This window comes from Oncorhynchus mykiss, chromosome 19, assembly GCF_013265735.2.
Source record: "Oncorhynchus mykiss isolate Arlee chromosome 19, USDA_OmykA_1.1, whole genome shotgun sequence".
Taxonomy (NCBI): domain Eukaryota; kingdom Metazoa; phylum Chordata; class Actinopteri; order Salmoniformes; family Salmonidae; genus Oncorhynchus; species Oncorhynchus mykiss.
Window position 1 is genome coordinate 17,792,841 of NC_048583.1, and position 138,020 is coordinate 17,930,860.

The 138,020-nt window shown below is 42.1% G+C and overlaps 5 protein-coding genes across 6 annotated transcripts; 1 reads left to right on the forward strand and 4 right to left on the reverse strand.

Moving 5' to 3' along the window:
* The first annotated feature begins 14,074 nt into the window (after window positions 1-14,074).
* LOC110497449 (choline transporter-like protein 1) lies at window positions 14,075-50,920 on the forward strand. The gene is made up of 16 exons (XM_021573554.2): window positions 14,075-14,271; window positions 14,697-14,786; window positions 17,415-17,557; window positions 19,050-19,186; window positions 19,294-19,387; window positions 19,492-19,661; window positions 20,365-20,454; window positions 22,533-22,681; window positions 31,391-31,577; window positions 34,064-34,232; window positions 34,539-34,695; window positions 48,225-48,308; window positions 48,469-48,606; window positions 48,749-48,985; window positions 49,770-49,850; window positions 49,979-50,920. Exons 1-16 carry the CDS (start codon window positions 14,128-14,130, stop codon window positions 50,003-50,005), a joined length of 2,097 nt encoding a protein of 698 aa, XP_021429229.2. The 5' UTR covers window positions 14,075-14,127; the 3' UTR covers window positions 50,006-50,920.
* Window positions 50,921-56,001: 5,081 nt separating this feature from the next.
* On the reverse strand, window positions 56,002-58,978 carry LOC110497450 (E3 ubiquitin-protein ligase TRIM39-like). Its single transcript, XM_021573556.2, has one exon. It carries the CDS (start codon window positions 58,915-58,917, stop codon window positions 57,301-57,303), a length of 1,617 nt encoding a protein of 538 aa, XP_021429231.2. The 5' UTR covers window positions 58,918-58,978; the 3' UTR covers window positions 56,002-57,300.
* A 21,816-nt stretch (window positions 58,979-80,794) lies between these two features.
* Window positions 80,795-82,553, reverse strand: LOC110498557 (E3 ubiquitin-protein ligase TRIM21-like). The gene has a single exon (XM_021575219.2). The coding sequence runs from the start codon at window positions 82,551-82,553 to the stop codon at window positions 80,922-80,924; it is 1,632 nt and encodes a 543-aa protein (XP_021430894.2). The 3' UTR covers window positions 80,795-80,921.
* A 17,247-nt stretch (window positions 82,554-99,800) lies between these two features.
* On the reverse strand, window positions 99,801-110,644 carry LOC110497451 (pleiotropic regulator 1). Its single transcript, XM_021573557.2, has 15 exons — window positions 110,483-110,644; window positions 110,022-110,128; window positions 105,853-105,983; window positions 105,674-105,727; window positions 105,248-105,341; window positions 104,881-104,974; window positions 104,619-104,720; window positions 104,268-104,360; window positions 103,651-103,800; window positions 103,378-103,479; window positions 103,170-103,272; window positions 102,780-102,888; window positions 102,461-102,600; window positions 100,639-100,832; window positions 99,801-100,403 (listed from the first exon to the last, which is right to left on the reverse strand). Exons 1-15 carry the CDS (start codon window positions 110,489-110,491, stop codon window positions 100,344-100,346), a joined length of 1,542 nt encoding a protein of 513 aa, XP_021429232.1. The 5' UTR covers window positions 110,492-110,644; the 3' UTR covers window positions 99,801-100,343.
* A 9,438-nt stretch (window positions 110,645-120,082) lies between these two features.
* Window positions 120,083-127,868, reverse strand: LOC110497452 (fibrinogen gamma chain). Of its 2 annotated transcripts, none has more exons than XM_021573559.2 (9): window positions 127,736-127,861; window positions 127,556-127,600; window positions 126,897-127,080; window positions 126,318-126,402; window positions 125,789-125,919; window positions 125,043-125,176; window positions 124,616-124,800; window positions 121,621-121,898; window positions 120,083-121,320 (listed from the first exon to the last, which is right to left on the reverse strand). In XM_021573559.2, the coding sequence occupies exons 1-9, from the start codon at window positions 127,796-127,798 to the stop codon at window positions 121,139-121,141; spliced, it is 1,287 nt and encodes a 428-aa protein (XP_021429234.2). In that variant the 5' UTR covers window positions 127,799-127,861; the 3' UTR covers window positions 120,083-121,138. The 2 variants fall into 2 exon arrangements, with proteins under 2 accessions (XP_021429234.2, XP_021429233.2); XM_021573558.2 differs by having other exon boundaries at window positions 120,088-121,320; window positions 127,556-127,603; window positions 127,736-127,868.
* Window positions 127,869-138,020: the final 10,152 nt, after the last annotated feature.

Below are 138,020 nucleotides of genomic sequence, written 5' to 3' on the forward strand. Positions count from 1 at the left end.
ACATTTTTTGGGGGGACGGCCGTTTTGGGCTCTAAAATGTGTTTATTATGATAAAGTTCGATCACCATAGTGAATTATTTTAAAGTTCGCAATTTTTTGTTGTTGAGATAATCAATTAGATAGTGATCCATTCTGACTACTAAATTTGTCATCACACAGGACCATGTGCGACCAATCACAATGGGTAGGCTATGAGGAGACTGGCACCCGGTATTGACACCGATGTCATCTAGCAGCATTGGGTTGATTCGCTCAGGCAGGATGAAAACGACTACATCAACCATGATCCTTTGCTAGTTACGGACACTTACGGATCCTTAGCGATTTTTTTGGGGTGGAATTTAGCACCATTCAGCAATATGGCGAGCTTCAACTTAAAATACTTCCGGCTTCATGCGCCATCTGGAGTTTTCAATAGAAAAATGTGGATTATGTCAGCACTATCACGATCTACTGGTTTTAATGTCTATGAGTATTACATCATACTCTATGAAGAAATAGCAAGCATTTTTATGTTTGAGGTGGGGTTTTTGAAGTGTTTTTTTGTTAAATTTATGCTTTGGCCACAAATACAGGTATAGGACGAGTCAACAACATTGTTTGGGTATGAGTTAACCGAATACGAACTTTTAAAAGTGTGATTTTCCCTTGGCAGTTACTTTCAAACCTAATTTCCTGCAATTCTATACTTTTTTTGGTTGTCATGGGGCTGAGAGAAAAAATGTCAGTTTTAAAGCCAATTTCCTGCAATTCTACACATTTTGCAATGGCTTATGTTGTGTTCTTATGCTAGCTGAGTGACTCAAAACAATGGGGACCAATGCCATGACATTTTTTTAAACTTTAGATTCTCCCTGACTGTGTAGTTTTTATTCTGGTGGTTGTTAGTTCTCAAAGATGATCTAATAAAAACCTATTTACAGCTCCATTATCTTTTCTACATAATTTAGATCTGGTATTAGTCATTTAAGTTGATACGGAAAACGTTACCATCCCAAAAATGATAGATATAAAGAAAATACTGCTAAAATGAATATAGGGGAAACACTGACATAGGTGGCTGACATGGGGGTGACAAGTGATTTCTAATGGTGTGTATGTGTGTGGTACAACGAGAGGGAGCGAGTGTGTGTGTGAAAGAGTGTGTGTGTGTGTGCGTGTGTGTGTGAAAGAGAGAGAGTGTACTGTAAAACCTTTGGTAGTTTGGGACAGAGAGTAAAGACAACAGAGGGGATGGACATGGCAAAGCAATGCTTCCACGCGCTGCCGAAGGAAAGATAAACCTCAGTGTGTTAATACACTGATGAATACACTCGCTCACAGACACACAGGGCAGGTGTAAGGTTCACCTTACAGTGAAATACTTACTTATGAGACCCTAACCAACAATGCAGTTAAAAAAAAATACGGATAAGAATAAGACAGCTTTTCTGATTATTCACTACAAACAGTGGCTGACTTAACAACCATCCGGGGCAGAGGTACATGTTATTACGGCTCATGCTGGGAGTGTGTTAGCCCAATAATGGACTAAAGGAACCCTAACGTTACTTCTTATAGTCCAATGACCTCGTTCTGTTTTGGGGTGAATTGGCTCTAGAAGCCAAAACATCCACATGCATTAAGGTTCTATTAACGTAAAGCACCCTACTTTCATATCACATCAAAATAATTTCACAAATGCAAAATATACACTTACTGTACACTTTTTGAAACCGGGTTTTAACACAGTTGCAGCCGACAGTATTTTTCAGTGACATGTGTGTGGCCTGTCTTCTGTTTACACAGGTGTTTGGAGACGCAGATAGGTCATTAGTACAGGTCCGTCTCTGTCCGTTTTCAGTAAACAAGCGCCGTAATATGGAGCGATTTCAGTGCCAACAAAAATTGTATTTGTGTTAGAATATTTAATTATATTGAAACTGAATAGATACATATTCAATTAGAATATTTTATTAAATTGAAATGTAACTTTAAAACAGAATGCAATATTCATTCAATTCAGTTCAAAATCATGAAATACAAGTTAAATTTAGGAATTTAATGATTCAATTTAGGGTTGCAAAATTCTGGGAACTTTCAATAAATTCCCAGATTTTTCTGAAATTTTTCTGGTTGGAGGTTTCCTGGAGTCAGGAGGGAATAAGCAAGATATCCCGAATCATCCAAACATGATTTATGGAAAACCAGGGAATTTATTGAAAGTTCCTGGAATTTTGCAACCCTAATTCAATTTGTGCATAACACAAATTCAAAACGAAAAAGATCAAATACAATTTCTGTTGGCACTGAAATCGCTTCATACTGGAACATGGAAATATGGGAACCCTAAATGTGGTAACCCTAATCGTATAAAGGTGTATAGTAATTTAACCTTTAGTTTTTTGAGAACTAGATCTTGCTGATATGAAAGATATTTTCCTTAGGTTTCCAAAACCGTACCGCAAGCGATGCGTTTTAACGTTCAGAACGAGCATCGGGGCTCTTAACAAAACTACCCCGGCCAGAAGATACAGTCACACTTTATTTGGATAGTCCGGATTTTCATACGGTCAATAAACTATTGGTTGATAAACTGCTTGCTACGGTTAGGGTTAGGTTTAGAAGAAGGGTTAGAGTTAAGTTCAGGGTTAGGATACGTTTTAAGGACAGGGTTAGGGTTAGGAGATCTGTGGATCTACAGATGGACTATCCATATAAAATGTTACCGATGATACTATTTATTGCCAATAGGCGCTAAAGGTAGTTAGCATCTATGAAAGGGTTAGGAGTGTGTGAGAGTGCACAACAGTGGAGCTGCAATTACTGTTTTTTTTTAAGTGGACAGCAATTTCTGGCACATGAGATCTCATGTCGAAATATGCCATCTTTCGGTATCGGTAGGTACTACCGCTGACCCGGTTCGAACAGTTCCTGGCTTGAGTTCCGCGAGGGCTCGTGGGGATGCTGTTTGCTGTCTTGCAGTTGCTCGCGCCATGGCGGGGAGCTGACAGGTCGGCGAGGAGGATACAAAGACTGTATGGGGAGGCACCCACCAATCACCAACCCACTTTGACTTTTAACGGTGCTCGCGATTCGGCTCGAACACAAGATTTGACAGCGAGACCGGCCATTTACACTATACTAGCGGCACTCGCCTAGCCATGCTAGCCTCGCCCTCGTGTGGGTGCTAACAAGCCAGCTAGGTCGTGCTACGTATCAACAACCAATGCCAGCCAATCGAATAAAGGTTGGAAGCTATAGTGAGCTTCGATTGGTCACTCGTGTCGCAATATCGTGGAGGATTCGAATCAAGTTCAGCTTTCCTGAACTTTAGTCCGGCCCTGATCAGCTCCCTTGCCCAAGCTCGCATCACTCAACGGCCCATTCCACTTCTCTCACTTTCCTTCTATTGAAAGTGAATTGCTTCCAATGTTTCACAGAGCTTCCTATTGTAAAATGGCCAGTTAGTGTATTACTCTGGGACTAGGCCTGCTTGAATACATTAGGCTACTGAATTAGTATTTCATATAAAATAGTGTGTTTTCAAGTACAGCATGTCACAAGAACACAGTGGATATACACTGAGCGTACGAAACATGAAGAACACCTTCCTAATATGGCCCTCAGAACAGCCTCAATTCGTCGGGGGCATGGACTCTACAAGGTGCCGAAAGCGTTCCACAGGGATGCTGGCCCATGTTGACTCCAATGCTCCCCACAGTTGTGTCAAGTTGGCAGGAAGTCCTTTGGGTGGTGGACCATTCGTGATGCACACAAGAAACTGTTGAATGTGTAAAAACTCAGCAGTGTTGCAATTCTTGACACAAACGGGTGCGCCTGGCACCTGCTACCAATACTCCGTTCAAAAGGCACTTCAATCTTTTGTCATGCCCATTCACCCTGTGACTGGCACCCATGTCTCAATTGTCTCCCGGCTTAAAAACCATTATTTAACTTGTCTCCTCCCCTTCATCTACACTGATCGAAGTGGATTTAACAAGTGACATCAATAAGGGATCAAAGCTTTCACCTGGTCAGTGTATTTCATGGGAAAAAAAGCAGGTGTTCATAATGTGTTGTATATTCAGTGTAGGCTTGCATCCCAAAAGGCACCCTATTCCCTATATAGTGCACTACTTTTGACCAGAGTCCTATGGGAATATCAAATCAAACTGTATTTGTCACATGCACGGAATACAACAGGTGTAGGTAGACCTTACAGTGAAGTGCTTACTAAAAAGCCCTTAGCCAACAATGCAGTTTTAAGGGGGAAAAAAAGTGTTAAGAAAGTTTTTTTGTAGTTTTTTTTTAAATAGGGCCATTTGAGACGCACACAAAGTGTGGCTTTTGATGGTTTAGCCGATATCTCGTTTGCAAGAGGGATTTACATACATTTTGAACTTAGACAATATAGTGGCTGGGGGCCATGCCGGGGCCACGTCCGGCCAGGGAAGGGACATTGCTTTAGGCCTCCCTGTATAGAAGTCACTGTAGTCAGAACAGGCCACATCCCAAATGGCACCCTATCCCCTATACAGTGCACTACTTTTTGCCATTTTACTACGTAAAGTGCTTTGAGCATCTGGAAAAGCGCTATACTTTGCTATACAACCTGTCAATGATTCTCTCCGAAACAACTTTACAGTGCAGTTTATGAGAATAAACATACCAATAAGCATCCTAAATTATTTGATGTTTTGATTTTTAATTGATCATGTCTTGATTAAAGTCATATGTGTATGTACTGTATATGCTGTATGTGCGTGTGTGTACATCATAGGAGGCTGGTGGGTGGAGCTATAGGAGGACGGGCCCATTGCAGACTGGAATAGTGCGGATTTGTGAAGGTCAGGACTGTGTATGTGTTCTTGCATACCTGTGTGTGTGTGTTATACTGACCCAGTCGTCTCTCTCTCTCTGTAGGTGTAGTATCCAAGGAGGGTCAGTTCTCCCCCAGCCTCCGGGCAGCAGCCTGGCCCCATGTGTTGCTACCCCCAGGACCTAGTGCCCATGCTCAGAGTCATGGGAGGGCCCAACACTGACTGTTGGACGATAACAGGAGCTAAACAATAACTGCCACAACAACAACAGAGAGAGCTATAGAACCACGCAACAGGGAATGCTACACATTACTACTGTATATAATGATACAACAGGAACAACTCCCCAAGCAGGAACAGCTACACTATGCAATCACAACACAATAGAATAGAATAGTAAGTCGTTTTTTAAAACATTTTTGTAAGTATTCAGCTGACAATTGCGTAACGCATATTTATGTTCACTAAAACTTAAAACGTCAGCTAAACTGCGACTTCACATCAAGAGCAAATCTTACTTGCTGGTTTACTGGACACAAACTATTGAGCGGGAAACCTACCCACAATCTCATTAATGTAGCCAGCCGACTCTTGTCTGCTGTCATGGTGTTCTCCAAATTCACCACCAGGTGGAGTTATTGAGTTATTCTATGAAAATGGTGGCTTTTTGAACAGCCAACTTTTAGAAATTGTATTAAAAAATATATACATCAAAACTTTGTCAGAAAATAGTTAACCCCTTAACATTATAAATCAACATAAATGACAGCGTAACATATTTTTTATCTTTTTACTACATTACATTTAAAAAAATGCTTGTGCTGCCTTTTTGTCACTGGTGTTACCTATATTTTAGATGACAATTCAGGCTTTCTAGAATGTAATTTCAGTCTTTAATTTGCATATATAATCAAAGACAGAAAAGGTTAAAGATAATAATGTACTTTAAACATGCATGTGTAAAGTTCAATTGTCTGACATTTTCCCATTTCCATTTTCTAACATTAGAAATGATTGAGTTTGAGTCATCAAAATTGAAGGATCATGTCCTTAAAATGTTTACTAATGAATGTAGCAACAGTTAGGTAGATACAAAACCCATATTCAATTAAATTGGGCAACTCTGATGCCAGAACACCAATATACCATACAGTAATACCAGTGATGCAACATAACACCAGTGACACAATGTAACACCAGTGACACAATGTGAAACCAATGACAAACACAAGATTATTTCAAACAAATTTGACCAATTTATTGGTCATATTTTTTAATTACAAATCATTTCAGATTTCATAAAAAGGGTTGATTTAATCTGAACAATACAATTAGGGTTATTGGTCAAAGATTAAGACCAAAAGATGAAGCCTAGACTAAAATGTGTCTTTCATATCACAACATTGTCATGCAAGCATATAAAACATGTCCACTAGAACATTAGAAACACTAACTAAAACTGTTTTCCTAACCACACTGATACAAACATTTTGTACGCAGTAAAACATGTTCATGGAATTTATCCTGCATTGTTCTTCACTTTTACATGTTATTGTGTCGCGTCCATCTCTTATCATCTCTGAGCCAATCGCCATTGCTTCCGAGCTGCAGACGGCTTCTTCACTAGTAGCCAGTTCACATCTGCCACTTTCACACAGTCAAGTGCTCCTCCAAGTACTTCCAGATACTGTGACACATTTGAACTGATATTTTGTTCACTGGCAGCGGCTCTGGCATCAGACAAACAATCTGGTCATCCCCAGTTGATATCATCTCTTTGGGCTTGGCCTGTAGAACTTGTTGACACCAAATCCTGCGCATGCACTTTACTTTGACATTATGTTCTTCAACCTCCAGTATAAAGCCAGGGAATGGCATTTAAAACAGTGGCCAGGTAAACAACAGCATGGTTTTCTGTTATACCTTGTCCATAGACTGCATACATGGTAAGGAAACCAACATGTCATTTTGTAATTTGGGTGAACTATCCCTTTAAGTAACTCTGTAGATACAGAGTACATATGTCTTCCTACAGACACATTGTCTTAATTCTGACCTTGCAGTACTGGGTTCAGTGTCTGGAGTGGATGGGGGTGGGGGGTTAACACTGTCGTTCCTGCTCTCAATCTCTCTCTGTGTTTTGCATGTCTGACCCGCCATTTCCTTCACGCCTGTCTTTTATTCCCTTTCTGTGAGATCCTTCACTCTCTTTATTTTTTGACTCTCTAAATCCTTTAAGTAAGTCTGGTGTTTTTGTTTAAGGTAGGCTGCTCTGCGGTGTGGGTCAGCATCCCCGGGCTGTCTGTATAGAGTCTAACGCTTTTCAGCAGCACCTCATTTCGCCATTACCTATCAGAAGAAAAGTTATATTATGTGATTACAATATTGAAACAGTAATCAAATGCTAATAAGTCTTTTTTAATATAATTGTTGAGGGTTTTATAAAACATTGCCTGGAGAAAAAGTTTGTGGTTTTATTGATTGTCACTGGCTTTATCGACATGTCACTGGTGTTACCGGCAAGGACAGTGGTACCTGGTGATATCTGAGACACTCCGGTATCTCAACATTTTGCATGCTTTGCCACGAGCCTACAGGTCATTGCAAAATCTCATATGCTGTTCTAGATCTGTGAAAAAGAGATGGATGAATTGAGCTAGTAGATTGAGTGTCCGTTTGTATTCTATTTGGTGATGTCACCGTGTTTGTGTTAGTCGGGGTACCAGCCTTTTTAGCTATTCGTTACAGGCTGGTAAAAAAAATCTAAAAAGGTCATCCGGGATTTTGAAAATGAAACAACACACTTCTTAAAGATCCTATTTTCATTGGAAACATCAAATATATATTTTTTTGCACAAACAGACTCGAGTCATGAAAGTAGATGGTCGGAGTTGTAGCCAATAAACGTGCCATAGAGCTGAAGAACCTGACGAACCTTGGAGGAAAAGATTTGATGAGCAAGCTCGACGGTTTTCTAAAGAAAGATCACCCATCTCAAGAAGAAGAGTCTGTGTTTAAATCTTTACAACTAGAGTTAGAACAGTTTTACAAGGATCTGGGTGCCTTTCGCAGATCACGAGCAAAATGGATTGAAGAGGGGGAAAGAAGCATCAGTTATTTCTTTGCACTTGAAAAGAGAAAAACATAACATCTATAACAGCACGCAAATGAATGATGCATTATTAAATATTTAGGAATACTTCTATCAAAAAAACACTTAGTCAGACAACATATGAATTCCTCTCCTAAAATGAAGAAAACCAATAATATAGTTAATAGTTGGCTACAAAGGGATCTATCTAATCCCTCTACCTGTAAAGAGATCAACAAGACATTTCTTGACTTCATCTGGAAAAATAAGTCTCACAAACTTAAAAAGTCAGTCCTCTCAAATAAAAGATCTGAAGGAGGTCTGGAAGTTTTGGATTTTGTTGACATAAATAACATTTTCAAGATCAGATTGAAAAGATGTTTGGTCAATACAGAATGATTTTTTTTTTCACCTTTATTTAACCAGGTAGGCTAGTTGAGAACAAGTTCTCATTTACAACTGCGACCTGGCCAAGATAAAGCATAGCAGTGTGAACAGACAACACAGAGTTACACATGGAGTAAACAATTAACAAGTCAATAACACAGTAGGAAAAAAAAGAGAGTCTATATACATTGTGTGCAAAAGGCATGAGGAGGTAGGCGAATAATTAAAATTTTGCAGATTAACACTGGAGTGATAAATGATCAGATGGTCATGTACGGGTAGAGATATTGGTGTGCAAAAGAGCAGAAAAGTAAATAAATATAAACAGTATGGGGATGAGGTAGGTAAAATTGGGTGGGCTATTTACCGATAGACTATGTACAGCTGCAACGATCGTTTAGCTGCTCAGATAGCAGATGTTTGAAGTTGGTGAGGGAGATAAAAGTCTCCAACTTCAGCGATTTTTGCAATTCGTTCCAGTCACAGGCAGCAGAGAACTGGAACGAAAGGCGGCCAAATGAGGTGTTGGTTTTAGGGATGATCAGTGAGATACACCTGCTGGAGCGCGTGCTGCGGGTGGGTGTTGCCATCGTGACCAGTGAACTGAGATAAGGCAGAGCTTTACCTAGCATGGACTTGTAGATGACCTGGAGCCAGTGGGTCTGGCGATGAATATGTAGCGAGGGCCAGCCGACTAGAGCATACTGGTCGCAGTGGTGGGTGGTATAAGGTGCTTTAGTAACAAACCGGATGGCACTGTGATAAACTGCATCCAGTTTGCTGAGTAGAGTATTGGAAGCTATTTTGTAGATGACATCGCCGAAGTCGAGGATCGGTAGGATAGTCAGTTTTACTAGGGTAAGTTTGGTGGCGTGAGTGAAGGAGGCTTTGTTGCGGAATAGAAAGCCGACTCTAGATTTGATTTTAGATTGGAGATGTTTGATATGAGTCTGGAAGGAGAGTTTACAGTCTAGCAAGACACCTAGGTACTTATAGATGTCCACATATTCTAGGTCGGAACCATCCAGGGTGGTGATGCTAGTCGGGCGTGCGGGTGCAGGCAGCGAACGGTTGAAAAGCATGCATTTAGTTTCGCCCGCAGCAAGAGCAACATCATTGATATATACAGAGAAAAGAGTCGGCCCGAGAATTGAACCCTGTGGCACCCCCATAGAGACTGCCAGAGGACCGGACAGCATGCCCTCCGATTTGACACACTGAACTCTGTCTGCAAAGTAGTTGGTGAACCAGGCAAGGCAGTCATCAGAAAAACCGAGGCTACTGAGTCTGCCGATAAGAATATGGTGATTGACAGAGTCGAAAGCCTTGGCAAGGTCGATGAAGACGGCTGCACAGTACTGTCTTTTATCGATGGCGGTTATGATATCGTTTAGTACCTTGAGCGTGGCTGAGGTTCACCCGTGACTGGCTCGGAAACCAGATTGCACAGCGGAGAAGGTACGGTGGGATTCGAGATGGTCAGTGACGGAGCTGTTGGCCGAGGTTGGAGTAGCCAGGAGGAAGGCATGGCCAGCCGTTGAGAAATGCTTGTTGAAATTTTCGATAATCATGGATTTATCGGTGGTTTTTCATGGACTTCACAGTGTCCCAGAACTTTTTGGAGTTAAAGCTACAGGATGCAAATTTCTGCCTGAAGAAGCTGGCCTTTGCTTTCCTGACTGACTGCGTGTATTGGTTCCTGACTTCCCTGAACAGTTGCATATCGCGGGGACTATTCGATGCTATTGCAGTCCGCCACAGGATGTTTTTGTGCTGGTCGAGGGCAGTCAAGTCTGGAGTGAACCAATATCTGGTGCGAATATCTGTTCTTAGTTCTGCATTTTTTGAACGGAGCATGCTTATCTAAAATGGTGAGGAAGTTACTTTTAAAGAATGACCAGGCATCCTCAACTGACGGGATGAGGTCAATATCCTTCCAGGATACCCGGGCCAGGTCGATTAGAAAGGCCTGCTCACAGAAGTGTTTTAGGGAGCGTTTGACAGTGATGAGGGGTGGTCGTTTGACTGCAGATCTGTAGCAGATACAGGCAATGAGGCAGTGATCGCTGAGATCCTGGTTGAAGACAGCGGAGGGCCAGTTGGTCAGGATGACGTCTATGAGGGTGCCCTTGTTTACAGATTTAGGGTTTTACCTGGTGGGTTCCTTGATGATTTGTGTGAGATTGAGGGCATCTAGCTTAGATTGTAGGACTGCCGCGGTGTTAAGCATATCCCAGTTTAGGCCACCTAACAGAACAAACTCTGAAGCTAGATGGGGGGCGATCAATTCACAAATGGTGTCCAGGGCACAGCTGGGAGTTGAGGGGGGTCGGAAGCAGGCGGCAACAGTGAGAGACTTATTTCTGGAGAGAGTAATTTTTAAAATTAGTAGTTCGAACTGTTTGGTATTTCATTCCAAACAATAAGTTGGAATGTTTTCATTTTTTTTACTGAAATGTAATGATATTCCTGAAAGATTACCTGCTAAATTGGCTAGGTTTCACCAACAAGCTTTAATGTCCTGGAAAATATGTTTCCTGCACAACGTTTCCCCACATAACGCTCTTTTGTGGAATAATTCAGACATACAGTACATTCGGAAAGTATTCAGACCCCTTGACTTTTTCCACATTTTGTTATGTTAGTCTTATTCTAAAATGTATTACAAAAACAACTGTCCTCATAAATCTACACACAATACCCCATAATGACAAAGCAAAAACAGATTTTTATACATTTTTTGTAATTTTACAACAAAAAAAAGAACTGAAAAATAACATTTACATAAGTATTCGGACACTTTATTAAGTACTTTGTCTAAGCACCTTTGACAGCGATTACAGCCTTGAGTCTTCTTGGGTATGAGGCTACAACCTTGGCACACCTGTATTTGGGGAGTTTCTCCCATTCTTCTCTACAGATCCTCTCGAAATATGTCAGGTTGGACAGGGAGCATCGCTGCACCGCTATTTTCAGGTCTCTCCAGAGATGTTTGATCGGTTTCAAGTCCAGACCCTGGCTGGGCCACTCAAGGACATTCAGAGCCTTGTCCCCAAGCCACTCCTGCGTTGTCTTGGCTGTGTGCTTAGGGTTATTGTCCTGTCACCCCAGTCGGAGGTTCTGAGTGCTCTGGAACAGGTTTTCATCAAGAATCTCTCTGTACTTTGCTCCATTAATCTTTCCCTTGATCCGGACTAGTCTCCCAGTCCCTGCCGCTGCAAAACATGCCCACAGCATGATGCTGCCACCACCTTGCTTTAAAGTAGGGTTGGTGCCAAGTTTCTTCCAGACATGACGCTTGGTATTCAGGCCAAAGAGTTCAATCTTGGTTCTCATGGTCTGAGAGTACTTTTAGGTGCCTTTTGGCGAACTCCAAACGGGCTGTCATGTTCCTTTTACTGAGGATTGGCCTCCGTCAGGCCACTCTACCATAAAGGCCTAATTGGTGGAGTGCTAAAGAGATGGTTGTCCTTCTGGAAGGTTCTCCCATCTCCACAGAGGAACTCTGGAGCTCTGTCAGAGTGACCATCGGGTTCTTGGTCATCTCCCTGACCAAGTGCCTTCTCCCCCGATTGCTCAGTTTGGCTGGGCGGTCAGCTCCAGGAAGAGTCTTGGTGGTTTCAAACTTCTTCCATTTAAGAATAATGGAGGCCACTGTGTTCTTGGGGACCTTCAATGCTGCAGACAATTGTTGGTACCCTTCTCCAGATCTGTGCCTCGATACAATCCTGATTTGGAGCTCTACGAACCATTCCTTCGACCTTTTGGCTTGGTTTTTGCTCTGACATGCACTGTCAACTGTGGAACCTTACATAGACAAGTGTGTTCCTTTCCAATTAATGTCCAATCAATTGAATTTAACACAGGTGGACTCCAATCAAGTTGTAGAAACATCTCAAGGGTGATCAATGGAAACAGGATGCATATGAGCTCAATTTCGAGTCTAAATAAGGTATTTTGAGTGTAAATAAGGTATTTCTGTTTGACTTTATAGGGTATTATAGGGTATTGTGTGTAGATTGTTGAGGAAAAAATATAATTTAATAAATTTTAGAATAAAGCTGTACCGTAGCAAAATGTGGAAAAAGTCAAGGTGTCTGAATACTTCCCAAATGCACTGTAACTGTAAGGAATAAATCATTGTTCTACCCTAGCTGGCATGAGAGGAATATTGACTTTGTTCTTGATGTTTTCGACAACAGGGGTAATATTCTTTCATATTAACAACTTATAACATTGAATGAGTTTCCAACACCTTTCAGAGAGTTTATGTCTGTGATCAAAGCAGTTCCGACAGGAATTAAAACTCGTCTTAGCTTTGGTGATGATCACAGAGTTGATCCAGAACTCAGTATAGAAGGCGCGGGCTTAACTTGAGAAATCTTGTTGTAACAACAAATGTATAAGACACATTTTCCGTTCACGGAACCAACTTTTGCCTAGAGTAAAACGTTTCTGAAACATGCTTATTCCTGACATAGTCTGGGGAAAAAAAGCTTGGTTGATGCCTTACAAATATTGTATACCAAACTTATTTAAGGAGGTACACTTTAAGATTCTAAATAAGATATATCCATGTATTTATATTTTGTCCAAATTTGTTTATATGAATGATATCTGCCTTTTCTGCGAAAAAAAGAAAGTGACTCACTTCTTCTATAAATGTAAACCTGTGATAGAGTTTTGGGAAAACGTTACAGAACAGTTATTTAGCTTTTTGAACCCTACTCATGTTTTTGACATGAAGGATATATATAGTATGTTACTATTGCAATGATAACAAGACCATTGAAATTGTGATTTAAAAACAAAAATATTGTTGCCAAATACTTTATACACAAACAAAAATGGCAGAATTCGATACCAAAATGACAAATATTGTGGATTGAATTGAATAATCTTGTTAAGACTTTATCCATAGTAAATAACAAAAATAATGACATCTTCCTGAATCATTATAATGAGATTTTTTTTCTGAATGAATACAATCTTCACTTGCATTTTTTTATATTTAATATTTTCTTGTTCATACTTGTTTTGTTTTGTGAGACATGTCAGATGTAGGGATGTACGTTGTTGATAATTTTGTATAATGAATAATAATTTAAAAAAATATGTAGATATATAAAAAAATGTTTTTAACTCCTTGACACTCCTGTCATTTTCCAAAGAGAAATAAATATTAAAATATTAACATTCTAATAGCAGAAGACAGCAACTGGGCGGTGTTTGTGTGTGTGAATCATCACAGATTAGAGTGCTATGCTTCAGAATCAAATCATGAGATACTGGCATCACTCAGGGCAGTGGGATTAGAATTCCATTTCACACTGAATTGTCAGATGATTTTGATATGCTCATTACAAATGGCTCTGGATGGTCAGAGAATGTGCCATTGTCACTGAGGTTCTGGTGGAAGTTTATGGCGCTTTTTTTATGCTCTGTAGTAGCTGAAGGTTTTTATGTTCCAAGACAAACAAAAGCACATTTGTTTCCTGGATAACAAAAGTGTACTGTGTCAACTAACACCCCAACACGTCAAAATACAATAAAACAAAGCATGTTTTATCTAAAGCAGTTAGCAAATTCTGCAACTTGCATTCATGTCAAAATAACATGCATTTTAATAGAAACATATTTATTTCCATAAACTTTTATCCGACAATAGGTGAATGTCTGCAGTAAACTCATTGGGGTTTTCACTGTTTTAATGTCTATGGGTTTTCAGCATTGCATCCAACGTTTAGCCTACAGTGAAAGCCTTTCAGTGCCATAAAATAATATTAGAAAAAAAACGTATGATTGCAGTGACACTTTCCCCTCGTTCACAAGGAAAAAGTTCATCGCATGTGCATACACATCCTTGCATCTAATCTCTTTACAAGCGCAGTGTTACAGGCAAGGAAGTTTTGCAGGCACTTTTTGTGTTTTGGAAGTTCCAGTCACTCCCTAAATCGCCTGTCAACAATGGGATGCTGTGGCAGTTCAGAGGTAATCGGGTTTAGGGATATTTAAGACAAAACGTTTGTTACTAGCTAGCTAGACATTTTTAGATGTTCCAAACTAGTTGCTAACATTATCTGTTTGGGGTAACATACCCATTTAGCTACAAAAACGAACAAGTTGTTATCGACTGTCTTGCAGATCTTTCGCGGCGTTGTCTGTACTGTATGTAATTAACTATAGTTGTTTACACTTAAACAACGGACTACTTCCGTGTCTAAAATAAACGCTTTCATGTTAATTTAGGTGAAAGTAAGTTATTTAGGCAAATAGTATACAGTATTTCTGTGTGTTAGCACTGACTAAGAGGGGGGGGGGGGGGGGGGGGGGGCACGCCAGGTTAAACCAGTGTTGTGCATGCACCAGGCGTTCACAGATGACGAATTTGATTGTTTCCAACTTTTATTTGTTAGCAAAAGCAGCGCGAGTGGAAACCATTGGAGGATCGAAGCTGCACGGATATTCCATGGCTCATCATATTCGCATTGTTCTGTACGGGAATGGTGAGTTTGCTGTGGTTTCTTTGTAGATGACCATGGGCGCGTTCGAGCTGATCACTTTCGTCAAGACTTTGACTAATTTTGGTCACCGCCTTTCAAAGTGTGTAGCGTTATTATAAACATTGTTCGATTTGGGACTACATGTCGACTGCATGACTTTTACAACAACCATGTGATCAAAGGTCATGACCACAGATCATCCGTTATATTGACTAGATAATCAGATCAGACGGGACCATTCTAGCCAATGAGAGGGCAGATACGCGTGCGACCAGGCACAACTTTTTTCATTAGTTACCACAGCCACAAAGTGTATCGTAAAAATTCATGAAAACAAACATTTGCATTTTGGTCCAAATGTAAGGTTTAGGGTTAGGCATAATGTTAGCAGTGTGGTTAGGTTTAAAATCACATTTGGAGAAGTTAAATTGTAGAAATAGGCAGGGTTTATGACTTTGTGGCTGTGTTAACTAGTAACGACCAGGTATAACTCTGATAGTTTGTTCTCAAAGTTGCTGGGATGTATGGTGTCCTATTTATATGAGTATCAGTGGCAGGTTGCTTAGTGGTTAGAGTGTTGGGCCCATAACCGAAAGGTTACTAGATCGAATCCCCGAGCTGACAAGGTAAAAATCTGTAGTTTTGCCCCTGAACGAGGCAGTTAACCCATTGTTCCTTGGCTGTCATTGTAAAAAGGAGTTTGTTCTTAACTGACTTGCCAAGTTATAAAGGTTGAACACCCAAAAAATAACAACCTAATCATGACAACAATTATATTAGAGCAAATAAGCAATACATTTTTTAAATGAAATTTGACACTCATTAACCTCGACAAAAACACCACCTGCTGGAGACGACAGACTTTGGGCCCAGTTATCCCTCTCGCTTCGCTTCTTTCCTCTCTGTCCTCACCAACTGCAACTTGAAGTCCGAACCAAAGCATTGTGGGAGACAACCTTCTGTTTTGTTGGAAGCAAAAGGCACTACATGCTATTAAATTGTTGATGTTGCCACTTATCATTGGTTATTACCAATACACATGGACTATTTTGTGTGGATAACTATTTAGAGCTTAAATAGATCTTTGTCCTTACATCCTTACAATCTAATTGCATAGGCCTACACGTGATCCACATTTCTAATATAAATAAATTAAATATCCTACTTGCTGACAATACAGCTAATGGGTTTATTTAAATATTACTGTAATGTTGTGTCCCATGTCATAGCCTACAACATGTCTTGTCTGTAATATTGTTGTCACCAAACAAATTCAAACTTGTTGGGTGTATATTTAGTGTGAATACAATTGAATACGTATTGTAGGCTACACATGGGTCATTGTTGTCACGACTTCCGCCGGAAGTCGGTCCCTCTCCTTGTCCGGGCGGCGTTCGGCGGTCACCGGCCTTCTAGCCATCGCCCATCCTCTTTTCATTTTCCATTTGTTTTGTCTTTGTTTTACACACCTGGTTTCAATTCCCCAATGACTTGTTCATTATTTAACCCTCTTTTCCCCCATGTTTGTTTGTGAGTGATTGTTTGTATGTAATACGGTCCGTTATTGTGGGCTCGTTTATTTGTGTTGTATTTGAGAATATATTTGAGTAAATATTACGTTGATTACTCATATCTGCTGTCCTACTCCTGACTCCTCTACACCAGCTACACACAGGCTTATTACAATTGTAAGATGTTTTCTACACTGGCAATTAATGTGTGTTCGGGAAACCATCCCGTAATAAGCAAGTACCCCAGACACCAGTCATGGGGTCAATACCAAGTGCATATGACTGTTTGGCATATTGTTTCCCCGAGTAACTTATTTGAACTGATACACTGGTACATGTATAGTCTAATACGTTTCTGTACAGTGAGCGTTTCCTCCTTCATGCGAATTAATCAAATTCTGCTTACTGACAAGCAACATAAAGGCTGAGAATGAAAGAAACACACAGCGGTCTCTACTGATGCTGACCTGCAATCAATTACCATGCAGCAAGAACCTTGGACTCCATTTAGTCACATCTGTTACAAGTCTATGTTGCGCAATCACAAATAACAATGAGGAAGGTACAAGGGCGTGAAGTAATGGCAAACAGAGCATGTCCCATACGCTGCAACAACAAAAGAATCTGTCGGTGCATATGTACCTGCCCAGAATTTACTCGTCGACTTCAGTCTACAGACGGCTGCTTTCGCCTTGCCACTCAAACACGCCCCATGCTGAGTGTGCAACACTTTTTACTCGGGCTTACATTGAGCACATGCAGATCTTATTGATCTCTCTTTTTGTTTTCAGTAAGCGGACATTATATAGGACTGGCACTGTTAACTGTAATGGCATATGATAAAATGAAGCACACTGGTCAATCCAACCACATGAGGCATAGTGGTACATTGTTTGGCACCTATTCTGTTCGATTGCATGTATGGAATAAAATGACACTGTTTATGGTTCGCGAAGGTTATTCGATGGTTCATTTAGTACATGGCGTTATATACTGATTATTGTAATTACCAGCGTAGTTCAGCTCTACCCTGATATTGTTTTGTGCATTGTCATCATGATGATGGTGGTGGTGATGATGATGATCATGTTGTTATTAATGGAAGCTGCTTCCCCGGTAGGCCTGTATCGCTGGTTTCTCCATTTCCACGGGAGCTGCATCCAGGCTCATCTCTGGCTACGACAGCTACGGTAACACCTGCGGTCAGAAGAACGGGAAGATCGAGGGGGTCGAACTCAGTGGCCGGGATCAGACCGACAACAAGTAAGTTGCGCTGGAAATGTGGATCATCTCGAGATGGATGCTTACCAGTTATTAGCCTATCATGGAATAGCAAAGTAATAACAATGTTTTGGTTGAGCTTTCCACTCCCATGACAATGTAGGCTCAGCAGGTTTTGACTCCTCTCTCCTAGCCTGGTTAAACCAGACAGAACACGACCTTCACCATTGTTCAGTGTGATTTAACCAGGCTAGCTCCTCTCCCCCTTCCTCTCCACAATCGACAAGCCTTTGTTGTGGTAGTTTAACATTACTGGTGCACAAACATGGATCTTGTAATTTTGTAATCCAGTTTGCCACTTATACTCTCTTGCTCATCTGATGCAAGGCCTGTTAAAGCCTCGATGCTCATTTGTTCTGTTGATGGCTTAACTAGTGAGATCATTGGGTTACAGAGGATTATAAACTGGGAGCCCTGAATGCTGATTGGCTGAAAGCCGTGGTATATCAGACCGTGTACCACGGCTATGACAAAACAGTTATGTTTACTGCTCTAATTACGTTGGTAACCCGTTTATAATAGCAATAAGACACCTCAGGGGTTTGTGGTATATGGCCAATATACCACAGCTAAGGGCTGTATCCAGACACTCCTTGTTGTGCCATGCGATAGAACAACCCTTAACCACAAACCCCTGAGGTGTCTTATTGCTATTATAAACGGGTTACCAACGTAATTAGAGCAGTAAACATAACTGTTTTGTCATACCCGTGGTACACGGTCTGATATACCACGGCTGTCAGCCAATCAGCATTCAGCCCCCCGCCTTTTTGCTTATTCAGTTTGCCAGCACAGTTCATTACTGTAAGACACTTTACTCTAAATGTTACTATACTCACTTCTTGTTACTTGTGGTCAGAAAAAAATGATGTGGGTCTGAAATGGCACCCTATTCTCTATATAATGCACTCTTTTTGACCAGAGCTGGTGGTCAATAATAGTCCACTAGGGAATAGGGTGCCATTTCACATGTAGCCTGAGTGCAACAATGTTTTGCATTAATTCATGTCCATGTTCTTTTTTTTGGGAAGATATTCTAATAAATTGTTCATACATTCAGTCCAGTAAGTTTCCATTCTCGCAGTCTCTAGGAACAATTTCAATGAGACAATGGGCTTTGTTTCTTAAGCTGGGCTGGTTGCCCATTGACGTTTTGACTGAGGGAGCAGCAGGGGCGTTTTGGCTTCAGAGATTTGACTGTTTGCTAAGCTCTATCCCACATCAACATTTTACACAACCTACCTAGTCAAAAAGTCCACAATGAAAATATACTTAGGACAATATGCAGTTTATTGTATTGCAAGATGGAACCGTACATTTTCCAACATTCAAGGATGTCACTCAAATGTGCAGATGTTTAGTTCCGTCTTACTTGACTTGGGCCATTGGCAAATACATTCCATCTCCCTCTTTTCAGGACGTTTTTATACTTCCCTCCATCCTTATTGAGGTCCTGTTCTTTGACCTTTCCCAGGTATGTCTTCTTCCTGGACCCCTGCAACATTGACATCCTGAACAGGAAGATCAAGTCCATGGCCCTCTGTGTGTCCAGGTGTCCAGACAGAGAGCTCAAGACGTACACTGACGTCAAAAAGTTTGCACTGCAAAATGGTGAGAGTTCTTCCTGCTCTAATCCGTACCGTATGCATTTATTCCATTGGTAATTGGTGAAAATCAATTGCACAAAGTTTACTTCCTATTTCTCCACTTTTACATAGGATCGGAGCTCTGCTCATACGACATTCCAGTCTCCAGGTATCCAAGCCACGGAGAGAGATCCAAAAAGTGCCCCAAACTCCCCGTGCCACCAAGGTACAGTCCTTTTACCAGTGTCAAGTCAACAGCGAGTAAATATAATGACACTAGCAAGACTTATGTTGACGATACCATTTTCCCCATCCTCTCCCCTTGTGCAGTAAGTCTCTCCCGGTGTTCCACCGCTGTACCCCCGTGGACATCTCCTGCTATGCCCAGTTCGCTGAGGCCTTCGTCACCTTCGTCAGTGACAACAGCATGCTGCACAGGGTCATCGCCGGGGTGATGGCCAGCAAGGAGATTATCATGGGCCTCTGTGTGCTGGCTCTAGGTACTGTGCATTCTAAAGTGGCGTTTTATGTTCTACCTGTCCGTATAGCCTCCTAAAGCATAATTGTGAATATCCTAAATAACTTCTCTCGCTCTCTGTATACTGCTTGATTTGATTGTGCCTCAGAGGCCTCTGCTCTCCCCCTAGAAAGTTGCCTTTCCTGAGACGGGGTCAGGAAATGATAACAGGAAATGTCTCCTGGAGATCTGACGGCATCCAGGGCTCCATGCCGACTTAAAAAAAAAAACTAGAAACGTTTAGGAGCACACAAAGAAATTCGGAGCACAGTGGAGAATATTTGAGCCGTTTTCTTTGCAGTAATAGTGGAAGCATGACAGTCGTGAATCTGCGCTCAGTGTATGCCCCATGGCACTCGGGCTGCAGTACAGTGAAGTCGCCTAGTCATTGCAACAATTATCATCTGGGTGATTTTCATTCTATGCGCACTGGTGCTCCTAAATAAAAATGCCAGGTCGCACAGCAAAATATTTAAGCGCATAATGCAAGTAAAAAGGTCGCACTGTAGAGCGCTGGCATTCAAAATAAGTAGTCCCCCCTCCCCCTTAAATTTACACGAAACATCAGCCTTGTGTTTCAATAAATATAGCAGCAAGAATCGTAGCGTTATACAATAATAAGGCATTTTTATGTCATGACAATAGCATTGTTTCGTCTCTTTTATTTCTATCCCCTCTGTCTCTAGTCCTCTCCATAATCCTGATGGTGGTGATTCGCTACATCTCTGTCGTGCTGGTCTGGATGCTCACAGCCCTCGTGGTTCTGGGCTCTTTAGGTAAGCTTCCCTCTTACCGACGTCTCAGTGATGTCATGAAAGAGACGTCTTTACTAGTGATGGGCCTTCCGAGTCTTTTCGGTGAGCCGGATCTTTTGGCTCCACTCACCTAAAACGAGCCATTCATTTGGCTCCCAAACGTCTCTTCCTTCATTCTGTAGTGCTTAAAAAAGGTATGAAAAACCACATTTCTATTGTAAAGCCTAAACGGTCGCCTAGCATTATGTCAGATTGTGAAATGTGAGTTCAAATCAATGTTACCTCACGAAATCAGATTGCTTGCAAAAACACACTGCAAAAATTGAGCATGGACCAGAATGAAGCTTTCTCCTCACTATCTACTATCCCTGCTGTAAGGAATTCCCATCTGCAGATAATGTTTTTACAACTGATCTCCGGATAATGTTTTTATAACTGATCTCCAGATAATGTTTTATAACTGATCTCCGGATAATGTTTTTATATCTGATCTTCGGATAATGTTTTAGATCTGATCTCCAGATAATGTTTTATATCTGATCTCCGGATAATGTTTTTATAACCGATCTCTGGATAATGTTTTTATAAATGTTTTTAGAACTGATATCCAGATAATGTTTTATAACTGATCTCCGGATAATGTTTTTATATCTGATCTCCGGATAATGTTTTAGATCTGATCTCCAGATAATGTTTTATATCTGATCTCCGGATAATGTTTTTATAACCGATCTCTGGATAATGTTTTTATAAATGTTTTTAGAACTGATCTCCAGATAATGTTTTTAGAACTGATCTCCAGATAATGTTTTAGAACTGATCTCCAGATAATGTTTTTAGAACTGATCTCCAGATAATGTTTTTAGAACTGATCTCCAGATAATGTTTTTAGAACTGATCTCCGGATAATGTTTTTATATCTGATCTCCAGATAATGTTTTTATATCTGATCTCCAGATAATGTTCTTATATCTGATCTCCAGATAATGTTTTTATATCTGATCTCCAGATAATGTTTTTATAACCGATCTCTGGATAATGTTTTTATAACTGATCTCCGGATAATGTTTTTATAACTGATCTCCAGATAATGTTTTTATAACTGATCTCCGGATAATGTTTTTATAACTGATCTCCAGATAATGTTTTTATAACTGATCTCCGGATAATGTTTTTATAACTGATCTCCGGATAATGTTTTTATAACTGATCTCCGGATAATGTTTTTATAACTGATCTCTGGATAATGTTTTTATAACTGATCTCCAGATAATGTTTTTACATTTGATCTCCAGATAATGTTTTTATAACTGATCTCTGGATAATGTTTTTATAACTGATCTCCAGATAATGTTTTTATATCTGATCTCCAGATAATGTTTTATAACTGATCTCTGGATAATGTTTTTACATTTGATCTCCGGATAATGTTTTATAACTGATCTCCAGATAATGTTTTTTATAACTGATCTCCGGATAATGTTTTTATATCTGATCTCCAGATAATGTTTTTATAACTGATCTCCAGATAATGTTTTCACAACCGATCTCAGGATAATGTTTTTATAACTGATCTCCGGATAATGTTTTTATATCTGATCTCCAGATAATGTTTTAAAACTGATCTCTGGAGAATGTTTTTATAAATGTTTTTAGAACTGATCTCCAGATAATGTTTTTAGATCTGATCTCCAGATAATGTTTTTATATCTGATCTCCAGATAATGTTTTTAGAACTGATCTCCAGATAATGTTTTTAGAACTGATCACCAGATAATGTTTTTATATCTGATCTCCAGATAATGTTTTTATATCTGATCTCCAGATAATGTTTTTAGATCTAATATCCAGATAATTGTTGTCAGGAGCTCAAAAAGCAGTAGTAGCAGTATGCAAATCAGGAAGCCAAATGAACAGGTGCAATTCAATTTCCGCTGTTCGAAAAGAGCCAGCCGTTCTCAAACAACCCATCACTAGTCTTTACCTGGTTCTTCTCTGATATCCATCCAGAAACCAGTTTACAACCAGAAAACTACATTTTACCCAGTATTAGCCTGAACCCAATGGTAGCCTAATGGTTTCGTCCTTGTGCGTTTCAGGCGGGACCGGGGTTCTGTGGTGGCTCTATGTGGACCACAGGATGAATCTGACTGACCAGACTGGTACCACCCCAACACCCCAACAGCAGTTGGCCACAGGCAACGTCCAGGCTCTGCTGGTCTACGCTGTCATTGCCACCGTCTTCACGGTACGTGTGTGTGTGCATGCGTGCTTGTGTTGCCATGTGTTGTGATTTCTCTGTTTTATATGGGTACCGTGTGTTTCTACTGTACTGTGTTTTCAAGTATTTGCTCTTCAAGACCAGATTTGTTTAAGCAACAAGAAAAAGACAGAAATGGCAGGAACCATATTTACATTTTAGACTTTTAGCTTATGCTCTTACAGATTTTTCACCTCAGGGATATTGAACCAGCGACCTTTGGGTTACTGGCCCAACACTCATGATTAGGGTTCCGGTGGGAAGTTAAGCACTGGAATTTTGCTTAAATTCATCAAAAAAGTTAGCTTATAACAGTGAAACGTTTTTGTGGGATACACACAAGGCAAATCTAGGTCTTGTGGCATATTTTGGTGAAACTATCCCCAGTTCAATAGAATTGCAACCCTCTGCATGCACAGTGCACACATTCCATCACATGTGCAGTGCACTCTTCCATCACATGTACAGCTGATTCTCAAGATCTTTCTTGCTCACTAATGAGATGCTATTGAGCCCACACTACTACACTGTCTGAGCCAAGGACTACATGCTTTCTGGTAAGTTTTGATTACAATACTAGGCGGGGTGAATGTATTTTATTCGAGATACATAATTTTCTTTTAACAAGTAAATAGTAGCCTACAGCAAAGTGTGTTTAAATCATTTCTAACTTGTTAACAATTTCTGCTAGTTAGTGTTTGCTACCATGTGGGTTTTAGGTTGCTTGAGCCTGTTAACATTTCTAGGGCAGGCGTTCCACTAGCGGAACCCCTCGACAACATTCCGCTGAAAAGGCAGCGCGCGAAATTCCAAAATATTTTTGAAATATGTAACTTTCACACAATAACAAGTCCAATACAGCAAATGAAAGATAAACATCTTACCTCTTAAAGCTAGGGGGCAGAATTTTAACTTTTGGATAAATAGCTGCCCAATTTCAACTTCCTGCTGCTCATGCCAAGAATATAAGATATGCATATTATTCATAGAGTTGGATAGAAAACACTCTGAAGTTTCTAAAACTGTTTGAATCATATCTGTGAGTATAACAGAACTTATGTAGCAGGCAAAACCCAGAGGACTAACTGTTCAGAATTTTTTTTCTTTTTTTCCCATCTCTGTTCCCTATATTGTCTTTGCCATTGGATATTTAATAGGAACCTATGTTCAGTTCCTACCACTTCCACACGATGTCGCCAGTCTTTGGAATATGGTTGAGGTTATTCCTTTGTCTTATGAGGAAGTAGGCCAACTCGGAACAGAGGACACTTTTGTGAGTTGCGCAAGATGTGAAGAGCAGAGCTTTTTTCTTTTCGTTCATGTATTGAATACAGATTGCCCCGTCTACAAATTGATCGATTATTAACGTTTAAAAATACCTAACGTTGTATTACAAAAGTAGTTTGAAATATTTTGGCAAGTTTATAGGCAAGTTTGGAAATATTTTGTAGTGACGTTGTGTTTTTCTAAGCTGTTTTTTTCTGGATCAAACGCGCTTCATAAATGGACATTTTCGATATATATGGACGGAATTAATCATACAAAAGGACCAATTGTGATGTTTATGGGACATATTGGAGTGCCAACAAAAGAAGCTCGTCAAAGGTAATGCATATTTTATATTTTATTTCAGCGTTTTGTGTAGCGCCTGTAGCAGGCTCCTTTGTTTCTCCTTTGTTTACTGCTGGTGCAGATGTCTGCAGGCTATCAGATAATAGCTTCTTATGCTTTCGCCGAAAAGCATTTTTAAAATCGGACATGTTGGCTGGATTCACAACGAGTGTAGCTTTAATTGAGTATCTTACATGTGTGATTTAATGAAAGTTTGAATTTTATAGCATTTTATTTGAATCTGTCGCTCTGCATTTCCCCTGGCAATTGGCCAGTTGAGACGCTAGCGCCTCCCCTATCCACAAGAGGATTTATTAATCTACCCATCATGTCCGATTTAAAAAATGCTTTACAGCAAAAGCACAACTTATGATTATGTTAGATCATAGCCAAGTCAAAAAAATACACAGCCATTTTTCCAGACAAAAATAGGAGTCACAAAAAGCAGAAATAGAGATCAAATTAATCACTAACCTTTGATGATCTTCATCAGATGACACTCATAGGACATCATGTTACACAACACATGTATGTTTTGTTCAATAATGTGCATATTTACAGTGCCTTGCGAAAGTATTCGGCCCCCTTGAACTTTGCGACCTTTTGCCACATTTCAGGCTTCAAACATAAAGATATAAAACTGTATATTTTTGTGAAGAATCAACAACAAGTGGGACACAATCATGAAGTGGAACGACATTTATTGGATATTTCAAACTTTTTTAACAAATCAAAAACTGAAAAATTGGGCGTGCAAAATTATTCAGCCCCCTTAAGTTAATACTTTGTAGCGCCACCTTTTGCTGCGATTACAGCTGTAAGTCGCTTGGGGTATGTCTCTATCAGTTTTGCACATCGAGAGACTGAAATGTTTTCCCATTCCTCCTTGCAAAACAGCTCGAGCTCAGTGAGGTTGGATGGAGAGCATTTGTGAACAGCAGTTTTCAGTTCTTTCCACAGATTCTCGATTGGATTCAGGTCTGGACTTTGACTTGGCCATTCTAACACCTGGATATGTTTATTTTTGAACCATTCCATTGTAGATTTTGCTTTATGTTTTGGATCATTGTCTTGTTGGAAGACAAATCTCCATCCCAGTCTCAGGTCTTTTGCAGACTCCATCAGGTTTTCTTCCAGAATGGTCCTGTATTTGGCTCCATCCATCTTCCCATCAATTTTAACCATCTTCCCTGTCCCTGCTGAAGAAAAGAAGGCCCAAACCATGATGCTGCCACCACCATGTTTGACAGTGGGGATGGTGTGTTCAGGGTGATGAGCTGTGTTGCTTTTACGCCAAACATAACGTTTTGCATTGTTGCCAAAAAGTTCAATTTTGGTTTCATCTGACCAGAGCACCTTCTTCCACATGTTTGGTGTGTCTCCCAGGTGGCTTGTGGCAAACTTTAAACGACACTTTTTATGGATATCTTTAAGAAATGGCTTTCTTCTTGCCACTCTTCCATAAAGGCCAGATTTGTGCAATATACGACTGATTGTTGTCCTATGGACAGAGTCTCCCACCTCAGCTGTAGATCTCTGCAGTTCATCCAGAGTGATCATGGGCCTCTTGGCTGCATCTCTGATCAGTCTTCTCCTTGTATGAGCTGAAAGTTTAGAGGGACGGCCAGGTCTTGGTAGATTTGCAGTGGTCTGATACTCCTTCCATTCAATATTATTGCTTGCACAGTGCTCCTTGGGATGTTTAAAGCTTTCACAACAGTATCTCGGACCTGCCTGGTGTGTTCCTTGTTCTTCATGATGCTCTCTGCGCTTTTAACGGACCTCTGAGACTATCACAGTGCAGGTGCATTTATACGGAGACTTGATTACACACAGGTGGATTGTATTTATCATCATTAGTCATTTAGGTCAACATTGGATCATTCAGAGATCCTCACTGAACTTCTGGAGAGAGTTTGCTGCACTGAAAGTAAAGGGGCTGAATAATTTTGCACGCCCAATTTTTCAGTTTTTGATTTGTTAAAAAAGTTTGAAATATCCAATAAATGTCGTTCCATTTCATGATTGTGTCCCACTTGTTGTTGATTCTTCACAAAAAAATAAAAGGTCGCAAATTTCAAGGGGGCCGAATACTTTCGCAAGGCACTGTATATCCAAAAATCTCAGTTTACATTGGCGCATTACGTGCAGTAATGTTTTGATTCCAAAACATCCGGTGATTTTGCAGAAATACTCATAATAAACATTGATAAAAGATACAACTGTTATTCACAGAATTAAAGATAGACTTCTCCTTAATGCAACCGCTGTGTCAGATTTAAAAAACACTTTACGGAAAAAGCATAATCTGAGAACGGCGCTCAGAACCCAATCCAGCCAAAGAAAGAATGCAACAAAGATGCAGAATCATCTGGCCATGTGCATAAAGTTACCACAGCACTCACAACAAGCAACCTCTGAGAAGTCCCTCTACTTCTATTCGAGGTGAAAATTAGGAATTAGACACCTTATTGATAGCAACAGCTCATGGTCCTCCTGGAATCAGAAGTGTTTTTGACTCAATGGTGGAACATTGAGTCATTTCTTGCTCGAGCTGTGTATGCAACTGGTTCACCTCTGATGCTCATAAGCAATGTGTATTGGAAGAGATTTCTGAATGTTCTTTGCCCAGCATACACCCCTCCTACCAGACATGCTTTATCTACTCATTTCCTGGATGCAGAGTTCAACAGAGTTCAAGTGAAGGTAAAGCAAATCATAGAGAAAGCAGCCTGTATTGCAATCATCTCTGATGGGTGGTTGAATGTTTGTGGGCAAGGAATAATTAACTACATCATCTCCACCCCTCAACCACTATTCTACAAGAGCACAGACACAAGGGACAACAGACACACCAGTCTCTACATTGCAGATGAGCTGAAGGCAGTCATCAATGACCTTGGCCCACAGAATGTATTTGCACTGGTGACAGACAATGCTGCGAACATGAAGGCTGCTTGGTCTAAAGTGGAGTCCTACCCTCACATCACACCCATTGGCTGTGCTGCTCATGCATTGAATCTGCTCCTCAAGGACATCATGGCACTGAAAGCAATGGATACACTCTACAAGAGAGCCAAGGAAATGGTTAGGTGTGTGAAGGGTCATCAAGTTATAGCAGTAATCTACCTCACCAAGCAAAGTGAGAAGAATAAGAGCACCACATTGAAGCTGCCCAGCAACACCCGTTGGGGTGGTGTTGTCATCATGTTTGACAGTCTCCTGGAGGGGAACGAGTCTCTCCAAGAAATGGCCATATCACAGTCTGCCGATATGGACAGCACCATCAAGAGGATCCTCCTGGATGATGTATTTTGGGAGAGAGTGGTAAGCAGCCTGAAACTCCTGAAACCTATAGCAGTAGCCATTGCTCGGTTTGAGGGAGACAAAGCCATCCTGTCTGATGTTCAGACTCTGCTTGCAGATGTAAGAGAAGAAATACGTACTGCCCTGCCCACTTCACTGTTGCTCCAAGCAGAGGAAACTGCCGTTCTGAAATATATCAAAAAGCGTGAAGACTTCTGCCTGAAGCCCAAACACGCTGCAGCGTACATGTTGGACGCCAAGTAAGCTGGCAAGAGCACCCAGTCTGGTGCAGAGATCAACAAGGCCTATGGTGTCATCACTATTGTGTCTCGTCTCCTTGGCCTGGATGAGGGCAAGGTTCTTGGCAGTCTGGCGAAGTACACTTCCAAGTAAGGGCTTTGGGATGGAGATGCAATATCGCAGTCATGCCAACATAACTTATCAGCCACCTGGTGGAAGGGACTTTGTGGATCTGAGGCTCTTTCCCCTGTTCCCTCCATCATCCTCCAAATCCCACCAACATCAGCCGCCTCAGAGCGCAACTGTTCCTTGTTTGGGAACACGCACACCAAAGCACGCAACAGGCTGACCAATAAAAGGGTTGAAAAATTGGTGGCCATCCGGGCACATTTGAGGCTATTTGAGCCTGACAATGAGCCATCCTCAACAAGCTTGGAAAGTGACAGTGAATATGAGGCCTCAGAGTCTGATGTTCAAGAGGTGGACATTGAGGGAGAAGATATGGAAGTCTGAGAGGAAGACAACCAAACCTTTAGTTTCTAGACTATCATTTTACAGATGTATGTTGAAAATGTTTTTGGAGATGTGATGGATAATTGGGGATCATTCAATATTCACTTTATTTTGTTGTTCAGTGAAATCATCCCATGTGAAGAGTCAACTCATTTAATTAAAGGTCAATTCTTAACTAAATTGTTTTTTAAAATTTATATTGGAAGGATTTAATCATTCGCAATTATGTCTAATTATGATAAGGTAAAAGGTTTATGTTTCTGTCTACATATGATGTGGTAAATATATCCAATGTAAAAAACATCTACATTTAAAAGGTATTAATATTAATGTAATATTTCCGTTAATTCCCACAGAAAGTTTCCACCTCTGAATATTCCCCAAAATGCGCAACCCTAACAGCGCGGCTATTTAATGAGTCTGTAATCTGATGTTTTGCCGACGGTTGGCACTAGTGGAAAACACTGCATTCCCACATACCAACACAGTCTCACAATCAATTTGTGCATATATGTACAAAATGCATTTCAGCAAATTTCTTGCATTTTTGTGCGTTTTTCTGGCTTAATTCGTGAGAAAAGACACAAATTTATGTGCTTCTTAATTCGTGCGAAAAGACACAAATTGATTTGTGCGAAAATACACAAATTTAACCAGTAGGCTACACACAAGCCTTTTCAACAACCATATAGACGCGATAGTTTATATTTAATTTTTGTTCTTAAACTCGATGTAGGATCAGGCAAAATCCTTTGAGTTGCGCACCTTATGCAGGTTTGGTCCTCGGTTGGTTGCCATGTGTCCATATCGAGTGGTGTGGTCATGATGTCTAGGTCCGCTTGTCAACGGATGTGGAAAGCATAGTGCAACCTAGGAGTTTGGTTTCTAGTTTTGAGTCGGTTGATCCACTTCCATCTCTGACATGTGGAAACCGGAGGGGGGAAGGGAGGGGTTGCACTCCACACATATGCGCGTAGGCCGGAGGGGTCCGGGCGCGGCCGGCCAAAGTTGTGGGCCCCATGGTTGCCCACTTGTAGATTGACCCATTGGTTGGGTTAAAGAGTCGTCTGTCCGTAGGGTGGGGGTTAGGGTTAGGTCCAGTTGGAGTTAGGGTTAGGTATAGTTAGTAGAATGGTTAAGGTTAGGGTTAAGGTTAGGGTAAGGTATAGTCGCATATATGGTTGTTGCAAAGGCTTGTGTGCCTACTGGTTAAATTAATGTCTTTTCACACGAATTAAGTAGCACATAAATTTGTGTATTTTCGAACGAATTGAACCACACAAAAATGCACAAAAACACACAAAATCTGCTGAAATACATTTTGTACATATATGCGCGAATTGGATGTGAGGCTGGGCTGTACTCACACAGTCACGCTTTGGTCTCAAACAGGTTACAATGTTGGTCAAACTATAAATCCGGCCCGGCCCAACCCGAATCAACTCTTAGAATATTAGGCCCGAGCTGAAAATCTACTTTTTCAAGTATTTTTTTTGTTGTGGGGGCAGAAGAATAAACGAATAAGCAACTCAAATGAACTTTTATCGCTTTTATTATAATTTTTACATTGCAAAAAGTGAAAATAGTTTTTCATGCCACGAGATGTACATGATCTGGCTAAATAGGTTCCGGAACAAAACAGTCCAAAATGGAGAGGTCCGGCTCAAATGAAGCTCTGCATTTACATAAGTATCCAGACCCTTTACTGAGTACTTTGTTTAAGCACCTTTGGCAGCAAATACAGCCTTGAGTCTTCTTGGGTATGAGGCTACAACCTTGGCACACCTATATTTGGAGAGTTTCTCCCATTCTTCTCTGCAGATCCTCTCAAGATCTGTCAGGTTGGATGGGGAGCATCACTGCACAGCTATTTTCAGGTCTCTCCAGAGATGTTTGATCAGGTTCAAGTCGGGACCCTGGCTGGGCCACTCAAGGACATTCAAAGACTTGTCCTGAAGCCACTCCTGGGTTTTCTTGACTGTGTGCTTAGGGTCGTTAAGGTTCTGAGCGCTCTGGAGCAGGTTTTCAAGAAGGATCTCTCTGTACTTTGCTCCGTTCATCTTTCCCTCGATCCCGACTAGTCTCCCAGTCCCTGACACTGAAAAACATCCCCACAGCATGATGCTGCCACCACCATGCTTCACCATAGGGATGGTGCCAGGTTTCCTCCAGACGTGACACTTGGTATTCAGGCCAAAGAGTTCAATCTTGGTTTCATCAAACCAGAGAATCTTGTTTCTCATGGTCTGAGAGTCTTTATGTGCTTGTTAGCAAACTTCAAACAAGCTGTTATGTGCCTTACACTGAGGAGTGGCTTCCGTCTGGCCAGAGATGCTGCAGAGATGGTTGTCCTTCTGGAAGGTTCTCCCTTCTCCACAGAGGAACTCTGGAGCTCTGTCAGAGTGACCATCGGGTTCTTGGTGACCTCCTTGACCAAGGCTCTTCGCCCCCATTGCTCAGTTTGGCCGGGTGGCCAGCTGTAGGAAGAGTCTTGGTGGTTCCAAACTTTTTCAATTTAAGAATGATGGAAGCCACTGTGTTCTTGGGGACCTTCAATGCTGCAGAAATGTTTTGGTACCTGTAGTTCTGTGTCTCAACACAACCCTGTCTCGGAGTTCCACAGACAATTTTCTCGACCTCATGGCTTGGTTTTTGCACTGTCAAGTGTGGGACCTTATACAGACAGGTGTGTGCCTTTCCAAATAATCTCCAATCAAGTTGTAGAAACATCTCAAGGATGATCACTGGAAACAGGATGCACCTGAGCTCAATTTCTAATCTCAAAGCAAAGGCTCTGAATACTTATGTAAATAAGGTGTTTCTGTTTTTTTTTAAATACATATATAAATTTGCAAACATTTCTAAAAACTTGTTTTCGCTTTGTCACCATGGGGTATTGTGTGTAGATTGATGAGGATTTTTTATTTAATTCATTTTAGAATAGGGCGGTAACGTAACAAAAATGTGGAAAAAGTGAAGGGGTCTGAATACTTTCCGAATACTTCATATCCTGTATCCCATTTTCAGGTGATCCTGCTGCTGCTGCTGTTCTTCATGAGGAAGCGCGTGGCACTGACCATCACCCTGTTCCACGTAGCGGGCAAGGTGTTCACTCACCTGCCCCTGCTGGCCCTGCAGCCTTTCTGGACCTTCCTCAGCCTCATGCTCTTCTGGGTCTCCTGGCTCGGTGTGTTCCTCTTCCTCGGAACCACAGGTCAGAATGGAATACAACTTTGTCACGTTGTGAAACAGACATTTTTGTTAATGTCTTTATTTTCCCCTTTCAACAAGATATTTACGTCTAAATAAACCTTTTTGGCGAGGATACCATTTTTTTTTTTTACAGATTTGTTCCAATTGTTTTATGCCTGAAAAATAATAAGGTAGTGAGTGAGTGGACTTGCGTCACTATGGAACGTTTGGATACTTACTGTAAGTATGGACTGTTTGGTTCATTTCATCCTGCTAGTGATGTGATGATTAATCATAGAGATCCTATTAAATTACTAAATGGGCTGTGTCATAAACCCACAAAGTTCCATAATGGGGTGAAAATGGCAGCCATCTTGGTCAGGGAGAAATCCAAAACCAGTTGAATTAGAATAAATGACAGTAGAGGCACGAGATGCATTTCCTGTCTTTACTTACGCAGAAAAATAGAAGTAAGGTATGTGATGCATCAGAAATTGTGTAATGGAATTATAGTCAATATCAAATATTGTCATATAAATACAGTTTATATGTGTTTTACACACATTGTCTGTATAAATAGCCTCTCAAATATATGTAAACGGACCATAAATGTCTTAGAAAGCTGTGAGTGCTATTAAATGAGTACATTTACATGCACACTAATAATTCAATATTAAAATGATTATGGCAGAGTATGGAAATAGTCATGTAAACACCTTACTCTACTTATCTTATTTGGCGTGAGGTCAAAATTGAAGTAAGCATACGCTGATTAAAACACCTGGTTTTCTGAGCATTCTTTCAAATTATTAGGACGCGTAAACAGCTTAATCAGCATTCCAGCTGTGTATTTGATGTGCGTATGTGCCAGAACCGGTAGTGCAAGCCTCCCTCTTATGCGCGAGTGAAGCGAGTTCGGAAAAACTGAAAATATGCATTTTAGAAATAGTTTTCACATACAAATGTTATATGTCCGAACTCAGAATCAAATAGGCTTGGTCACTTGTGGAACAACATGGTCACTTGTGGAACAACATGGTCACTTGTGGAACAACATGGTCACTGGTGGAACGTTTATTTTCATTGCCGATTTTCTGCAATTATTTAAGTCCCATCAGGTAGCCTGATTTCAGATGTGTCCATGTATACAGGATAATTAGGGAAATCATTATTCTTGCGAAGCATGTAAACGTTTTAAACAAAATATTATATACTGAACAAAAATATAAACGCAACAGGTAAGTTGTTGTTCCCATGTTTCATGAGCTGAAATAAAGAGCCCAGAAATGTTCCATATGCACAAAAAGCTTATTTCTCAAAAATGTTGAGGGCATTTCTCCTTTGCCAAGATAATCCATCCACCTGACAGTTGTGGCATATCAAGAAGCTGATTAAATAGCATGATCATTACACAGGTACAACTTGTACCGGGGACAATAAAAGGCCACTTTAAAACGTGCAGTTTTGTCACACAACACAATGCCACAGATGTCTCAAGTTTTGATGGAGCGTGCAATTGACATGCTGACTGCAGGAATGTCCACCAGAGCTGTTGCCAGAGAATTGAATGTTCATTTCTCTACCATAACCCGCCTCCAACGTCGTTTTAGAGAATTTGGCAGTACGTCCAACCGGCTTCACAACCGCAGACCACGTGTAACCACGCCAGCCCATCAACTGATTTGAGCCAGTGTAGGACTGTGGATTGACCGCATTGTTTGAATGGAATGTTGGCACATTGTCAGTTAATTAGAAACATTTATGGAAACATTCCTCTACCTACCTACACACATACAGTGCAGATACATTCTTATGAATCTTATGACAGCACTGGCAAACCATGGTTGACCAACATGGGTGACCTTAGGACCATCACAAGAAGGTTCATGTCCATTCTAGTATTCTAATTCCTGCTTCTATGTGATTAACACACTCATGTGACATTTTGGAACTGAAAGCGCATGGCTAGAGTGGCACGACTCGACGCCCACTCTTATTTAGATTCTTGGGTCGGTCTGGTGCTGTGGGTGGCAGCTCGGGCGCACAGTCAAAGAAAAGGTCTCTGAAATCTACCCAATACATCATGTTCTCCCTCATCAACAACAACACCAGAGCCACCTGTTTTTGTAGAATCTGTCTGCCTACTATCTTCCTCTGTCTGCCTTTTAGCTGTTCCTGGATGTTATTCAGATTAGAGTTCGATAAACTAGATAACCTTAAAAAAGAGTGTCCAACAAACTCATCTGAGCTGCAGTGTTTGTTGTTGCAAAATGGTGCCATCTTGCTGTATTATATTTGAATGACAATATTTTCCCCAAAAAATCTTCCAGGAACACAATCATGATCCTTGAATGCCTTGCAGATCAGAGGAGATCAGCCTGCCCCTAATCTTGGCTGTAGGGAACCCTGTAAAGAACGAGAAGATTGACCCCTAACCTTAGCTGTGTGCCCCTACAGGCACCCCTGTGCAGAGCGACCTCGAACCCTGTCTGTGTGTAACCCCTACAGGTAGCCCAGTGCAGAGTGAGGAGACAGGGCTGGTGGAGTTTCGTATGTCAGGTCCACTCCAGTACATGGTGTGGTACCACGCTGTGGGCCTCATCTGGATCAGTCAGTTCATCCTGGCCTGCCAGCAGATGACCGTGGCCGGAGCTGTGGTCACCTACTACTTCACAAGGTCAGGAGAGAGTGTTGTGATGAAATGCTATGTGATGAAATGCCATGTGATGAAACGCTATGTGATGAAATGTAATACAAGTAATGGCATGCTTGTGATGTGTTCACTTGGAAATATCCCGTATCAGACCTGGGTACAGGTTTCTGGGTTTCTTCTGTCAAATACGTTATCTGCACTTCATTGAGCGCCTGCTTTATTGGTCCATTAGTACGGACAACACTATTTAATCCCAAGTCAGTCCTGTATCAGTTAATTGGACTATTTTACAACTCTTCTTCTTTTCCTCTATCCTGTGGTGGACATCAGGAATAAATCTCAACTGCCCATGACCCCCATCGTGTCGTCTATGCTGCGTCTGACCCGCTACCATCTGGGCACCGTGGCCAAAGGCTCCTTCATCATCACCCTGGTGGAGATCCCTCGCCTCATCCTCACCTACATCCACAACCAGCTGAAAGGAAAAGTAGGTACTTTATCTCATTCAGTTATATCAAATGTGTATTTGTCACATGCGCCGAATACAATAGGTGTATATCACTGACATCCACAATCAGTTCAATGGCAGAGTATGTAGGGTGTTCACCCACTGGTCTAGAATGTTGAGGAAAAACGGGGCAATTCAAGAGAGTACTACAAAATGTATGTCAAGACGTAGTTTTCCTTGCCCTATGTCATTATAAATCTCATATAATGAATAATTCAATTGTTCTCTACAACATTATAACCTTAATAATATACAAAAATTTGATTTAACCTTTATATTTACAGGGAAGTCATACTGAGACTAGGATCTCTTCCACAGAGGAGCCCTACATAAATACACCAAACACATACAATATATAAAATTACAAAACATATGAAGAAAAACTGACATTTATCAACATAAGAGGTCATTACTCTGAACTGACCAAGGGGAACATCTCATTTCAGAGAGCTCTGGAAGTGGTTCCACATAAAGGCGCAACCCCCCCCCCCCTAAAAGCAGCTTTACCCAACTCTGTGGAGACCAAAGGGGCCTCCAGGGTTAAGCCTGAGACCGGGTTTTGGTCATTTGTAAATCTAAATTGAATTCATGATGATAGATACACAGGAAGTTTCTGCATGAGTGCTTTGTAGATAAACACAAGCAAATGCTGCTCTCTCCTTACATGCAAAGAGACCCAACCCACTTTTTGATACAAAACACAATGGTGAGTTCTGTAATCATGACCAGTAATAAACCTAAGAGCACAATGGTGAGTTCTGTAACCATGACCAGTAATAAACCTAAGAGCACAATGGTGAGTTCTGTAACCATGACCAGTAATAAACCTAAGGGCTCAATGGTGAGTTCTGTGACCATAACCAGTAATAAACCTAAGGGCACAATGGTGAGTTCTGTAACCATGACTAGTAATAAACCTAAGAGCACAATGGTGAGTTCTGTAACCATGACCAGTAATAAACCTAAGGGCACAATGGTGAGTTCTGTAACCATGACCAGTAATAAACCTAAGAGCACAATGGTGAGTTCTGTAACCATGACGAGTAATAAACCTAAGGGCACAATGGTGGGTTCTAGGGTTTGAACTATTGTTTTTCTGAAACAATTCTATATTGAATGGACTTATTTGTATAAACCTTGAATGAATTAATAATTGTATGTGTGAACACCCTTGAAAAAGGACGGGTGGCTGCGACCCACCCCTTTTGAAGGTCCTCGGATACATTTTTTGGAACTCAGTCGAGGTCTCAACTTACTGTTCCGAGTTAGAATAGTAGAATACACAAGGTGCAGTTTAGAAATTTGGTCGTGCATCAGCGGTTTCTCTCGTTATGTCAGTCACTTAAAGAGGAAGTGACAGCTTTTTAGCAACATGAAATCTTAGAAAAATCAGTTCATATACACCCCCAGGAAGAATATGATATCTTTTGTTTACATTTTCTGACAAGGGAACACTTTAGATATGGTTATTGAAATACTTTCACACTTTCCTAGAATGTTTGGGAAGGACGTAGGGTAAGGTATTTGTGAAAATTCTATTGTGGTAAAGCGACCGTGCATTTGGGCAATTTAATAGACACGGCATAAAACCTACCCCCCAAAAAACGTGTCAATCTTGTTCAGGACCGGACTCTACACAGACCGATGCACCATAGCCAATCAGAGCTACAATAGGTCTATATGGAAATAAGCTATTTGCCTCACCGGCCTGCCATTATTCTATTTGAACTGAACTGTGTGTTTACAAGCAGTAAGTAACAACAGCACGACATTAGAAATCATTCGCCAAAAGCCACAAAGATAAATTTTATTGGCTTTCTGCAAATATGTATATACAGAGGTCCTCTTACATTGAGAAGGGTGCAACTGCAGCCCGCAATTTGGGGTGTTCCTGCATGTAGGCATCCCTGCATCTGCAGGAACCCCTCTTTATACTTCTGTTGGTCAATTTTTAATTGACTCCAGTACATAGGCGGGAGGCAGGGGCACTTCAGTAGATTAAATGGTGGTAATGCACCATAATGTTGGATGCCAACATCCGATAAACCCCACAGAAGAAGAACAGGCAGGGGTGACAACAGTAGTTAGCTATAGCTAGTACACACCGGTAATGGTAGTTAGCTATAGCTAATACACACCTGTAGTGTCCTTCACCCCCGCCTGTCGGGAAGTTTTCCCACAGTTCTGTAAACGACAGCAAGGGCAGGTGTTCGGCAGGCGGGAGTGAAGGACACTGTGTGCTAGCTTAGCCAGCTTGTCCTAAGGAGGACTCTGATACACAGCAGGCAGGGGCGTCACCGTGTGCAAGCCAGTTAACTACAGTAGTAAGCTAGCACACAGTGTCACCCCAGCCTTCCACCGTGTCCTTCGCCCCTGCCTGTTGGGCACTGTTTTCGCGCAATTCTGGTAATGATGTTGAAGGCAGGTTTAGGTTTAGCAGGTGGGAGCCAAGGACACTTTCTACCGACTTCGGTACACAGCAGGCGGGGGCGAAAAATCTCAATACTCATAATACACATTTTGACAACTGAATGGGAACGGCCTGCTCGCCCATTTGATCGATGCCAAATACATTTAATAGACAACTAAGAGATATGCATGCTAACTGTGCATACGTTGTTCAAGTTCAGCGTAGCTAGCTAGCTAGCAAAGTGACACCCGCATCTCTAGCTGTAGCCAACAAAAAACGATATGACAGGGGAAAAGGCGGCCACTCACCAACTCGTGCCATGACATGACATCATTCCAGCAGCTAGCTAGCTAATGTTAGGCTCCTTGTTTTTAGCTTGCTAAATAAATAGATACTCTAGCCTATTAGGAACGTTATGACTGACTTGAGATCATTGCCCTTGCCAGTTTGTTTGTATTGATGTTCCCTGCCTTAGTTTTGTCAGTTTTTGTCCAAAATATTGAGTCATTGAAACTGAAACAGTGCATCCTGAATGGGTGGAGGCAGCAAGCACTCAACCAGGGCAGCTGTGATTTACAACCTAATAGCAATATGTATTGGTGAATTATATTAATCATGCATTGAACTGCATTCATCTGTTTTGCCAACAATGCTATATTCTGCGTCATAGAAGTTGGAGTCAAATAGAATCTATTTTTAAAACCTCTTATTGTCTGTTTATTTCATATATGCAAAGTAGTTAAAACGCTGCCAGTTCCACTTTAATTAGCCCATGTCTGCTAATGCTGTTAGTTTAGCAGCTAGCTATCTAAAATGTCTCTGCACCCCATGGCAAAATGTGTAGAATTGCAGGAAACTTGCTTTAAAACAGCAACATTTTCTCTACACCCCATGTCAAAATGGTGTTAAACATGATTTTTGAATGAGTAGCCCATGTCTGTACCCCACACATACAATTATTTGTAAGGTCCCTCAGTCGAGCAGTGAATTTCAAGCACAGATTCAACAACAAAGACTACATGTAGGGAGGTTTTCCAATGCCTCACAAAGGGCACCAAAAGCAGACATTGACTATTCCTTTGAGTATGGTGAAGTTATTTATTACACTGTGGATGATGTATCAATACACCCAGTCACTATAAAGTTGACATAGAGGAAAGAAACCACTCGGGGATTTCACCAATGGCGATATTTAAACCAGTTAGAGTTAGATGGCTATGATAGGAGAAAACTGAGGATGGATTAACAACATTGTAGTTACTCCACAATACTAACCTAAATGACAGAGTGAAAAGAAGGAAGCCTGTACGCAATACTAATATTGTTTGTAATAAGGTACTAAAGTAATTGAACTTTTTGTCCTGAATACAAAGCATTATGTTTGAGGCAAATCCAACACAACAGAGTACCACTGTAATGGGTGAGTGCTGGTGGCAGGGAAGTCAGGCGCAGGAGAGTGAACTTGGTATAAACGGAGCAGTTTAATAAGTATTCAAAAACTCAGAAAACCAAAATATACTAAATAAAATAAGAGGGTGCAAAACCTGTCGCATGAGGGGAAACAGAGGGTTAAATACACAACATGTAATTGATGGGATTGAAATCAGGTGTGATGTAAGACGAGACAAAATCAATGGAAAATGAAAAATGGATCAGCGATGGCGAGAAGGTCGGTGACGTCGACCGCCGAACACTGCCCGAACAAGGAGAGAGACCAACTTCGGTGGAAGTCATGAAAACCACTCTTCATATTTTCAAGCATGGTGGTGGCTGCATCATGTTATGGGTATGCTTGTCATCGGCAAGGACTAGTGATTTTTTGTGGGGGATAAAAATAAAAGAAATAGAGCTAAGCACAGGCAAAGAGGAAAACCTGGTTCAGTCTGCTTTCCAACAGACACTGGTAGACAAATCCACCTTTTAACAGGACAATAACTTAAAACGCAAGGCCAAATATACACTGGAGTTACTTACCAAGACGGTACAGTAATGCCTAAAAATACAAAAACAGTACACGCAAATCTAAAATAAAGGAATTAAGAACTAAATAAATATTAGAACTTAGTGGCCTAGTTACAGTTTTGGCTTAAATTGGCTTCACAATCTATGGCAAGACTTGAAAATGGCTGTCTAGCAATGATCAACAGCTAACTTGAAAGAGCTTGAAGATATTTTTCAAGAATAATGGCAGGTTTTCAATAAGAATAAGGTTTTCAAAGCTCTTTGGGACTTACCCATAAAGACTAGCAGCTGTAATCGCTGCCAAAGATGATTCTAACACATATTGACTCAGGTGGTTGAACAGTTATCTAATAAAAAAAATACAGTGGTTCCTCAATTAATAGTTTTGAGATTATGCCGCAGGACTTAATTTGTGGTTTAGTATGTTATCCTCCGTCACTGCTTCATTGCTCCAGACCACCGCAAGGGGGAGTTAGAACACTGATTATGCTTTTGGAAGCTGTACATTTAAAAATATATATATATTCCATGATATTATTAAGATTTATGTGTTGGCTGAATATAAGCAGCAAGTGATGTTTGCTAAATAATCAAGTTGATGGCGCAGTCATATAGCCTCGGCACCTACATAAAGCTGAGTGACTCACTCATTCATGGCTTTGGGTCAAAAATAAATAAGTACCCACATAGTCTAGAAGTGAAAAATAGAAGTGATTATAAAAGTCACAACTCTACAATTGTTCGCTAGTTTTGGTCTCACATAAGCACGGTCTGTGAAGTGCGTTTAACTAAAATAAGCAATTTTGTAAAAAAAAAAAAAAAAGGAAATATATATAGACCTATGAACACTTAAAAAACGAGAGTCAGGGTTAGTGCTTTGTGTATGTTATTGGTTATCCAGACCTGGATGCCATGTATAATAGTCTCTAAAAGGACACATGTTATCACCGTTTCTTGCATCCTTTCAGAGACCTGTTTAAATTATATCATTATATATCAAAAATATTCCATTTTATTTGGAATGGCAAGCCAGACAAAATTAAAAGGACCAATTGTCTCTCCCCATGTTCAAGAATGGCCTTTTCCCCCTTTATGAAGTTTCCAACCACTCCACTTTCGGTTATTTGAAAATGAAATCATCTCCGAAATATTGTTATTTTTTAAACAAGGACTTAGAAAATGAGATTATGAACTCTGCAAACAACGTTTCCAGTACGAGAATGAGAATGGTAAATGACTGTAATTAATACATTCATTCATTACAAAAGAAGCCACCCATCCACCCATTATGGACTATTAGCAGGACAATAGACTATGGCCAAGAAAGAGGGTAGGGGGGGAATTGTATCGTCAATTTCTCAAGCCAAAACATCTTGATGGTCTCCACCAGTTCATCTTTGCATGTAGAGTTACGGATGAATGTTTTCAGTTGATGCCAAAACAAGTTAGATCGGGTTTAAATCAGGAGACCTACATGTGGAGATGGAACAAATATATTTTTTAGATATACTGTAGGCCTACCGTAGGTGTTGTAGGACTTTTATTTAACCTTTATTTTACTACATAAAGGTCTGCTTACTCTGCTGGTGCCTTGACCCAGTTTTTGCCCTCATTTGCAATGCAAACCCGGGTGGCAAACGCTTTTCATCAAGCCAGCTTATTTCTATGGTGCTACCCGTTCCAGGGTTGGGACTGTATCCACCAGAGGACTTGAAAATGAGTCGGTGCTGAGAGGATCACCAAAACTAAAGGTATTTTGGTTTCCGTACTTTAAAAAAAATGTTTTATGTGTATAGCCTATCAATGTGTAGACATGCAGTCGTGGCTAAAAGTTTTGAGAATGACACAAATATACATTTTCACAAAGTCTGCTGCCTCAGTTTGTATGATGGCAATTTGCATATACTCCAGAATGTTATGAAGAGTGATCAGATGAATTGCAAAGTCCCTCTTTGCCATGCAAATGAACTGAATCCCCAAAAAACATTTCCACTGCATTTCAGCCCCGCCACAAAAGGACCAGCTAACATCATGTCAGTGATTCTCTCGTTAACACAGGTGTGAGTGTTGACGAGGACAAGGCTGGAGATCACTCTGTCATGCTGATCGAGTTCGAATAATAGAGTGGAAGCTTCAAAATGAGGGTGTTGCTTGGAATCATTGTTCTTCCTCTGTCAGCCATGGTTACCTGCAAGGAAACGTGCCGTCATCATTGCTTTGCACAAAAAAGGCTTCACAGGCAAGGATTTTGCTGCCAGTAAGATTTCACCTGAATCAACCAGTTATCAGATCATCAAGAACTTCAAGGAGAGTGGTTCAATTGTTGTGAAGAAGGCTTCAGGGCGCCCAAGAAAGTCCAGCAAGCGCCTGGACCATCTTCTAAAGTTGATTCAGCTGCGGGATCGGGGTACCACCAGTACAGAGCTTACTCAGGAATGGCAGCAGGCAGGTGTGAGTGCATCTGCACGCACAGTGAGGCGAAGACTTTTGGAGGATGGCTTAGTGTCAAGAAGGGCAGCAAAGAAGCCACTTCTCTCCAGGAAAAACATCAGGGTCAGACTGATATTCTGCAAAAAGTACAGGGATTGGACTGCTGAGGACTAGGGTAAAGTAATTTTCTCTGATGAATCCCCTTTCCGATTGTTTGGGGCATCGGGGAAAAAAGCTTGTCCGGAGAAGACAAGGTGAGCGCTACCATCAGTCCTGTGTCATGCCAACAGTAACGCATCCTGAGACCATTCATGTGTGGGGTTGCTTCTCAGCCAAGGGAGCGTGCTCACTCACAATGTTGCCTAAGAACACAGCCATGAATAAAGAATGGTACCAACACATCCTCCAAGAGCAACTTCTCCCAACCATCCAGGAACAGTTTGGTCACGAACAATGCCTTTTCCAGCATAATGGAGCACCTTGCCATAAGGCAAAAGTGATAACTAAGCGGCTCGTGGAACAAAACATCGATATTTTGGGTGCATGGCCAGGAAACTCCCCAAACCTTAATCCCATTGAGAACTTGGGTGGACAAACAAAACCCCACAAGTTCTGACAAACTCCAAGCATTGATTATGCAAGAATGGGCTGCCATCAGTCAGGATGTGGCTCAGAAGTTAATTGACAGCATGCCAGGGCGGATTGCAGAGGTCTTGAAAAAGAAGAGTCAACACTGCAAATATTGACTCTTTGCATCAACTTGTAATTGTCAATAAAAGCCTTTGACACTTATGAAATGCTTGTAATTATACTTCAGTATTCTATAGTAACATCTGACAAAAATATCTAAAGATAATTGATAATTGTGTACTAAAACCATCCATGTGTTTTTTCAGAGCATGCAACCATGCCGACAACCTCAAATGACTGCCTCGCCTGGTTCACCAACTACTTCTCAGATAGAGTTCAGTATGTCAAATCGGAGGGCCTGTTGTCCGGACCTCTGGCAGTCTCTATGGGGGTGCCACAGGGTTCAATTCTTGGGCCGACTCTTTTCTCTCTATACATCAATGATGTTGCTCTTGCTGCTGGTGATTCTCTGATCCACCTTTACGCAAATGACACTATTCTGTATACATCTGGCCCTTCTTTGGACAGTGTGTTAATAAACCTCCAAAACGAGCTTCAATGCCATACAACACTCCTTCCATGGCCTCCAACTGCTCTTAAATGCTAGTAAAACTAAATGCATGCTTTTCAACCGATCGCTGCCCGCACCCGCCTGCCCGACTAGCATCACTACTCTGGACGGTTCTGACTTAGAATATGTGGACAACTACAAATACCTAGGTGTCTGGTTAGACTGTAAAGTCTCCTTCCAGACTCACATGAAGCATCTCCAATCCAAAAATACATCTAGAATCGGCTTCACAACAAAGCCTCCTTCACTCATGATGCTAAACATACCCTTGTAAAACTGACTATCCTACCGATCCTTGACTTCGGTGATGTCATTTACAAAATAGCCAAAAACACTCTACTCAGCAAATTAGATGTAGTCTATCACAGTGCCATCCTTTTTGTTGCCAAAGCCTTATATACTACCTACCACTGCGACCTGTATGCTCTCGTTGGCTGGCCCTCGCTTCATATTCGTCGCCAAACCCACTGGATCCAGGTCATCTATAAGTCTTTGCTAGGGAAAGCCCTGCCTTATCTCAGCTCACTGGTCACCATAGCAACACCCACCCGTAGCACGCGCTCCAGCAGGTATATTTCACTGGTCATCCCCAAAGCCAACTCCTCCTTTGGCCGCCTTTTTTTCCAGTTCTCTGCTGCTAATGACTGGAATGAATTGCAAAAATCACTGAAGCTGGAGACTTATATCTCCCTCACTAACTTTAAGCATCAGCTGTCAGAGCAACTTAACGATCACAGCACCTCTACACAGCCCATCTGTAAATAGCCCACCCAACTACCTCATTCCCCAAATTGTTATTTATTCTTGCTCTTTTTGCACCCCAGTATCTCTACTTGCACATCATCATCTGGACATCTATCACTCCGGTGTTAATGCTAAATTATAATTATTTTGCCACTATGGCCTATTTATTGCCTTACCTCCCTAATCTTACTACATTTGCACACACTGTATGTAGAGTTTTCTGTTGTGTTATTGACTGTACGTTTGTTTATCCCACGTGTAACTCTGTGTTGTTTTTGTCGCAGTGCTTTGCTTTATCTTGGCCAGGTCGCAGTTGTAAATGAGAACGTGTTCTCAACTGGCCTACCTGGTTAAATAAAGGTGAAATAGAATAAAATTAATAAAACATCTGTGGAGAAATGGCTGGACAACAGGCCTCACCAAAAAAAAAAACGCATGGTTCCACAGAATAGCAACTGGGATGGACCCCGAGGCGAATGTGGCTTCTTCATCAACATCTTTCGTTAATAAAATAATGATAAAAATACTCTTTCAAAATGCAGATGTTTATTTTGTTATGGATCCATAACGAATTACTATGGGAATAAATATCACTGAATGACAGAAATATTGGAACAAAGTAGGCTTGTATCCATGCCTGGGCCTGCAGGACACAGAGTTCTTTGTTTTGTCGGACACTACAGGGTCGAAAACTACAGAACAGTACAAAACAAGAGAACACATTATTCATCCACAGCTACTTCGAAGTCTGTGGAGGGCTGAGTACATCCTTTATTGTATTCACTTATACAGTATCAACATGATATTAACTTATAGAGCTAATAAGAGACTAAAATAACTGTGGGTAAATACAGTGCCTTCAGAAAGTATTCATCATTCATCCCATGACTTATTCCACATTTTGCTGTGTTACAGCCTGATTTCAAAATTGATTCAGTTGATTGTTTTTATTACCCATCTACACACATACACAATAATGACAAAGTGAAAACATGTTTTTTTGAAAATACATTGAAATTGAAATACAGAAATATCTAATTCACGTAAGTATTCATACCCCTGAGTCAATACTTTGTAGAAACACTTTTGGCGGCGATTACAGCTTTGAGTCATCTTGGGTATGTCTGTATCAGCTTTGCACATCTGGATTTGGGGATTTTCTCCCATTCTTCCTTGCAGATTTTCTCAATCTCTGTTAAGTTTAATTGGGGAGCGGTGGTGAACAGCAATCTTCAAGTCTTTCCACAGATTTTCAATGTGTTTCAAGCCTGAGCTGTGGCTGGGCTACTTAAGGACTTTCACATTCTTGTTCTGAAGCCATTCCAGCATTGCTTTGGCTGTATGCTTGGGGTCATTGTCCTGTTGGAACATAAATCTTCACCCCAGTCTAAGGTTGTTTGCACTCTGAAGAAGGTTCTCATCAAAGGAATTGCCTGTATTTGGCTCCATTCATTGTTCCCTCTGTCCTTACCAGTCTCTGCCGCTGAAAAGCATCCCCATAGCATGATACTGCCACCACCATGCCTGTGCTGGTTTTCTTCAGACATTGTGCTCTGCAGTCATGCCAAAGAGTTACATCAGACCACAGAATCTTTTGCTTTATGCTCTGTCTTTCATTTGCCTTTTTGCAATCTCCAGGCGTGCTATCATGTGCCTTTTTCTCGGGTGGTTTTCGTCTGGCCGTTCTCCCATCAAGCCCATATTGGTGAAGTGCTGTAGAGACTGTTGTTCCCCCATCTCAGCTAAGGACTCTGTAGTTGTGTTAGTGTGGTCATTGGATTCTAGGTCACCTCCCTGACTAAGGTCATTCTTGCCTGGTTGCTCAGTTTGGTTGGACGGTAGCTCCAGGCAGAGTCTGGGTAGTTCCATGTTTTTTTAAATTTCCCAATGATGGAGACAACTGTGCTCTTGGAAACTATCAACACTCTAGAAATTGTTTTATACCCTTCCCAGATATATGCCTCATCACAATTCTATCTCGGGAGATCTACGGACAGTTCCTTAGACTTCATGGTTTACTGTAGTTTCTGCTCTGACATTGCCCTGTCAACTGCGGGACCTTTATATAGACAGTAGTGTTTCTTTATAAATCATGTACAAACAATTGAATTGGCCACAGGTGTACTCCAATCAAGTTGTTTTGTGACATCTCAGGGATGATCAAAGGATATTGGATGTGTCTGAGCTCAATTTGTAGTGTCATTGCAAAGGGGTGTGAATACTTATGTAAATGAGATATTCCTGTTTTCACTTTGCATTATGGGGAATTGTGTGTTGATGGGTGAACAAAATAATATATTTAATCCATTTGAATTCAGGCTGTAACACAACAAATTGTGGAGTAAGTCAAGGGGTATGAATATTTTCTGAAGGTGCACTGTAGGTAGAAATGAATAATCAAAGCAACATAACTTGTATTACTTATTTAAGTTAATGCCAGTTGAGTTTTCATTGTCAGTAAGCACAAGCATTTATTATCCATATTAAGATGTACAGAACCATTTTCATTTCATGATGACATTTCAGAGGAAACCTGTGAACATTCTAATCACGTGACATGTCAATCTGACTAAATACACACATTTTGATGATTTGTAAATTGTCTGTTGCAAAACAACAGTCCCCTCATTGTTTAACCAGTCTGTGTGATTGACATGAGAGATGATGAGAAGGGCTGAGTTTTTGCGATCAGTATTATTACAGGATTCAAAGAATGGAAAGAGTGTCTCTGTAAAGGTGCAGACATTGGAAGAGTAGATATGAGACCTGGCCTCCACATCATAAAAGGAGACCTGACCCTCCACATAGTCCACAAACAACCCCACCTTCTGGGGCTTCTCAGCAGTCCATTCTCAGGGCTCAGTGTGATTTTACCCTTCCTGTCAATGGACTCTCTGGCCACTTCTACATCCCAGTCAGTCTTCCCCTTAACCGTCACCTCATAGTAAAATCTCCCAGAGGAGAAGCCATCCTTTCAGAGGGTCATAGCATAACGATCAAATCTTTTTGGATTGTCCGGAAGATTCTGTGGTGTGTTTCCATGTCTTACTTGTTTCCCGTCTTCAGACAGGATCAGACTGGAATGTGCTGTATCAGGGTCCAGAGACGTAAATGTGATTTCAGGCAGCTTCTCCATCTCTTTATTCAGCGTCCAGCTAAGACAAAAGCTCTCCTCGCGGTCCCCACACACATATCACTGAGAACACTGAACTCAGTGATTTACTGCCCCAGCTCTTTAGAGCCCTTCAGCCTGCCTCTCTACTGCCTTCTGTTTCTCCTCAATCACCTCAACACGCTCAGCCTGGCTTTTCTCAATGGATTTCACCAGAGTACTGAAGAACTGCACACACTCTGCTATCGCTCTGTCTGCATCACTCTTCCTCTGTATGGACAGTGTCATAAGTCTTGTGGTCTGTTTCAGTGCAGAACTGACACACACACGCCTGGTCATTACAGAACACCTCCAGGGGTCTGTCATGCTTCTTACAGATCCTGTCTTACAGGTTCTCCACAGGGTCGATCAGCTTGTGTCTCTTGAATGCTGGGGCTATCTGATGAGGCTCCAGGTGAGTTTCACAGTAAGAGGCCAGACACACCAGGCAGGACTTCAGGGCACCGAGGTTCATCACAGTGCACATGTCACAGGGCTTTTTTGTCAACGTTTGGGAGGGGACTCATCTTTACCCCTGTCTCTCATCCTTTTAAAATTCTCTACAACCTCTCTGAAGGTCGTGTCGACACGAAGCTCAAGTCGTCTGGAGAATTGCTCCTGTCGGACATCGACACAGGTCCTTGCCGTTCCGGTACTTTGTGACAAAGACCATGCAGAAGTTGTGTCCACACGAAGTGGAGACTGGCTCAGTGAACACATCCAGACAGATAGAGCACATACACTGCTCTTCAGACAGGAGACTGCTGGAGGAAGCCATATTTAGAGAGCGAGAGAGCAAACACTCTCTGAAATACTTAAGATCAAAATACTAAAAGACTCCAGCTCCAGATTATAATCAATCAATAATGCATTATATATATATATATATATTTTTTACAGAGCATTATTTATTTACTCTAATGACAGAAATTAATCAATTTTCTAAATATAGTTAAACACTGCTATGGTAGATGAAGAAAACAGGAGATGACCATAAACTGTTATCAGGTAACATTTCTTCACCAATCCTTGTAAATCTCTACTGACCTGTGTCTGTGTAAAAGAGTGTGGGCGTGTTCTCCGATGTTTATTTATAGTATCAACAAAACGACCGGAGAGTCAGCATCGTGAAGATACTTTTCTGAAGAGTTTGAGGGTGTTTACTCGTGTGCACAACATACAGTAGTAGGTGTATCCCACCCAGTGCTGTTCTGTGCTCTGGAACAGAATTAACCCTTCACATGGCTTATCTCTGTCTTCATTCTTGATACATTCTTTTACCATTTCAAAATCAAACAAGGTTGAACAGTTTAAACAGGAGTGTTCTATTTGTTTTTTACTGATTTAGGTCGAAAAAGTGTGAATCAGAAATGTTTAAACATAAAGACCTATTGCAGGTGTATGGAAGGTTTTCAGACAACAACAACAGTTAAAATTCCACACTGGGATGAAAAAATAGTGGCATTCTTGGCAGATTTGACAATTAATTAAGAAGCAAGACATATCCCAGATTGTGTTGTTAAACGTTCTCGCTTTCACTTACCAATTACCAGTTTGTCAAGTCAGACAATGGGTGGAGAACTAAAACTGAATGTGTTTTCTGTTGGTAGGAAAATGCCTGTGCTCGCTGTATGCTGAAAGCCTGCATCTGCTGCTTGTGGTGCCTGAAGAAGTGTCTAACATACCTGAATCAAGTAAGTGTCCTATCAGACTGATTGTCATCTAAGATGTGGATTATTCTCACTATTACACACATTATATCATTGACAACAGTCTATTTTACAAGGGAGACTCATTCCAAGATGACACATTGTTATTGACGATACTTCTGTCCTCTGTCTGTTTTCACCACAGAACGCGTACACGGCCACAGCGATCAACAGCACCAGTTTCTGTACGTCGGCGTGCGATGCCTTTGTCATCCTGGTAGAGAATGCCCTCAGAGTGGCCACCATCAACACCGTGGGGGACTTTGTCCTCTTCCTGGGAAAGGTAACGGCCACATAGCGACGCCATTTTCGCGATATTTCAAGCATAGTAATACTATTTGATCTATCACCCTCTCTTTTTTTCTTTTCTCCCTTTCCCACCCCCACTTTTCTCCATCTTTCCCTGTGTGTGTGTGTGTGTCCAGGTACTGATCGTCTCCTGCACAGCGTTCGTCGGTGTACTGTCGCTCAACTACCAGCGTGACTACACGGTATGGGTGCTGCCCCTGCTCATCGTCTGCCTGTTCTCCTGGCTGGTGGCCCACTGCTTCCTATCTGTCTTTGAGATTGTGGTGGACGTGCTCTTCCTCTGCTTTGCCGTGGACACCAAGCACAACGACGGCAGCCCCGGCCGAGAGTTCTACATGGACAAAGCCCTCATGGTGAGGGGAAGGGAGGCGAGGCTGGGTGGGAGATTATGGCTGGGTCCCCGATTCTCCACCAGTCATGGATTAAAAGCAATGGATTGGTGTAATCACAGATAACAATGAAAAGAAATGTCTTAAAAAAATGTATCTTACCAGTCGTGGCGTGGCAAGATCTGGTGGGACCATTCTAGCCAATGTGTGGGCAGATACGCAGATACGCGTGTGAACAACAGGCACAACTCCGACAGGCACAGCTTGCCGGGATTTCGCGTGTCCTACTTATGTCAGTACAACTGAAACAACCTAAGCATTACGAGACTTCTATTCGATCAGATAAGCCTCATGTAGTAATTAAACCATACCATTTTTTGCTAAACAAATTTGACCCTCATTGACCTCCATACAAAAACACCATCTGCTGGAGAAGACACATCTTGGGCCCAGTTATCCCTCTCACGTCGCCTTTTCCTCTCTGCTGCAATCGCAGGCTAGAGGGAGTTTCCACCATTGTTCAATTCTTTGGTAGAATTGTGGAGAATCGGGACTTAGCCTTATATATATATCTCTCTGTTCCATTATCCACACTAACATTCCAATGTATCAGGCAACACATCCTCACTGGTATGCTAGTGTGGGTAATGGAATGTAGCCATTGTTTTTGCAGAGTGCCACTTTTGAATCCATTTCTATATGGTGAATAGTGTTTATGTAAGTATTGCACCAAACTCGCCTTGTTACCTCAACACCCGACACACACATTCACCCTTGCTCTTCTTTCTCCCTCTACCTCTCTCTGTAGGAGTTTGTAGAGAACAGTAAAAAAATGGCGGGAAGGGACCGGGCCGAGGCAGGTGGAGACAGTCGTGAGATGAAGCCCATGGTGAGTTAACAAAACTTTTCCAACAGAATGCATTCACTTACTTCCATAGTCTAGAGTCATACACCCAAAATGACGATGCTGATGAAGACAATAGTAAAGATTAACACTCCATTTGTTTGTTGTTGTAGACTCATGGAGGAGGGACTTTTGCTTGACCAAACCAAACCAGAAGACGGAAACCAAAAGGCATTCTAAACGTTTCCAGGATATCACTCCAGTCCCAGGGACGACAATATTTTTGATAACCTGTTTATTAATTTATGGCACACTATACATGAAAGCTTCGTTTTTTTTAAAAAGCACAATGTCTTTTTGTAGCACATCCGTCAATAATATTGTTAGTGTAGTTTTGCGGTATTGTACAGGCTGTGGAGTTGGTGTTTTTTAGTTTAGCTTCTTGTGTGTGTGGAAGTATTGTGTGAGATATTTATTCAAATGCAGCATGTCATCACTGTTGTTGTTTTTTTTAACTACTAATATTGTACAATGCAAGTGTTTGTATATCAATGTCTTTTTACATTGTGGTAATGAGGATCATGGTCGCTACTTACGCTGCACTGGTACATCTAATTCGATTGTGACAAATAACTAGCATAACAGATGATCAACAGACACTTTTCTCTGTGGAAAACTCCAACCCCAATGTCTTTTGACCCTGTTGAAAGATTTCCTTCATGGAATAGAAGAAAAAACTAATTCTGCGTTTAGATTTTTTTTTTTTAACAGGATCAGTGAAAAGCCAGCTCCCAATGGAGCATTTTACTGTTGTAAATCAAACATGAAATAGCCAGTGCTATGTACTATGATAAGGATGTTCATATTGGTTATTAGTATTTTGAAATGCAGGTCCAACAAGTACTGAGGTGTCTTATGTCAAAGGCAAACCATAATGGAAAATCCCTATATTGTGGCAACGTTGAGTCATTACTCCTGATTTGAGTTTGGAATACTGTATCCATAGAAAAAGCGATTCCCTATGACTGTATCTCTATTCGTGAATGCAAACAGAGTTTTATCCCAGAATATTTTGGATTACATTTTGATACAGAGAAATAAAACAACAAAAAGAAGCCGTGTCCACTTGTGTTTGTGAGAGCTGTGGGCAAGAGAGAATCAGTTCCAGTAGGGACATGGGTTTGTGTCTGGATGTCATTAAGATATCCACTCAGGAAAAAACATTAAAACAAAATACCCAATAATAAATACAATATAAAAACTCAGCAAAAAAAAAATGTTTCTCTCACTGCGTTTATTTTCAGCAAACTTAACATGTGTAAATATTTGTATGAACATAAGATTCAACAACTGAAACATAAACTGAACATGTTCCACTGACATGTGACTAACAGAAATGGAATAATATGTCCCTGAAAAAGGGTGGGTCAAAATCAAAGTAACAGTCAGTATCTGGTGTGGCCACCAGCTGCATTAAGTACTGCAGTGGATCTCATCATGGACAGCACCAGATATGCCAGTTCTTGCTGTGAGATGTTTCCCCACTCTTCCACCAAGGCACCTGCAAGTTCCCGGACATTTCTGGGGGAAATGACCCGAGCCCTCACCCTCCTATCCAACAGGTCCCAAACGTGCTCAATGGGATTGAGATCCGGGCTCTTCGCTGGGCCATGGCAGAACACTGACATTCCTGTCTTGCAGGAAATCACACACAGAACGAGCAGTATGGCTGGTGGCATTGTCATGCTGGAGGGTCAAGTCAGGATGAGCCTGCAGGAAGGGTACCACATGAGGGAGGAGGATGTCTTCCCTGTAACACACAGCATTGAGATTGCCTGCAATGACAACAAGCTCAGTCCGATGATGCTGTGACCCTCCACCTCCAAATCAATCCCGCTCCAGAGTGCAGGTTTTGGTGTAACACTCATTCCTTCGATGATAAACGTGAATCCGACCATCACCCCTGGTGAGACAAAACCGCGCCTCGTCAGTGAAGAGCACTTTTTGCCAGTCCTGTCTGGTCCAGCAACGGTGGGTTTGCACCCATGGGCGACGTTGTTGCCGGTGATGTCTGGTGAGGACCTGCCTTACAACAAGGCCTATAAGCCCTTAGTCCAGCCTCTCTCTGCCTATTGCGGACAGTCTGAGCACTGATGGAAGGATTGTGCGTTCCTGGTGTAACTCGGGCAGTTGTTGTTGCCATCCTGTGCCTGTCCCGCAGGTGTGATGTTCGGATGTACCGATCCTGTGCAGGTGTTGTTACGCATGGTCTGCCACTGCGAGGACGATCAGCTGTCCGTTCTGTCTCCCTGTAGCGCTGTCTTAGGCGTCTCACAGTACGGACATTGCAATTTATTGCCATGGCCACATCTACAGTCCTCATTTCTCCTTGCAGCATGCCTAAGGCACGTTCACGCAGATCATAATCTTTCTTTTGGTGTTTTTCAGAGCCAGTAGAAAGGACTCTTTAGTGTCCTAAGTTTTCATAACTGTGACCTTAATTGCCTACCATCTGTAAGCTGTAAATGTCTTAACGAACGTTCCACAGGTACATGTTCATTAATTGTTTATGGTTAATTGAAGAAGCATGGGAAACAGTGTTTAAACCCTTTACAATGAAGATCTGTGAAGTTATTTGGATTTTTATGTTTGAAAGACAGGGTCCTGAAAAAGGGACTTTATTTGATAAGTTTATATATATATATATATATATATACAGTGGGGAGAACAAGTATTTGATACACTGCTGATTTTGCAGGTTTTCCTACTTACAAAGCATGTAGAGGTCTGTAATTTTTATCATAGGTACACTTCTGTGAGAGACGGAATCTAATACAAAAATCCAGAAAATCTCATTGTATGATTTTTAAGTAATTAATTTGCATTTTATTACATGACATAAGTATTTGATCACCTACCAACCAGTAAGAATTCCAATCAAAAAGACTCCAGGGATACAATTGTAGACCTGCACAAGGTTGGGATGGGCTACAGGACAATAGGCAAGCAGCTTGGTGAGAAGGCAACAACTGTTGGCACAGTTGGGGCTGGGGCTCCATGCAAGATCTCACCTCGTGGGGCATCAATGATCATGAGGAAGGTGAGGGATCAGCCCAGAACTACACGGCAGGACCTGGTCAATGACCTGAAGAGAGCTGGGACCACAGTCTCAAAGAAAACCATTAGTAACACACCACGCCGTCATGGATTAAAATCCTGCAGCGCACGCAAGGTCCCCCTGCTCAAGCCAGCGCATGTCCAGGCCCGTCTGAAGTTTGCCAATGACCATCTGGATGATCCAGAGGAGGAATGGGAGAAGGTCATGTGGTCTGATGAGACAAAAATAGAGCTTTTTGGTCTAAACTCCACTCGCCGTGTTTGGAGGAAGAAGAAGGATGAGTACAACCCCAAGAACACCATCCCATTCGTGAAGCATGGAGGTGGAAACATCATTCTTTGGGGATGCTTTTCTGCAAAGGAGACAGGACGACTGCACTGTATTGAGGGGGGGATGGATGGGCTCATTGAAGATGGGTCATGGCTGGGTCTTCCAGCATGACAACGACCCGAAACACACAGCCAGGGCAACTAAGGAGTGGCTCCGTAAGAAGCATCTCAAGGTCCTGGAGTGGCCTAGCCAGTCTCCAGACCTGAACCCAATAGAAAATCTTTGGAGGGAGCTGAAAGTCCGTATTGCCCAGTGACAGCCCCGAAACCTGAAGGATCTGGAGAAGATCTGTATGGAGGAGTGGGCCAAAATCCCTGCTGCAGTGTGTGCAAACCTGGTCAAGAACTACAGGAAACGTATGATCTCTGTAATTGAAAACAAAAGTTTCTGTACCAAATATTAAGTTCTGCTTTTCTGATGCAAATTAATTACTTAAAAATCATACAATGTGATTTTCTGGATTTTCTCACAGTTGAAGTGTACCTATGATTAAAAATTACAGACATCTACATGCTTTGTAAGTAGGAAAACCTGCAAAATCGGCAGTGTATCAAATACTTGTTTTCCCCACTGTATGCATATATACACAGTACCAGTCAAATGTTTGGACACACCTACACATTCAAGGGTTTTTCTTTATTTGTACTATTTTCTACATTGTAGAATACATTTTGATGTCTTCACTATTATTGTAGAATAATAGTAAAGACATCAAATATTTTAGAAAAAGCTGTTGCGCAGCAACTCACGGCCTCCTCAAGACAATGTATACGAAACGCATCAGTCTGGTTTTAGACCCCATCATAGTGTGGCCAATGTGAAATGGCTAGCAAGTTAGCGGTGGTGCGCGCTAATAGTGTTTCAGTCGGTGACATCACTCGCTCTGAGACCTAGAAGTAGTTGATCCCCTTGCTCTGCAAGGGCCGTGGCTTTTGTGGCGCGATGGGTAACGATGCTTCGTGAGTGACTGTGGTTGATGTGTGCAGAGGGTCCCTGGTTTGAGCCCAGGTTGGGGCGAGGAGAGGGATGGAAGCCATACTGTTACAATAGCACTGAGATTGCACTTGTGAAGGTGGTAAATTACCTTTTAAGGGCGTCAGACCGAGGCTCTGCATCTGTCCTCGTGCTCCTAGACTTTAGTGCTGCTTTTGATACCATCGATCACCATATTCTTTTGGAGAGATTGGAAACCCAAATTGGTCTACACGGACAAGTTCTGGCCTGGTTTAGATTTGATCTGTCTGGAAAAGATACTGTATGTTTGTCTCTGTAGATGGTTTGTCCTGTGAGTGGGAGGCCCCGGTGCACAACTGAGCAAGAGGACAAGTACATTAGAGTGTCTAGTTTGAGAAACAGACGCCTCCAAGTCCTCAACTGGCAGCTTCATTAAATAGTACCCGCAATACACCAGTCTCAACGTCAACAGTGAATAGGCGACTCTGGGATGCTGGCCTTCTAGGCAGAGTTGCAAAGAAAAAGCCATATCTCAGACTGGCCAATAAAAAGAAAAGATTAAGATGGGCAAAAGAACACAGACACTGGACAGAGGAATTCTGCCTAGAAGGCCAGCATCCCAGAATCTCCTCTACAGCGTTGATGTTGAGACTGGTGTTTTGCTGGTACTATTTAATGAAACTGCCAGTTGAGGACTTGTGAGGCGACTGTTTCTCAAACTAGACACTTTAATGTACTTGTCCTCCTGCTCAGTTGTGCACCGATGCCTCCTCTTTCTATTCTGGTTAGGGCCAGTTTGTGCTGTTCTGTGAATGGAGTAGTATACAGCATTGTATGAGATCTTTAGTTTCTTGGCAATTTCTCACATGGAATAGATTTCATTTCTCAGAACAAGAATACACTGATGAGTTTCAGAAGAACGTTTTTTGTTTCTAGCCATTTTGAGCCTGTAAACAAACTCACAAATGCTGATACTCCAGATACTCAACTAGTCTAAAGGCCAGTTGTATTGATTCTTTAATCAGAACAACCCTTTTCAGCTGTGCTAACATAATTGCAAAATTGTTTTCTTATGATCAATTAGCCTTTTAAAATGATAAACTTGGATTAGCTAACACAACGTGCCATTGGAATATATGAGTGACGGTTGTTGATAATGGGCCTCGGTAAGCCTATGTAGATATTTCATAAAGAATCTGCCATTTCCAGCTACAATAGTCATTTACAACATTAACAATGTCTACAGTGTATTTCTGATCAATTTGATGTTATTTTAATGGACAAAAAAATAGCTTTCTTTAAAAAAACAAGGAAGTGTCTAAGTGACCCCAAACATTTGAATGGTAGCATATTGTAACGGCTCTCCTCTTCCTCTTCTGAGGAGGAGTAGCAAGGATCGGACCAATACGCAGCGTGGTAAGTGTCCATGATACTTTAATAAGAACTGAACACGACTCAATACGAAAATAACCAAGTGAATAGAAACAAAAAACAAAACAGTCCTGAATGGTGACACAAACAACAAAAACAGGAAACAATCACCCACCAAGCACAGGTGGGAAAAGGCTACCTAAGTATGATTCTCAATCAGAGACAACTAACGACACTTGCCTCTGATTGAGAACTATACCAGGCCAAACACAAAACACAACATAGAAAAACGAACATAGACAACCCACCCAACTCACGCCCTGACCATACTAAAACAAAGACATAACAAAAGAACTAAGGTCAGAACGTGACACATATATTAAAAATGTTTTACTTTGTTATTATCGGGTACTGTGTGTAAAAATATATATTTTGAGTTTGTGCTGTAACACAACAACATCTGGAATAAGTCAAGGGGTATGAGTACTTTCTGAAGGCACTGTACCATCAGCTCAAAAGAAAAGTATGTATTTTATCATATTCAGTCACTTTTCAGTCACTTTCCTAAACCAACAACCAGCTTATAGGCACATTATTTCCCTTATCACACACTGTCTTAGATCCACAGCCAGCTCCAAGGAAAAGTATGCCCTTTATCGAAGTACAGTACTGTGGAACCAGCTCAAAGGCTGAGTATGTCCTTTACCACATTCACTTATGCAGTATCAACAACCAGCTCAAAGGCTGAGTATGTCCTTTACCACATTCACTTATGCAGTATCAACAACCAGCTTAAAGGCTGAGTATGTCCTTTACCACATTCACTTATACAGTATCAACAACCAGCTCAAAGGCTGAGTATGTCCTTTACCACATTCACTTATGCAGTATCAACAACCAGCTCAAAGGCTGAGTATGTCCTTTACCACATTCACTTATGCAGTATCAACAACCAGCTTAAAGGCTGAGTATGTCCTTTACCACATTCACTTATACAGTATCAACAACCAGCTCAAAGGCTGAGTATGTCCTTTACCACATTCACTTATACAGTATCAACAACCAGCTCAAAGGCTGAGTATGTCCTTTACCACATTCACTTATACAGTATCAACAACCAGCTCAAAGGCTGAGTATGTCCTTTACCACATTCACTTATGCAGTATCAACAACCAGCTCAAAGGCTGAGTATGTCCTTTACCACATTCACTTATACAGTATCAACAACCAGCTTAAAGTCCTTTTTCACAATAACCTACATCCACAACCAGATCAAAGGAAAAGTAAGTCCTTTATCACTTTCACGTATACAGTATCAACAACCAGCTTAAAGATGCACAATAAAGAAATCACTCTGCCGTTTCCTGCTTGCTAAAATTCTAATAGTTCGCCTAATTTCAGTTTTTGACCCAAAAAAAGCAAGTATAGTGTTGAGAATCATTGTACCATCTAAACCGCTGTGAAATATATTTTCCACATCCCAAAATATTGTATTTTCAGCTGTTTGGAGGTGGTGTACAAAACCTGAAAGTAAAAGATGCCAAAATGAAATGTAATAACGGGAAGCATAGAAATAATGCACATACAACAGATCTACCGCTTTTTATACTTGCTTTGAATGAGAATGACAGATCTATAACTCACATTTCTTTGTGAATTTGGTCGGGTCGCCCAAAAAGTTACATATTGCAGCTTTAAAGAAAGATTAAGTCCTTTGTTTAATCAGTATTTGTGATTGACAGGAGAGATGACGAGAGGAGCTGCGTTTTTACCACTATCATCACTACAGGGACTGAAGAATGGGTAGATTTTCTCTGTAAAGATGCAGCAAGTGAAAGAGTAGATATGAGACCTGGCCTCCACATTATAAAAAGAGACCACACCCTCCTCATAATCCACAAACACCCCCACCTTCTGGGGCTTCTCGCTCAGGGAGAGACGGACTTGCGGTGAGGCACAGGCTGTGTACTCATTCCCATCCCTTAGCATCATAGTCCAAACTCCATGTTCAGGGCTCAGTGTGATATCCCCCTTCCTGTCAGTGGACTCTCTGGCAACTCCTAAATCCCACCTAGTCTTACCCTTAACCGTCACCTCATAGTAAAATCTCCCTGAGGAGAAGCCATCCTTTCCAAGGAGAACGATAAAACGATCAAACCTTTTTGGATTGTCCGGAAGATTCAGTTCCGTGTCTCCAGTTCTCACTTGTTTCCCATTGTCAGACAGGATGAGAAAGAGATTTGCTGTATCAGGGTCCAGTGTCACATCCACTGCATACTGCTGAATCCTCTTCAGTTTGACCTCAGGCAGCTTCTCCATCTCTTTATTCAATGTCTCCTCCAGCTGAGACACAGCTCTCCTCACAGCCCTGTGAACACTGATCTCAGACCAGTCCTTGGTGGGTGGAGGGGTGCACACCACGGATGTGAAGCTCTGGAGAAGTTGGAGGTGGTCCTCAGTGTGTGAGAGCTGCTTCAGCTCAGTGCTTCTCCTCTTTAGCTCAGTGATTTCCTGCTCTAGTTCTTTAATGAGCCCTTCAGCCTGCCTCTCTACTGCTTTCTGCTTCTCCTCAACCTCCTCAATGAGCCGAGCTTGGCCTTTCTCAATGGAGCGCACCAGAGCAGTGAAGACCTTTATGCTGTCTGCTATCTCCCTCTTTGCATCTCTTTTGCTGAGATGTACTGAGAGTTTAATCTCTTTAACTTTCTGCAGTAGCTCCTGGATAATCCTCTGCACTTCTGCCTCAGTTTTCCCCAGCTGAGCCTTCCTCTCTCCACACTCGTCCTCTATAGGAACAGTGTCATGAGTCTTGTGGTCTGTTTCAGTGCAGAACTGACACACACACGTCTGGTCAGTCCTACAGAACAGCTCCAGGAGTCTGTCGTGCTTCTTACAGATCCTGTCTTCCAGGTCCTCCACAGGGTCGATCAGCTTGTGTCTCTTGAATGCTGGGGATATTTGATGAGGCTCCAGGTGAGTCTTACAGTAAGATGCCAGACACACCTGGCATGACTTCAGGGCCTTGCGCTTCGTCCCAGTGCAGACGTCACAGTGCACTTTTCCAGGTTTGGCAGGGGACTCATCTTTACCTGTGTCTCTCAACAATTTATGATTCTCTATAATCTCTCTGAAGGTTGTGTTGACACGAAGCTTAGGTTGCCTGGAGAATTTCTCCTGACACAGTGGACATTGACACAGGTCGCTGCTATCCCAGTACTTTGTTATACAGGCCATGCAGAAGTTGTGTCCACACGAAGTGGAGACTGGCTCAGTGAACACATCCAGACAGATAGAGCACAGAAACTGCTCTTCAGACAGGAGACTGCTGGAGGAAGCCATATCTAGAAAGAAGGCGGAACTATAAATGATTTCCTGGAAAGAGTCAGCTCTTGATAGTTTCAGTGCCATCAACATGGCATTAAGGGATACAAACCAATCCTGTTTAACCACACAACATACATTATGCATTAATAAATTTACAAAATATAGCTTAACATAGGTACTGTAGAAAAGAAAACAGTTAGAATATAATAAGTTACACAATAGAATGTATCTTCACCTGCCCTGGTAAATCTCTACTCACTTGTGTGTGAGAGAGAGTGTGGGTTCTCTCTGATCTTTCTGACTGTAGTATCAAAAAAGCCCTGGAGACAGCTTAGCTGTCTAATGAAGATTTCTGAGGAGTTTGAGAGCGTTGGAGATAGTTTGCTCTTTTGCTGTTCAATCGTCTATCCACTTAAGTTTCACTTTGGCAACTTGACATCAAAATGCTCCTCCCCACCCAGTGCTGCTCTGCACTCTGTAACAGAATTAACCCTTCACGTTGCTGATCTCTCTCTTCTATCTTGATACATTGTTTAATCATCTAAAATCAAACCAGGTTGAACATCTTTAAACAGGAATGATCTAGGTAAAAAAAAGTGTGAATCAGAAATGTTAAACAAGGAATTATTGCAGATGTATGGAACGTTTTCCAAAGACGTAAAAAAAAAAGAATTTAAGTTCATGGGGATGAACAAATAAACACAGTCTAGGTGTCACGCCCTGGTCTTAGTATTTTGTGTTTTCTTTATTATTTTGGTCAGGCCAGGGTGTGACATGGGTTATTTATGTGGTGTGTTTTGTCTAGGGTTTTTTTGTAGGTTATGGGATTGTGGTTAGTGGGGTTGTCTAGAAAGGTCTATGGTTGCCTGGAGTGGTTCTCAATCAGAGGCAGGTGTTTATTGTTGTCTCTGATTGGGATCCATAATTAGGCAGCCATATTCTTTGAGTGTTTCCTGGGTGATTGTTCCTGTCTCTGTGTTTGTTTGCACCAGATAGGCTGTTTAGGTTTTTTCACGTTTATTGTTTTTGTATACTGTTCGTGTTTTCATCTTTATTAAAGATGTATACAAATAACCACGCTGCATTTTGGTCCGATCCCTGCTACACCTCCTCTTCAGAGGAAGAGGAGAAAGGAAACCGTTACACTAGGTAGATTTGAGCTTGCCCGATGACTCACACAGAATTCTTCCTCTGCTCTATTGATAAGAAACAAAGTTCATGGGTGTGGCGTTTGGCCATGGCAATGGGTCTGGGCAGCCAGGCAAGATTTGACCATTAGCAACAAGAAGTATCCCAGGAAAGGCATTTAAACATACTCACTTTCGCTCATACCGACCACCAGTTTGTCAAGTCAAATCAAATCACATTTTATAGGTCACATCACGTGTTTAGCAGATGTTATTGCGGGTGTAGCGAAATGCTTGTGTTTCTAGCTCTAACCGTGCAGTAATATCTAAAAAATAATGATCTAGCAATTTCACAACGATACACACAAAACACACAAATCTAAAATGAAGAAATGGAATTAAGAATATATAAATATTTGGACGAGCAATATCGGAGCAGCTTTGACTAAAATACATTAGAATAGAATAGAATGCAGTATAGATATACAGTGGGGCAAAAAAGTATTTAGTCAGCCACCAATTGTGCAAGTTCTCCAACTTAAAAAGATGAGAGGCCTGTAATTTTCATCATAGGTACACTTCTATGACAGACAAAATTAGAAAAAAAATCCAGAAAATCACATTGTAGGATTTTTTTATGAATTTATTTGCAAATTATGGTGGAAAGTAAGTATTTGGTCATTAACAAAAGTTTCTCTCAATACTTTGTTATATATCCTTTGTTGGCAATGTGAGGTCAAACGGTTTCTGTAAGTCTTCACAAGGTTTTCACACACTGTTGCTGGTATTTTGGCCCATTCCTCCATGCAGATCTCCTCTAGAGCAGTGATGTTTTGGGGCTGTTGCTGGGCAACACGGACTTTCAACTCCCTCCAAAGATTTTCTATGGGGTTGAGATCTGGAGACTGGCTAGGCCACTCCAGGACCTTGAAATGCTTCTTACGAAGCCACTCCTTCGTTGCCCGGGCGGTGTGTTTGGGATCATTGTCATGCTGAAAGACCCAGCCACGTTTCATCTTCAATGCCCTTGCTGATGGTAGGCTTTGTTACTTTGGTCCCAGCTCTCTGCAGGTCATTCACTAGGTTCCCCCGTGTGGTTCTGGGTTTTTTGCTCACCGTTCTTGTGATCATTTTGACCCCACGGGGTGAGATCTTGCGTGGAGCCCCATATCGAGGGAGATTATCAGTGGTCTTGTATGTCTTCCATTTCCTAATATTTGCTCCCACAGTTGATTTCTTCAAACCAAGCTGCTTACCTATTGCAGATTCAGTCTTCCCAGCCTGGTGCAGGTCTACAATTTTGTTTCTGGTGTCCTTTGACAGCTCTTTGGTCTTGGCCATAGTGGAGTTTGGAGTGTGACTGTTTGAGGTTGTGGACAGGTGTCTTTTATACTGATAACAAGTTCAAACAGGTGCCATTAATACATGTAATGAGTGGAGGACAGAGGAGCCTCTTAAAGAAGAAGTTACAGGTCTGTGAGAGCCAGAAATCTTGCTTGTTTGTAGGTGACCAAATACTTATTTTCCACCATAATTTGCAAATAAATTCATTAAAAATCCTACAATGTGATTTTCTGGATTTTTTTTCTCATTTTGTCTGTCATAGTTGAAGTGTAACTATGATGAAAATTACAGGCATCTCTCATCTTTTAAGTGGGAGAACTTACACAATTGGTGGCTGACTAAATACTTTTTTTGCCCCACTGTACATATGAAATGAGTAATGCAAAATATGTAAACATGATTAAAGTGACTAGTGTTCCATTTTAAAGTGGCCAGTGATTTCAAGTATATGTATATAGTGCAGCAGCCTCTAAGGTGCTACTGATGGCTGTTTAACAGTCTGATGGTCTTGAGATAGAAGCTGTTTTTCAGTCTCTCGGTCCCAGCTTTGATGACCTGTACTGACCTTGCCTTCTGGATGAAAGTGGGGTGAACAGGCAGTGGCTTGGGTGGTTGTTGTCCTTGATGATCTTTTTAGTCTTCCTGTGACATTGGGCACTGTAGGTGTCCTTGAGCGCAGGTAGTTTGCCCCTGGTGATGCCTTGGGCAGACTGCACCACCCTCTGGAAAGCCCTGCGGTTGCGAGTGGTGCAGTTGCCGTAACACGCGGAGGAGATACAGCCCGACAGGATTCTCTCAATTGTGTATCTGTAAATGTTTGTGAGGGTTTTAGGTGCCAATCCAAATTTCTTCAGCATCTTGAGGTTGAAGAGGCGCTGTTGCGCCTTCTTCACCACACTGTCTGTGTGGGTGGATTATTTCAGTTTGTCAGTGATGTGTACGCAGAGAAACTTGACGCTTTCCACTTTCTCCACTGCTGTCCCGTCGATGTGGATAGTGGGGTGCTCCCTCTGCTGTGTCCTGAAGTCCACGATCAGCTCCTTTGTTGACGGTGACGTTGAATGAGGTTATTTTCCTGGCACCACATTCCCAGGGCCCTCACCTCCTCACTGTAGGCTGTCTCGTCATTGTTGGTAATCAGGCCTACTACTGTTGTGTGGTCTGCAAACTTGATGATTGAGTTGGAGGCATGCGTGGCCACGTTGTCATGGGTGAACAGGGAGTACAGTAGGGGGCTGAGAAACGTGTTAAGGATCAGCGAAGTGGAGTTTTTTCCCCCTACCTTCACCACCTGGGGGCGAACCGTCAGGAAGTCCAGGACCCAGTTGCACAGGGTGGGGTTCAGACCTAGGGCCCCGAGCTTAATGATGAGCTTGCAGGGTACTATGGTGTTGAATGCTGAGCTATAGTCAATGAACAGCATTATTACATAGGTATTCCTCTTGTTCAGATGTGATAGGGCAGTGTGCAGTGCGATGGCGATTGCATCGTCTGTGGATCTATTGGGGTGGTAAGCAAATTGAAGTGGGTTTAGGGTCTCAGGTAAGGTAGAGGTGATATGATACTTGACAAGTCTCTCAAAGCACTTCATGATGAAATAAGTGAGTGCTACGGGGCGATTTAGTTCAGTTACCTTTGTTTTCTTGGGTACAGGAACAATGGTGGACATCTTGAAGCATGTGGGGACAGCAGACTGGGATAGAGGGAGATTGAATATGTCCGTTAACACTTCAGCCAGCTGGTCTGCACATGCTCTGAGGACGGAGGCTAGGGAGTGCGTGATGGTCTGTAGACCCTGACACATACGTCTTGTGTCTGAGCCGTTGAATTGGGATCCACTTTGTCTCTGTACTGACGTTTTTCCTGTTTGATTGCCTTGAGGAGGGAATAACTACACTGTTTGTATTCGGCCATATTCCCAGTCACCTTGCCATGATTAAATGCAGTGGTTCGCGCTTTCAGTTCTGCACGAATGCTGCCATCAAGTCAAACAATAGTTGGAGACAGGGGCACCACATGGATTTTGGGCCCCATGAAAAGATATCCCATTGGGCTCCACCACCACAAGCCACACCAACCCTGCACATTAGCTGTAACCACACACCTCCAGAACCCAATCGACCCATTCAAAGCTTTAAATAGCTCTAACTTCGCAGGCTTAAAACTCTATTGTAGTCCAATATTTACCGTACAATATTTACTGACAGTGAGCTGTGAAAATATAACACTGTGCAGACATGCATGCAATGTTCTGCATACAGTGGAATTCACTATTTGATGCAAGACTGATACCCTCTATAAGAAATGTGCTAAAGGCCATCTTTTACAGTCTAAATGTAGTTTTAATGGTACAATTCTTGAATGGAAAATTCTCTTAACATTAATGAATAACTTAAAATAAATATAACTTAAATATACATTAACCTCTTCAATTAAAATAAAGCAACATTATCATCTATAGAATGATATAACAAACAAAATAATAAAATCAGCAGCAGATTTTTGAACTAAGTATACATTCCAACTAGAAAATAAGCAGCTGGAAATGGAAAACCAAATGGAAATGAAAAGGCCTAATGGTGGCGCTAGAGGAAAGGTCAAGAGGTCACCAAATCAATAGGTTTCTTCCACTTGGGGTCTTGATTGTACACAACTAATTTTATGGCAATCCAGCCATTACTTTGAGATATATCTTGTTCTCAGCCTGTGGGGATCATGTGTGTAGTGATCCAATATCCATAGCCATGCCATTGAACAGGTATCACTGGTCCTTGCTCAGCCTTACTCACCAAGAGCCCAGCGCCAAGCCTTCCTGCTAGCAAAGTCACTGATCAAGTCTTTGAAGTCCAGCTTTCTAGCTAACTAACTTTCAATGGACAGCATGGCAAGACTGCAAAGCCTGTCCTGGGACATAGTGGACCTGAAATAGTTTTATATCAGTTTTAGCTTACTGAAAGCTCTCTCACCACCAGTCACAGGCAGTGTGCAAAATATACGTCAAGCAATGTACACTTCTCCAAAAATGCTTTGCAGCTGCATCTTACAAATTGCATTCAGAAGACCAAGAGGGGACAAGTTAGGGGGGAAAGTGGCAGCATATTCAGTGTTCAGGTGTCTTACTTCATTTTGAATCTCAGGTGTAAGTTCTCTGGAATACTTCATGATCAGTGGTTGGCACACAGAAGGGACTTTATCCTCACTAATCTGCCCAACTTTCAGAACAGCAGAAAATTATTCTACAATTTTTGGCAGTAGTGTGGAACCTAGTGTCCAAGTCATTTATGATGTTGTCCATAGCAGTAAAACAACACTGTGTTCTGAAACCTAGTGTCCAAGTCACTTATCATGTTGTCCATAGCAGTAAAACAACACTGTGTTCTGAAACACTGTTGCTGCACTGTCCTGAGCTGTCTTCTCTTGAGAGGTCTCACCATGGAATCTCTTCCTTTTCCTCTGGTGGCTGTGTTCTTTGCTAAATTGAGGTGCAACATCCATTTGTGTAGCAATCAGTGTTGCCTCAGACAGGAGAGACTCCCATCCATCTCTAAGAGCCTGCATCTCTTCCTTTAAGGCTCTGATACTGGCTGCCTCTGTGTCAAGTGAGATTTTTCCTGACTGGAGAATCACATTCCTGTCCTCAATGCATTGCAGTCCCTGCAATTCTCCCAACTGACATGTCATTCAACACAAAGCTGCTCACCTCCTTCAGTTGGGAGTAGGGCTGGTTCAGGGGTATGGGGATGGGGAGAAAGGACTGCTGAGCCTGAAGCTGCATGTGTTGGGCCTGGCACCAGGCAGGGACAGGGACAACGGATTGAGTTTGAATAGCTTGCTAAAAGTTTGCCTGCATTGATTAAATGTCGGCTAAAAGAGGAGCGAAATGTAAACACTCAGAATTTTCTGTGAAGATATTAAGTAACTAATGTTAGGGGAGTAAAAGTAGCCTATTTCACTATGGGCTATGCTAACAGGTTAATTTCCACCACTCACGGACTCACCCACCTTTGTGAAATTTTTTATTTTCTTTCTTTCCTCTCCTGTCTTTCTTTTCTTTCTTTTTCGTTTTTGGAAGCCAGATTTTTCTTTAGGAAGCTGAGACATGATGCTCCACCGGCCCTCCTCACTCACAATTCACTGCTAGCAAGTACCGTTCGCGCCTGGTTTGGGGGCAATACAGAGGCTCTCTGGATGTTTACTTTTTGTCAAAAACAAAGAAAGAAAAAGAAACCGTTAGTTTTATTAGTGCATTGTAAATAAAATGTAGGAAAAAATGTACCCAATGTTCTAATAATTTTTTAGGGCCCCTGTCAGTCACAGGACCTTAGAATCATTCTAACTTTTCCATCCCATACGGCGCCCCTGGGTGGAGAACTAAAGCTGAAAGTATTTTCTGTAGGTAGGAAAATACCTGTGCTCGATGTATGCTGAAAGACTGCATCTGCTGCTTGTGGTGCCTGAATTAGTGTCTAAAATACCTGAATCAAGTAAGTGTCCTATCAGAATCAGATTGATTGTCATGTGCGATGTTGATTATTCTTGCTATTACACGTGTTATATCATTGACAGAATGTATTTTACAATGGAGACTCATTCCAAGATGACAGCAATCGCACATGGTTATTGATGATACTTCTGTCTCTTGTTTGTCTGTTTTCACCACAGAATGCGTACACGGCGACAGATATCAACATAACCAGTTTCTGTAAGTCGACACGTGACGTCTTTGTCATCCTAGTAGAGAATGTCTTCAGAGTGGCCACCATCAACACCATGGACGACTATGTCCTCTTCCTGGGTAAGGTAGCAGCCGCATAGTGACTGTGAGGGAGACTACTAGAGTGAGGGACGTGTACGACAAAATGGCATCAATGAACAGGATGATTGTTTCTGCCTGTGGAGCGTTCCAGTGAGGGTCTGCGAGGGAAACCGGTGTAGCATTTTATGAAGCGTGAGGGAAATTCCCGTCTGACCAAAAGACGACGAGGACCCACCCAGACCAGACCCTTACTGTGAGCTGCCCAGGAGGAGACACATCATCCGCAAACAATTGAGGGACATGGCGACTGAATTTCAGTGAGTCAATTTGAAGAGATTTGCATAAAAAAAATATCTTATAATAAAACCAAGAAAACAAAACATAAAAAGGTACCACTAGTCTTGAAGAAGGCTAGAGCTAATCTTAGGAGAAGGCTAGAGTGAGGGCAGGAAAGGTACCATAGAAAAGCCCCCACTGACAGCTGTCTGTAGGCATTAATGAAGTGTCTACGTGGTCTGAAACCACTGATAATAGCACAAGGTGTTATTGAGCACAAGGTGTTATTTTATGTGTACAGGAAGTATCGTCAAGAGAACCGTTGAAGATACATATTGTGCATAGGATGTAATGACTATAATTTTTTAAGATGCACATGGAGTAATAAGGGAGATTACTGAGTGTGTTTGGGAATAGTACTAAGTGAATGTGAATGTTAGAGTTGTGTGAGTCTTGAAATGACGATTTAAGCTGATTGAAATTTGGATAGTAAGAGATTGAAATTTGAATAATAACTGGTAAGCTGAAGTTCAACAAAGGATTGAAATTTGGACAATAAAAGGATTTGAAATTTGGATAATAAGAGGATTGACATTTAGATAATAAGATATATTATTAGTACTGAGTGAATGAGAGCTGTCAGGGGACTAGCTGCAGTTGATCACTGATAAGTCAGAACCGTCCAGAGTAGTGATGCTCAACTGATACCCCAACCAGTTCTGTGTGAGTTTTTCAATCTGTAATGTTATCTAGGGGTTCTGTCCACCACTGCCTGTCAATCGACAGGAGAAGTCATTGAAAAGTTTGAGAGTATGAGTGAGGGTAGAGAAGCCCCACTGACAGCTGTCTATAGGCATTTCTGGAAATTGTCTATGTGGTCTGACTACTGAGATTTCTTTGAGAACATGTACCTCTCGGGCTGGCGGCACTGTGATCGTTGCTGGTGGTGTGAATGTGAATACCTAAGTTAATTCATAACGTTATATAGGGATTCTGTGTGATGTGAAGATATGACAGGAGAGAGTTCTATTACCGAATATGCTATATGAATAGTATAATGGGTTACTAGAGGTTTGATAAAGTAACAATGGAAAAAATAATAATAATATACAACTTGCTTACCCACATGTAGACTTACGTAAGTGGTGTAAACTGGCTCTGTTTCCCAGTCTATCCTGTCTCAGGTGACAGACTTATTATGGACAGAGCATGCCGTCTATAGTGGACTGATAGGCAGTGCTAGCCCAGTTATAATGCATGTTGATCCCAAAAGGAAGCCCTAGTCTCGAGAGCTTCCTTAAAAAGGAGCTCCTTCCAAAGTTCATCTCTTCCCTTCTGAATTGGCCGATGTATTTTATAAATTTGGCCATGTTAATCCTAAAATAATAGACATTTAATAAGTGTGAAGCAGAAAGTGAATATCCAACAGCAATTTGTAATACATATATAGAGTAACAATGTTAGGGTAGACTAAAATAAATACAATGCCTTCCAATAAGGAAAAAGGTATCATATTTGTTTTGTTTTGTTTTTAAACCTTACATTAGGGGTAAAAGCAGAACATTGTTTGAGAGTGTTCCGTGTGTATTAGCAGTAGACATTGAGAATGTTTTTTCTACTGGAGTGGAAGGGTTTTAGTTGAAGGAAACAGATATGGAGACTAGTGAGAGTAACAAAGACATTGATAAAGAAGGTAAATTGGAAAGATTCATGGTACTCATGATCTATCAGTTGATGTCAAATTGAATGAGTGTTGAAAGTATGTGAATGATAATATGTTATCAGTGGCTTCCAGATAGCCCTCTAATAATGCCATATATTCAATGCTGTAGAGTACTTAAGAAAAAATACTTTAAAGTACTGCTTAATACGTTTTTGGGGTATCTGAACTCTACTTGATTATTATATTTTTGACAACTTTCACTTTTACTTCACTACATTTTTTAAAGAAAATAATGTACTTTTTACTCCATACATTTTCTCTGACACTCAAAAGTACTTGTTACATTTTGAATGCTTAGCAGCACAGGAAAATGGTCCAATTCACACAAAATTCACAGAACATGTGGTCATCCCTATTGCCTCTGATCTGACGGACTCCCTCAACACAAATGCATCTTTTGTAAATGATGTCTGAGTGTTAGAGCATGCCCCTGGTTATCCGTACATTTTCAAAACAAGAAAATGGTGCCATCTGCTTTGCGTAATATAAGGAATTTGAAATGATTTATACTTCTACTTTGACTTTTGATACTTATATTTTAGCAATTACATGTACTTTTGATACTTAAGTATATTTAGAACTAAATACTTTTAGACTTTTACTCAAATAGTATTTTACTGGGTGACTTTCACTTTTACTTGAGTAACTTTCTATTAAGGTATCTATACTTTTACTCAAGTATGACAACTGGGTCGTTTCAATTCAAGGTCACATGACGAACAGAGGGACTGAGCCTTGGGACTGATATCATATTAGAGGTTGCCATCTGTCACACCCTGATCTGTTTCACCTGTCTTTGTGCTTGTCTCCACCCCCCTCCAGGTGTCACCCATCTTCCCCATTATCCCCTGTGTATTTATACCTGTGCTCTCTGTTTGTCTCCAGTTAATTTTGTTTTGTGAAACTTAACAGTGTTTGTTCCCCTGCTCCTGTCTGTATCTTGCTCCTGTTTTCTAGTCCTTCCCGGTTTTGCCCGTTCAGTCTTCCCTGACCCTGAGCCTTCCTGCCGTTATGTACCCTGCCCCACCTCACTGCATTGTTGACCACTGCTTACCCAGACCCTGAGACTGCCTGCCGTTCTGGACCTTTTGCACCCTCTCTGGATTACTGACCTCTGCCTGCCTTTGACCTATCGTTTGCCTGCCCCTGTCCTAGAAATACAGTTTTGTTTCTTCGACACAGTCTGCATCTGGGTCATACCTGAAACCTGATACCAGCTGTTGTTTGGGTTAAAGATAAGTTTTCGGTGGACAAAAGAGATACGTCACGAGTGAAAATTTGTGGTTCTCACTGAAATCAAACAGGGGACATTTGGGACAGAGGTACAAATAATTGAAAAAGAGACATGTTTGACCATTTCCAATTACTTGGACTAAATTCTATAGTTTGGGTAATGCCAGTGATTTAAGTAAGAAGGTAACGTCATCTAAAACAATAATCTGTTTCCTTTACGTGGAACTGTGTGGAACTGTGTTTACGTGGAACTGCATCCATATGCATTCAGATCCAACATGGCGCAGCCAGCGCCATCAATAAATGAGGAAAGTTGCCTAAATAAGCCACATTTACGTGTCCTTATAACCAGTCTATAACAAATGACAAAAACACTATTTATCGTGTCGCGTATGCAAAACTTTATAGCCTATTTTTGGGGAGGTTTTCGCCTAATTTCCTAAATCAATAGTTGTAACAATAGTACACCTCACGGTTCAGCTTTCAGAGGTTTGAGTGTTGGGCCAGTAACCGAAAAGTTGCTGGATCGAATCCCCGAGCTGGCGAGGTAAAAATCTGTTGTTCTGCCCCTTAGCAAGGCAGTTAACCCACTGTTCCCTGGGCCAATGACGTGGATGTCAATTAAGGCAGCCCCCTGCACTTCTCTGATTCAGAGGTATTGGGTTAAATGCGGAAGATACATTTCAGTTGAATGCATTCAGTTGTACAACTGACTAGGTATCCCCCTTTCCCTTTCCTCTACTGGCCCGCTTCCACCTGGGCACTGTGGCCATCCTCGTTTACATCCACAACCAGGTCAAAGGCTAAGAAGGTGCCATATCATTAGATTCTCTTTGAGAGAGAATAAGAGGTTAAGAGAGAAAAATTGTGTAACTTTCTTTCAAAGGTCAGCATTAGATCTAAATTATGTTAAATTAAAGCAATATAACTTGTATTAGGTTTTAAGTTAATTTGAGTTGAATGAAGTGAATATTGGCTTAGCAACTGCGTGACGCAACGTGACAACGTGAACATGAATGTTCAAGAATCCCAAATTGCATTATGCATTTCCTCCTTCTTTCTAGAGTAGCTTTGATGGCAGTTGGGTTTTTGATGCCAATGTTATCTCACAAATGTGAGGATGTTTGAGGTGGAAAAACCAAAAATGAAGAATTCTCATTCTTTCAACATTTTATTGGCGACAATGTCTGGTATGCATATAAACAAATCTGAGGCGTTACCACCCCGTGTTAGAGACCAAGTGGGCATGACTGGGCATGATTGAAATCATACTCAACCCTCAAATATCCAAAGAACATCATATATTTCTCAGAATCTCGCAAATCTCTGTTCTGAATGGTACTGACTATATGACAAATGATCTTATTTACCCTTTGCAGTCAATTTTGGAATAATAATAAATGCCGTTTTTTTGGTTCAGCTCCCCTTTGAGGGATAGTTTTCCTTCTGTCAAAGAAGGTCAACAATATGGGTAGGTGAAAAGCTATGATCCCTTATTGATATCACTTATTAAATCCACTTCATCAATGTGGATGCAGGGGAGGAGACAAGTTAAAGAAGGATTTTTAAGCCTTGCGACAGTTGAGACATGGATTGTGTATGTCTGCCATTCAGTGGGTGAATGCACAAGACACAACACAATATTTAAGTGCCTTTAAGGGGTGTATGGTAGTAGGTGCGTGGCGCACCTGTTTGAATGTGTTAAGAACTGCAATGCTGCAGGGCCTTTTACGCTTATCAAGAATGGTTACCACCCAAAGGACATCCAGCCAACTTAACCGAACTGTGGGAAGTATTGGAGTCAACATGTTTTGTGCACTCAGTATATTATGATGTACAGAAAGGTTTTAATTTGAATTTCTTTATAATATTTCAGAGGAGATCCGTGGCAACACAATCTCACACTCAATTCGTGCAAATCTGTACAAAAAGTAATTCAGCAGATTTTGTGCATTTTAGTTTGGCTTAATTCGTGTGAAAATATATTTTTTGTCCGACTTCATTCGTAGGAAAATACACACATTTTTGTGTTACTTCAATTATAGGAAAACTTCGGAACAATCTTTTAAAAGTTATTGGAGCAATGCATTTTGGGCAGTGGTGTTCTACACATTTATTTATATAAAAAACAAATGTGTTAACAACCCAATATTGTAAATTAACCAGGTTGTCACCGAAATACTTATAATATAATAGTATCCTTACGTTTTATGAAATTCTTTATTAATGCCAATGCTGTTTTCTATGCTTGTTTTCGCTTAATACTTTTGTATGCTGGTGTCACGACGGTCAGTCCCTCTCCTTGTTCGGGCGGCGTTCGGTGGTCGACATCACCGGTCTTCTAGCCATAGCTGATCCACTTTTCATTTTCCATTTGTTTTGTCTTGTCTTCCCACACAACTGGTTTCAATTCCATCATTACATGTTGTGTATTTAACCCTCTGTTCCCCCCATGTCCTTGTCTGGAATTGTTTATTGTAAGTGCTTGTGCACGTTATGCTGGTGTGCAACGGGTTTTGTACCTATTGTATTGTTTATTCTGTTTACGGTGATTTTATTATTAAAATACGCCGTTGTAACACAGTTTTCGCTCTCCTGCACCTGACTTCTCTGCCGCCAGTACGCACCCCTTACAGAATTCCGGACCAAACTTATGGAGTCAGCAGGAGCAGGTACAGGGGTGGAGGAGCGCGTCCGGGAGCATACAGCAATGCTACACCATCTTGGCACCGCCATGGACTGCGTTGTCCAGACAATGGACCGCTGAGAAAGACAGGGAGTTCTCCCAGCGCCTCCTCCAGCACAACCGGGGTCTCCACTATGCGCCCTTTCTTCTCCTGGACCAAGTGGGATTCGTCTCTCCCTTCCCCAGGAATACGATGGGAAGGCTGCGAACTGCCAGGGGTCCTATTGCAGCTGGACCTATACCTGGCGACCATCCACCCGGCTCCTTCGGGCCATGAGAGGGTGTGTGCTCTCGTCTCGTGCCTCACCGGGAAAGCCCTGGAGTGGGCCAACGACGTGTGGAGAGATGCGGCGTTGGACCAGTTTGAGGAGTTCACCCGCCGCTTCCGGGCAGTCTTCGACCACCCGCCCGAGGGTAGAGCGGCGGGTGAACGCCTCTTCCATCTGAGGCAGGGGACGAGGAGCGTCCAGGAGTTCGCCCTGGAGTTTCGACCATTATAGCTGCAGTCTGAGCGAGGACGTCCGTCGGGAGTTGGCCTGCAGAGACACCACCCTCACGTTCGACCAGCTGGTGGACCTGTCCATCCGGCTGGATAACCTGCTGGCTACCCGCGGACGTTCAGATTGGGGTTTGTTGGTTCCATCCCCCCGCACCCCCTCTCCAATACCCATTGAGCTGGGAGAGGCGGTGCGCAGGGAGACCGGAGGGGGTTCCAGCTCGTGCACCATCAGTGGCCGCAGAGGTCACACTGCCGGTCGGTGCTGAGTTGGTTCCTCTGGGTATCGAGGCAGCAGGCAGGGCGCTCTGGCGTCACCCCAGGTGAGCCAGCACCATTCTCACCCAGAGCCCTCTGTTGCACATATCTTTGTGTATGTCACTTTTCCTATGTTTGTGTATGAGTTTTCCCCGCATTCCCAGCATAAGGCGCTCGTCGATTCAGGCACGGCTGGGAATTTCATAGGTGGATTGTTTGCCCATAGTTTCCCCATTGTTCCCGTGGCGGTGCCGTTCCCCGTTCACGCCTTAGATAGTCGACCATTAGGGTCAGGGTTGATTAGGGAGGCCACCGCTCTTCTGGGCATGGTGACGCAGGGGGGTCACAAGGAGAGAATTAGTATCTTCCTTATTGATTCTCCTGCATTTCCCATGGTGCTAGGGAATGATCTGAACCAGATCACGGTGAGGTATAGTTAGTTACCTGCTACCGCTCATAGCCACAGCAATAGAGTCAATGTAACGGGGCGCGCTTCTTCACCAAACTAGATCTCAGGAGCGCTTACAACCTGGTGCGTATCCGGGAGGGAGACGAGTGGAAGACGGCTTTCAGTACCACCTTTGGGCACTATGAGCACCTCGTCATGCCATACGGGTTGATGAATGCTTCATCAGTCTTCCAAGCCTTTGTAGATGAGATTTTCAGGGACCTGCACGGGCAGGGTGTAGTGGTGTATATTGATGACATTCTGATATACTTCGCTACACGCGCCGAGCATGTGTCACTGGTGCGCAGGGTACTTGGTTGCCTGTTGGAGCATGACCTGTACGTCAAGGCTGAGGAATGCATGTTCTTCCAGCAGTCCGTCTCCTTCCTAGGGTATCGCATTTCCACTTCAGGGGTGGAGATGGAGCGCATTTCAGCCTTGCGTAATTGGCAGACTCCCACCACTGTAAAGGAGGTGCAGCGGTTCTTAGGGTTTGCCAACTATTACCGGAGGTTTATCCGGAGTTTTGGTCAGGAAGTGGCTCCCATTACCTCAATACTGAAGGGGGGCCTGGTACGTTTGCAGTGGTCAGCTGAGGTGGACAGGGCTTTTAGTCACCTGAGGGCTCTGTTTACCTCGGCTCCAGTGCTGGCCCATCCGGATCCCTCTTTGGCGTTCATAGTGGAGGTGGACGTGTCCGAGGCTGGGATAGGAGCTGTGCTCTATCAGCGCTCGGGTACGCCACCAAAGCTCCGCCCCTGTGCCTTCTTCTCGAAAGAAGCTCAGCCTGGCGGAGCAAAACTATGACGTGGGGGACCGGGAGCTGTTGGCTGTCGTAAAGGCCTTGAAGGCGTGGAGACATTGGCTTGAGGGGGCTAGGCACCCTTTTCTCATCTGGACTGACCACCGCAATCTGGAGTACATCCGGGCAGCGAGGAGACTGAACCCTCGCCAGGCAAGGTGGGCCATGTTGTTCACCCATTTTGTGTTCACCCTTTCCTGTAGACCAGGCTCCCAGAACGTGAAGGCAAACGCATTGTCCCGGCTGTATGACACAGAGGAGCGGCCCATGGATCCCACTCCCATACTCCTCACCCCCTGCCTGGTTGCGCCGGTAGTGTGGGAGCTGGACACTGACATTGAGCAGGTGTTACGTGCAGAGCCCGCTCCCGTCCAGTATCTTACTGGGCGTCTGTACGTCTCGTCTGCTGTTCATGACCGGTTGATCTATTGGGCCCACACGTCACCCTCCTCTGGTCATCCTGAGATCGGTCGGACAGTGCACTGTTTGAGCGGGAGGTACTAGTGGCCCACATTGGCTAAGGACGTGAGGGTTCATGTTTCCTCCTACTCGGTGTGCGCCCAGTGTAAGGCTCCAAGGCACTGCCCAGAGGGAAGCTACACCCCTTACCCGTTCCACAACGGCCTTGGTCGCACCTGTCGGTGGATTTTCTTACCGATCTTCCCCCCTCACAGGGTAACACCGCGATCCTGGTCATTGTGGATCGGTTCTCTAAGTCCTGTCGTCTCCTCCTTCTGTCCGGTCTCCCTATGGCCCTACAGACTGTGGAGGTCTTGTTTACGCACGTCTTCAAGCACTACGGGGTGCCTGAGGATATAGTGTCTGATCGAGGTCCCCAGTTCACGTATAGGGTCTGGAGGGCGTTCATGGAACGTCTGGGGTCTCGATCAGCCTTACTACAGGGTTTCACCCCGAGAGTAATGGGCAGGTGGAGAAAGTAAATCAGGATGTGGGCAGGTTTCCTAAAAATTAGTAATCTTAACCGCTTAACTGCATCTTGGGCAGGAAGTCTTGATAAAAAGGATCTATACATAATCATACTTGAGACACATCAGGTGATACAGTTTCTTTGTAAGTGGGATAGTCATACTTCTAAAGAAAACATACCCAAAGCCCTTTTCTTGTAATCTTATCATTTTGACCTGTTGCACTGACATATGTTCTGTACTAGTCGTCAGAATATGGAACCTGTTGTTTAACAAATCTGCTATGTCCTTCAAAAAGTTGGTGCTGGCTTATCAGCTCATAATTCGGAACTAAAAAATGTACTTCAATCTACTTCAATTTTGGACACAGTTCCACAGATTATTGTTTTAGCTTCTTACTTATATCACTGGTGTTAAAACCTGTTGAGTGTATGGGGCAGTATTTAGATTTTTGGATGAAAAACGTACCCAAATTGAACTGCCTATTTCTCAGGCCCAGAATCTAGAATATGCATATAATTGTCAAATTCGGATAGAAAACACTCTAAAGTTTCCAAAACTGTCAAAATATTGTCTGTGAGTATAACAGAACTGATATTGCAGGTGAAAACCTGAGGAAAATTCAACCAGGAAGTGGCCTCTATTTTGAAAGCTCCATGTTCCATTGAATGCCTTCCCTCCATTTAAAGGGATATCAACCAGATTCCTTTTCCTACGGCTTCCCCATGTTGTGAACAGTCTTTAGACATAGTTTCATGCTTTTATTTAGAAAAATGAGCGAGAAATATCACATTGCGTCAGTGTATTGCGTCAATTCTGGGTGTTCCCAGAATTTTGCTTGCGCAACAGTTTGGAACAGCCATTGTGTCTCTCTCTCCTTTTGACAAAGCTAAAGTCCCGGTTGATATATTATCGATTATATATTGAAAAAACAACATGAGGATTGGTGATAAAAACGTTTGACATGTTTCTGTGGACATTACGGATACTATTTGGAATTTTCGTCTGCGATGTCGTGACCGCTCGCGCCTGTGGATTTCTGAACATAACGCGTCAAACAAATGGAGGTATTTTGGATGTAAAAATCTATCTTTATGGAACAAAAGGAACTTTTATTATGTAACTGGGAGTCTCGTGAGTGTAAACATCCGAAGATCATTAAAGGTAAGCAATTTAATTTATTGTTTTTCTGACTTTCGTGACCAATCTACTTGGCGGCTAGCTGTTTGTAATATTTTGTCTACTGAGAGAGATGTTTTTACATACACTTGGATAGCTTTCGCCGAAAAGCTTTATTGAAATCTGACACGCCAGGTGGATTAACAACAAGCTAAGCTGTGTTTTGCTATATTGCACTTGTGATTTCATGAAAATTAAAAAAAAATGTAATTTAATTTGAATTTGGCGCACTGCAATCCAGCTGATGTTGACGTAAATGATCCCGCTAACGGGATGGATGCATCAAGAAGTTAACCAAACTATAAAATTCAGTAATAAAAATTGGAAATGGTAAAAAATGTCTCTTATTCAATTATACATACCTCTGTCCCACATGTCCCACTGTGTCCGTTACAGCCTGTTTGAGTTCAGTGAGTACCACTACATTTTCCCCTGGTGGCTTATCTATTTGTCCACAGGAAGCTTATCTCTAACCTAAACACCAGATGGCAGCCTCTAATATAATCAGTCCCAAGGCACAATCCCTCTTTTCATCATGTGACCTTGTATCGAAACATTTACTTCTACAAATTACAAAAATATTGCATTATTAGAGTGCCATCTGAAAACCACTAATATCACCATCCACTTTGTTACTTTCACCAGTCTCCATATCTGTTTCATTCAACTAGGATCCTTTCTTCCTAATAGGAAGACCCTCTCAATCTCTACTGCTAATGCACACGGATCACTCTCAAACAATGTTCTGCTTTTACCCCTATTGTAAGGTTAAAAAACAAAACAGACATGATACATTTCTCCTTATTGGAAGCCACTGTTTTAATTTTAGCCTACCCTAACAATGTTACTCTATATATTTATTACTAATTTCTGTTGTATATTCACTTTCTGCTTCACACTTATTAAATGTCTATTATTTTGAGATGTATACGTATGTAATGCGCCGAAATGATAAAATACATCGGCCAATTCAGAAGGGGAGAGATAAACACTATATCTGGGCTGGCACTGTCTATCAGTCCACTGTAGATGGGGTGCTCTGTCCATAATAAGTTTGGCACCTGAGACAGGATAGACTGGGCCTTATGTTTAGTTAACAAAACTCAGCTCACATAGAACTGGTTTGAGAATTCACTCAGACTCGCACCTCTTTCACGTCACACAGAATCCCTATATACTGTTATAAACCTTAGGTGTTCACACCACTCCATGTGCATCTTCAACGATTCCGTCGTTACATCCTATGCACAATATGTACCTTCAAAGTTTCTTGCAGCTATTTCCTATACATATAAAACGACACCCCATGCTCAATAACACCTTGTGCTATTACTAGTAGTCCCAGAGTACGATGGGTGGTGGTGGACGGAACCCATTGACAACATTATATATCGAAACATACAGTTGAAGTCGGAAGATTACGTACACCTTAGCCAAATACATTTAAACTCAGTTTTTCACAAATCCTGACATTTAAACCTAGTAAAAATCCTATTGTCTTAGGTCAGTTAGGATCACCACTTTATTTTAAGGAATGTGAAATGTCAGAATAATAGTAGAGAGAATGATTTATTTCAGCTTTTATTTTTTTTTATCACATAAAAATTCAGTTACACCAGCTTTGTCAGGAGGAATGGGCCAAATTTCACGCAACTTATTGCGGGAAGCTTGTGGGAGGCTACCCAAAACGATTGACCCAAGTTAAACAATTTAAAGGCAACGCTATCGAATACTAATTGAGTGTATGTAAACGTCTGACCCACTGGAATTGTGATACAATGAATTATAAGTGAAATAATCTGTCTGTAAACAATTGTTGGAAAAATTACTTATGGCATGCACAAAGAAGATGTCCGAACCGACTTGCCAAAACTACATTTGGTTATCATGAAATTGAATGACTCCAACTTAAATGTGTGTAAACTTCCGACTTCAACTGTACCTGTATTAATAACCGATAAAGAAAACAAGAGAATACAAGATTTCACATATAATTTATCTTCGCCTGCTTTTGTCAATCACCTGTTTCTATCTGTGTGAAACAGTTTGTGCACTTTATCAGATTTTTCCAGAAGAGTTTGAGACACTTTGCTTGTGTGCGCAACATACAGCACAGTCTATACACTTCAGTTTCACTTAAGTAAAGTGACATTGACATGCTGCTCCCCACCCAGTGCTGCTCTGAGCTCTGGAACAGAATTAACCCTTTCACATGTCTGATCTCTCTTCATTCATGATACATTCTTGATACAACAGTGTCAATCAGAAATGTTAATTAAGGAGTTACTGCAGATGTATTGAAGGTTTTCTAAAGACATCGACTACAATAGAATTCACAGGGGATGAACAAATACAGTCCGTCTAGGTAGATTTGATCCTTATTTAACCTTTCACTGCAGTAGACTAAATCAGGGTCACACAGTGTTTCTTGTTAGTCTTCAACAAATCTACTTTGAAACAAAAGTCTACACCTCACGCGCATGGTTCTGGGCTTAATAAAAGACACCTGTACCATGTCAGATGTAGAGTTAAAATGTAATACATTGAGTTTGAACCCCGATATTACACTTTATATACATCACAGAATACTGAAATATAACAAAACGGTTTGACATAGCAACACTGGATTTTCGACTGTTTAAATTTTTTTTTTTTCTTTTACTAATTATGAACATATGAAACATTCATAACATTCCACCCATGCAGGAAAGGGCTACATGAGCAGGAAACATCAAGATTATTAAACATACTCACTTTCACTTATCCTGATAAGGATGTTTTATATTAGTTTTAAAAAATTAAAATGCAGGTCCTACAAAAAATGTGAATTGTCTTTTGTTAAAGGCAACGCTTGATCATAACTGACAATACCTAAATTGTGGCGATAATGCAACATTTGACCAATTAGTACTTATTGAGTTGTTGACAATGTATCCATAAAAAAAAATTGAATATCTATGACTGTATCTCTATTCATGAATGAGAGCAGAGTTTTAACCCCAAATATCTTTGATAAAATGTTTATACAGAGTAATAAAATAAATAAAAACAAGCAATGTTTGTGAGCGCTATCGGGAAAGACAGGATCAGTTCAGTGGGGGATATGAGTTTGTGTCTGTAATGCCATTAAGATATCCACTAAGAGGGAGAAACAATAAATGAATATACCCAATAATAACAACTATATATACCCAACAATAAAACAATATATTTAAAACTACTACTATTATTTATAACTACTACAAATACTATGTGAACCCAGGTCTGTCCTGTATGAGTTTGATTATTCCTATCTCTTCTTTTCCTCTACCTTCTGGTGGACATCAGGAATGAATCTCGGCTGGCCATGACCCCCATCCTGTCGTCTATGCTGGATCTGGCCTGCCATCACCTGGGCTTCGTGACCAAAGGATCCTTCATCATCACCCTGGTGGAGATCCCTTGCCTCATCCTCACCTACATCCACAATCAGCTGCAAGGGAAAGTACTTCCTTTATTATATTAACTGTCTTAGATCCACAGCCAGTATGTCCTTTATCGTCCTCATCTACATCCAGAACTTTGGAACCTGCTCTAAGGCTGAGTATGTCCTTCAACACATTCACTTATACAGTATGGACACACAGCTTTAAGGCTGAGTAGTCCTTTGTCACATTCCCCAAAATCCACAACCAGTTACAACTTTATTTAGCGGAGACACACTTTTTTTGCCAGAATTTCTGGTGACCACACCACACCACAAATCTGAGACAACCTTAAAGTCAATACATTTAGATTTTTACATGAACAAATAACCTTAAATGTATTATATTTTCATCTCTCTTATCAAAATTAAGAGAACCAATACATTTACTCAATAAAATTGTATTTCCGTCTTTCTTAAAAAAGTTTGTATATTGTCCCATAATATAATCTGTACTCTTATTTTTTTGTCTCCCCCTATCGCCCAAAAAATATGTTTATACAGTTGAAGTCAGAAGTTTACATACACTTAGGTTGGAGTCATTAAAACTCGTTTTTCAACCACTCCACAAATGTATTGTTAACAAACTATAGTTTGCAAGTGCATGACACAAGTCATTTTTCCAACAATTGTTTACAGACAGATTATTTCACTTATAAATCACTGTATCACAATTCCAGTGGGTTATAAGTTTACATACACTTAAGTTGACTGTGCCTTTAAACAGCTTGGAAAATTGCAGAAAATGATGTCATGGCTTTAGAAACTTCTGATAGGCTAATTGACATAATTTGAGTCAATTGGAGGTGTTCCTGTAGATGTATTTCAAGGCCCACCTTCAAACTCAGGGCCTCTTTGCTTAACATCATGGGAAAATCAAAAGAAAACAGCCAAAACCTAGTGTAGTCCTAGAGTGTAGTCCTAGAGTGTAGTCCTAGAGTGTAGTCCTAGAGTGTAGTCCTAGAGTGTGCAAAGCAGTCATCAAGGCAAAAGGTGGCTACTTTGAAGAATCTAAAATCTAAAATATATTTTGATTTGTTTAACACTTTTTGGTTTACTACTATTTGTTATTTCATAGTTTTGATGTCTTCCCTATTATTCTCATATGTAGAAAATAGTACAAATAAAGAAAACCCTTGAATGAGTAGGTGTCCAAACATTTGACTGCTACTGTACATGTATTTGGGTTTTTTAATATGTTGAACCAACTACACCTTTAAGTCAATTTCAGTTGATAGCCTTTTCAGCAAATATAAGCATTGATTACCTATGTTATGATGAAAATGTTCCTCCATTGTTTAATCAGTGTGTGTGAATGACAGGAGAAATGATGAGTGGGGCTGAGTTTTTACCACCAGCATTCATACAGGGGCTGAAGAATGGATAGAGTTTCTCTGTAAAGGTGCAGCCAGTGAAAGAGTAGATATGAGACCTGGCCTCCACATCGTAAAAAGAGACCTGACCCTCCTCGTAGTCAACGAACACCCCCACCTTCTGGGGCTTCTCTCTCAAGGAAAGGAAGACAGGGGGGAAGGTACAGGCTTTGTAAGTATTCCCATCCCTCAGAGACACAGTCCAGAGTCTATACGCAGAGCTAGGTGAGATATTAACCTTCCTGCCTTTGGGCTGTCTGGCCACACCTACATCCCAGTCAGTTTTCCGCTTAACCGTCACCTCATAGTAAAATCTCCCTGAGGAGAAGCCATCCTTTCCAAGGACAATGGGATACTGATAAAACCTTTTTGGATTGGGAGGACGATTCTGTGGTGTGTCTCCACATCGTACTTGTTTTCCATCTTCAGACATGATGAGATATAGATGTGCCGTATCGGGGTCCAGAGTCACATCTACTGCATACTGCCGAATCCTCTTCAGTTTGACTTCAAGCAGCTTCTCCATCTCTTTATTCAGTGTCTCCTCCAGCTGAGACACAGCTCTCCTCACAGTCCCCACACAGAGATCACTGTGAACACTGATCTCAGACCAGTCCTTGGTGAGTGGAGGGGTGCACACCACGGATGAGAAGCTCTGGAGAAGTTGGAGGTGGTCCTCAGTGTGTGAGAGCTGCTTCAGCTCAGTGCTTCTCCTCTTTAGCTCAGTGATTTCCTGCTCCAGTTCTTTAATGAGCCCTTCAGCCTGACACTCTACCGCTTTCTGCCTCTCCTCAATCACCTCAATGAGCTCCGCCTGGCTTTTCTCAATGGATCGCACCAGAGCAGTGAAGACCTTTATGCTGTCTGCTATCTCTCTCTCTGCATCTCTCTTGCTGAGATCTACTGAGAATTTGATATCTTTAACCTTCTTCAGTCGCCCCTGGATAATCAGCTGTACTTCTGCCTCAGTTTTCCCCAGCTGAACCTTCCTCTCCTCAGACTCTTCCTCTATAGGAACAGTGTCATGAGTCTTGTGGTCTGTTTCAGTGCAGAACTGACACACACATGTCTGGTCAGTCCTACAGAACAGCTCCAGGAGTCTGTCGTGCTTCTTACAGATCCTGTCTTCCAGGTTCACCACAGGGTCGATCAGTTTGTGTCTCTTTAATGGTAAGGCTATCTGATGAGGCTCAAGGTGAGTCTCACAGTAAGAGGTCTGACACACCAGGCAGGACTTCAGGGCTTTGTGCTTCATCCCAGTACAGACGTCACAGGGAACTATTTCCGGGTTGGAAGGGGACCCATCTTTACGTCTGTCTCTCGTCTTTTTAAAATTCTCTACAACTTCTCTGAAGGTTGCGTTGATGTGAAGCTTAGGTCGTCTCGAGAATGTCTCCTGACACAGTGGACATTGACACATGTTCTTGCCATTCCAGTACTTTGTGACACAGGCCATGCAGAAGTTGTGTCCACATGAAGTGGAGACTGGCTCAGTGAACACATCCAGACAGATAGAGCACAGGAACTGCTCTTCAGACAGGAGACTGCTGGAGGAAGCCATATCTAGAAAGAAGGCGGAACTATGAATTATTTCCTGGAATGAGTCAGCTCTCGATTGTTTCAGTGCCATTGTCAACATGGCATTTAGAGACACTAACCAACACTGATTAAAATTGTTTAAACATACAACCAGGGTTGGGTAGGTTACTTTCTAAATGTAATCCGATACAGTTACTAGTTACCTGTCCGATATTGTAATCAGTTACATAACTTTAGGATTACCCAAACTCAGTAACGTTCCGTGCATTCCGTTACTTTTAGATTACTTTCCCCTTAAGAGGCATTAGAAGAAAACAAAAATGTATGTTACCAATTGAACGACATCTATCGCAGGACAAATCAATGTTAAAGTTTACATAGCTGGCCATATATGGATGTTACATTTACTTAATGGATTGGTTATGTAGGCTTCTTCTAACCCATTGCTTTCTACTACATATAATAACACGATTAAATTATATATTTACAATCAAAAACCAAAGTCTATCAGAATTCCAGTCATTCCAATAAATGTTATACCTCTTGATCTTCAGGAATAGGACTTGGAAATATGGCAGTATAGATTAGCCAAACGAAGGAATTATTAGCCAGTCCTACTCTGTTGTTTATGATTTTGTTGTCATGGAGGACTGATTGGGCTCTTTGATTCGAGTTGAAAAATTAAAAGCTGTGCTCATGGAATGGCATGCTTTGAGCACTACTGAAAAGTGCTATTTACATGTGAAAAACAAATGCCATATGCTGCATTTGCTATAGGCCTATTCTTTACCTTTTTTTTGGTGACACTTTGATATCTTGATAATATGCAGCTGTTTAAAGGGCAAATCCAGAATTGAAACAATAACGAAACGGGCTGCCCGACTCTGTTTTGGTAAAAAGCTGAGGGATGGGCCTGGAGAAATGTAACCACTCTCAGATTAATAGACAGAGCTGTGGATGCAAGGACTGACCATTCATGATATCAAAATGATTGTTTTACCATGTTATGAGGCTATACAGTGTTTGTTTACATTTACAATGTTTATAAACACGAGAGAAAAACAAGTTTATATTTTCGGTTCTGATGTGGTATGAAAGTTGAACTAAGCTCATGAGGCATTTACAAGTTCTATTCTTCAAGAATCAATGGATATATATGGATATATGAATATGTATATAATTTATAAATCCAAAAATGGATGTAACAACTACAGATTGTCCCTTTAAGTCTCTCAAAAGTGTTCAAGTTTGAGCATGTCTCCATTAGGCCTATGGATAAAACATTTTATCAGCATGAATTAGATTGAGCAATAAAAGCCCCACTTTTATTCCATAGGCTGGGATCCTCCCTATGCAGCTGTTGCAAGAGCGCATTTTTCACTGGCTGTCCATTGGTTTCAAGAACAATGATTGATAGGTAGTTTAAACTTCTTGAATTCAAAAGTTATTGGGTTCAAATACACATTTAGATTTGTGAACATCCATCCACAACAACCACAATCCGTGGCGCAAATAGCTAAATGAGAGAGCAGCAGTGTGATTCACATCAATGCGCTGTGTAGATATCAATAATAAGTGATATCCGTATCGCCGTAGACTACACCACTGCTGTCATCTTTACCTCCAAGCGTTTATTCAAATTGGATAATCTTTGGATGCCGACAGCAGTCGCACCATTGGAAGACATAGGTTGGATTGTAGCCTACAAAAGCCTATTCCTGCTCTTTTCCCGCGATCCATCAAACACATTTGGTGTGTCATCATAGCTGGTCTCTGACTTGTGGTCAGACTCGCTCAGGTGGAACAAATTTAAACACGTGCCTTTTTTCAATGCTGATTTGAATGTCAAAGATTTTTTTTCGCAAACATCCTTTCTGAATTTTTAAGTAATCCTTGAAGTAATCAATTCGTTTTTCAAAAGTATCGGTAATCTGATTACATTTTTTGGTTGTTGCTGATAACGTAACGTAACAACCTTTTTTTGTAATCCCTTACATTGAACAGATTACATGTAATCCGTTACTCCCCAAACCTGCATACAACATACGGTATAAATTTGTCAATCTACAAAATAAAGTTAAACATAGGTACTGTAACCGATAAAGAAAACAGGAGAATACAAGAATTCAAAAAAGTAGAATGCATCTTCACCTGCCCTTGTAAATCTCTACTCACCTGTATCTATGTGTGTGTAAAAGAGTTTGGGCACTTTATCAGATTTATCGGAACTATATACTGTGGTATTAAAAAAAAAGGACTGCGTAGCTGTCTTAATGGTTTTCCAGAAGAGTTTGAGATCGTTTGCTTGTGTGCGCAACATAAAGTATGTCTATACACTTCAGTTTCTCTGTAGTAAAATGACGTTGACATGCTGCTCCCCACCCAGTGCTGCTCTGAGCTCTGGAACAGAATTAACCCTTTCACATGTCTGATCTCTCTTCATTCATGATACATTCTTGATACAACGGTGTGAATCAGAAATGTTAATTAAGGAGTTACTGCAGATGTATTGAAGGTTTTCTAAAGACATCGACTAGAATAGAATTCACAGGGGATGAACAAATACAGTCCGTCTAGGTAGATTTGATCCTTATTTAACCTTTCACTGCAGTAGACTAAATCAGGGTCACACAGTGTTTCTTCTACACCTCACGCACATGGTTATGGGCTTAATAAAATACCATGTCAGATATGGAGTTGAAATGTAATACATTGAGTTTGCATCCCAATATTACACTTTATATACATCACAGAAGACTGAAATATAACAAAACGGTTTGACATAGTAACACTGGATTTTCGACTGTTGAATTATTTATTTTGTTTGATTAATGATGAAAATATGAAACATATTCATAACATCCCACCCATTTTTTTATTTTACCTTTCTTTAACTAGGCAAGTCAATTAAGAACAAATTCTTATTTTCAATGACGGACTAGGAACAGTGGGTTAACTGCCTGTTCAGGGGCAAAACAACAGATTTGTACCTTGTCAGCTCAGGGATTTGCTCAGGGATTTGAACTTGCAACCTTTCAGTTACTAGTCCAACGCTCTAACCACTAGGCTACCCTGCTGCCACATGAGTCCACTAGATCATTTGACTGCAGGAAAGGGGTACATAAGCAGCAAAATATCCCAAATTATACCTTTAAACATACTCACTTTCGCTCATACGAACTACCAGTTCATCAAGTCATGCCAGACAATGGGAATGTAAGAAAATGCCTGTGCTCGCCATATGCTGAATGCCTACATATGCTGAATGCCTACATATGCTGCTTGTGGTGCCTAAAGAAGTATTTAACGTACCTGAATGGTTTTACGGAGTACCACTTTAATCCATTTCTATATTGTGAATGGCGTTTATGCACATTTTACACCAAACTAGCGATACTTTGCGATACTTGCCCCCTATTGTCTCAACACTCAACACACACATTCACGCTCTTTCTTCTTTCTCCCTCTACCTCTCTCTGTAGGAGTTTGTAACAGTAAGAATATGCTGTGAAGGGACCGGGCCGGGGCAGGTGGAGACAGTCGTGAGATGAAGCCCATGGTGAGTTAACAAAACGTTTCCAACAGAGAATACATTCATTTACCTCCATAATCTAGAGTCATACACCCAACATGATGACGCTGATAAAAAACAAAAAACACAGTACATGTAAAATGCACATAAAATCAGCAGTGTAATGTTTGGATTTAGTCTTGTCAGGTGATCTGTTGTGTCCTCAATTTTGGTCTAATAATTTCCCCATCATCTCCAAACTCTTCCTTTTCAAGTGCTACCATGCTTATGCTGATGCATAGAATTTTTCTTCTGTGAGAAACATTTCAATATTGCCCCATCCATATAGGCCTAAATGGGAAAACCCACTCAACTATCTTTGAGTATTTTTGTCATTAGTCCACTGTTGATACAGTCCCAGAATGTTTTGCATTTTGCATCATCATGACGTGGCAGGTGACACTTTGCTAATTTGCTTCTTGAATGTCCAAAATCTTGAAGACTTGACTGCTGACAGGCCACATATTTTGGGACTGTTATTGTAGTTTGGTGCTATTCTACAGGTTGTGGCGTTTTGGTTTTGTTTAGCCTCTTGTGGGTGAAGTTATCGTGAGAGATTATTCAAATGTGTTATTTTTTTTAATCAATACTACTGTTTGCATATCAATGTCTTTTTGCATTGTGGGATTGATGATAATGGTTGCTACTTGTGATGTATTCCTGCTTGACAAATACAACTGACTAGCACGGACATTTTAGGAAAATGTGTGAATTTATTTTTCTACATTTGTGCAATGTGTTCTCCCTCGCCTGTTAATTAACAGGATCGTGTTACTACGGTGATATGAAATAGACATTTACTCTAATACGAATGTTTTCTATTACTCTAATGTATGAAATGCAGGCCCAAGAGCACTGAAGTTGCCTTATGTCAGAGGCAATGCTTGATCATAACTGACAATCCCAAAATTGTGGCAACATTGAGTCATTACTGCTTACTAAGTTTGTAATACTCTATCCATAGAAAAAGGGATTCCCTATGACTGGATCTCTATTCCCTTCATGCGTTTGTGTCATGACACAGAACTGTTGTAACATTTTTATGCCGATGAATAAAAGGAAACAATCAATGTCCTCTTGTCTTTGTCAGAGCTGTGGGGCAAGAGAGAATCAGTTCAATCTTGGACATGGGTTTGTGTCTGCATGTCACTGAGATATCCACTAAGAGAGAGAAATATACCCAAATATAAAAACAATAATGTAGGTATACCCAACAATAAAACAATATATTGAATTAAATTGAATGCTTGTGATTGGGATGTGGTGAAATGGAAATTGCACAGGCTTCAAAGTATATTTTTTCTGTCAAATACATTAGCTGCACTTGAGCTTCCCTGGTGCATTATAACCAATAGAATAGTCCCAAAAGTACAACCCCACCAACCTGGCACCACAAAATTAGAATTATTAAATGTCTATGTCTGGCACTCCATATACAGGCTCAATCAAATGCTCAAAGTGTCTGACAGAAAACAAATACAATTGGAATTCAGGTCTGTCCTGTATCAGTTTGACTATTTTCTAACTCAATTTTACTCTACCCTGTGGTGGATATCAGGAATAAATCCCAGCTGACCATGACCCCCATCCTGTCCTCTATGCTGCGATTGGTCGACTTCCACCTGGATACCATGACCATCCTCACCTAGATCCACAACCAGCTCAAAGGAAAAGTACGTCCTTTATCACATTCACCTACATCCACAACCACCTCAAAGGCTAAGAAGGTGCCATATCATTATCTTCTCTTTGAGAGAGAATAAGAGGTTAAGAGAGAAAAATAGTATAACTTTTGGTGAAAGGTCAGCATTAGATCTAAATATATGTTTCATGATTAGCTACTCGTGGTGTGATTGTGATAACATACAGGAACTCAAGTCCTTTTTTTCACCCGACCTAAAATACCTCACAATCAAATGCCGACCGTATTACCTCTCAAGAGAATTCTCTTCGGTTATAGTCACAGCCGTGTATATTCCTCCTCAAGCCGATACCACGACGGCACTCAAAGAACACTCACTGGACTTTATACAAACTGGAAACCACATATCCTGAGGCCGCATTTATTGTAGCTGGGGTTTTTACCAACCAAATTTGAAGAAAACGCTACCGCTACCGAACACATTGACTGTAGGACTCGAGCGATAATGCAACTCCAACTTCCAGGATGCCTACAAGGCCCTCCCCCGCCCTCCCTTCGGCAAATCTGATCACGACTCTATTTTGGTCCTCCCTTCCTATAGGCAGAAGCTCAAACAGGAAGTACACGTGCTAAGGACTATTCGAAGCTGGTCTGACCAATCGGAATCCACGCTTCAAGATTGTTTTGATCATGAGGCCTCGGATATGTTCCGGGTAGACTCCGAGAATAACATCGACTAATACACTTATACGGTGACTGAGTTTATCAGGACGTGTATAGGAGATGTTGTACCCACTGTGACTATTAAAACCTACCCTAACCAGAAACTGTGGATAGATGGCAACATTCGTGCAAATGAGAGCATCCTGTTGGGCTGTATCACCACCTGGTACGGCAACTGCACCTCCCGCAAACGCAGGGCTTTCCAGAGGGTGGTGTAGTCTGCTCAACGCATCACCGGGGGCAAACTACCTGCCCTCCAGGACACCTACACCACCCGATGTCACAGAAAGGCCAAAAAGATAATCAAGGACAACAACCACCCGAGCCACTGCCTGTTCACACCGCTATCATCCAAGAAGGAGAGATCAGTACAGGTGCATCAAAGTTGGGACCAAGAGACTGAAAAACAGCTTCTATCTCAAGGCCATCAGACTGTTAAATAGCCATCACTAGCCGGCTACCACCCAGTTACTCAACCCTGCACCTTAGAGGCTGCTGCCCTATATACATAGACTTGAAATCACTGGCCACATTAAAATGGAACACGAGTCACTTTAATAATTTTTACATATTTTGCATTACTCATCTCATATATATATATATATATATATATATATATATATATATATATATATAAATATACTGTTTTCGATCCCATTATACTGTATCTTAGTCTATGCCGCTCTGACATTGCTTGCCGAAATATTTATGTATTCTTAATTCCATTCCTTTACTTTAGATTTGTATTGTGTGTTGTTTTGAAACTATTAAATATTACTGCACTGTTGGAGCTAGAAACACAAGCATTTCTCTACATCCCAAATAACATCTGCTAAACAAGTGTCTGTGACAAATACAATTTGATTTGACGAATTAAAGCAACATAACTTGGATTACTTTTTCATTTAATTTGAATGAAGTGACTATTGGCTTAGCAAACGCAGCATGACAATGTGAACATGAATGTTCAAGAATTGCAAATCGAACCATACATTACCCTCCTTTCTAGAGTAGCGTTAATAAAGATGATGCTAACATTATCTCACAAATGTGAGGACGTTTGAGGCGGTAAACCTTATGCCGTTTATTCTTCTTTCAACATTTTTCAAGTGAACCTTTATTTAACTAGTCAAGTCGGTTATGAACAAATTCTTATTTACATTGACGGCCTACACCGGCCAAACCCAGACAACGCTGGGCCAATTGTGCCCCGCCCTATGGGACTCCCAATCACGGCCGGTTGTGGTACAGCCTGGATTCGAACCAGGGTGTCTGCAGTGACACCTCTAGCACTGAGATGTAGTGCCTCTCTGCTGTCTGTGAAGAGATAAGCAGGCTGTAGGATGACTCTGATGCTACGATTAGATAGAGCCCACTCAGCACAACTTTTCTTCCATTCAACCTTCCCTCATTGCATTTCTCCATAGGCGTTACCACCCCGTGTTAGAGGCCAGGTGGGCATGACTGGGCATGATTGAAATCATACTCAGCACTCAAATATCCAAGGAACGTCATACAATTCACGGAATCTCGCAAATCTGTTTTGAAAGATAATGACTATATGACAAATGATCTTATGTACCCTAGTTAATTTTGGAATAATAAGTGCCGCGGGCCGCTTTCAACCTGTGAAGTCGTGTTCTTGGTTAAGCTCCCCTTTGAGGGATAGTTTTCCTTCTGTCAAAGAAGGTCAACAATATGGGTAGGTGAAAATCTATGATCCCTTATTGATATCACTTATTAAATCCGCGTCAAGCAATATGGATGAATGGGAGGAGTGATTTGTTCCTAAAGTTTTGTGCACTCAGTATATTCATTCATATGTACAGAAAATGTCATTATAATATTTCAGAGGAGAACCGTGGCATCACAATCTCACACTCAATTTGTGCAAATACGTACAAAAAAGTATTTCAGCAGATTTTGTGCGTTTTCGTGCATTTTTCTGCGGCTTAGTTCGTGTGAAAATACTTTTTTTTGGTGCAACTTAATTCGTAGGAAAAGCCCATTTTTGTGTCACTTCAATCACAGAAAAGTATGTTTTTGGGGGGAAAACTTCTGAGCAATCTTTTAAAAGTTATTGGAGCTTTTCTACGCGGTATTTGTGTTCCACATTTATTTATATAAAAAACAAACGTGTTAACAACCGAATTATGTTAACAAATCATGTTGTCCCCGAAATACTTATAATATAATACTATCCTTACGTTTTATTAAAAACATTTATAATGCTAATGCTGTTTTCTATGCTTGTTTTCGCTAATACTGTTGTATGCTGGTGCTTATGTTCGATTTTATGAGGGTTGGCAGATTTTTTTGTTTTTTTGTGGCATCAATGAAAGCATTTGGTTGGGGAATGGGGATACATTTTCAAGATGGGAAACTAATTCATCAATAAACAGAAGACCTGCAGAAAATATGTTTGGTTTAAATTCCCCTGGTGCAACTGCATGGTACTTGCAACTATAACGAGTCGGGACTATAATCAATTAAGCCATATCAATGCAGTTAAACAGGTTAATGTAAAACAATGAACTATGTTGGCTTAGACTTATGGAGCTTCGAAGGCTGTTTCATGACGATTATTGCGGCCGTGTCAATCATGTTATATACTTTTGTAATAAGGCATTTGCCATCATTGTAGGCCAAAATTTGGCAGCAGCGTTGGGATCACGTCCCGCTCACGTCTAGTTATGTGATCTAGTGGTGGGAAGCATTCTTTTTTTTCAACATTGCGTTGGATAAAGCAACAACGGGCGTGACGGATAGAAGTCATCACGACAGGTGTGATCAAGCCTTTTACATCAAAGTTCTCTGAAGCCGAATGGAAAGTGCTATGCCCTGACCTGTTAATCAGAAGAAAATCCTCCGTGACTGTCTAATTTACATAAGACCCAAAACAAACACATTGTACACATTTACAACCATGGTGTTATTTTGTTATTGATGTTTATACCTAATAACCTGATCCACATCATGCAGGTAGACACATAATGTAAGTGTGTCATGCAGCAAAACACAACTATCCTTTTTTTTTAGGGTGCAAACCAGTTATATGAATCACTGTTATCCATCCTGTTCTGATCTAATGAAATGGGTGTAGGGTTGAAATACAAACACCCAGTCATGAAGGATGAAGCTCGGCCCCTCTTGGTTCTCATTGGTGAAGACTGAACTCAAGTTACGTCAGACTCCCGTACATGTTATACTCCAGATGTTGTAGATAAACCCTTTTTACGGTGATATAACTTGTATCATTGCTATAGGGTTGTGAAACCCATAGCCGAATGACTTCAGACTGAGCATTTCTCCCTGGAAATTGCTGCTGACATTGAACATTGTTCAGGGTATTTAATTAATATCAGACTCGCCTATACCACTATTCCCAACATCTTATAACCGATAGGTTGTAAATAAACCCTTCTTAATATGATATTATCATGATTATAGGGCTGTGGTAACCCTTTGCCGAATGGCTAAAGACTGAGCATTTCTCACCATTTATTTACAGAGATCAATTTCTGTTTTTTTATGAAGACATTTTTTTTACCCTTATTTTACCAGGTAAGTTGACTGAGAACACATTCTCATTTACAGCAATGGCCTGGGGAATAGCTACAGGGATGAATGAGCCACTTGATTAGATGATTAGGTGACCGTGGTGGTCTGAAGGCCAGATTGGGAATTTAGCCAGGACACCGGGGTTAACACCCCTACTCTTACGATAAGTGCCATGGGATCTTTAGTGACCACAGAGAGTCAGGACACCCGTTTAACGTCCCATTCAAATGATGGAACCCTACACAGGGCAATGTCCCCAATCACTGCCCTGGGGCATTGGGATATTTCTTTAGACAAGAGGAAAGAGTGACTCGTACTGGCCCTCCAACACCACTTCCAGCAGCATATGGTCTCCCATCTAGGGACCAACCAGGACTAACCCTGCTTAGCTTCAGAAGCAAGCCATCAGTGGGATGCAAGGTGGTAAGCTGCTTGCTATAGGCAGTATCCATTTATTTACAGTAGCTTGTTGATTAATTATAAAAATGCCAAATATACCAAAAGCTGAATCAAACAGAGATGTACGACTATTTAACCATGTTGATCATTACTGAAACATGCAAACTACAAACATTTAAAGATAATGAACACATATTATTATTATATATTATTATTATACCTTTATTTAACTAGTTAAGAACAAATTCTTATTTTCAATGACAGCCTAGGAACAGTGGGTTAAATGCCTGTTCAGGGGCAGAACGACAGATTTGTACCTTGTCAGCTTGGGGATTTGAACTTGCAACCTTGCGGTTCCTAGTCCAACGTTCTAACCACTAGGCTACCCTGCCACCCCATGACAACTAGATACAACTATTTTATAAAAAAATCATTCATACAAAAGTCATGAGTTGACTATAACATGACTACAAACAAAGTGAGTTGTGTGTATATGTCTGTACGTTTTTGTGTGTGTGTGTGTATTATGGTGTGTATTATACATTTCCCATCATAAAAATGTAACCAACAACCTGCTCAAAGGCACAGTACTTCCCTTATTATATTCACTGTCTTAGATCTGCAGTAACAATGGAAAAGTATGTTCTTTATCGAAGTGCAGTACTGTGGGACCAGCTCAAAGGCTGAATATGTCCTTTACCACATTCACATATACAGTATCAATAACCAGCTCAAAGGCTGAGTATGTCCTTTACCACATTCACTTATACAGTATCAATAACCAGCTTAAAGGGTCCATCTGTAGCTTCTACATCCCTTGTTGTACTTATAAATGAATGATATAACCCCATTGATTCTTGAAAAACGTAACTCATGACCTTAGATTGACAGGAGAGATGATGAGAAGGGCAGATTTTTGACCATCATCATTACCAGAGGGACCGAAGTAAGAATAGAGTGTCTCTGTAAAGGTGTAGCCAGTGAAAGAGTCAGTAGATATGAGACCTGGCCACATCATAGAAGGAGACCTGACCCTCCTCGTAGTCCACAGACACCCCCATCCTTCTGGGGCTTCTCTCTCAATGAGAGGAGGATAGAGTGGGATGTACAGGCTTGGTACTCATTTCCATCCCTTAGCATCACAGTCCAGAGTCCATCCTCAGGTGTCAGTGTGATATTCACCTTCATGTCAGTGGACTCTCTTGCCACTCCTAAAACCCATGAAGTCTTCCCCTTAACCGTCACTTCATAAGTAAAATCTCCCTGGGGAGAAGAAATCCTCTCCAAGGACAATGGCAAAACGATCAAACCTTTTTGGATTGTCAGGAAGATTCTGTGGTCTCTCCACATCTTACTTGTTTTCCATCTTCAAACAGGATGAGATATAGATGTGCTGTATCGGGGTCCAGAGGCCGGGTTCACAAAACATTCTTAAGAAGAAATTTCTTAACTTAAATTTCTTAACTGCCATTTTTTCCTTAACTTTAGGACAGCTAAACCTTTGTCTTGAGACGAATGGATACTTTTGTAAGCATGAATGTTTTCACAGTTGGCTACCGGTTATTTAAGTAAGTTACAGCAAGAATACAAATTAAAACACGCATTATCTAGCTAGCTAGTAATGAGCAATATTCCATATTTGCAAATTTCGTCAATTTGGAAAGAAGAACTTGGCTAACGTTAAAGTCGTTAATCGTTAGCTATTTTGGTTATAATGTCTTTACACGTTAGCTAGCTAATGTAGCTGACTAACTTACCGGTCGCGCAGTCCCTCTACCACCATCTATCTCTATGATGGACCACACCTTCTCCGCCAGCTGGTCCACGTGAATGGTCTCTCATCTCCCTTCTTCTTAGCAGCCGGCTTGATGTCGGACCACTTGTTTTTTTTACGGCGTCACTGTCCCTTGCCATACCCCCGACGGCAGTAACAGACTCGGCCACTCTCGCCCATCCTTTCTTGGTGGTCTCAGCAGTGACCAAGCCGTTATCAAGTCTCCCCAACAGCAACCTTTTCCTGGCTGCTATTTCCTCCACCATCACTTCAATCTCTTTTCTTGGTTATCCATTTTTTGATTTTGATACAGCTAATCTGATGGCTATAATGTAATTTTTTTTAACCAGGTAGGCTAGTTGAGAACAAGTTCTCATTTGCAACTGCGACCTGGCCAAGATAAAGCAAATCCGATCCTCCCTGTCACATGTGCTTGAAACCATTAAATAGGCCTATCACTAATGTCAATGTTACATAAGACATTTACGAAGTTCCTAAGAAAACTACGATTTGCTAATAATATTTTGAGGAATTGAATTCACGAACTGTCTTATGAACTCCCTAAGTTTTTTCGTAAGTAATGTTTTGTGAATCCGACCCCAGAGTCACATCCACTGCAGACTGCTGCGTACCTCTTCAGTTGGACTTAAGGCAGCTTCTCCATCTCTTTATTCAGTATCTCCTCCGGCGGAGACACAGCTCTCCCCACAGTCCCCACACACGTCACTGTGAACACTGACCTCAGACCAGTCCTTGGTGAGTGGAGGGGTGCACCCTAGGGATAGGAAGCTCTGGAGAAGCTGGAGACGGTTGTCAATGTGTGAGAGCTGCTTCGGCTCAGTGCCGAAGCCCGAGCCTGTACGGGAGTTGTAGCTCTGAGCCAAGATAGTAGCTACTAAACAATTGGATACCACGAAATTGGGGAGAGAAAAACAAAAAAAATGTTGAGGCTTCACAGTGTTTGTTTACGATTACATTATTTACAAACAATGGAGTAAAAAAAGCATACACAGTTGATGTCGGATGTTTACATACACTTAGGTTGGAGTCATTAAAACTCGTTTTTCAACCACTCCACAAATTTCTTGTTAACAAACTAGAGTTTTGGGCAAGTCGGTTAGGACATCTACTTTGTGCATGACACAAGTAATTTTTCCAACAATTGTTTACAGATGATTTCACTTATAATTATAATTCAATGTATCACATTTCCAGTGGGTCAGAAGTTACCGTAAACTAAGTCTACTGTGCCTTTAAAAGCTTGAAAAATTCCCAAAAATTATGTCATGGCTTTAGAAGCCTCTGATAGGCTAATTGACATCATTTGAGTCAATTGGAGGTGTACCTGTGGATGTATTTCAATGCCTACCTTCAAACTCAGGGCCTCTTTGCTTGACATCATGGGAAAATCAAAAGATATCAGCCAAGACCTCAGAAAAAACATTGTAGACATCCACTAGTCTGGTTCATCCTTGGGAGCAATTTCCAAACGCCTGAAGGTACCATATTAATCTCTACAAACAATAGTATGCAAGTATAAACACCATGGGACCAGGCAGCCGTCGTACCGCTCAGGAAGGAGACGCGTTCTGTCTCCTAGAGATGAACGTACTTTGGTGCGAAAAGTACAAATCAATCCCAGAACAACAGCAAAGGACCTTCTGAAGATGCTGGAGGAAACAGGTACAAAAGTATCTATATTCACAGTAAAACAAGTCTGTTTATCGACTACAGCTCAGCATTTAACACCATAGTACCCTCCAAACTCATCATCAAGCTCGAGACCCTGGGTCTCGACCCCGCCCTGTGTAACTGGGTACTGGACTTCCTGACGGGCCGGCCCCAGGTGGTGAGGGTAGGTAACAACATCTCCACCCCGCTGATCCTCAACACTGGGGCCCCACAAGGGTGCGTTCTGAGCCCTCTCCTGTACTCCCTGTTCACCCACGACTGCGTGGCCACGCACGCCTCCAACACAATCATCAAGTTTGCGGACGACACAACAGTGGTAGGCTTGATTACCAACAACGACGAGACGGACTACAGGGAGGAGGTGAGGGCCCTCGGAGTGTGGTGTCAGGAAAATAACCTCACACTCAACGTCAACAAAGCTAAGGAGATGATTGTGGACTTCAGGAAACAGCAGAGGGAACACCCCCCTATCCACATCGATGGAACAGCAGTGGAGAGGGTAATAAGTTAAGTTTCTCGACGTACACATCACAGACAAACTGAATTGGTCCACCCACACAGACAGCATCGTGAAGAAGGCGCAGCAGCGCCTCTTCAACCTCAGGAGGCTGAAGAAATTTGGCTTGTCACCAAAAGCACTCACAAACTTCTACAGATGCACAATCGAGAGCATCCTGTCGGGCTGTATCACCGCCTGGTACGGCAACTGCTCAGCCCACAACCGTAAGGCTCTCCAGAGGGTAGTGAGGTCCGCACAACGCATCACCGGGGGCAAACTACCTGCCCTCCAGGACACCTACACCACCCGATGTCACAGGAAGGACATAAAGATCATCAAGGACAACAACCACCCGAGCCACTGCCTGTTCACCCCGCTATCATCCAGAAGGCGAGGTCAGTACAGGTGCATCAAAGCTGTGACCGAGAGACTGAAAAACAGCTTCTATCTCAAGGCCATCAGACTGTTAAACAGCCACCACTAACATTGAGTGGCTGCTGCCAACACACTGACTCAACTCCAGCCACTTTAATAATGGGAATTGATGTCAAATATATCACTAGCCACTTTAAACAATGCTACTTAATATGTTTACATACCCTACATTATTTATCTCATATGTCTACGTATATACTGTACTCTATATCATCGACTGCATCTTTATGTAATACATGTATCACTAGCCACTTTAAACTATGCCACTTTGTTTACATACTCATCTCATATGTATATACTGTACTCGATACCATCTACTGCATCTTGCCTATGCCGTTCTGTACTATCACTCATTCGCATCTTTATGTACATATTCTTTATCCCTTTACACTTGTGTGAATTAGGTAGTAGTTTTGGAATTGTTAGTTAGATTACTCGTTGGTTATTACTGCATTGTTGGAACTAGAAGCACAAGCATTTCGCTACACTCACATTAACATCTGCTAACCATGTGTATGTGACAAATAAAATTTGATTTGACATAACCTGAAAGGCCACTCAGCAAGGAAGAAGCCACTGCTCCAAAACCACCAATAAAAAAACAGACTACGGTTTGCAACTGCACATCGAGAAAAAGATCGTACTTTTTGGAGAAATGTCCTCTGGTCTGATGAAACAAAAATAGAACTGTTTGGCTACAATAGCCATCATTGTTTGGAGGAAAAAGGGGGAGGCTTGCAATCTGAAGAACACCATCCCAACTGTGAAGCACGGGGGAGGCAGCATCATGTTGTGGGGGTGCTTTGCTGCAGGAGGGACTGGTGCACTTCACAAAATAGATCGCATCAAGAGGCAGGAAAATTATGTGGATATATTGAAGCAACATCAGGCAGGAAGTTAAAGCTTGATCGCAAATAGGTCTTCCAAATGGACAATGACCCCAAGCATACTTCCAAAGTTGTGCAAAATGGCTTAAGGACAACAAAGTCAAGGTATTGGAGTGGCCATCACAAAGCCCTAACCTCAATCCTATAGACATTTTGTTGGCAGAACTGAAAAAGTGTGTGCGAGCAAGGAGGCCTACAAACCTGACTCAGTTACACCAGCTCTGTCACGAGGAATGGGCCAAAATTCACCCCACTTATTTTGGGAAGCTTGTGGAAGGTAACCCGAAACATTTGACCCAAGATAAACAATTTCAAGGCAATGCTACCAAATACTAATTGAGTGTATGTAAACTTCTGACCCACTGGGAATGTGATGAAAGAAATAAAAGCTGAAATAATTAATTCTCTCTACTAATTATTCTGACATTTCACATTCTTAAAATAAAGTGGTGATCCTAACTGACCTAAGACAGGGAATTTTTTTCTAGAATTGAATGTCAGGAATTGTGAAAAACTGAGTTTAAATGTATTTGGCTTAGGTGTATGTAAACTTCCAACTTCAACTGTATATGAAAAATCAACAAAAAAAGACACGCATCAGTGTGAAATGAAGCTCAATTGAATGACCATGGTCTTAACTTTGTTGATTCAGTGAGACCAAAAGAACATAAACTGACAGTAATGTATTGCCTAACTTGATAGCGCCACCAGCCAGCCATACAGTGTATGCCCCATGGTTGGAGGGAGGAATGCATGTTTGAATGACATATGTCCTAACACAATGTAGAATGAGAACAATGTGTAATATGCTTAACGTGGTAGCACCATCAGCTGTCTATACAGTTTATGTATTCTCCGTGAGTTTGGCAACGCTACCAAATACTAATTGAGTGTATGTAAACTTCTGACCCACTGGGAATATGAAAGAAATAAAAGCTGAAATAAATCACTACTATTATTCTGACATTTCACATTCTTAAAATACAGTGATGATCCTAACTGACCTAAGACAGGGAATTTTTACTCGGATTAAATGTCAGGAATTGCGAAACGGAGTTTAAATGTATTTGGCTAAGGTTTATGTAAACTTCTGACTTCAACTGTATTCTGATCAGGTACGACAGTTGAACTAAACTCACAAGGTATTCATTCATAAGTTATATTCTTCAAGAATGAATGGGTATATATAATTTAAAAGTAACAATTGATGTAGAAACCGCAGATTGCCCCTTTAATGCACATTGACGAGGGGGTTGCCGAGAATTAACTAACTTGCCACAGCTGCCTGCATTTCATATTACAGTATATCTACACAGTCTCAAAGCAAGTACTGTGTAATGACAGTACAAAACATAACATTGATTATACTGTAAAGTTAATACTACCGTAATCATAATTAATGAAATAATTTACTGTAAATACAAGGGATTGGTGCAAGCAGGTTGGCTGCTAGGTAGTGTTTAAAAATTACAGCATATAATTAATATTTGATGTCTTATAACGCTTCTGGAAGCTTCCAAACTGGCAGCGACTACAGGGGAAAGCAAAATGCTCAACCGTTTAAGACTTGCCCCACTCCAACCTGTCCCCTATACATTTTAAATTGATGGGGAACTATAACCACATAGGAGTTAAATTGGTACAGCACTCTCACTCACGGGTGCACTATAGCCTCTTACAAGGCACGCCTGAAAATATGTCAATAAGCCAGAAACAAATAAAACATTTGGCACTCCCAACTATACAGCACGGTATTCTGTGGGGTGGAATTACAGTACCATTCAAAATACAGCAATTTTTTCCCCACAATTTACTGTATGCTTCAGTAAAACATTTGAGCAGTTTACAGTTGATAATACCCAAAATTGCCATATGAATTAGTTTCACGTTACAGTGTACCTCTGCTTTGTCAAACAGGTGAGCAGAACTTACACATTATCAGTGAAACCAGGAATACGGCTGAGCTCCACGACTAACCAGGAGACAACGGATAGTGGGAGGAGATCAAGGGAAACAGTTGCAAAGACTACCGGAATGTTGTCACCAATGGTTACATGGGTGAGTCACACTTCACTGAACTTCAAAATGAGAAGAAACATGTTTTTTTTAATGGTTCTGTTGATCATACAGTGATTTATTTCATACACCAGATTGCACAACAAATTACATTTCTCTTGTATATACAGTTGGTGATTCTGTTGGATCAATGCAAAAAAATAAAACCTGACCTAGAAGTCTAGAATTTTCCAGACATTTACCGGATTTGATCCGAATGGGGACTGTGTGCACACTAAGGAGAGCCCTTACGGAGCTGAGGAGTGGCTTCTCATGGTGGACGAGAATGACCAGAGGTATGAGAGAGGGGTCATCATCAAGAACAAACATTCTGGAAGGTTAAAGGCTGTCCATAATGGCTGCTTTGTTGGACTAACATCGTACACTGAAGACTGAAAATGGTACTTAGAATAATGAGTACATTGAAAACCAAAAAGATTCAAATGAAAATAAAAGCCAACTTGTTCAAAGTATGTTTTTGTGTGAATATTCTTGTTACAAAAATTATGGGGTTCTATTGATGGGAATATTGAGACAACAGAAATTAATGAAAATATTAATTTTTTGGCCAAAACTAGAATCTCTTCCTCTTGAGGATCTCCGGTTTCCAGTTGATTGGGTGGCTTTCCTCGGTCTGAAATAAATAAAAAATAAAATCTCACCCTAGTCAGAAACAAGAACTTATGAAGTACTCAAAGGAATCCTTCAGTTTCATTAGCTTAGCAATGTTTTAGTGACTGTCATTTTTCCTGATTGAATAAACATCCACAATGAGGTAGTAAAAAAAAAAAATCAAAATCCACTATTGAATCACATCTCAAAACAAAAACTCATGTAGATATACAGCACGGGATGAAACTCTCTCTTACCGCGGTGTCGTCCTCTTTGTACACCTTGATGGTCTTGTCAGCCTCGGCCGTGATCAGCCTGCTCTCTGAGTGGTCGAACATGCAGGCGAAGATCCCCGATTCGCTGTCCAGCGAGCCGGGCTGCACGGCGGCGTGGATACGCTGGAAGTTGTAGCCCGTCCGCCAGTCCCACAGGTGAATGGTGCCGTTGTCAGCTAACGGAGACAATAAGAAGCTGTTAGGTTTAGCTGTATCCTGGAATGCATTTCAGTTACCAGGTGTGCCTTGTTAAGAGTTAATTTGTGGAATTTATTTCCTTCTTAATGGGTTTGAGCCAATCAGTCGTGTTGTGACAAGGTTGGGGTGGTATACAGAAAATAGCCATATTTGGTAAAAGACCAAGTCCATATTATGGCAAAAACAGCTCAAATAAGCAAAGAGAAACATCCATCATTACGTTAAGACATGATGGTCAATCAATAGAGAAAATGTCAAGAACTTTGAAAGTTTCTTCAAGTGCAGTAGCAAAAACCATCAAGCGCTATGTTGAAATTGGCTCTCATGAGGACCCCGCCAAAGCAAAGGAAGACCCAGAGTTACCTCTGCTGCAGAGATTAAGTTCATTAGAGTTACCAGCATCAGAAATTGGCAATTAACTGCACCTCAGATTGCACCCCAAATGAATGCTTCGGAGTTCAAGTAACAGACACATCAACATAAACTGTTCCGAGGAGACTGCGTGAGTCAGGCCTTCACAGTCAAATTGCTACAAAGAAACCACTACTAAAGGACACCAAGAAGAAGACTTGCTTGCGTCAAGAAACAAGAGCAATGGACATTAGACCAGTGCAAATTTGTATTTTGGTCTGGAGTCCAATTTTGAGATTTTTGGTTCCAACTGCCGTGTCTTTGTGAGAGGCAGAGTAAGTGAACGGATGATCTCCGTATGTGTGGTTCCGACCGTGAAGCATGGAAGAGGTGGTGTGATGGTGCTTTGCTGGTGACACTGTCTGATTTATTTAGAATTCAAGGCACACTTAACCAGCATGGCTACCACAGCATTCTGATACGCCATCCCATCTGGTTTGTGCTTAGAGGGACTATCATTTGTTTTTCAACAGCAGTGACCCAATACACCTCCAGGCTGTGTAAGGGCTATTTGACCAAGAAGGAGAGTGATGGAGTGCTGCATAAGATGACGTGGCATCTACAATCACCCGACTACATCCCAAACCATCTCAATTGGGTTGAGTTGGACCGCAGAGTGAAGGAAAAGCAGCCAACAAGTACTTAGTATGTGCGGGAACTCCTTCAAGACTGTTGGAAAAACATTCCAGGTGGAGCTGGTTGAGAGAATGCCAAGAGTACGCAAAGCTGTCCTCAAGGGTGGATACTTTGAAGAATCTAGAATATATTTGGATTTGTTTAACACTTTTTGGTTACTACATGATTCCATATGTGTTATTTCATAGTGTGACGTCTTCACTATTATTCTACAATGTAGGAAAAAATTATGGAATGTGTAGGTGTGTCCAAACTTTCGACTGGTACTGGAGATCAAAACATTGGTATAGATATAGGGCTAGGACCTAGACACGGCTGCCTATAGGATGTCCTATTACTTAGTCATTCCAATATCTTCGCTTCCAGCCTCTTCCGCTATCACTTCTTTTTTGTTTGTTGCCCATCTTTAGTAATGCGCCTTCAAAGCAACAATGCCCTTCAATGTACTATGACTAGAAATAATCTGACCCAATCAGCATGACAGAGGCTCAAAACTGTCTATTTCAATAGCAACATATATACAAGGCCCAGTTGGAAAAAGCAAAGGGCGTTTTCATACCTCCCGATACCAGCACGCCGTCCGAGTTGACTGCCATTGCGTTGATGATGGCGTTGTGTCCAGAGAGGTTCTGGATGAAGTTGCCGTCGGGGAACGTCCACTGCTTGATGTTGTCGGCAGAGCCAGAGGCTAAGGTATACCTGTAATGTGCAGCCAACCAATGGTTCAGTGTCAAAATAAAAAATACAAAACGCACAAATAAAGTGAGCGACCCTATTAGCTATCAATCCTATCATTTACTACAACTAGGTAATAGAAGTTGACCAACTTGGGTGTGACATATGCATCAATACTAGCTACGTATGAGGAATTGACATACTGTCTGGGATGTAAGGCCAGTGCTCTGACAGACTTCTTGTGGTTGGTGAGAGTGGCTCTGGTCTTCCCAGCTATCAGATCCCATAGCCTGATGGTGGAGTCGTGGCTCCCTGGAACAGAAAAGAGCAGGGTTCAGAAGGTCACGCCGTAGCAAAACGTCTTGAAACGAACAAAACGCTGTGTTCTTATTGGACAAGTTCAAGTGGTATCTCCTATTTTCTCCCTACCAGAACATGACCCAGGAGAAAAGGTCAAAATTCAGATGTCTCTTCGCGCCAGCTCATAATAGAACATAACAATATAATAAGCCATTGATGGTACTTTGCAGTGAGTCAACTAGACAATATATGAACACAGCTTGGCAAAGCAGTTGTAACGTATCCGCCCGTACCTGTGATGATCTGAGGTTCGGCGGCCTGGCATCTGACTGTGGCCACTGTGTTGGTGTGTCCGGACAGGGTGTGCACGTTGGCTTTGCTCCTGATATCCCACACCTATAAACGCACAGATTTCATATTGAAGTCCCAATACATTCCAAAATGTTCCACTAAAAATAAAGTTTTTGAAAGTCAAGACAACTAGTCATTAGCAACACTTACCCTAGCCGTGGCATCTCGACTGCATGTGACCAGCACGTCGATGGTTGGGTGCAGGTCCAAGTCGTACACGGCGCTGAGGTGGCCGTGATAGTGCCTGATCACCTAAGAACAGCAATCATAATTGGAAAAACAATATGGCATTGAAACTTGTAGTAGAGCAGAAATTAGTGGGCGTAACTATACTAAATACTTAACTAAATAATAATGGTCCTACAGTCCATTCAAACACAACATATAAAGTAAAGCAGAAATGAAAGGGTACTAGTGCAGCACCTTGTTGTACTCCAGATCCCAGCACTTGACCTGCTTGTCCTCACCGCAGGAGAACAGGTAGGGACTCCGGGTGCTCACGGCCACGCCGCGCACCGTGCTGATGTGTCCCGTAAGGGAAAGCTTTAGCTTCCCACTGGCCAGGTCCCAGATCTGTCAGGAGAAGAAGAAACAATGGGGATTTGACATCACGATCAAACTTATAGCTGATCCATTACGAGATACATGACTAAATGCCACCATTTGATAGACATTGAATAGATCAAATGGGTGCCCCAATACCCTTGTCACTTATTATTCTCATATCTACGAGTGATGATAGTGGTAAAAACGCAGCCCCTCATCCCTCCTGTCAGTCACACACACTGATTAAACAAAGGACTTAATCTTCCTTTAAAGCTGCAATATGTAACTTTTTGGCGACTCGACCAAATGCACATAGAAAAACGTGTTATAGATTTTTCATTGAAAGCAAGTTGAAGAAGCAGTATATCTATTCTGTGTGTGCCATTTCTATGCTTCCCGTTCCTAAGTTTCATTTTTGCGTCTTTTACTTTTGTACACCCGCTTCAAACAGCCGTTTCGAAGCTATAGATCTCCCGGTCTCTCTCTGTACTCACCTTAATGGTTCTGTCGCCAGCGCCGGTCACAAACCACTGGTTGCCGGGCTCTACGGCAATGGACCTCACCCAGCCAAGATGACCACTGATGACCTGGAAGGGATAAAGCAAACCTGTATCAGCTACCACACAAAACAGGGGGCAAGCCAATTCCCCCGAAGGCATCTGAAACGCATAGGCCCTACATAAAAGATATTCTAAGATTATGGTAGTACGTTTGAAGGACTAGGGACAGTTCCTCACAAAACATCAACCTTTGGTAAGTGTGCCAAGTGCTTTGATAAAGTGTGTGCACTGTAGAGCAAGTAAGTGTATTCAGATGCTCCTGCCGTGACAAAATAATGTCCTTACCCGAAACAACTTCCACGGCGCATGCCACTGGGGCTTGGGCATAGTGGGGGCTTTTCTGGCAATGAGGGAAGAGTTTTTGGTGCCGCCTCCTTCCAAAAGAGACTAGAAAGAAGACAGAAAATGATTATTCGAAGTGGTAGCATTAGATCATACAAGGCTGTTGTCACATTAGTGGAATGTTGGTGCAGAAATACATGCGAAGTGTTAGCAGACACAAAAAGGTGTGTAGGACTAATAATACGTATCGGAGAGCGTTACCCACCATAGCGTGTGAGTGAGGAGCGTGAGACCTCTCTGCCCCCACTGCGAGTTTGTGGATGTCCCCAACACTGGCTGCTGTGCGACTGGCGTCCAGCCTGCAATTACACAAAAAAACTGAATGGATGCTGGATACCTAAAAGTACACTCATACGATAGGCAAACCCGATTGGGGTCTCGTGTTGACTGGATACAATAACCCTTCGCTTATTTCTCTAAGATCAGGGGGTCTGTACAGACGGTTGTAGTGCTATAGAATTACAGAAGAATTGTGTCAAACAGATGAATGTCTGACGTGAACTACCGAATTATGTTTGTTCTAGTGTCTTTTCACTTCAACAAATCTACCGGGCATCATCTGAAGTAAGTACCTGGCTTGTGATGGTGGCAGGGCAAGAGCCATGGCATGAACTCCCCCCTCACTGGGGTTCCTATGTATCTGAGTGTCCGCCGTCAGAGCCACCCCTGAGGATGACAATAGACAGCATTATAAAAGTGATGTAACACCCCCCCGAGGGCACAATATGAATGAATGTGGTTTTACTTGCAACAGTAGCATTGGTATTGAGGTTATACCAGAGGGAGGGGTTCTCCAAGTCTGGTCCTGGAGAGATAATGGGTGTGAAGGTTTTGGTTCGTGGCCAATCATTTAACACACCAGATTCAAATAATTCCTGATCTTCAGCCATGATTTGTTGAATCAGGTGTGTTAGGATAGGGCTGGAACGAAAGCCTGCACCCCAAGAACCTCTCCAGGAAAAGAGTAAGGGATCCCTGGGTAAGACTGTTGTAATTACCAGGTCCTGAGGGGTATGCGTGGGTCCCAGTGATCAAGTACTCTGGATCATCAACTGGAAGACCAGAGAGTTGTAATGAGAAATACTTGGAAATATTGACTTGTAATAGCGCTCATTCGTTGCCTGTGAAAACAATACTGATTTGTCAATGATTGACGTTGACGTGATGGCATTCTTACCGGGTTGGAGATAGTTCTGATTGGCAGGCATGTTGGATCCCAGTGGTCTGTCTTTGCCCTCTTTCAGAACGGGCATGTGTAGAACGGCACTGTAGTCTGCCCTGAGCTTCGCTGCCATCTTCACCTTGTGACTTACGAAGGGAAACCCTAGTTAACTCAATTGAACACATCAGGCTGAAAGTAGGGCTGGGCGATACGGCCTAAAAAATGATGTCTTGATCTTTTCAAATGTATAGGTGATTCACAATATACAGTACCAGTCAAACGTTTGGACACCTACTCATTCAAGGGTTTTTCTTTATTTTGTACTATTTTCTACATTGTAGAATGATAGTGAAGACATTCAAACTATGAAATAACATATGGAAACATGTAGTAACCAAAAAAAGTGTTGAATCAAAATATATTTTATATTTGAGATTCTTCAAAGTAGCCACCTAGCCGCCTTGATGACAGCTTTGCACACTAGGCATTCTCTCAACCAGCTTCATGAAGAATGTTCCCACATATGCTGAGCACTTGTTGGCTGCTTTCCTTCACTCTGCGGGCCAACTCATACCAAACCATTTCAACTGGGTTGAGGCCAGGTCATCTGATGTAGCACTCCAACACTCTGGAGTGTTTGGTTAAATTGCCCTTATACAGCCTGGATGTGTGTTTAGAGTCATTGTCGAAAAACAAAATGATAGTTCCTCTAAGCCCAAACCAGATGGGACGGCGTATCGCTGCAGAATGCTGTGGTAGCCATGCTGGTTAACTGTTCCATGAATTCTAAATAAATCACAGAGTGTCACCAGCAAAGCACCCCCACACCTCCTCCATGCTTGGAACCATACATTGAGAGATCATCCGTTCACTTACACTGCGTCTCACAAAGACATGGCGGTTGGAACCAAAAATCTCTAATTTGGACTCATCAGACCAAAGGACAGATTTCCACCGGTCTAATGTCCATTGCTTGTGTTTCTTGGCCCAAGCAAGCCTCTTCTTATTGGTGTCCTTCAGTAGTGGTTTCTTTGCAGCAATTCGACCTTGAAGGCCTTATTCACCTGATGTGACTGTTACTTGAACTCAGCGAAAAAAATTGGCTGCAATTTCTAAGGCTGGTAAATCTAATGAACTTATCCTCTGCCGCAGAGGTAACTCTGGATCTTCCTTTCCTGTGGCGGTCCTCATGAGAGCCAGTTTCAGCATAACGCTTAATGGTTTTGCGACTGCACTTGAAAAAAACTTTCATTCACATTTCTTGAAATCAAGGCAAAGGGTGGCTACTTTGAAGAATCAAATATAAAATGTATTTTGATTTGTTTAACACTTTTTTTGGTAACTACACAGTTCCATATGTGTTATTTCACAGTTTGTTTTCACTATTTTTTTTATTTCACCTTTATTTAACCAGGTAGGCTAATTGAGAACAAGATCTCATTTACAACTGCGACCTGGCCAAGATAAAGCATAGCAGTGTGAACAGACAACACAGAGTTACACATGGAGTAAACAATAAACAAGTCAATAACACAGCTGAAAAAAGAAAAAAAGAGTCTATATACATACATTGTGTGCAAAAGGCATGAGGAGGTAGGCGAATAATTACAATTTAGCAGATTAACACTGGAGTGAAATGATCAGATGGTCATGTGCAGGTAGAGATACTGGTGTGCAAAAGAACAGAAAAGTAAATAAATAAAAACAGTATGGGGATGAGGTAGGTAAATTGGGTGGGCTATTTACCGATGGACTATGTACAGCTGCAGCGATCGGTTAGCTGCTCAGATAGCAGATGTTTGAAGTTGGTGAGGGAGATAAAAGTCTCCAACTTCAACCATTTTTGCAATTCATTCCAGTCACAGGCAGCAGAGAACTGGAAGGAAAGGCGGCCAAATGAGGTGTTGGCTCTAGAGATGATCAGTGAGATACACCTGCTGGTGCGCGTGCTATGGGTGGGTGTTGCCATCGTGACCAGTGAACTGAGATAAGGCGGAGCTTTACCTAGCATGGACTTGTAGATGTCCTGGAGCCAGTGGGTCTGGCGACGAATATGTAGCGAGGGCCAGCCGACTAGAGCATACAGGTCGCAGTGGTGGGTGGTATAAGGTGCTTTAGTAACAAAACGGATGGCACTGTGATAAACTGCATCCACTTTGCTGAATAGAGAATTGGAAGCTATTTTGTAGATGACATCGCCGAAGTCGAGGATCGGTAGTATAGTCAGTTTTACTAGGGTAAGTATGGCGGCGTGAGTGAAGGAGGCTTTGTTGCAAAATAGAAAGCTATGATTCTACAATGTAGAAAATAGTAAAAATAAAGAATCCTGGAATGAGTGTCAAATGTTGACTGGTAATGTACCTTCACTAAAAATGACCAACCTCTTGTAGCAGGCATTTTGGAAAATGAAAACCGGTTTCATAAACAATCTCAAGCACACATGCTAGTGACTAGCCATCTATTCTTTGTATTTATGGTCTAGCCAACTTGGATCTATTTGCTAGCCAACAAAGTAGAAAAGTTTAATTGTCATGAACTCACCCTCCTGCACATCTCCAACTGTTTGAACAGCATGCTAGCCTGTCCACATTGTTTAGATGTTGAAATCAAGTGGCCTACCTTATTTCTCACATTTATAAAACAAACCGGACAGCTCGTGTAACAGTCTGGCTAAAATGCTGCTAGCGGTACATGGTCCTGGAATGTTGCGTGTGACAGAAACTGAGCATTCATTTTCCAGAATCAATGTCCATTGACATTCCCATTTTAGTAGGGTCTGTTCTTCACACAACAGTAGACATAGAAAAGGTATAGTTAGAAAGTTCTCCCCTATAACAGTAAGATAATGTCTCAATGTGTTTCAGTGTGCGTGGGGGAGGGGCTTGGTGTGCGTGGGGGAGGGGCTTGGTGCGTGTGTGTAAATGAGGTGCACCGTCTAAGCAGAAGGAGCAAAGGCGACAAGACCAAAAGACAACATGAGAACAAGTGGACATAAACGCTAACAAAAAAAAAATAGATTGCAATACAAGCATTTGGAATATCATACTAATACATATATTCAACTGAATTAGATATATCGCCCAGCACTACCTTAAACCTTAGTCATTTCAGAGAATGAGCCTCTGTCCTGAACATAACCCGAATAGATTCTGACCCTATGCTTGCTTACAGCTGCACTGGGATCTGACAGGCTTCGTGTTCAGATTAAGACACTGCAGTGCGAGATATGGCCCGGAAAATGTACCTCAATCCAGGGATGAGAAATGCGTTGTACTCTGATTTGTCTCATTATCCCAACTGTTACACAGAGAAGTTTGAACGACTGCTAGTTTCTCCGGAAAACTGCATTTTCCATCCTCATGCTAGGTAGCAGAAGCCACAGTAGCCATTTTGGAAGGGCAGTGTCAGCCAATCAGCTCCTTTGTTGTTCAATGTGATGTGCCATTCCACAACGGCTGCTGTGGCTACTGCTAGCTAGCATGAAGATGAAAACGTCAGTTTACATAAAAATGTGTCATTCAATCATCGATGTAACTGAGTGTAATTCACATACTTACACCCCAAGACACACACACTTGTTTTCACTAATTCTCCTATGCTCGCATAGTGGACTATCCACACACTCACACACAGACTATGTATGCCCACACACACACATAAAATGCACACACATGCATACTGACACCACAGTTCCACACCCCATTCACTGCTGCTACCGTCTATTATCTTTAATTTTGCCTAGTCCTTACCTATATGTCACCATTCGACTCAGTACGGGTACTGTTTATAGCCATGTAATTGTTTTATTTGTTATTCCCAGTTTATTAATTCCTCGAGTTACAAATATATATATATTTAAATAGTACATTGTTTTCTGCAGTTTGGAAAGGGACCTGTAAGTAAGCATTTCACCACACCTGTTTACGAAGCATTTGACAAATAAAGGGACACTTCCTTCGGAGTACAACGCATTTCTCATCCCTGGAGGGAAGTAGATTTCCCGAGCCTTATCTCGCGGATCCCGGTGTCTTAATTTAAACAGGAAGCCTGTCCGACCCCAATGCGGCTGTTAGCAAGTGCAGGGTCGTTAACTATTATGTCTATGCTGAACAGACAGACTGGACCCACACACAGTGTCTTTCTCTCACACAACGACGGCATATTGTTATACAAAACATGAGTACCTTGTTTCATCCAAAGAGACTGGTTTTGCATGGTCAGCAACAAACATATCATGAGTCCTCTTGAGGGACCTGAACACGAGCGTGTGCACAGAGTGCTTCTGCACATCCTGAAAAATGAAATACACGGACATATTACTTAAGACAAAAGCTATATTTTCTTTGCTAGCTAACTGTCATCTACTGTAGCTATTCATGACGCGAGCTACTGTAATTAGCCATGTGCCGTTAACGTACATCTCAACTCCACGATACCACATTCGCGGATGTAAGTGCAAATAACGTTACACAGCTGATCTAGCTAATATTAATTTTCCAAATGGAATTATTTCAAGTGTATTTCAAATTGGGCTAAGTATAACTTAACGTTGCTTGCTAGCTATCACGTTAGCTTATGCGCCACTAGCTACAACTGTTGTAATTTCAGTTTTATTGACAAAAAATATGCACGAAAGAGCCCATACCTCAGTCATTTCTGATGTTACTTAGCCAGTTAGCTTGGCAATCTGTAAAAAATGTCGATAAAACAGATGTATAAATTAGCTAGACACCGCTTGCTAAACAAACGTACAAGTGCTGTTCAGATGCACCGGATGCAAACCATCAGTTCACGTGTTCATTTCCGGGTCAAATATTCCCCTTTACGGCTGACGATTATCGCCACCACATGGCCACATTTAGTAACTTTTATGATACAAGTAAACTCAGCAAAAAATAAATGTCCTCTCATTGTCAACTGCGTTTATTTTCAGCAAATTTATTTTTAACTTAACATGTGTAAATATGTGTATGAACATAACAAGATTCAACAACTGAGACATGAACTGAACAAGTTTCACAGACATGTGACTAACAGAAATTGAATAATGTGTCCCTGAACAAAGGGAGGGCCAAAATCAAAAGTAACAGTCAGTATCTGGTGTGGCCACCAGATGCATTAAGTACTGCAGTGCATCTCCTCCTCATGGACAGCACCAGATTTGCCAGTTCTTGCAGTGACATGTTACCGCACTCTTCCTCCGGGCACCTGCAAGTCCCCGGACATTTCTGTGGGGAATGGCCCTAGCCCTCACCCTCCGATCCAACAGATCCCAGACGTGCTCTATTGGATTGAGATCCGGGCTCTTCGCTGGCCATGGCAGAACACTGACATTCCTGTCTTGCAGGAAATCAGCAGGAAGGGTACCACATGAGGGACGAGGATGTCTTCCCTGTAACGCACAGAATTGAGATTGTCTGCAATGGCAACAAGCTCAGTCCGATGATGCTATGACACACCGCCCCAGACCATGACGGACCCTCCACCTCCAAATCGATCCTGCTCCAGAGTACAGGTCTCGGTGTTTCGCTCATTCCTTCAACGATAAACGCGAATCCGACTATCACCCCTGGTGAGACAAAACCGTGACTCATCAGTGAAGAGCACTTTTTGCCAGTCCTGTCTGGTCCAGCGACGGTGGGTTTGTTCCCATAGGCAACGTCGTTGCCGGTGATGTCTGGTGATGAACTTCCGGCGCCGACAGAGATGGCCACCTCGCTTCGCGTTCCTAGGAAACTATGCAGTTTTTTGTTTTTTTACGTGTTATTTCTTACATTAGTACCCCAGGTCATCTTAGGTTTCATTACATACAGTCGAGAAGAACTACTGAATATAAGATCAGCGTCAACTCACCATCAGTACGACCAAGAATATGTTTTTCGCGACACGGATCCTGTGTTCTGCCTTACAAACAGGACAACGGAGTGGATCCCATGCAGCAACCCAAAAAAACGACTCCGAAAAAGAGGGAAACGAGGCGGTCTTCTGGTCAGACTCCGGAGACGGGCACACCGTGCACCACTCCCTAGCATTCTTCTTGCCAATGTCCAGTCTCTTGACAACAAGGTTGATGAAATCCGAGCAAGGGTAGCATTCCAGAGGGACATCAGAGACTGTAACGTTCTTTGCTTCACGGAAACGTGGCTCACTGGAGAGACGCTATCCGAGGCGGTGCAGCCAACGGGTTTCTCCACGCATCGCGCAGACAGAAACAAACATCTTTCTGGTAAGAAGAGGGGCGGGGGCGTATGCCTTATGGCTAACGTGACATGGTGTGATGAAAGAAACATACAGGAACTCAAATCCTTCTGTTCACCTGATTTAGAATTCCTCACAATCAAATGTAGCCTGCATTATCTACCAAGAGAATTCTCTTCGATTATAATCACAGCCGTATATATTCCCCCCCAAGCAGACACATCGATGGCTCTGAATGAACTTTATTTGACTCTTTGCAAACTGGAAACCATTTATCCGGAGGCTGCATTCATTGTAGCTGGGGATTTTAACAAGGCTAATCTGAAAACAAGACTCCCTAAATTTTATCAGCATATTGATTACACAACCAGGGGTGGAAAGACCTTGGATCATTGTTACTCTAACTTCCGCGAGGCATATAAGGCCCTGCCCCGCCCCCCTTTCGGAAAAGCTGACCACGACTCCATTTTGTTGATCCCTGCCTACAGACAGAAACTAAAACAAGAGGCTCCCACGCTGAGGTCTGTCCAACGCTGGTCCGACCAAGCTGACTCCACACTCCAAGACTGCTTCCATCACGTGGACTGGGACATGTTTCGTATTGCGTCAGACAACAACATTGACGAATACGCTGATTCGGTGTGCGAGTTCTATGGAACGTGCGTTGAAGATGTCGTTCCCATAGCAACGATTAAAACATTCCCTAACCAGAAACCGTGGATTGATGGCAGCATTTGCGTGAAACTGAAAGCGCAAACCACTGCTTTTAATCAGGGCAAGGTGTCTGGTAACATGACCGAATACAAACAGTGCAGCTATTGCCTCCGCAAGGCTATCAAACAAGCTAAGCGTCAGTACAGAGACAAAGTAGAATCTCAATTCAACGGCTCAGACACAAGAGGCATGTGGCAGGGTCTACAGTCAATCACGGACTACAGGAAGAAATCCAGCCCAGTCACGGACCAGGATGTCCTGCTCCCAGGCAGACTAAATAACTTTTTTGCCCGCTTTTAGGACAATACAGTGCCACTGACACGGCCTGCAACGAAAACATGCGGCCTCTCCTTCACTGCAGCCGAGGTGAGTAAGACATTTAAACGTGTTAACCCTCGCAAGGCTGCAGGCCCAGACGGCATCCCCAGCCGCGCCCTCAGAGCATGCGCAGACCAGCTGGCCGGTGTGTTTACGGACATATTCAATCAATCCCTATACCAGTCTGCTGTTCCCACATGCTTCAAGAGGGCCACCATTGTTCCTGTTCCCAAGAAAGCTAAGGTAACTGAGCTAAACGACTACCGCCCCGTAGCACTCACTTCGGTCATCATGAAGTGCTTTGAGAGACTAGTCAAGGACCATATCACCTCCACCCTACCTGACACCCTAGACCCACTCCAATTTGCTTACCGCCCAAATAGGTCCACAGACGATGCAATCTCAACCACACTGCACACTGCCCTAACCCATCTGGACAAGAGGAATACCTATGTGAGAATGCTGTTCATTGACTACAGCTCGGCATTCAACACCATAGTACCCTCCAAGCTCGTCATCAAGCTCGAGACCCTGGGTCTCGACCCCGCCCTGTGCAACTGGGTACTGGACTTCCTGACAGGCCGCCCCAAGGTGGTGAGGGTAGGCAACAACATCTCCTCCCCGCTGATCCTCAACACTGGGGCCCCACAAGGGTGCGTTCTGAGCCCTCTCCTGTACTCCCTGTTCACCCACGACTGCGTGGCCACGCACGCCTCCAACTCAATCATCAAGTTTGCGGACGACACAACAGTGGTAGGCTTGATTACCAACAACGACGAGACGGCCTACAGGGAGGAGGTGAGGGCCCTCGGAGTGTGGTGTCAGGAAAATAACCTCACACTCAACGTCAACAAAACTAAGGAGATGATTGTGGACTTCAGGAAACAGCAGAGGGAACACCCCCCTATCCACATCGATGGAACAGTAGTGGCGAGGGTAGCAAGTTTTAAGTTCCTCGGCATACACATCACAGACAAACTGAATTGGTCCACTCACACAGACACCATTGTGAAGAAGGCGCAGCAGCGCCTCTTCAACCTCAGGAGGCTGAAGAAATTCGTCTTGTCACCAAAAGCACTCACAAACTTCTACAGATGCACAATCGAGAGCATCCTGGCGGGCTGTATCACCGCCTGGTACGGCAACTGCTCCGCCCTCAACCGTAAGGCTCTCCAGAGGGTAGTGAGGTCTGCACAACGCATCACCGGGGGCAAAATACCTGCCCTCCAGGACACCTACACCACCCGATGTCACAGGAAGGCCATAAAGATCATCAAGGACATCAACCACCCGAGCCACTGCCTGTTCACCCCGCTATCATCCAGAAGGCGAGGTCAGTACAGGTGCATCAAAGCTGGGACCGAGAGACTGAAAAACAGCTTCTATCTCAAGGCCATCAGACTGTTAAACAGCCACCACTAACATTGAGTGGCTGCTGCCAACACACTGACACTGACTCAACTCCAGCCACTTTAATAATGGGAATTTATGGGAAATGATGTAAATATATCACTAGCCACTTTAAACAATGCTACCTTATATAATGTTACTTACGCTACATTATTCATCTCATATGCATACGTATATACTGTACTCTATATCATCGACTGTATCCTTATGTAATACATGTATCACTAGCCACTTTAACTATGCCACTTTGTTTACATACTCATCTCATATGTATATACTGTACTCGATACCATCTACTGTATCTTGCCTATGCTGTTCTGTACCATCACTCATTCATATATCCTTATGTACATATTCTTTATCCCCTTACACTGTGTACAAGACAGTAGTTTTGGAATTGTTAGTTAGATGACTTGTTGGTTATTACTGCATTGTCGGAACTAGAAGCACAAGCATTTCGCTACACTCGCATTAACATCTGCTAACCATGTGTATGTGACAAATAAAATTTGATTTGATTTTGATTTGGTGAGGACCTGCCTTACAACCGGCCTACAAGCCCTCAGTCCAGCCTCTCTCAGCCTATTGCGGACAGTCTGAGCACTGATGGAGAGATTGTGTGTTCCTGGTGTAACTCGGGCAGTTGACGTTGCCATCCTGTACCTGTCCCGCAAGATGGATGTTCGGATGTACCGATCCTGTAAGGGCCTCTTTAGTGTCCTAAGTTTTCATAACTGTGACCTTAATTGCCTACAGTCTGTAAGCTTTTAGTGTCTTAACGAACGTTCCACAGGTGCATGTTCATTAATTGGTTATGGTTCATTGAAAAAGCATGAAAAACAATGTTTAAACTCTTTATAAATGAATATCTGCAAAGTTATTTGGATATTTACGAATTATCTTTGAAAGACAGGATCCTGCTGAGTTTTATATTATGTCTTCTGCAGTGTTACTAATAACCATTCAGGCCTTATTTATAGTTTATATAATGATTTTTATTCAAGATAAACAAGCAATGATGACTGTCCTGGCAAAACCGCTATTTTCAAGATTCATTTCAAGCCCTAATCACATGTAAAGCCTAGGCCCGTTCATTTTTTGTGGCTATTCGACAGTTCAAAGTGTCGATTTGGATTTCATCCAGACTTTATGTCCTGAATACGACAACACTGCATTTTGAAAACCTCTGAAAACTACGGCACTGGGACCATGTTTGTCAACTAAAGTACGCTGATTAATATTTAACCACTACCAATTCCAAATTTGGGTTAGGGTTCCCCCATTCAAGATGCACATCTGCATTCTGCAATTTTAAACGAGTATTCCGATCACAATCAAGAACCAAACAAAATCTGTTCACATCTCCTGTAGATTCTAGCCTATTTCTGTTTTTTCCCTGCAGTACAATGCATCTTGGAAAACATGAGTAAGCATATTTACGCAATGAGTATTATCCATTTACTAAACATATTTGACTCAATATGAGTAACTGCCATAGAAATATGGAATGTCCGTCAGGGGACTTCTAATCAACCAACATCAATGCTACTATCCCAAAGTGATGAATTCAAGTTTGCCCTGATCCTACTTTCTATCTACTGGATGGATAAGTGATTGTCAATCGATGACTATTGCAGTAGTGCGTTATGAAATACACTAATTTACTAGTTTTGGCTTTTGGTTGACCCCATAAAAACACCGATAGGAAAATGTAATGTACGTTGGGTAATATTGACATAAAGAGTGGTCACATAGGGGACCTGCACAATGTACAAACAAAGACAAATAATCACTCACACAGAGCATACATACCAGTCAGCAGAAACCCACGCACCAACCCACACAGACACACACGCCCACTCACACATGCAAACGTGCTCACACACAAGGCCTTTCTGAGATCAATATGATTAGACGGCAGAAAGAGAGAGAGAGATCGGGAGAGAGAGAGTATTTTTGGTCATAGTGTCACATCTACCGAATGACATCCAAACATGGATTTGTCCATGTACAGTCTAATAGATCGTGTGACAACGATTACAAATGTTGTTCTCAAAACATGTATGGAGAACATTTGTCTTGATAAGGCCATGCATCAAAGGGACAACAACAGTATGGGTTCTAATTCCTGTACTGTTGGTATTGTAGGAAATAAAGGATTGACTGAGTTGTAGTCATGGCAGATAATATTCAAAGTTTTGGTGACTTTAATATTCACATCCACAGACCCACTCCAAAAGGCTTTCGGAGCCATCATCAGTGGGTTTTGTCCAACATGTCTCCGGACCTACTCACTGACACAGTCATACTCTGGACCTAGTTTTGTCCCGTAGAATAAATATTGTGGATCTTAATGTTTTTCCTCATAATCCTGGACTATCGGAACACCATTCTATTACGTTTGCAATCGCAACAAATAATCTGCTCAGACCCCAACCAAGGATCATCAAAAGCTGTGCTATAAATTCTCGGACAACCCAAAGATTCCTAGATGCCCTTCCAGACTCTCTCCGCCTACCCAAGGACGTCAGAGTACAAAAATCGGTTAACCACCTAACTGAGAAACTAAATTTAACCTTACGTAATACCCTAGATACAGTCACACCCATAAAAACAAAAAAAATTGTCATAAGAAACTAGCTCCCTGGTATAAGGAAAATACCCGAGCACTGAAGCAAGCTTGCAGATAATTGGAGCGGAAATGGCGCTACACCAAACTGGAAGTCTTCCGACTAGCTTGGAAAGACAGTACCGTGCAGTATCGAAGGGCCCTCACTGCTGCTCGATCATCCTTTTTTTCCAACTAATTGAGGAATAAGAACAATCCACAATGTATTTTTGATACTGTCGCAAATCTAACTAAAAAGCAGCATTCCCCATGAGAGGATGGTTTTCACTTCAGCAGTGATAAATTCACTTCTTTGACAAAAAGATCATGATCATTAGAAAGCAAATTACGGACTCCTCTTTAAATCTGCGTATTTCTCCAAAGCTCAGTTGTCACTGCCAGGACCAAGGATTAAGGGAGACACATGTTTTAATACTATATCTCTTGACTCTGATGAAAATAGTCTTGGCCTCTAAACCTTCAATCTGCATACTGGACCCTATTCCAACTAAACTACTGAAAGAGCTGCTTCCTGTGCTTGGTCCTCCTATGTTGAATATAATAAACGGCTCCCTATCCAACGGATGTGTACCAAACTCACTAAAAGTGGCAGTAATAAAGCCTCTCGTGAAAAAGCCGAAACTCGACCCAGAAAATATGAAAACTATTGGCCTATATCGAATCTCCCATTCCTCACTAAATTGTTTGAAAAGCTGTTGTGCAGAAACTCACTGCCTTCCTGAAGACAAACAATGTATACGAAATGCTTCAGTCTGGTTTTAGACCCCATCATAGCACTGAGACTGCCCTCGTGAAGGTGGTAAACTACCTTTTAATGGCGTCAGACCAAGGCTCCTAGACCTCCGTGGTGCTTTTGATACCATCGATCACCACATTCTTTTGGAGAGATTGGAAACCCAAATTGGTCTACACGGAAATGTTCTGACCTGGTTTAGATCTTATCTGTCTGGAAAAGATGTCAGTTTGTCTCTGTAGATGGTTTGTTTTCTGACAAATCAACTGTACATTTCAGTGTTCCTCAAGGTTCCGTTTTAGGACCACTGTTGTTTTCACTATATATTTTACCTCTTGGTGATGTCATTCGGAAACATAATGTTAAGTTTCACTGCTATGTGGACGATACACAGCTGTACATTTCGATGAAACATGGTGAAGCCTCAAAATTGCCCTCCCTGGAAGCCTGTGTTTCAGACACAAGGAAGTGGATGGCGGTAAATGTTTTACTTTTAAACTCGGAAAAAACAGAGATGCTAGTTCTAGGTCCCAAGAAACAAAGAGATCTTCTGTTGGATCTGACAATGAATCTTGACTGTTGTACAGTCATCTCAAATAAAACTGTGAAGGACCTCGGCATTACTCTGGACCCTGATCTCTCTTTTGACGAACATATCAAGAATATTTCAAGGACAGCTTTTTTCCATCTTCGTAACATTGCAAAAATCAGAAACGTTCTGTCCAAAAATGATGCAGAAAAATGAATCTATGCTTTTGTCACACCTAGATTAGACTACTGCAATGCTCTACTTTCCGGGCTACCCGGATAAAGCACTAAATAAACTTCAGTTAGTGCTAAACATGGCTGAATCTTGACTAGAACCCCAAAATGTTATCATATTATTCCAGTGCTAGCCTCTCTACACTGGCTTCCTGTTAAGGCAAGGGCTGATTTAAAGGTTTTACTGCTAACCTACAAAGCATTACAATGGCTTGCTCCTACCTATCTTTCTGATTTGGTCCTGCCGTATATACCTACACGTACGCTACGGTCACAAGACACAGGCCTACTTACTGTCCTTAGAATTTCTAAGCAAACAGCTGGAGGCAGGGCTTTCTCATAAAGAGCTCAATTTTTATGGAATGGTCTGCCTATCCATGTAAGAGACACAGATGCGGTCTCGACCTTTAAGTCTTTATTGAAGTCTCATCTCTTCAGTAGGTCCTATGATTTAGTGTAGTCTGGCCCGGGGGTGTGAAGGTGAACGGAAAGGCACTGGAGCGACAAACCGCCCTTGCTGTCTCTGCCTGGCCGGTTCCTCTCTAACCCTATTCTCTGCCTCTAACCATATTACGGGGGCTGAGTCACCGGCTTACTGGTGCTCTTCCATGCCGTCCCTAGGAGGGGTGCATCACTTGAGTGGGTTGATTCACTGACGTGATCTACCTGTCCAGGTTGGCGCCCCCCTCGGGTTCGTGCCATGGGGGAGATCTTCGTGGGCTATACTCGGCCTTCTCTCAGGGTAGTAGGTTGGTGGTTGAAGATATCCCTCTAGTGGTATGGGGACTGTGCTTTGGCAAAGTGAGTGGGGTTATATCCTGCCTGTTTGGCCCTGTCCGGGCGTATCGTCGGACAGGGCCACAGTGTCTCCCGACCCCTCCTGTCTCAGCCTCCAGTATTTATGCTGCAATAGTTTGTGTCGGGGGGCAGTCTGTTATATCTGGAGTATTTCTCCTTTCTTATCCGGTGTTCTGTTTGAATTGAAGTATGCTCTCTCTAATTCTCTCTCTCTCTCTTTTCTCTCTGAGGACCTGAGCCCTAGGATCATGCCTCAGAACTACCTGGCCTGATGACTCCTTGCTGTCCCCAGTCCACCTGGTCATACTGCTGCTCCAGTTTCAACTGTTCTGCCTGCGGCTATGGAACCCTGACCTGTTCTCTGGACATGCTACCTTGTCCTGGACCTGCTGTTTTGGACTCTCTATCGCACCTGTTGTCTCTAACTCTGAATGATCGGCTATGAAAATCCAACTGACATTTACTCCTGAAGTGCTGACCTGTTGCACCCTCTACAACCACTGAGATTATTATTATCTGACCCTGCTGGTCATCTATGAATGTTTGAGCATCTTGGCCCTGTTCTGTTATAATCTCCACCAGAGATTTAGGCTGGGTTTCTGTACAGCACTTTGTGACATCGGCTGATGTGAAAAGGGCTTCATAAATACATTTGATTGATTGATTGATTAATTGACTAAGTCTTATGTTCAGGTAGGTATTTATTTTGTAATAGAACAGCATATAGGACATTTGAATCGTTTTTAATAGTTACATTCTGTTTCAGAACGTTTTCTCCATGCTGAACATGAACCTGGCTTTGGTGGGCACTTTGGTCTTAGAGGCAGGGAAAAACACACATACCCTCTTTAATACGGTAAATTCCTACTTCACATTCCTACCTAATAGCGTTACTTTCTTTCCCGTTGACATATCCTCTCAGAATTCAACCCAGGCTATTTGAATATTGGTTCAAAGGACTTCCAATAGGTGATTTCCAAGAACTTCCCCCAATGTATCAAAATAGCTTCTGCAAATCGGTATCTGGAATAGTTCAAAATAGTTGAACGAAATGAGTTAGGTCTTCCCAGCACAGTGCCTTCTCTTTGAAAGTCTTTCAATGCCGCTACCAACTTGTATGTCATATAAATGTGGGTATCATTTATCATATTTAGCACAATTACAAGCGTTACCAGGAATGAATATCAGGAAAAGTACAATAAAGAAATGGGCATGGTCTTTTAAATGCAAGACCCTTGTGTAACCGAGGTGATTCAGTGCCTTGGCCTGAGACTTGAAGACTTGCGTTAGCTCCCGGAGCTATTGCCTTTTTTAGCTCAGAGAGCTTACACAGTCTTATGGCCTTCAGACCACCCAGGTTCAAACCCTGTCTTAGATCATGTAGTCGGAGCAGAGGTATCTATATTTAGAATACACCAACCAGATAGACACTAGATAAAGTTTGTTCTAACAGAAGGTGCTAAATAGAACAAGTCAAACAAATCTTCCAAGGTCCAACAACAGCCATTTGATCATAGACAATATTTTAGGCAAGAGGACAAGAAACTACATTGATCGAACCAATAAAACACTAGATACAACAAGACAGAGGGCCATTTTTCCAGACACATTTTAGACCTAAGGTTAGTCCTGAACTACATGTTTGATAGACTCCCCATGAGCTTCCTAGGATTTGGCTTAATCTGTGTCCGGAAAAGTTCTAGCTCAGGCAATATTGCAGTATTTGTTTCAGTAGTGTTTTACAGGCCTCCAAACTGTTTGACCCCTCCGGTCTGCTGTCCGTCCCCCGCCGTGATCCTGTTGGTGGGGATGATCTTCATGGTAGTCTCCTTCATGGAGTACCAGCGGCTGTGCCACGTGGCCCAGATGATGCCATTGTCGTAGCCTGACTCGCCGGCGTCCTTCTCCGTGTACTTCCCACCTAGGGATGGAAAGACGGAAAGGCAGAGGTGTCAATGAAAAGTTTGTTACAAGTAAGAAAATCACAGTGTTTGGACCGACTCATAAATGTGGCCTTCTTGGAAATGTAACAGTAAACATGCCAGAGAACCCCCCCCAAAACTAACATTGGTATAGGCTGGTAGTGATTTGCATACATGTATAACTGTAGTATGGTTCATGTTACTTGGAGAGTAGTATTCTTTCAACGGAAAAAATGCAAGAACGCGCACGTGTCTGTGTGTGAGAGTGTGCACGTGTCTGTGTACGTGCGTGTCCTTACCCTGGTAATATTTCCCGTTGAGGTGGGCGGCGTGGCATCGGTTCATCCACCAACCGGAGCCGTCCTGCATAGCACAGTTACCCTGGAACTTGTCGTTGTCCTTGTCGCTGGTACTAAACTGCATGCCGTTGTGAGACGTGTAGAACTTGTCGCTGGGGTCATCTCCGAAGTCAAAGCCGTCGAACGCATCACCCGCGTCACCGCCAAAGTAGTAGGCGTAGGTCAGGCGGTACATGTCGATTTCCGGCCCCACTTTGAACATGGCGTAGTCGGCATACCTAAAGAAAGAAAATACATTTAATTATTAGCTATTTTTTATGTGTGTGGTTTTATTGAATAAATAAGACAGTGAGAAGAAGACAACAAAGGTAGGAGCGGTGCAGGTCAGAAAGACATTGGGTTGGATTTGAACCCATGCCTACTGTGGTGCATATGCCTGTGTCCATGACACTAAGCACTAGACCACACAGGCGACAAGTATTCATATAAAATGGAAACCCAGCCGCAAGCTGCCCAGTGGTGCGAGCTTGCTAGAAGAGCTAAATGCCTTTTATGCTTGCTTCGAGGCAAGTAACATTGAATCATGTATGAGAGCACCAGCCATTCCGGATGACTGTGTGATCACGCTCTCACTAGCCGATGTGAGAAAGACCTTTAAACAGGTCAACATTCACAAAGCCGCGGGGCCAGATGTATTACCAGGATGTGTACTCAAAGCATGCGCGGACACACTGGCAAGTGTCTTCACTGACATTTTCAACCTCTCCCTGACCGAGTCTGTAATACCTATGTACATGTTTCAAGCAGACCGCCATAGTACCTGTGCCCAAGGAAGTGAAGGTAAACTGCCTAAATGATTACAGCCCCATAGCACTCACATTGGTAGCCATGAAGTGCTTTGAAAGGTTGGTCATGGCTCACATCAACAACATCGTCCCAGAAACCCAAGACCCACTCCAATTCACATACCGCCCCAACATATCCACAGATGACTCAATCTCAATCACACTCCCCACTGCCCTTTCCCACCTGAACAAAAGGAACACCTATGTGAGTATGCTGTTCATTGACTACAGCTCAGCGTTCAACACCATAGTACCCACAAAGTTAATCACTAAGCGAAGGAACCTGGGACTAAACGCCTCCCTCTGCAACTGGATCCTGGACTTTCTGACGGGCCACCCCCAGGTGGTAAGGGTAGGCAACAACACATCTGCCACACTGATCCTCAGCCCTGGGGCCCCTCAGGGGTGCATGCTTAGTCCAATCCTGTACTCCCTGTTCACCCATGACTGCGTGGCCAAATACGACTCCAACACCATCATTAAGTTTGCTGATGACACAACAGTGGTAGGCCTGATAACCGACAATGATGAGACAGCCTATAGGGAGGAGGTCAGAGACCTGGCAGTGTGGTACCAGGACAACAACCTCTCCCTAAATGTGAGCAAGACAAAGGAGCTGATCGTGGACTACAGGAAAAGGCGAGCCGAACAGGCCCCCATTAACATCGACGGGGGCTGTAGTGGAGCGGGTTGAGAGTTTCAAGTATCTTGGTGTCCACATCACCAACAAACTTTCATGGTCCAAACACACCAAGACAGTCGTGAAGAGGGTACGACCTCACCTTTTCCCCCTCAGGAGACTGAAAAGATTTGGCATAGGTCCCCAGATCCTCAAAAAGTTATACAGCTGCACCATCAAGAGCATCCTGACCGTTTGAATCACCGCCTGGTATGGCAACTGCTCGGCGTCTGACCGCAAGGCGCTACAGATGGTAGTGCGTACGGCCCAGTACGTCACTGGGGCCAAGCTTCCTGCCATCCAGGATCTACGTATATAATAGGCGGTGTCAGAGGAAGGCCCAAAAAATTGTCAAAGACTCCAGTCACCCAAGTCATAGACTGTTCTCTCTGCTGCTGCATGGCAAGCGGTACCGGAGCACCAAGTCTAGGACCAAAACAGCTTCTACCCCCAAACCATCAGACTGCTGAACAATTAATCAAATGGCCACCGGACTATTTACATTGACACGGCCACCCCCCCACCACTTTGTTTTTACACTGCTGCTACTTGCTGTTTATTATCTATACATAGTCACTTTACCCCTACCTACATGTACAAGTAACTTGACTAACCTGTACCCCCACACATTGACTCGGTACCCCCTGTATATACCCTCGTTATTGTCCTTTTTATTGTGTTACTTTTCATTTTAATTTGACTATTTTTACTTTAGTTAATTTAGTAAATATTTTCTTAACTCTTTCTTGAACTGCATTGTTGGATATTAAGGGCTTGTAAGTAAGCATTCTACCTTAAGGTCTACCTACACCTGTAGCATGTGACAAATAACATGTGATTCATTTTGATTTGAAGAGTGGAAAAACATGCTATTTTGAAGTTAGTCACCTCACCAAGAAAAGGCTTACTGCTGCGTATTTCCACAATTCCTCATTAAAAAAATGGCACTAAATGGCACTAAATATTTCAGCACTAAATATATTAAAGGGGCGAATCCTAACTTGGCCTTAAGTCAAATTTCAACTTAGTCTCCTATTGACATTATGACTAAGTGAAGATTTGGCTTGCTGAAGTTAAGATTTGACCTTAAATATTTCATTAATTTAGTGGAGAGAATTGCGCTAGTAAATGTGTCATATAGGCAAGACCAATGATGCCAAGCCCCCAATAACTTTGAGGGGGAATTGATATTAGCGAAATACAGTATTTCCAGCATTTTTAAAGCGTGAAACCTAGACACCACAGAATTGGATTGGTAAGCATCCCAGGGGGTCAAGTTGGTTGCAATGATGTCATTGTAACATCCTTTGCAACGGGTTGGAGTGACATCATTGGAACCAGTTTACCTGCTGGGATAAGTCTTTGAGCTGTTCCCACTATATTTTGAACACCATTTTCTATTCAGTTTGATGAATGTAGGCCCTAAGCGTGCACTAGTAGTAGGCTTAGTAGAGCATTTAGTAGTACGTACTTCTTGTTGCCCACCCAGTCGGTGAGCTCGATCCTCAGCACGTATGGGATGGAGGACTGGGTGGAGAGCAGGTGCATCTTCTCGTTGCCCAGCCAGAACTCGGTGGTGTCATCTGGGCTCAGGTAGCCGAAGCCCTCCTTATACTGGATCCAGTCCTTGTTGAAGTCTACGCTGCCATCACGTCTCTGTGGGGATATATGTTGGACGGTGGTTATGATAATAATACAGTATGTGGTTACAACCAGGTTTGGGTCAATACCATTTCACTTTAGTCAATCCGGAAACTGAAATCCCAATTGGAATGTTTACTTCCTGAAATAGAATTGTCCCCAACCCTGGTTCCAACTTCCAATGGCTCAGTGGGTTGGAGCATGGTGGGGTTGGGGGTTTGAATCCTGCATGAGCCAACCATAATGAACACACGTACCCTCTGCAGTACGGTAAAGCCGCGGCCGAAGCTGTCAATCTCACAGTAGACCAGGAACTCCTCCTTAGCCTTCAGTGGCTTCACGTAGTACAGACCGCTGGTTTTGGCACCCTTGTTGGCAATATCCTGGCAATCTAATACGAGAAAAACAACATGTCATGATCATGTTGATATGTGTTAATAACAAAGACTACTGTTCCCAAAAGGCAATGCGCTATGCACAACGGTTTTGTAGTGTTTTGATTCTGCTTTTAGCCTTTTCCAGATGGAAATGAGCTCTGGCTCTATTACCTTGCTGATTGTGTTGCTTATGCTCTTATGAGCTTGTGCATTGCTGATTATTGTCCCTTGTCCCTGGTAAAGATCCACTCTGTGGTATTTTATTAACAGACGTTTTTTGATCATTTAAATTAAAGCTATGCCTATTTACCAATTTTTTTAAAATGCCAATAAATTATAGAAGCAAATTAATTGAACTAATATAAAGTGCATCCATAGAACTGGATTGATACCCCTTGCTTAAAGAATATCACTTATAAATGCCAACAAATGATATTAACAAATTAATTCATTAACCATTGCTAAAGTACATCAGCTCAGCCTCTATTAATTGATGCCTTTGATTCGCTTCTGACTCAACACGCAACAAGGACAAACGACGGGTATGTAGAGTGAATTCTCCAGGAGCAGGGTTGAGCAACGTCTGATGAACTGGGGATCGACCTGCAGAACGCTGTTGATTTTACCTTTCCCTGTGGTGGGTTTGATTTCCACAGTATCCTTGCAGGGATCTTTGCATTTCTGATCCAGCTGAATGGACATCTGTTTGAGGTCTAACATCCTCTTCTTGTTGGATTCCAGGATCCCCTGGAGTTGACTGAGCAAAAGAGGGGAACAGATTGAAAATGTTTCTCAGGTGACGCGGATATTAACTTAGATTGCGGTTTATATTGTAGGTCAGTGGGTGCATGACTTGACTATCAATGTGTTTTAAGTACATAGCATTTGACACCTGTACCCTTAGTCCTGGTATTTCCAGGTAATTCGTCTCCAGCAGGCAAAACTGGTTGAAATGATATGTAATATCAATGACTGGTTTCAACCAGCTTTAGCCGCTGAGAGACATACGAGCATTGGGGTCAATTCCAATTGAATGGCAATCAATTCCAGAAGTCAATTGCTCTCCTAAGGAGAAGTTCCAAGTCCAATTCTAAGTGAATTGAGACCAAATTAGATTCTGATGTAAAAAAAAAGAACAGAAAAAGAAGGACTTACTATATTTGCTCCTCCTGTGAGACGACGGTCTTCTCAAAGCGCAGGACATCATCCAGTATGCTGGCTGACCTTTTATAGTGGACGTCTGTGGAACAATCACAATACCTGCTTCAGTTACAGTAACCTACATGAATTACCAGAGTCTTTAGTTCTTTTACAATTAGCTTAACACCTGGGTGTCTTCAGTAGGGCAAACTGTAGAAAAACATTTTTCAAAGGAAAATATGTGCTCTTATTGGACGAGTTCAGACAGTATCTCCCGGATTCACTCTGTTGCAAAACGTTTTCTCCCTATTGAACACAACCCTGACAAAGGTTATAGACCAACTGTTAGTGAAGTGATGTAAACTGAAACACATAGCCATGAAAAGCGGAGTGTGCCTCATCGATGTACTTCTTGAAAGTTTCGACTTTTCTGCTACTGACGTCCCCACTTCTTAGCACCACATCTAATAGTGTTGATTTTCGTGTTAGCTAGTTTAAGTTACTGTAACTGAAGCAGGTATTATGATTGTTCCAAGATCAACGCGCCCTGGTTTAACACGGTCAAATAGCCCAAGATACAGAAAAGTCAATCACCTCCACCAGACTTCTGATGTTGTGTTGCCGAATCCTTCATGTAGGTGACTTTCTCCGTGGCCCCCGTGGTAAGGTTGGTTATTCTACCCAGGATGTCCTCCATTTCATCAAGGTCCTTGTCCACCGCCGGCTTGTACCTGTTGAGGTAGTCAGCCACGCCACATGTCGTCGGGCAGTACTTGCCCTACAACAGACACGGATGCTTTCATTTTAACACTATGTGAGAGACGTGTCTGTGTCGCAAAGGACACCCTGCCTTTTGACCAGGGCGCGTTGATCTTTGGTCAAAAGTAGAGCCCTTTATACGGAACAGAGTGCCATTTGTGACACATATTCACAACATATTGTTATACTGTGACATTGGATGTGTTGAGCATTGGACATTTTCAATGGATTCAAAGAAACTACAAAATGTTTAATTACGTGTGTTCTTAAAGAAGCACCAACTAAATTGGCTGTAATACCCCAGAAATAACTACATATCATATGCGCGTGGGGACTATAATTTAGCAACAACTCAATCTAAATAACAATGTCAATAAGCATACAGTACAAAGAGGATGAAATAGCAAGATGGAGGATTCCTTCCTGTACACACACACACCACTTAATGAGTGGAGTAGAGTACGTAGGTGCATCCCATCTACAATCATACTTACAAATCCGTCCCTTGGTGTGCAGTCCTCGGAATAGTCTCCCCTCATCTGCTGTGGAACAGAAGCAAAACAGCACAGTCTGTTATCTTAGTAGATGCTACTGTATCTACTGTTTTTGGAGAACACTGTTTATGAGAGAACACACCTTCGTTTGAAACAGGTTCATTGAAATGTGACACTTACTGCAGAGGAGAGGGAGAATAGCAAAAGAACGCCTGCGGCTGTGGGCAAAAGGGAAGGAGCCATGTTGCTAGTCTTTGGTGCACCAGTTGTGGTGTTGTACAGTTGGAGAATGAAGAGCCTCTGGCCCCTGACGGTGTATTTATCTGATCAAGGTCCTCCTTCCTGCAGCAGATAAGGGGTCACAGATAACAGAACCGGGTCATCCAACTCATGTCCTAGTAGATGACTCAATGTTGGGACAACGTTGTGACTCAAATGTCCTACTTCTCATAATTTCCCAGATGTGACTGGGATTGATTGACAGGTGTGGTTCCTTCCACGGCTTTTTTGATCACAGGGAAAGTCGTGGGCAGCAGGCTCGCGTGGTGAACTTTGTTGGGGTCAAAACAACACTGGGTCAATCATGCCATATCATTACCTTGCAAATTCCACTCAAACCAGTATAAAACATATGACAAGATACTGCATTAGATATTATATTAGAGTGCTATCTAAATAAAATTGTCTACAATTAGTGAGCCCCCTTTAAGTTTCTTTTAGGACCGCAATCACTCCCTCAAGTTACAGTCCTCCACCATTTGGCTGTTTCTGTGGCGAGAGTGATACACTATATACACAAAAGTATGAGGACACCCCTTCAAATTAGTGGATCCAGCTATTTCAGACATGCCCGTTGCTGACAGGTGTATAAAATCGAACACACAGCTATGCAATCTCCATAGACAAACATTGGCCGTGGAATGGCTTTACTGAAGAGCTCAGTGACGTTCAACGTGGCACCGTCATGGGATGCCACCTTTCCTTCATCAAACGTCTGCCCTGCTAGAGCTGCCCCGGTCAACTGTAAGCACTGCTATTGTGAAGTGGAAACGTCTAGGAGCAACAACTCGAAGTTGTTGGCCACACAAGCTCACAGAACAGGACCACCGAGTTCTGAAGCGCGTAGTGCGTAAAAATCAATGCCAGGCATTGGCTGGAGTGGTGTAAAGCTCCCCGCCATTGGACACTGGAGCATTGGAAACGCTTTCTCTGGAGTGATGAATCACGCTTCACCATCTGGCAGTCTGACGTACGAATCAGGGTTTGGCGGATGCCAGGAGAACGCTACCTGCCCCAATGCATAGGGCAAACTTTCAAGTTTGGTGGAGGAGGAATAATGGTCTGGGGCTGTTTTTCATACTTCGGGCTAGGCCCCTTACTTCCAGTGAAGGGAAATCTTAATGCTACAGCATACCACAACATTCTAGATGATTCTGTGCTTCCAACTGCATGACAACGCCAGGGTGGACAAAGCATGGTCCATACAGAAGTGGTTTGTCGAGATCGATGTGGAAGAACTTGACTGGCCCCACCGAACACCTTTGGGATGAATTGGAACGCCCGACTGCGAGCCAGGCCTAATCGCCCAAAATCAGTGCCCGACCTCACTAATGCTCTTGTTGCATTAGTTATGCTCCAACATTTAGTGGAAAGTCTCCCCAGAATAGCGGAGGCTGTTTTAACAGCAAAGGGGGGGAACCAACTCCATATTAATGTCAACGATTTTGGAATTAGATGCTCGGCAAGCCAAGCAGGCGCCCACATACTTTTGGTAATTTAGTGTATAAGCTTTGTTTGTAAACAATGCAATTGTAAACAAGGGCTGTATAACCTTAAAACATTGTTAAAACTATCATTTGGATATCATGGATGGCCAGTCCTTTCATCCATAGCTCTGTCTATGAATTTGAATGTGCCTCAGTTAGCTTTTTTTTAATAGTAGTAATTGTACATCTACTTGTAATAAAATGTCCTTAAAGTAACAGTACTTCTGTTTGAGTAGGATATTTCAGTACTCTTTCCACCCCAGGGAATGACCCTTTGTCAGTAGTGGGGCGGGCAAATTGGTCCTACTCCAACCATGGCTGCATTTCTTAGGATAACCACCAGTGGGAGTTGAGCTACCGTGATCTGAGGAACACTGGAGAGGCCATACAATTCAGGTGTAGGGTGAAGTTGCCTATAGACACTGATCTGGGGTTATTTTAGAATTTTCCACACTAATGGTAAAGGTTAGGATTGGGGGAGGCGAAGCAGATCCTAGACCTGTGTCGAGGGGAAACTTCACCCAGGAGCTACAATTTAAGACAACGTTGTCTATACTATAACAGCCTCAGTTAGGGCCTCAGCTCCTTACAGACCGTTACAAAAAGATTCCTACAACCCTTCTTTCTGCAGACATAGAAAAACAGGAAGCGTTACCACAAACATGCTTCTTACCGACGTTGAAAAATAGGAAACGTTTTCACAACCATTCTCAGCTTCTTACAGACAGTGGGAAATAGGAAGTGTTCCCACAATCCTTCTTTTTTTCAGACAGTGAAAAAGAGGAAACGTTCCCACAACCATTAAGAGGCCTGTGAATCACAGCATGACAGAGAAATCTATTTTAACCGGTCAATCTATCCAAATGAGAGTTGTTTAAGCCTATAAAGTGAATCAAACTTAATGAACAAAACACAAATAGTGTTTATGGTACTTCTGAAAAAGGCTTTTATGTTCTGTCGAGACGAAGGCGGCGCTGTCGGTGGTGATGCATGTCAACACAATATTCCCCGCCAATATCTCACTGTCATGAAATGATTGTTTACGAGAGGGCCTTGAATTATAATGTGGGTATTAACTGTTAGATTCGCTTCGGCCTGTTGGGCAAACACGTTTGCATGTGTTGATGTTGCGCAAAAAAACAAAGCAGCTTTTATTTTTTAAAGCTCTTAAAAGCTTTTATTCGTATTCCCGAGACGCTCTCACACCAACAATTAGGCTATTGGGACTTTGTGATTTGAATTGGAGCCTAGCAGAGCACGTAAGGGATAAATAGTTTAGAGAACAGTTGGAATGGAGGCTACTTCCATTGCTGTAGCGCCCCAAAAAGACCTGCCTACGTACATTGCATGCAAATGTCCCCACTCGAAAGTCACAGGGACAATGCAGTATGTTTCAAGTGGGCTTTTTTTTGACGGCAGTGAGTTGTCGTTAAAGCACGCCTACTGGTAAGAGAGCGAAACGATAAGAGGTTACTTTTTTTTCACTGTTAAGGCGAGCTACAGTCAGGACCAAAATGATTGGAACTCCCGATAAAGATGAGCAAAAAAGACTGCATAAAATAAATAACACAAATAGAGCTATATTGCATGCTCAACACTTTTGGAAAAAAAAAATATTATATATTAATACAATTGCTCAGATAAATAGATTTTTTAAACAAGTAACACTTTTCTCTCTCAAAAAGATAGGGGTTAAAATTATTGGCACCCCTGTTTTCAATACCTTGCAATAATGCCTTTTTCTAAAATAGTTAATTGACCACAAAATCAACATTTTGCAAAGGCCATTTCAGTCTCCGGACTTGGACCCCATTGAAAACCTGTGGTTTGAATTGAAAAGGGCAGGTCATCAGTGCAAATGAAGGATATCAAGCATCTGTAAATATTCTGTATGGAGGACTGGTCTAAGATTCCCTGAAACATTTGAGAAAAAGGATCAGTGCCGTTATCCTCGGAAGGTGAGGCATTGCAAGATATTGAAAACAGGAGAGCCAAATTATTTTGACCCCTATCTTTTTGAGAGAAAAAATATGACTTGTTTAACAAAATCTATTTTTCTGAACAATTGTATTGGTTTAACTGAAATGCATTCCAGGTGATTACCTCATGAAGCTGGTTGAGAGAATGCCAAGTGTTTGCAAAGCTGTCATGAAGGCAATGGGAGGCTACTTTGAAGAATCTCAAATAAATATATTTAGATTTGTTTAACCTTTTTTGGGGTTCCTACATGATTCCAAATGTTACTTGTTTAACAAAATCTATTTTTATGAGCAATTGTATTAGTTTAAATGTGAAAGCCTTAATGGTGAAAGAGCCACATCTGTTTGCGATACTACAACAACAAAGAAGTTACTGCTGTCACGACTTCCGCCGAAGTCGGTTCCTCTCCTTGTTCGGGCGGCGCTCGGCGGTCGACATCGCGGTCTACTAGCCATCGCCGATCCACTTTTCATTTAGTTGTCATTTCCCAATTACTGGTCATGTATTTAACCCTCTGTTTCCCCCATGTCTTTGTGTGTGATTGTTTGTTGTTCAGGTCGGTACGTTCCCGGTTGTGTTTTTCCGGGTGCTGTTTTCACCCGTGCTTTGTGGCAACCATTATTGTTTGCACATTGGTATTGTTACTGTGCGCTATTTCTTAAGTAAAGTGCGTTGTTCACTCATCTCTGCTCTCCTGCGCCTGACTTCCATGCAACAGCTACATCGAACTGCAAACAACGAACACTGTGGGGTTTTTCTATCATAGCATGCGGTATAGATTACAAATGTGTTATTTCGTTGTCTTGATGACTTCACTCTTATTCTGCAATGTAGAAAATAGTAAAAATAAAGGAAAACCCTTGAATGAGTAGGTGTGTCCAAACTTTTGACTGCTACTGTAGCTCTGTATATTATTTATTTGATACAGTCTTTTTTGCTAATCTTTATAAAGGGCAGGGGAGAACGACTGCCCCCTCTCATTGAAGCCATGGTAGTTCAAGGCCGACCTCGGTACTGCCGGCAATGTTAGCTGAAAACAGGATCCCCCATTTTAGTGAATGGGAAAAGCCTTCGGGGTCAATCTTCATATAAATAAAGACCATTTTTTCGAAGACAATCATGGTACCAACATTTGTTTCGAATACACCAGATGTATGTCCTTCAACCAATGATTTTTTAAATCGCACACAGAACAAGTTATAATGATCATTTTGTTGCTAATCTCGGCCTGCAGCACAAACTGTTCCGACCTGAGACGGCAGCTTAACCGGCTTCATTTGGCTTCAATGCGCTATTGAGTCTTCACATAGGAAGGAATGGTGTCACGTGATCGACGGCTTTGTCCGGTCATATCTACAGTCATTGTTCAAGGGTGCCAATCATTTGGGACTTTACTGTATTTCAATGTATATACCCTAGACATTGATTCAATTATAATTCCTTTTGAAAATACAAAGACTTGTTTGTTGTGGAAAATTGGTCAAGCATTTAGCCCCCTGGATATATTACAAGAGAATATTCAGTATTTATATTCAGGAATATGCATGCATCTCCTGTCCTGTCTAAAAGAAGAAACATCACTGCAGCCAGTTGTTGACCTAAAGTGTCTTTAAACCGCCTGAGAGTTTTTCCAGACGTACTGACACATCAAGTTTTACTATGAGTCAGGATGTGAAAGCTATGACACGTTTCATTGTCCAAAATCAATAAATCGGTCTGTAATCAATTACATGAACCACCATTGTAAAAACAACAATTCAAAAATGCCGTGACAGTCCTTTTCATTGTGGTCCTCCTGGGAAGAGAGTTGTTCCTAGCTACACACATTGTTAGCCCTGAATCTAACACTGAAGCTACACATTGTGTGTACTGTGTAGCGCCAACACTGCACACATTATTAGCCACGAAGCCTATGAATAAAAACAAGGCTTCCAATGGGCAACTTTGCGCCTAATTGGCTGCGGTATCTGGTATGTTTTCTATTTTTAAGGAACTTCTGGAGGATGGAAACAGATGGCCATTTGTTTCTGGCAATGAGACTATAAACAACATATCAGTGTCCTCATATGTCCCAAGACTTGGAGAGTCTTGGTTCATTTTGAGGCCATGGAAGAGACAATATTTCCTGTTTGTTTAATAAAGTCCTACCCCTGAATATGAACCATCAGGGCGTTCTAGGTTATTGTTTTTTCAGTCGCCCGACACAGATTATCAGCCTTGACCCTAGCCGAAACAGCCTGGATATGATCTCCAGAAGTATGTCATTTAGCAGACACTCTTATCTAAAGTGACTTGCAGTAGTGCCTCCATACATTTTCGTATGGGTGCCCCAGCAGGAACTAAACCCATGACCCTGGCGTGGCAAAAGACCCGCAAAAGGGGGTTTCACTATCACCGTTCGCTACACTGGTGTCAGAAGTGGGATGCTGTCCGTGAGGTCATCGGAGAGTTGTGTTCATGTGGAGGACTTGGTATAATGAAGCGCAGTGTCAAGACCCTTGCCTTAGGTAGGCTTTCGAATCTGGGAGACCAGGGGTTCGAGACCCGCAAGGGACATTGCCCTGTCGCTGATCACGGGCAAAAATAATAATAATCCCAGAACGAGAGTTTGATTGAATTGAGGTCAGAGTTCTGATAGGTTGGGCATGAGATGTGAGGCATTAGCTTCATATAGGCTATTAGGCCAGGAGTTCAATCCCAGCAAAAATGCCCGACACCCCTCTACGCTGTCGTCCAACGGATTTCAAGCATTCGGGGGCGGTTGAGAAATCTGAAGAATTGGGATCTCTGACTGGGCAGTAGTGGTACACTGCTCTGGGCAGTGCCATCTGAATGCATTCAATAGGTGCATACAAATAGGTGCATACAAATAGGTTCATACAAATAGGCGCATAAAAATAGGCGCATACAAATAGGCGCATACAAATAGGCGCATACAAATAGGTGCATACAAATAGGTCTATACATTTTCACCCAGGCAATGCTCCGGTATTTTCTTATTTCCACCAGGGTCTTCATTGATGGATCTATATATAATATGCTGTAAATGAACCGTAACTGACACTCATAATAGCCTACTGTCTTGTATTGGACACCCATGCATCACCATGCACACCACCATAAACACAATGCTAGTTGTATCTTATTTACTGGTAGCTAGGCTATATTTCTGGCAAGGGTGTCCAACATCTTCTTTCAGTTCTTTTTTTGCTTTCCACGCCAAAGCAAACAGTTGGAGGAGTCATAACGATACCTAGTGGCTCATGAAGCTACATCTGTAGCCCCCGCTGTTGACATTGGTGAGAAAGAAAGAAAAAAAATCACACCTTGGCTACCTCTCCGTAACCCACTTTTACTTTGGGAAACAACATACGAAACCCAGGCACCCAGACAGATAAGGCCTTGCTGACCTGGGAGTGAACTGTCGGGCCCGTCAAACCTAAAAAACGGTGAACTCTCCACGAACTTTCGCTGAACTCCCCTCTTCCTCCTCCTTGAGACTGGAGAGAGACGCCAGATGGAAATTGTTTCTTAATGCTCCCGGACTCTCGCAAGTGCCAGGAAGAAATACTTGGGACCAACTGATAAGATAGGGCTTGGATGCTCTGTCCTATGTTGGTGTCTGTTGAGAGGAATTTGTGTTGGAGAGTTTTCAATCACGTATGCATTTACTATGAGAAAACAGAACACCTCTTCTTGTTTACCAGTTAGCTACACTGAGGTAACTGCATGGACATTTGAACCTGCAATCTGCCTTTTTCCAGTTCTGTATCTAGTCTGCTGCACCCACTGGTGTTTATAAAACGTGGATGACTATCAGTGCCGCTGTATTAAAGCCACCGCTCTGCCAATTTGGTGGTATGCCTTCACATAATTCTTGGGGGGGGGGGGGGGGGGGGGAAGCTATAAAAATTAATTTATTAACGTCTACATTTGTTTTTTGCGAATTGTATTCTATTACAGATACCTTAATAAATACTTTAAAATTAGATTATATAAGCTAAAAATCTAAATTGAACATATAAAAACACATCCCTTGAAGTATATATTTTTTAGAGAGTACTAATGCTGCTGTCCTCACTACGACTAAGAAATACTAAAATACATGTAATTTTGTCCTGTCGAATTCCCTTAATTCCTATGGGGGACTGCTCCTTCTGGGAATACCAATATGGCGGCCGACGGCATATAATATATACCCCCATTAATACAGTTGTTGTTCAAAAATAAGTAGGCCTATGTTTCATTTGCAAATCACAAAATGTCATGCAAAATCTATGTAAACGGCATTATTTAATGTAAACTTCAAGATTTATGAATCACTCCAACCACGTTTCCATCTAGAGTTTTTATGCAAGTAAAGTCACATGACAGCTGTGATGGAAACAGGAAGTTTCAGTACAATTGTATATATGCTGACAGTATTTGTTTGTTCGACATGGTGGGATCTTTTTGTGATGGTAAAATTAATTATGCAAGAAATGGTGGTGGAAACTCCTTTATGCACAAATATTGATATAATAACCAACATATCGAAGTCAACTTGGAGTCACATGATGACATGCTGTGTGGTCCTCCCACTACGACTCGGGAAAACATGTAGTTTATTAGTTTACAGATGAAATCAATTATGATAAACGTCACAGGGTTGTGAACGTGCACGGTGTTGCTCCTTTCCAATAAATGTTGAGGGTCTTATTCTGGTGACATGATGCTTGACTGCCGTTTTGTAAATACAAATATTATTGCTCTTATCCATAATAATCTCATCATGTAGGCTATTGTAGACGCACAGTATCTGCAAGCTTTTGGCTAGACCAGACTAGGCACATTTGCAATTTTTGTTGTTGTTGTTGTTGAATGTTACCCCCTTTTTCTCCCCAATTTCGTGGTATCCAATTGTTAGTACCTACTATCTTGTCTCATTGCTACAGCTCTCGTACGGGCTCGGGAGAGACGAAGGTCGAAAGTCATGCGTCCTCCGTTACACAACCCAACCAAGCTGCACTGCTTCTTAACACAGCGCGCATCCAACCCGGAAGCCAGCCGCACCAATATGTCTGAGGAAACACCGTGCACCTGGCAACCTTGGTTAGCGTGCACTGCGCCCGGCCCGCCACAGTAGTCGCTGGTGTGCGGTGAGACAAGGATATCCCTACCGGCCAAACCCTCCCTAACCCGGACGACGCTAGGCCAATTGTGCGTCGCCCGGTTGCGGCCGGTTGCGACAGAGCCTGGGCGCGAACCCAGAGTCTGGTGGCACAGCTGGCCCTGCAGTGCAGCACCCTTAACCACTGTGCCACCCGGGAGGCCCACATTTGCTATTTTATCTGCTATTGTCACGTGTACTCCCTCTCCGCACATCGTTCCTATGCAGTGAACGTTCGCTAATGTGACTAGAATGACTTTGTAAGTAACGGCAAACTTTCCAAGACATAGACATGTCTTACATAAGCAGAAAGCTTAAATTCATGTTAATCTAACTGCACTGTCCAATTTAAAGCATGTTATTACAGTGAAAAAATACCATGCTTCTGTTTGAGGAGAGTGAACAACATACAATTTATGGCAACTGGTGTGATACATTCACCTCTGAATTTAAAGAATGTACTTACATTCAGCAATCATGCTCTGATTTGTCATCCTGAGGCTCACAGAGATAAAATATAGCATAGTTTTGTTAGATAAAATACATTTGAACCCCTGCCGTCTCTGCACACACACACTGCTGCCATCTGGTGTCCAAAATCTAAATTGCGCCTAAACTCCTATATGATACTACGGCCTTTCTCTTGCATTTCGAAGATGGATTTTTTTTCTTTCTGCAGAGTTAAGACGATGGGACAGGTTGACCTCAACCACAAACTAACAGGACGGGTCCGGATGGATGAGGATGGGGGCTGTAGTGAACTGATGCTTCAGGTCCACAAAGGCTCTGTCAACCGCTGGGGACCATGTGAACGGTACTTTGGGAGAGGTGAGTGCCGAGAGGGGGGCTGCCAGGGTGCTGTAGCCTCAAATGAAATAGCCGGTAGAAATTGGCAAACCCCAGGAAATGTTGTAGCTGCACTCTGGAAGTAGGCTGGGGCCAATCCACTACCGCTTTCACCTTTTCCGGGTCCATCTGGACATTTCCTTCAGCGATGACATATCCCAGAAAGGAGAGGGTGGAAAGGTGGAACTGGCATTTCTCCGCTTTCACAAATATCTGATTCTCCAGGAGGCGCTGAAGGACTTGTCGAACATGGAGGACGTATTCTTGGGCAGAACGGGGAAAAAAACAGGACGTCATCGAGATAGACGAACACAAAACGATTTAACATGTCTCAAAGCACATTGTTTACCAGGGCCTGGAAGGGAGCGTTGGTGAGTCCAAACGGCATGACCAGGTACTCATAATGTCCACTGGCAGTCTTGAAGGCTATCTTCCACTCATCCACTTTGCGTATCCGAACCAGGTGGTAGGCATTCTGAAGGTCCAGCTTGGAGAAGATGGTAGCTCCCTGGAGAGGTTCGAAAGCTGAGGAGAGGAGTGGTAGGGGGGTAATGATTCTTGATCATTATGTCATTAAAGCCCTGGTGGCCAATGCACGGACACAGAGTCTTGTCCTTTTCCACAAAGAAAAAACCTGCGCCAGCAGGGGATGCAGAAGGACGGATGTCTCTAGCAGCCAGAGGGTCCTCAATATACTCCTCCATGGGGGGGATGAGGAGAAGCT

What these genes read in the sequence shown, in the direction of transcription:
- LOC110497449 (XM_021573554.2), top strand. Translation starts at nt 14,128, where the DNA reads ATGTGCATACACATCCTTGCATCTAATCTCTTTACAAGCGCAGTGTTA. An exon ending in GATGCTGTGGCAGTTCAGAG is followed by an intron (nt 14,272 to 14,696) that starts GTAATCGGGTTT and finishes TTTATTTGTTAG; the next exon opens with CAAAAGCAGCGCGAGTGGAA. An exon ending in CATTGTTCTGTACGGGAATG is followed by an intron (nt 14,787 to 17,414) that starts GTGAGTTTGCTG and finishes CTTCCCCGGTAG; the next exon opens with GCCTGTATCGCTGGTTTCTC.
- LOC110497450 (XM_021573556.2), bottom strand. Translation starts at nt 58,917, where the DNA reads ATGGCTTCCTCCAGCAGTCTCCTGTCTGAAGAGCAGTTTCTGTGCTCT.
- LOC110498557 (XM_021575219.2), bottom strand. Translation starts at nt 82,553, where the DNA reads ATGGCTTCCTCCAGCAGTCTCCTGTCTGAAGAGCAGTTCCTGTGCTCT.
- LOC110497451 (XM_021573557.2), bottom strand. An exon ending in CTGCCACCATCACAAGCCAG is followed by an intron (nt 104,975 to 105,247) that starts GTACTTACTTCA and finishes GTGTAATTGCAG; the next exon opens with GCTGGACGCCAGTCGCACAG. An exon ending in CTGGCGACAGAACCATTAAG is followed by an intron (nt 103,801 to 104,267) that starts GTGAGTACAGAG and finishes TTCTCCTGACAG; the next exon opens with ATCTGGGACCTGGCCAGTGG.
- LOC110497452 (XM_021573558.2), bottom strand. Translation starts at nt 127,798, where the DNA reads ATGGCTCCTTCCCTTTTGCCCACAGCCGCAGGCGTTCTTTTGCTATTC. An exon ending in TCACAGGAGGAGCAAATATA is followed by an intron (nt 125,920 to 126,317) that starts GTAAGTCCTTCT and finishes TCTTTTGCTCAG; the next exon opens with TCAACTCCAGGGGATCCTGG. An exon ending in GACTGGGTGGGCAACAAGAA is followed by an intron (nt 121,899 to 124,615) that starts GTACGTACTACT and finishes TTCTTTCTTTAG; the next exon opens with GTATGCCGACTACGCCATGT.